The following is a 144,179-nucleotide window of genomic DNA, read 5'->3' on the forward strand; positions in this document are numbered from 1 at the left end:
AAAAGTAAATAAATAAATAAACATGTTTGCTATCGCCGCATGCGTAATCGCCCGAACTATTAATTAATCACATTCCTGATCTCGCACGGTAAATGGCGTAAGCGCAAAAAAATCCAGAAAAAATGTAATAAAAAGCGATCAAAAAGTCGCATATGCGCAATCAAGGTACCGATAGAAAGAACACATTATGGCGCAAAAAATGACACCTGACACAGCCCCATAGACCAAAGGATAAAAGTGCTATAAGCCTGGGAATGGAGCGATTTTAAGGAACATATATTTGTTAACAATGGTTTGAATTTTTTACAAGCCATCAGATAAAAGAAAAGTTATACATGTTATATATCATTGTATTCGTAACGACTTGAGGAACATGCATAACAAGTCAGTTTTACCCCAGGGCAAATGGCGTAAAAACAAAAAAACCCTAAATAAAAAAAAATGTGTTTTTTTGTTCAATTGCACCCCACTTTGAATTTTTTCCTGGTTTCGCAGTGTACTTTATGCAAAAATTCAGCCATTCATTGCAAAGAACAATTAGTGACGCAAAAAATAAGGGCTCATGTGGGTTTCTAGGTGGAAAAATGCAAGTGCTTTGGCCTTTTAAACACGAGGAAAAAACAAAAACGAAAAAACGAAAATTGGCCCCGTCCTTAAAGGGTTAAAAGGCCATAGCACTTTTGCATTAAATATGCTGCAAAACCAGAAAAAAATTATATGTGCGGTAAAATTGAAGGAAAAAAAAAACGCCGTTTTTTTATTGGGGGGAGCGCTTTGTTTTTACACCGTTTGTCCTATGGTAAATCTGACATGTTATCTATGTTCCTCAAGTCGGAAGGATTAAAACAATATGCAACTTGTATAACTTTTATATTTTTTGATGGCTTAAAATAAACGTTCCTTAAAATCGCTCCATTCCCAGGCTTATAGCACTTTTATCCTTTGGTCTATGGGGCTGTGTGAGGTGTCATTTTTCCCGCCATGATGTATTCTTTCTATTGGTACCTTGTTTGCGTATATGCGACTTTTTGATCGCTTTTTATTAAAATTTCTCTGGATTTGATGCGACCGAAGGACACTAGACACCAGAGGAAGGGCCATAGAAGACTTTTACATGCAGCTGTCATGTTTGATAGCTGTATTTAACAGTCTTAATTAGCGGGAGCGGCAATTGGCTGCGCCCCCTAATAGCCGCGGTCCCGTGCTGCAGATAGCAGTCGAGATCGTGGCAGTTTAGAGCGGGGTCGTGGTGCGGCTCCCCTAGCGAGGAGATGGCATAAATGTACGTCATCCATCATTAAGGGGTTAAACCTGCTAGCCTGCTATGTTTGTCATGCAGTTTTTTTTTTAATATATACAGTTGTACCTTGATTTAAGAGTAACTTGGATTAAGAGCGTTTTGGTTAAAGAGCTCACACTTTTTCAAAATTGTGACTTGGTGTAAGAGCATTGCTTTGGTTTAAAGTGACTGTACCACCAGGCCCAGGCTAAAGCACTGGAGGCGGCCGACCCACCCTTAGTGGGAGGAAACCCTAGCCCCTCTATGATAGAATCATTGATTCTAATGGAGTCACGTCATTTAGGGGCTGGAGTTTCTTCCCACTGGGGGTGGGTCGGCCGCCTCCAGTGCTTTAGCCTGGGCCTGGTGACTGGTGGAGTCACTTTAAGAGCTCCCTTTACTGGGTTGGAGCGCGAGTGGAGGAGGGAATTGTCTGCATAGCGGGGACTACAGCCCTGTACTCTGACCCAGGAAGTCTCCCTCACCTTCCGAATCATAACAGATCCACTTCAGGCTGGGGCTCACATCAGGGGACAGGACTGTGGGGGGGGGGGGGTAATCTCTCCATAGCTGTAACCCCTCTCTCCCTGGACAGAGAGTGCTGCATGTATGTGCCCACATCTGCCCTGCTCATTCCTTCATGCTCCCTGCAGTCTCTGTCAACCCTTGTGCAGTCCTTTTTTTTTTGTGCACAGCTGCACTGGAGGGGGGCGTCGGGCCCGTCTCCAGTGCATAAAGCGGCCCAGTGCACAAGGAAAAAAAAAAAAATTGCAGAGTGCAGGAACAGGTCAACAGGTCAAAAAATGACGCCACTGGGATCTCCACGCCGCTGCCGATAAGGAGACCCAGATGTGTGTAGCTTCTCTATCCACAAGTCAATGGAGACAGTTGAGCACTCTGTTATACCCAGGATGGAGAGCACTCACACATGTGCAACCTGATCTTCTACCAACTACCCTCTTTCCCCAAAAATAAGACATCCTCCAAAAATAAGGCAAAATAAAAGTAAGTGGAGGATTTACAGGATAGCTTAAAATAAGGCACCCCCCAAACATAAGACCCCCGCCACCACCAGGGTTATGTCTGGTTATGCTGCTTTGTGATGACAACTACTATACAGTATATAATAAATATTCATTTTTTAGGTTCAACAATAAGTGTGAATTCTTTATGGAAAAATAAGACCTATCGCATCTTTGGGAGCAAAAATTAATATAAGACACTATCCTATTTTCGGGGAAACAGGGTACTAGAGGTTGTGGGGGCAAAGGACCTTCATTCTAACCATTTCTAAATGGCCATAGACGTACAGATAAGTGGAAATACATCCACGGAAACATTAGGACAGGACAAACACCCAAGGGGAAGGGAAATGCTCCTATTGCTGTGGTGTTGGGTAATTAGCTAACCAACTTCTAGCAGCCATGAGTCCTCAAATAATATCAGGGGCAGCATATTATGTCATAGTTGACCTAAATGGGCCTCTATCTGTTGAATGGAGGTAAATCATTTCAAGAGAGAAGGGAGGTTGGCGATGACCAGTTTGTTTGGTGTTTTTTTTTTATGGGGGGGGGGGGGGGTCAGGTTGGTTGTGGTTTTGCTGCTCAGTTCCATTAAAGTAAATAGAGCTAAATTGTAATACCACACACAACCTGGGAACAGGGGTGGTGGCGCTTCTGCAAGAAAGTAACTGTCTATAAGAAGGGCGGAACTTCCGCACAGCAGAACCCGCTCGAAGTCTTTGCGCATACTCCATAGTGTGCAAACACCCTAAAACCTGGGTGTAGCTTATCATCAGGTGCGTCTTATAATTCGAAAAATACGGTGTATATGGATAAATATAGATTTTACATCACTGATATAATGCTTTAGTAGCATTACCATTGCTGGCAGGTAAGGTACAGTGGTGCAGGATATAAAACTATAGGGGATCATTTATCAAAACACAACATTCATCTTACCAGAACAGACTAGGAAATGAAAGCTGTGCTGTGATTGGTGGCTATGGGCAACAAAGATAGGTTTTTCTCGTACACAGTTATGATAAATCTGCCCCATATGTGATCAGTAGGGCAAAAGATTTTAGTAATCTGTCCCATATGTCATCAGTGGGGCAAATGATTTCAGTGATCTGCCCCATATGTGATCAGTGGGGCAAATGATTTCAGTGATCTGCCCCCTATGTGATCAGTGGGGCAAATGATTTCAGTGATCTGTCCCCTATGTGATCAGTGGGGCAAATGATTTCAGTGATCTGCCCCCTATGTGATCAGTGGGGCAAATGATTTCAGTGATCTGCCCCCTATGTGATCAGTGGGGCAAATGATTTCAGTGATCTGCCCCATATGTGATCAGTGGGGCAAATGATTTCAGTAGTATTCTGTATCTATTAGTTGAGCCTTTCCAGGTTGAATACAAGAACTAGTGAAATGTTTAACATTTTTCTATTCTATCAAGGCTATATTTGTGATATGAACTGAGCGGAGAAGAAATAACACATATAAACATTTATTTTATTTGCAATATCATAATATTCACCATTCCTGGTACTGAACACCAACAAAACCACGCAGACAACACAAGTCTCTATAAAAAGGGTTAAAGTAAAGCTTTTAGAGATATGTTTCCTTTTTTTTAAAAAAATAGTCATTTATGATTTACTGTATACCTGTAACGTATGCACCTGTGTGCCAAATAAATACTATACACATAGGGGGATATTTACGAAGCATATGCCACGAAGAAGGTGCAGATTCACCCGTTCTCCCTGGCGTGCTCTTCCCATACGCCCCGCTCCCCGGATGGGCGGTTTGGGGGGCGTGACAAGGCGAGAAGGAGGCGTGGCCTCCTACCGCGCCTCATTTATCATGATTTACGTCTGCTCACAGGCGTAAATCATGATCAAAATCCGGGTGCCAGCCACGTCATGAAGGGGTGGGGGCTTCCCCCCACAGGGGGCAGGCCAGTCCGCCTCCATGCTTAACCCCCGACCCAGTAACCATGAATAGAACGGCGCTGTACGCGGAAACCGGGTTAAAAAAAAGGATTCATGTATGATTTTAAAGAGAGTGTACCTGACGGTACATTCTCTTTAACCCCTTAAGGACAGAGCCAACTTGCATTTTTGCACTTCCGTTTTTTTTCCTCCTTGTGCTTAAAAGGCCATAGCACTTGCATTTTTTCACCTAGAAACCCACATGAGCCCTTATTTTTTGCGCCACTAATTGTACTTTGCAATGACAGGCTGAATTTTTTCATAAAGTACACTGCGAAACAAACAAAAAAATTCAATGTGTGGTGAAATTGAAAAACAAAACGCATTTTGTATAATTGGGGGGTATTTGTTTTTACGCCGTTCGCGCTGTGGTAAAACTGACTTGTTATATATGTTACGATTAAAACGATATGTAACATGCATAACTTTTATATTGTGAGATGGCTTGTAAAAAATTTAAACCATTGTTAACAAAAATATGTTCCTTAAAATCGCTCCATTCCCAGGCTTATAACGCTTTTATCCTTTGGTCTATGGGGCTGTTTGAGGTGTAATTTTTTTGCGCCATGATGTGTTCTTTCGATCGGTACTTTGATTGCGCATGTGCGACTTTTTGATCGCTTTTTATTACATTTTTTCTGGATTTAATGCGACCAAAAAATGTGCAAATTTGCACTTTGGGATTTTTTTGCGCTTACGCTGATTACCGTGCGAGATCAGGAATGTGATAAATGAATAGTTTGGGCGATTACGCATGCGGTGATACTAAACATGTTTATTTATTTTTCTTTATTTATAACATGGGAAAAGGGGGGTGATTCAAACTTTTATTAGGGGAGGGTTTTTTTTACTAATAGTAACACTTTTTTTTTTACTTTTACACATATACTAGAAGCCCCCCTGGGGGACTTCTAGTATAAGCACTCTGATCTCTCATTGATCTATGCTGCATATAGTTATATAGCATAGATCGATGAGATAGGCACTCGATTGCTTTTGGCTGCTGCAGCCGGAAGCAACCGAGTGCCGAGCCGGGATCAATGCCACTACAGAGCAGACCCCGGCCGGCAGCAGACAGGGAGATAGCTCCTCCGGGACAACGCCCTGGGGAGGGGGCGATCTCAGCCACTAGACCACCAGGGATCGGGCTGCATAAGTAATCATATGCAGCTGTCAACTTTGACAGCTGCATCTGATTACTTTATTAGCGGGCACGGTGATCGGAACGTGCCCGCTAATAGCCGCGGTCCCGGGCTACATGCGGCAGCCGGGATCACATCGGTTCAGAGCGGGGTCGCTGTGCGGCCCCCCTCTGAACTCCCCGAGGCGGCCACAGGGCGTAAATATACGCCCTGTGTCGTTAAGAGGTCAAAGTGTTACCGCCACTTAAAAAGAAAAACTTGCAGTGTGCATATGGAGGATGCACAATGCAATGCCAACAATCCTAAATGAAGGCTGTATAACATAAGAATATAGGAAGTGAAGTGGACAGCCACGCACCTCTCCTGGCTATACTACTTAGGATATCTAATTTCCAAACGATCAAAACTTTTGATATCTTTGTGTGACATGTCAAAAGTTTTTAAATGCTTTAAGCAGGTATTGCCATCAGGAGACGCTATTCCCTATCTACAGTATTCATAGTGTTAGCTGAGCTGCGATTGGTTGCTGTGAGCAGTTCACACCAGTGTATATTTTACATCCTTTGATAAATAATACCCTACGTGTCATGAAAAACATGACTTCTTTGAGGGAGTTTTTGAGACATATGACAGATGTTTTGGGTTGTCCCAAAAATGTAATGTACACACAACCCTATAATATGTATACACAGCTGCATTATTATACATTCATTCCTGCTGTCTAACATTGCCATTGCCATTAATACCAATAGCCAGCAGGGGGATCTCGGTGTAAATGCAGTCATACATTGGAACAGAGAAATGAATCCTGCTTAAGAAGTGAAGACCAGTTAAAGCGGCACTATTAGCCAGTGAACCTGCTGATATGAGCCAGCTGCTATTTACCTCTGGATTCCAGGGCTGTAAGTCCTATTCCTGTGGGGTCCGGTATAGCGGCGTTTTTGGCTAATTGCTGATATGGTAATTAGCGTGCTCAGAGCATTTAAGCAATGCTAGGGGCTTTGTGTTTTCCAGAGTTAAAGGGGTTATCCAGTGCTACAAAAACATGGACACTTTCTTTCAGAGACAACATGACTCTTGTCTCCAGTTCAGGTGCAGTTTGCAATTAAATCCAACACAAGGGATAGAATGGCGCCGTGACGGACAAGCTGGTGCTGTGGTCCGTTTTTGATCCGCGGCCCGATTTCCGTGTACGTCGCGGTTGTATCCACGGAATTCCCTCCCCTGTATGACGCGGCTCCATTGATTCTTGGCTCAACCAAGGGAGGCTCTCTCACAGTCTTGCCTAAAAACACAGCCATGAATAAAGAATGGAACCAGAATGTCCTCCAAGAGAAACTTCTCCCAACCGTCCAAGAGCAGTTTGGCGATCAACAATGCCTTTTCCAGCATGATGGAGCACCTTGCCATTAAGCAAAGGTCATAACTAAATGGCTCAGGGAACAAAACATAGAGATTTTGGGTCCATGGCCTGGAAACTCCCCAGATCTTAATCCCATTGAGAACTTGTGGTCAATCATCAAGAGACTGGTGGACAAAAAAAAAACAACAAATTCTGACAAAATGCAAGCATTGATTGTGCAAGAATGGACTGCTATCAGTCAGGATTTGGTCTAGATTAGAACTTGATTGAGAGCATGCCAGAGAGAATTGCAGAGGTCCTGAAGAAGAAGGGTCAACACTGCAAATATTGACTTGCTGCATTAACTCATCCTAAATGTCAATATAAGCTTTTCTTACTCATAATATGATTGCAATTATATTTCTGTATTTGATAAAAACATCTTACAAACACACATAAAAACAAGAGGGCAGCAGATCATGTAAAAATATATTTGTGTCATTCTCAAAACTTTTGGCCATGACTGTATACGCTGCGGCCGGGATCCCATAGAGGAATAGGCAATGTTCCACATTGCATAAAGTATGGCTGTTGTTGCCGACGGCAACAACGGCGGTACTTTTACATAGTGTGAACATAGCCTAGAACTGCAAGTACCTTATACTTGGTATGCATTAAATCTAAATACTTAAAGAGGTAGTGCGGCGCAAAAAAATTATTCACAGAATAACACACATTACAAAGTTATACAACTTTGTAATGTATGTTTTGTCTGTGAATCGCCCCCTTCCCCGTGTCCCACCACCCCCACCCGTGTACCCGGAAGTGTGTGGTGCATTATACATTACCTGATCCGTGTCAAGGCCGTCCGCCATCTTGTGCCAAACGTCATCTTCGGACGGACGAATCGCTGCCGCCGTCCCCCCTTCGCCGCATCAGCAGCTGCTCACCCGTGATTGGCTGAGCATAACTGTGCTCAGCCAATCGCAGCTGAGCACAGTTATGATGCGGCGGAGGGGGGGGCGGCGGCACAGATCAGGTAACGTATAATGCACCACACACTTCCGGGTACACGGGGCGGGGGTGGTGGGACACGGGAAAGGGGGCGATTCACAGACATAACATACATTACAAAGTTGTATAACTTTGTAATGTGTGTTATTCTGTGAATAATTTTTTAGCGCCGCACTACCCCTTTAAGTATTTTTCCAAGCAAATGAGTACAAATTGTCATAGGTCATATTTTGAAAGGTAGAGTGGATTTCCCCTGGGGTCCTTAAAGGGGTACTCCAGAGACTTAAACATTTTTATTATTTTTTTTAATTCTTTTTGCCAATACACTGCTTTGTAATATAACTTAATTAAAATAAATGTAACATGGTACCTTTCATATATCCCTCAATGTTTCTAAAGAGCAGAAAATATATATATATATATATATACACTTCCTATATATACACTTCCTATGAATGGCTCCTCTGCTGCCACCATTTGCACCAGTAACTGCAGGGGTATCTGAGCTATCTAAGGGGTGAGACATTACAGCTTGCAGCTTTTCCGGAGCTTCGAAAGACTTTTTGAGCCTTTCAACCAAAGAATAAAAACATTTTCTGCCCTTTGGAAACATTGGGGGATATATGAAAGGTACCATGTTGCCATCCAACAGTGTCAGCAGTTTGGAACATGAATTACAGCTGACAGATTTCTGTTAATCTTCTATTACACAAAAAGATGTGTGACGGACAGAAGGTTATTTGTTAACAGGTTTAAAGTAAACAATCAGCTAATGGGCGAGTGCTTGATTGTTTACCAGCTGATCGCTGGCTCTGTTACATGGGGCGCTCTCTGCTTAATCGGTCCATGTAATATGGGCCATACATAAAAATAAAATACTAAGGTTGTTTTCTTTTTTTAAACACATTTTACAATAATGCAACACCTTGTGGACTATAACATGGATTGCCTATCCTTCAGCTATTGTTTGACATTTGAGTGTTTGACATTTCACAGGCACCCTTTGGTAGTGCAGCTTGTCAGTGTGTTGGTCAAAGGCCTTATTCACACGTTCCGTAATTTACGGATCCGTATTTCTGTATCAGAGTTAGTGCACATTGAAGTCTATTGGGCTATTCACGCGATCAGTAGCAGAAATGGATGAAAATCAATCCGTAAAAAAAAAGGACATGTCCTAGTGCGGACCGGGTGCGGACCCATTTTTTTTGCGGATCCTCTAATTGAAATCAATTGGTTACGGATTGTTTACGGATTGTAACATGTTGGCATCCGTATTTCCGCAAAAAAATCCGGATGAAGTGCATTGAAAAGCAATGAGTAGTAAAAAAATGGAATTACGGAAATACGCATGGAATACGGATGGAATACGGATGTCCAATCCGCAATTTCTCACGGGTTGTTTCAGGACCAGAAAAAAATACTGAACGTGTGCATAAGGCCAAAGGGGTGCCAGTGGCTATAGTAGCAGAGAACTTATTAAATTGTTGTACTATTCGGAGAAGTTTTCTGGTATAGAGAAGTCACACTTTAGGCTATGGTCACACAATGTTTAACAGCATCCATTGCATAGCAACGGACGTTGTTAAACTGTCGGCCGCTGGGCTGCATTTAGGACGTTCCTGCAGCTGATACCCCCGTATCGGCTGCAGGAACGTTCTTTTTTTTTTTTTACATTGATTTGCAGGCACCGTTCAGTATTCAGCTAGTGTAGACTCTTACAAAGATGTGCCAAACTTAGCGAGGAGCTTGTGCTTCCTAATAACTTTGAGACATATTATTTCAATGTATTTAACCTTTATACCAGAAAATCTATTCCCCTTGTGTGTTTGTCTTAAGCAAGATTAGAGGAGATCTGAAGATCTGGGGTGCTAATAACATTGGACTGTTTTTCACTTGCGAGCCTCAGTAAGTAACCGATGACCATGTCTTTGGCCTTGTTAGTCTCCATGTTTTGTTCTCGTGACAACTGCATGCTTATCTGCTGGATGTTGTTCATGATAATCTCCGAGGTCATGATGTGGTTTGCAGATGCACTGCAGCTTATGTCCATCATGTACTGCTTATAGAGCTCAATAACCTTTCTTTCCAAGTACTCATTGAGGATGGAGTTAGACATTGGTTGCTCATGGTTAATAATGCTCTTGTCTTTTTCACTGCATACTTTCCAGGAATGACGTTTACTGCCTTTTTTGGGGACGTTATTCACTTGAACACCTAAAGACTCTATATTAGAAGGAATTTCAGAAGATTGCAAGAAAGGGCCCTCGCAGAATTCAAGGCTGCTGTCACAAGTGAAATCGCTCATGGTTGAATTGATGGCCATCACCTGGTCTCCAGCTACATGCAAGTCATTATAGTCTCTACAGATATGTTTACATGATGATGGAACCAAATAGGCTTCTTTACTTGTGTTGGAGTTTCCATTTATGCTTGCAGAAGGTGATTTTTCACAGTCGTACATTAAGCCTTCCACCATTTCTTGATTCTTGAGCTCACCTTCTTGTTGTGCTACTTGAGGGTTGTGCTTTTCAAATGAACCAAACCTCCTGAAAATCCTCCTGCTGCGGGTCTCATGTGCAGATAAGTAGTTGACAGTGCATACACCAGCCACTTCTTTTGGACCTTTAGTTCCCTTCTTGCACTGTAACATGTGTATATCATTGTCATACCAAGCCTGGATTTTATACAGGTAGCCTTCTGAAAGCATAGCTACAAAATGAAAAACATATAGAAAGTGTTATTTACTGCAGGGATGGTCTTTCAATCTATATTTTACAGGAGTGGTGATAAAAAGACTTCTTGTCATAATATGGCTATGTTCACACAATGTCAATGATTTTGATATTTTAAAAAAATGTCTGTTTTTGTCACAATTTAACTGACTGCAATGGCAATGCATTGAAGTCAATGAGAAGACGGACGTCCAATGCACACTGTGTGTTGAATAACAGATGTTTTTACAGCATGCATCAAAATATAGAACTTGATAATTATTTTCTTTTGCAAACAGCGGACGTTTTTCATTAGTTGTTCACACACAGTTCTTCTTTTGTCACCGTTGTCTCCGTTGTCTCCGTTTTACTATTAAATTCAATGCGCTTTCAATTTTTTTATGCGCTTTTATTTTTTCTTCCTCGTGTTTAAAAGGCCATAGCATAGGCCTTGTGTTTAAAGTACACTGCAAAACCAGAAAAAAATTAAATGTGTGATGAAATTAAAAAAAAAACCCACATTTTTTAAATTTGGGGAGTATTTGTATTTACGCCGTTTGCCCTAGGGTAAAACTGATTTGTTATGCATGTTCCTCAAGTTGTTATGATTACAACAATATGTAACATGCAACTTTTATTTTATTTGATGGCTTTTAAAAAATTAAAACCTTTTTAATAAATTAATGTCTTTTAAAATTGCTCTATTCCTATGCTTATAGCGCTTTTATCCTTTGGTCTATGGGGCTGTGTGAGGTATCATATTTTGCGCCATGATGTTTACTTTCTATCGGTACCTATGTGACTTTTTTATCACTTTTTATTACAATTTTTCCTGGATTTGATGCGACCAAAAATGCGCAATTTTGCACTTTGGAATTTTTTTTTTACGCATACGCCATTTACCATGAGAGATCTGGAATGTGATAATTTAATAGTTCGGACGATTATGCACTCAGCGATACCAAACATGTTTGTTTATTTATTTATTTATTTTTATTTATAAAATGGGGAAAGGGGGGGGGTGATTCAAACTTTTATTAGGGGAGGGGGTTATTTATTAATAAAAAAAAACAAAACATTTATTTACTTTTTTTACACATATACTAGAAGCCCCCCTGGGGGGACTTCTAGTATGCCTGCTCTGATCTCTCATAGAGATCTATGCAGTATAGATATACTGCATAGATCCATGAGATAGGCACTCTATTGCTTTCGGCTGCTGCAGCCGAAAGCAATAGAATGCCGAGGCGGGATCAGCACCATTAAGGCGCAGACCCCGGCCGGACTCAGATGTGGAGATCGCTCCTCCGTGACAGAGATCGGACGACGGAGATCCCCCCCACTAGACACCTGGGAAGTGGCCAAGCAGCATTGACTAATTGCCGCGGTCCCAGGCTACAAGCGGCACCCGGGATCGCGGTGGTTCAGAGCGGGGTCGCCATGCGCCCCCCCTCCCTCTGAACTCCCCCATCCGCATGAGGAAGTACAGTTACGCCCTCATGCGGGAAGGGGTTAAGCCGCACCCAAAGAGCAATTAGTAACCCCAAACTAGAATGATGTACAAACACCAGTCATTGCACTAAGGCGAGGCTAGACAGCTAAATGACGTCCGTTATTTTAGACTCAAAATAACGGACGTAATTTTAAACGGAGCTGGAAAAACTTTGTGTGAACATAGCCTATCTGTGTCCCGATGGTTGTAGGCCACAACACCTGGTGTACTAAAATAAATGGCAACCAATATACAGCAATTCAGTGTTCAATAAATTGTGATTGTATTCCATGATATAAGGTCCCTATAGTCATGTAGTTTCTCTATGAATGGGACCAGGTGGGTCATCATTCTTGAAGTAGGTGTTGGTCCCAGAGGTGGGGCTCATATTCACCAGAGCTTTATCCTGTGGATTTAGACTAGATTGGAGATCGGAATACCCCTTTCATTTTTTTTTCTTGTTCCAATATGTCAGCCAGTAAGCACCTTGACATAATAATATATAGAGTTCAGGCACTGTGGCATACCTTTTTAGTTAGTTACGGCTTTGCAGTAGTAGTACACAGAGGCTCTCTCACCACAACTGCTGGAATTGGAAAAAGTTCCAATTTAGTTAACTTATTATCGGTGTAGAGACAACCTTGGACCCGATAAAAATCCCCAGGGTGATCTTTTCCAAAGGCCTTATTGGTTTCAGTAACTAGAAAAAGTGAAGCAAGAGTAATGGAATAAAATAAGTTAGAAGTTATGAAATTATAATTTATTTAATAAAATCTGTTTATAATACTGTAACCCCGACATAGTTGGCACACGGTAACCTCACCAAGCAAAATAACCCAAGATTGTTAAAATTGTTATTCAGTACAAGAATGGGTGTCAAGAAATTATTTAACCTACTTGTACCCACTATACAAAAAAGTGACTTTTTGACTGCAAATTACTAAACAGTTATATCACTGTGGAATAATAGATGTGATTTGGAAATTGTTTCATTTCTACAAAAAGGGAAATCTGTGTGTTTCCATGGCACCTGTAAAGTTAAGTATAGGCACATGAAAGAGGAAACGAGTTATATATTTATTGAGCAATACGGGGGGGGGGGGGGGGGGACTCACCATCAACATATATGCAGAGAAAATGCCAAAAGAGACAAAACATGAAATGAAATTAGAATTTTGGTCCCAACCAGTGGATTTACTGTGAAACCACTTCAGTTTTTTGTTTAGGCTGAATTTACATCACGTTCAATCAGTATGTTGCTAGTATATGTTGCAAGAGTTTTAAAAAGCAGCCCCATTCAATTTTATGGCCATAATGTCGTCAACTAGTGACTATTTTAAAGGGGTTATCCGGCTATGCAAAACAACAGCTATATGTTGCAAGTATGTAAAAAAACAAGAAAAAAAGCTTTATTTACCTCTCCAAACTCCTATGGCATCATACTATGGGTCTCTGATACCCCCCCCTCCACCCCATACAGACCCACCTCCCCTTAAAGCGACTCTGTACCCACAATCTGACCCCCCCAAACCACTTGTACCTTCGGATGGCTGCTTTTAATCCAAGATATGTCCTGGGGTCCGTTCGGCAGGTGATGCAGTTAATGTCATAAAAAAACTACTTTTAAACTGACAGCCCCGGGCCCTTTGGCCGTGGCCTAGATTGTGTATGCATAAGGGCCCTATTCCTCCGGACGATTATCGTTAGCATAATCGTTAACGATTAACGATCTCAAACGACCGCTATTGCGAAAGACCTGAAAACATTCACTCATTTCCATGGAACGATAATCGTTACTTATGATCGTAATTGCGATCGTTTCTTCTTCCGTATTTCTTCGCTATTGCGTTCGTATCTATTGCGAACGACCGAACGATGTCTTATTCAATGCGAACGATTTGCGAACGTTTTGCGAACGAGCAACGATAAAAATAGGTCCAGGTCTTATAAAGCGATCAACGATTTCTCGTTCGGTCGTTAATCGTTACTGCATTTCAACCGAACGATTATCGTTTAGATTCGAACGATTTAACGATAATCTGAACGATAATCGTCCGGTGGAATAGGGCCCTTAGGCTGGCACACCCTCTCTGTCCCTCCTCCCCGCCCTCCTCATCATTAGGAATGCTCCAGGCAGATTGCCTCCTATTCATCAGCTGTGAGAGGACGGCACATGGGCTGGATCGTTAAGGCACCTGTGTAGTTTTCACTGCAGAGGAATAGGAAAAATGGTAAAAAGGGTGGGGAAGAGGGACAGAGAGGTTGTGCCAGCCTAATGCATATACAAACTAAGCCACAGCCAAAGGGCACGGGGCTGCCAGTTTAACCCCTAAGGGTACAAACCCACTTGACGTATTTGCTGCGTGAATCAGTCTTAACCCTTAGACGACCCAGGGCGTATAGTTACGCCATGGAAGTCTGTCCCCAGACGACCTAGGGCGTAACTGTACGCCCTGGGTGTTTCTCACGCTATGAAGCGTGCTCCGGAGCGGAGCGCGCTTCATAGCAGGTGGGGGCCGGCTGCAATCAGCAGCCGGGACCTCACCGGCAATGACACGCTGCAGCGATCGCGCTGCCGCGTGTCATTAACTCCTTAAACGGCGCGATCGCGGCGCGACCGCGGCGTTTAAGTGTAAGTGACAGGGGGAGTCCCCTGTCACTTACCGATCGGGACCCCCGCAGTGTGACTGCGGGGGTCCCGATCGGTAAAACGGGCCGCCGGAGGTCTCTCACCTGCCTCCGTGCGGTCCGATCGGCGATCTGCTACACTGAGCCTGCACAGGCAGGCTCAATGAGCAGAGCGCCGATAACACTGATCAATGCTATGCCTATGGCATAGCATTCATCAGTGTAAAAATCCAAGTAGTGAATGTAAAAGTCCCCCAAAGGGACTTCAAATGTGTAAAAAAAAAAAAGTTAAAAACACTAACACACAACCCCAAAACCCCTCCCCCAATAAAAGTCTAAATCACCCCCCTTTCCCATTATATAAATAAAACATATAAAAATAAATAAATAGATAAACATATAATATACCGTAGCGTGCGTAATTGTCCAATCTATTAAAATATAACAAGCGTCATTGCGAACGGTAAACGGCGTACACGAAAAGAGGGAAAAAAGTGCTTGGATTACCGATTTTATGTTACATTATATATATAAAAAAATTAATAAAAAGTGATCAAAACGTGCGATCTTCACAAATATGGTATTAATAAAAACTAGAGATCATGGCGGAAAAAATGACACCCCATACAGCCCCGTAGGTGAAAAAATAAAACCGTTATAAGCGTCTCAATAGTCCCATTTTATTTATAATTAATTGCCAAAAAAAAGGATTTCATTTAAAAAAAATATATAACATTAGAGAATCTGCGTAAACCTGCATATGGTTGTGTTCGGACTGACCTATAGAGTAATGGTATCATGTCGCTTTTACCATATAGTATATTACGTAGACACAGGAACCCCCCAAACTTTACCATATTGCATTCTTTTTTGCGATTTCACCAATTTATATCTTCATAAATAATATATTTGGAATTCCATCATACATGTTATGGTAAAATGAATGACGCCATTACAAAGTACAACTATTCCTGTAAAAAACAAGCACTTACATGGCCTGTAGATAAAAAACTGAAAGTGCTGGAGCTCTTAGAAGGGGAGGAGGGGAAAACGGAAACACTAAGATCAAAATTTGCGCGGTCCACTGGGTCATTTTGGGCCTGGTCCTCAAAGGGTTAAAAATAAGCAGGCAAAAAGCAGGTTGGCTTTATACAATTGTTCTGCGTTAAAATATGCAATTGCGTATTTTTGAAGTGTGAAGCTTGTTGTTAGCAAAGCATCAGTTGTTAACAACCTGTGCGAAAAACGCATGTAGCTTCACGCTTCAAAAATACGCAACTGCGTATTTTAACGCAGAACAATTGTATAAAGCCAACCTGCGTTTTGCCTGCTTATTTTTAAGACTGATTCACACAGCAAATACGTCAAGTGGGTTTGTACCCTAAGACTGATTCACGCAGCAAATACGTCAAGTGGGTTTGTACCCTTAAAGACTGAGCAATTTCGATTTTTGAGTTTTCATTTTTTCCTCCTTGTGCTTAAAAGGCCATAGCAGTTACATTTTTCCACCTAGAGACCCACATGAGCCCTTATTTTTTGCGCCGCTAATTGTACTTTGCAATGACAGGCTGAATTTTTTCATAAAGTACACAGCGAAACCAGAAAAAAAAAAATGTGTGGTGAAATTGAAAAAAAAAAACGCATTTTGTTTATTTGGGGGGTATTTGTTTTTACGCCGTTACGCCGTTATATATGTTCCTCAAGTTGTTACAATTAAAACGATATATAACATGTATAACTTTTCTTGTATCAGATGGCCTGTAAAAAATTCAAATCATTGTTAACAAATATATGTTCCTTAACCCCTTCCCCCAATATGACGTCCAGGGACGTCATGAAAAGCAGTGGCAGAATGCATCATGACGTCCCTGGACGTCATGCTTTCCCTGCCTCCCCCCTCTGTCCCTGGGTGAGATCGGGCAGCAGGAGGAGGCTGTGTCACACAGCATCCTCCTGCTGCCACTGCCCGGAGGGGAGCCGCGCTCCCCCCCGGGCAGTTAACCCCATAAACGCCGCGGTCAATGCGACCGCAGCGTCTATGGGGAGATTCAGTGTCCCCCGCCGATCGGGCGGCGGGGGGAGGCTGCAGAACGCTGCCTCCCCCCACCGCCACTCAGTCTGTGTCCCCCGGCCCCCTCCCCTCGTCCCCCGATACCGGCGGATCGCCGCTACTACCGTTTTAGCGGCGATCCGCCGGTATCGGGCATTACCGGCGCCGCAGATAGTTTTCATCTCCCCCCACCGTGAATCCACGGTGGGGGGAGATGAAAAATGTCCCCTCAGACCCCAGATCAGCCCCCCGATCACCCTACCCGGGCGGCCATCAGATCCAAGATGGCCGCCCCCATCCCTGCGGCCATCTTGGATCTGATTAGTGATCAAAGCCCCATGCTCTCCGCCACCGGAGGTAGCGGAGAGCATGGAGCAGTGATCGGGGACCCCCCCATGTGGTCCCGGAGCAGGCGATCGGCGGTATATACTATATACCGCCGATCGCCTGTTCCCAGTGCTGATCAGCACTTTTTATCCCCTGTCACCATAAATCATTGGTGACAGGGGATAAAAAGTGTCACCGTGCCCCCCCCCAAGTCGCCCCCCACCCCCCCAGTCACCCCCGTCCCCCAGTCAACCCCCTTCCCCACATACGTTACCTGATCCACGGAGCTCCGTCCTCCTCGACGTCCAGGCTGATTCTGAAGTGCGCATGCGCTCCAGAATCAGTTATCTCAGAAAATTTAAAGTGACAGAGACCAATTTGGTCTCTGTCACTGAACTATGATTACTGTGATAGAAAATATCACAGTAATCATAGTAATACAGTGATAATTAATGTATAAAGTACAAAAAGTGAAAAACATACAAAAAAATAAAACACACACTTTTTATTATAGTAATAATTGCACTTTACTCCCAGATTACCCCTAGCCCCCCCAAAGTACCCGTAACCACCGCAGGTTGCCCATATCTGCCCCAGATTGCACTAACCACCGCACGTTGCCACTAACCACCACACGTTGCCCATAACCACCGCACGCTGCCCATAACCACCGCACGTTGCCACTAACCACCGCACGTTGCCCCTAACCACCGCACGTTGCCTATAACCACCACACATTGCCCATAACCACCGCACGTTGCCCATAACCACCGAACATTGCCTATAACCACCGCACGTTGCCCATAACCACCGCACGTTGCCACTAACCACCGCACGTTGCCCATAACCACCGCACGTTGCCCATAACCACCGCACGTTGCCTATAACCACCACACATTGCCCATAACCACCGCACGTTGCCCATAACCACCGCACGTTGCCTGTAACCACCCCAAATTGCCAGTGAGCCCCTCCAGATGGTCCGTAATCAGCCCCGATTGCCCGTAACCCCCCCATATTGCACGTAACCACTGCACATTGCCTCTAACTCACACACGTTGCCAGTGACCCCCTCCAGATTGCCCGTAACCACACCAGATTGCCGTAACCACCCAAAATTACATGTACCCACCCCTGATTACCTATAAGCACTTCAGTTTATCCGTAACCACCCCAGATTGTCTGTAACCCCCCCAGGTTGCCCATAACCACCACAGATTGTCTGTAACCACCCCATGTTGCCCGTAACCACCGCAGATTGTCTGTAACCCCCCCAGGTTGCCCCTAATCACATGTAATTCCCACCAGATTGCCTCTAACCACCGCACGTTGCCTCTAACTCACACACGTTGCCAGTGACCCCCTCCAGATTGCCGTAACCACCCAAAATTACATGTACCCACCCCTGATTACCTATAAGCACTTCCGTTTATCCGTAACCACCCCAGATTGTCTGTAACCACCACAGATTGTCTGTAACCACCCCATGTTGCCCGTAACCACCGCAGATTGTCTGTAACCACCCCATGTTGCCCCTAATCACATGTAATTCCCCCCAGATTGCCTCTAACCACCGCACGTTGCCTCTGACCACCGCACATTGCCCCCGACCACCACACGTTGCCCCCGACCACCGCACGTTGCCCCCGACCACCGCACGTTGCCCCCGACCACCGCACGTTGCCTCCGACCACCGCACGTTGCGCCCGACCACCGCACATTGCCCCCGACCACCGCACGTTGCCCCCGACCACCGCACGTTGCCTCCGACCACCGCACGTTGCCCCCGACCACCGCACGTTACAGGTTCCCATCCCAGATTACCTATAAGCACTTCAGTTTATCCGTAACCACCCCACGTTGCCCGTTACCACCCCACGTTGCCCGTTACCACCCCACGTTGCCCGTTACCACCGCAGGTTGCCCGTAACCACCCCAGATTATCCGTGACCACCCCACATTACCTGTAATCTCATTTTTTTATTGTATTTTAGTAACTGCGCTATTCTAATAACCATTACTAGCTGCGGTTTTGCTCCAGCAAATTGGCGCTCCCTTCCTTCTGAGCCCTGCTGTGTGCCCATACAGTGGTTTATGCCCACATATGGGGTACCGTTGTACTCAGGAGAACCTGCGTTACAGATTTTGGGGTACATTTTTTTCTCCCATTCCTCGTGAAATTGAGAAATTTTAAACTAAACGAACATATATTGGAAAAATTCGAGTTTTTCATTTTTACTGTCTTATTTTGAATACTTTCCTCTAATACCTGTGGGGTCAAATCGCTCACTGCACCCCAAGATGAATTCTTTGAGGGGTGCACTTTCCTAAATGGGGTGACTTTTGGGGGGGTTCTCTTCTGCTGACACTACAGGGGCGCTGCAAACGCACCTGGCGCTCAGAAACTTCTTCGGAAAAATCTGCACTGAAAATGCTAATTGGCGCTCCTTCCCTTCTGAGCCCGGCTGGGTGCCCATACAGTGGTTTATGCCCACATATGGGGTACCGTTCTACTCAGGGGAACCTACGTTACAGATTTGGGCATGCAGCTTCTCTCCTGTTCCTCGTGAAATTGAGAAATTTCAAACTAAACAAACATATTATTGGAAAAATTCAGGTTTTTCAATTTTACTGTCTTATGTTGAATACTTTCCTCTAATACCTGTGGGGTCAAAATGGTCACCACACCGCAAGATGAATTCTTTGAGGGGTGCACTTTCCAAAATGGGGTGACTTTTAGGGGGGTTCTCTTCTGCGGACACTACAGGGGCACTGCAAACGCACCTGGCGCTCAGAAACTTCTTCAGCAAAATCTGAACTGAAAATGCTAATTGGCGCTCCTTCCCTTCTGAGCCCTCCTGTGTGGCCATACAGTGGTTTATGCCCACATATGGGGTACCGTTGTACTCAGGAGAACCTGCGTTACAAATTTTTGGGTGCGGATTCTCTCATGTTCCTTGTGAAATTGAGAAATTTTAAACTAAACGAACATATTATTGGAAAAATTCGAGTTTTTCATTTTTACTGTCTAATTTTAAATACTTTGCTCTAATACCTGTGGGGTCAAAATGGTCACCACACCCCTAGATGAATTCTTTGAGGGGTGTACTTTCCAAAATGGGGTGACTTTTGGGGGGGTTCTTTTCTACGGACACTACAGGGGCGCTGCAAACGCACCTGGCGCTCAGCATTTTCAGTGCAGATTTTGCTGAAGAAGTTTCTAATTGGCGCTCCTTCCCTTCTGAGCCCCGCTGTGTGCCCATACAGTGGTTTATGCCCGCATATGGGGTACCGTTGTATTCAGGAGAACCTGCGTTACAATTTTTGGGGTACTTTTTTTCTCTTTTTCCTTGTGAAATTGAGAAATTTCAAACTAAACAAACATATTATTGGAAAAATTCGTGTTTTTCATTTTTACTGTCTAATTTTGAATACTTTCCTCTAATGCATGTGGGGTCAAAATGCTCATCCTACCCCAAGATGAATTCTTTGAGGGGTGTACTTTCGAAAATGGAGTGACTTTTGGGGGGATTCTATTCTGCTGACACTACAGGGGCACTGCAAACGCACCTGGCGCTCAAACTTTTTAAAAAAGCTAATTGGCGCTCCTTCCCTTCTGAGCCCGGCTGTGTGCCCATACAGTGGTTTACGCCCACATATGGGGTACCGTTGTACTCAAGAGAACCTGCGTTACAAATTTTTGGGTGCAGATTCTCTCATGTTCCTTTTGGAAAGGAGAAACTTTAATCTAAACATATATATTATTGGAAAATTAAAATTTTTGATTTTTTTAAGGCCTAATTGTGAATACTTTCCTCCAGCCCCTGTAGGGTTAAAATGCTCATTATACCCCTAGATTAATTCTTTAAGGTGTCTAGTTTCCAAAATGGGGTCACTTATGGGGGTTTCCAGTATACAAGCCTCCTAAACCCACTTAAAAAAAGAACTGGTCCCTAAAAAAATCAGTTTTGGAAATTTTATGAAAATGTGATAATTTGCTAATAGATTTCTAAGCCCCATAACAGGGTAAAAAAGTAAAATATGTTTCCCAAATTATGCCAGAATAAAGAGGACATATTGGTAATGTGATTTAGTAACTAATTTATGTGCTATGACTTCCTTTTTTAGAAGCAGAGAATTTCATAAGTTCATAAAATGCAAAATTTTCACATTTTTCATGATATTTTGATGTTTTTCACAAAAAACACACAAAGTAATGACCAAATTTTGCCACTAATATAAAGTGCCATATGTGACGAAAAAACAATCTCAGAATCGCTAGCATACGTTAAAGCATCACTGAGCTATAAGCGCATAAAGTGAGACAGGTCAGATTTTGAAAAATGAGCCTGGTCATTAAGGCCAAAACAGGCTGCGGAGGCAAGGGGTTAAAATCACTCCATTCCCATGCTTATAGCGCTTTTATCCTTTGGTCTATGGGGCTGTGTCAGGTGTCATTTTTTGCGCCATGATGTTTACTTTCTATTGGTACCTTGATTGCGCATATGCGACTTTTTGATCGGTTTTTATTACAATTTTTCTGGATTTGATGGGACCAAAAATGCGCAATTTTGCACTTTGGGATATCTTTGCGCTTACGCCGTTTACCGTGCAAGATCAGTAATGTGATTAATTAATAGTTCAGGCGATTACGCACGCAGCGATAGTAAACATGTTTATTTATTTTTTTTATTTATAACCTGGGAAAAGGGGTGATTCAGACTTTTATTATGGGAGAGGGCTTTTTATTGACAACAACACTTTATTTTTTTTTTTACACATATACTAGAAGCCCCCCTGGGGGACTTCTAGTATATACACTTTGATCTCTCATTGAGATCTTTGCTGTATAGTTATACAGCAAAGATCAATGAGATCGGCACTCGTTTGCTTTCGGCTGCTGCAGCCGAAAACAAACGAGTGCCGAGTTAGGGACGGCGCCATCTTGGAGCGGTCCCCGGCCGGCTTCAGCGATCTGACCCACTAGACACCAGAGAAGTGCTGCAGCCGGTAATCGGAGGCAGCTGTCAACTTTGACAGCTGCCTCCGATTACCTGACTAGCGGGCACGGCGATCAGACTGTGCCCGCCAATAGCCGCGGTCCCGGGCTACATGTGGCACCCGGGATCGCGGCGGTTCAGAGCGGGGTCGCCTGCCCTTTTGTCGTTAAGGGGTTAAAAGTTGGCTGATTTATAGCTTCGAAATATATATATATATATATATATATATATATATATATTGTGGACATGTCACTGGTAAAGTGTTCGAGGGGAGATACATCTCACCTAGGTTACTGCTTAGTGTGAGATGGTAAATCTGGGAGAGATCTGTTACTCAGCAGTATTATGCTGCTGAGGTGTTATTTATTGTTACCGGGCCTGGATTTACTGGAATGGTGGGTAGGTTGGTAGTGGGACTTGCCATTCCTTTCCCCGATCCAGTTCAGGTTTGGGGATCAGGTGAGATCTCACCATAATCAACCTCAGAAGGTAAAAGCCCTGCAGAGGATACAGGTCCTTGCTCTCAGCCAGGAGTGAACAGCCTGCATGCTCTGTTTGCTGGGCGCAAGGGATACCACCGCTGCTGGGGCTTATTCATACCCTGCGATACTGTTTATCGAAGTGACAGATAGGTGATCTGTTTTGTTAGTAAGTGCTCAGACGGGCAGGACCTTTTGTTTTGTTCTTAAAAGCACGGTGTTGCTATATTTCTGTTATGATGGACTGTTTATGCTGCAAATAAACACCAAGCTGTTTTTATAAGTCCAAGTCTGCTGTGAACTGTGTCCAAACACACCATCCCCCGGGAAGATCCCTACAATTAGTGCTGCGGAGCGGGCAAAACGGTTGCTAGGGGCAACGGTGTGCATCAACTTGGCTACAGCTGCTTATGTCCTGGGTGAAGGCGGCGGCTTCACTCCAAAAACAGTCAAGCAACATGGAGGAGATGATGAAGCAGTTCATGCAAGCTCAGATAGACGCTAACCTGCGCCATGAGCAAGTGATGGCTCAACAACAACAGGCGATGGCTCAACAACAGAAACTTATTGAGCACCTGATAGCGAAGCAAGAGGCGTCTGCAGCTGCTAATCCCCAGCTGGTGGCAGCGGCCGCTCCAGAGACTTTGTCGGTGAGAAGAGCTGTGCAGCGAGAGCTGCAAAAGATGACTGCTGATGACGATGTTGAGGCCTACTTAACTGTCTTTGAGTGTGTGGCTGAGCGAGAAAAGCTACCCTCCACTGAGTGGGCAGAGGTCATTGCTCCCTATTTAACAGGCGAACCTCAAAAGGCCTACTATGACCTCAGTGAGCAAGAGGTCAAGGACTATCCTCGGCTAAGAGCAGAGATACTCGCCGGACTAGGAGTTACTGCTGCTGTCCGTGCCCGGAGGGTCCGCAACTGGAGCTACAGTCTGGACAAGTCAGCGAGGTCCCAGATGTATGACCTGATCCATTTGGCAAGAAAGTGGTTGGAGCCAGACACCTCTACTCCTGCAAAGATCCTAGAGAGGGTTGTGATGGATCGCTACCTCCGTGCACTTCCTGCTGATCTGCAACCCTGGGTGGGACAAGGTGACCCTAAGAGTGCCGACAAACTTGTCAACCTTGTGGAGAGGTTCCAGGCGACCGAGGACTACCTCCTTGATGTTCCTGCAGTACCATCACCTCCCCGGAGTGCCAGACCTGTGCCTTCAGCTGGTAAGAGACTTCCATCTGTTGGGGGAGTGTGGAGGGGTGCTGATAGAGGGAAGAGCGCTCAGGCGGTGTCTCAAGGGCAAAAGACTGGTGATGGTCCCCGGTGGCTAAGTGGCCCTAAAAAGGACTCCCTGCCAAGGAGACCAGGCCCTATCCAGTGCTGGAGATGCCATGAGACGGGACATGTGTCTGCCCATTGCCCTCTTACCCATGAGCCCATGGAGTGTGACGCTATTTGCGGAGCCGTCTTTTGTTGCAGTCACTGGACTAGAGACTGAACCGCAAGTCTGCAACATTACGGTCAATGACTTCCCTGTTAAGGCGTTGCTGGACTCAGGAAGCCTTGTCACCTTGGTGCATGCCAGCCTGGTGACTGGGGACTTTGTGCCAGAAAAACATATGAGCGTGGTATGCATACATGGCGATACAAAGGTTTACCCTATAGTACTGGCTAATGTCGGGACTGAACTTGGCACTGTACAATATGAAGTGGGTGTGGTTAAAAACCTCATGCATAATGTGATATTGGGGCGTGATTTTCCATTGTTTTGGGCTCTATGGGGAAAACAACAATCCCCTGAAAGGAGTGAGAATACCCCTAGGTCGATTGCATTACCCACGGTAAATGATAGAAATGTACAGGACGAAAATTATGTTTTTCCTTTGCAGGTCCTGGCAGGTGAGGAAGAGGCTCCTCCCACTGACCAGAATGTTCCAGACTTAGAGGTGTCTAGGGATAATTTTGGTACTGCCCAATTACAGGACCCCACTATCAAAAATGCGAGAGAGCAGGTTGCGGTTGTGAATGGGGTACCTCAGGAACCAGAGGCTGAAAATAAGTTTCCTAATTTTTCTATGACTAATGATCTCTTCTATAGAGTCACTAAGATTAATGATGAGGTTGTGGAACAGCTTCTGGTGCCTAAGCCGTACCGGCGTCAGGTACTCAACATGGCCCATAATCATGTCCTTGGGGGCCACTTGGGGACGGATAAAACGCAGGAGAGAGTCCTCCAGAGGTTTTATTGGCCTGCGATTTATGCTGACATAAAAAAATACTGTGAGTCCTGCCCCACATGTCAGTTTAGCGCTCCAGTGTCGCATTTTCGCAGTCCTTTGGTCCCACTCCTCATCATAGAGGTACCTTTTGACCAGATCGCAATGGACTTGGTGGGTCCCATTGTAAAGTCGGCTAGGGGTCACCAGTACATTCTAGTTGTATTAGACTACGCAACCCGCTATCCTGAGGCTGTACCCCTAAGAAACACTGCGTCTAAAACAATTGCACGGGAATTGTTTTATATGTTTTCCAGGGTGGGGATCCCCAAGGAGATCTTGACTGACCAAGGTACACCATTTATGTCAAAGGTGATGAAAGAGCTATGCAAACTGTTTAACATCTCACACATACGTACCTCTGTATATCACCCACAGACAGACGGGTTAGTGGAGAGGTTTAATAAAACCCTGAAACATATGTTAAAAAAAGTCGTGGAAAAGGATGGTCGGGATTGGGATCACTTACTACCTTACCTGATGTTTGCTATTAGGGAAGTGCCCCAAGCATCCACAGGGTTCTCTCCCTTCGAATTGGTCTATGGTCGTCACCCTAGGGGTTTATTGGATATAGCGAAAGAGACCTGGGAAAGTGAGTCCACCCCATACAAGAGTGTTATAGAGCATGTAGCACAAATGCAGGACCGTATAGCCACTGTAATGCCCCTAGTAAGGGAACACCTCCAGAGGGCGCAAGAGAGCCAAAGCAGAATTTACAATCGTTCTGCAAGAATCAGGACGTTCAGCCCAGGTGACCGGGTACTCATACTTGTTCCCACGGTAGAAAGCAAATTCTTAGCAAAGTGGCAGGGTCCCTATGAAATTGTAGAGAAAGTCAGTGAGGTAAACTACAGGGTACACCAACCAGGTAGAAGGAAGCCTTTCCAAGTTTATCACATAAACTTGATCAAGCCCTGGAAAGAAAGGGAATCCTTGGTGGCGACAAACTCTGTTAATAATTTGTCACAACCAATCCCTCCGGTCAAGATTGGTGATACTCTATCAGTGTCACAGAAGCAGGAGACTAAAGAGTTTTTGCAGAAAAATAAAGACAAGTTTTCTGACCTTCCAGGGCGTACACATCTCATTCATCATCACATTGAAACTGAGCCTAGAAGCAGAGTAAACCTCAAACCCTATAGGATACCAGAAGCACGGAGGGAGGCGGTATGATCCGAGGTAAAACGTATGCTTGACCTAGGAGTCATTGAGGTGTCCCAGAGCGAGTGGTCCAGCCCGATTGTGCTAATCCCAAAGCCCAATGGAACTTGGAGGTTCTGTAATGACTTTAGAAAGTTAAATGAGATCTCCAAGTTCGATGCCTACCCCATGCCCAGGGTAGATGAGTTGATAGAAAGGATGGGTAATGCCAGGTACATAACCACCCTCGATCTCACTAAGGGCTACTGGCAGATCCCACTCACTCCTGAGGCTAGAGAGAAGACGGCATTCTCCACCCCTGATGGGCTCTTCCAATACGTAGTGATGCCATTCGGGTTACATGGAGCCCCTCCCACTTTTCAGAGGTTGATGGACTTGATTCTGCGACCACATAGTGATTACTCCGCTGCCTACCTCGATGATGTGGTCATTTTTAGCCCTGATTGGGAAGTCACCTCTGTAAGGTCCAGGCGGTGTTAGATGCCATAAGTGATGCAGGGTTAACCATCAATGTGGAGAAGTGTGCCTTAGCCTTAGAGGAGGCCAAATACCTGGGCTACATTATTGGGAGGGGGTTAGTGAAACCACAACTAAATAAAATTGAGACAATACAGAATTGGCCTAAACCCCTAACAAAGAAACAGGTCAAAGCTTTCCTGGGTATTACGGGCTATTACCGAAGGTTTGTGCCGAATTTTGCTTCAGTTGCAGCCCCACTAACTGACCTGACAAAGGGTGCGAAGTCCGCAATGGTGATATGGACTCCAGAGGCCGAGAAGGCTTTTCAAAGCCTTAAGTCTGCCTTGTGCCAACAACCTGTGCTAGTTACCCCTGACTTTAGGCAAGAATTTCTGATCCAGACAGATGCCTCCAAGAAAGGGTTAGGTGCCGTTCTCTCACAAGTCGTGAATGGCGAGGAGCACCCGCTGATGTACTTGAGTAGGAAGCTATCCCCGGCCGAGAAAAACTACGCCATTGTTGAGCGAGAATGTCTGGCAGTGAAGTGGGCCCTAGAGTCCCTGAGGTACTACTTGCTAGGCAGAAAGTTCAGGTTAGTGACAGACCATACCCCCTAGCATGGATGAAGCTTAATAAGGAGAGAAATGCAAGGGTGACTAGATGGTTTCTGTCCCTACAAAACTTTAATTTCAGTGTGGAACACCGGCCAGGAAAATTACAGGCAAATGCTGACGCCCTATCAAGGGTACACTGTCTGTGGGGACAAAATGCTCAGCCCTCCGGTCTGAAAAAGATAGGGGGGATATGTGGACATGTCACTGGTAAAGTGTTCGAGGGGAGATACATCTCACCTAGGTTACTGCTTAGTGTGAGATGGTAAATCTGGGAGAGATCTGTTACTCAGCAGTATTATGCTGCTGAGGTGTTATTTATTGTTACCTGAAGTAACGGTGCAGGAAATTGCGTGCAACACCGGTTGGTGTTCACTTAGCAGTGGAGCTTGATGGCGCAAAAAAGTCTCGATACAAATGTATACCGATAGGTATAGTTTAATGCATAAAATGGCAACGCGTTTCAAGGCTACAATGCCTCTTTATCAAGCCAGATTGTTCTAATGCATGCATGTACACACAATACACGAGTATATATGGGCATAGAATCAAGAGCAAAGCGCGCCCAGGTGCGGTTGGGGGCGGGGTCACTCGTCAGATCCGGCCCATAGAATGAAACATAAACAGAACAAAATATGATAGAAACATCAATATTTAAAATACTTTAAAATACTTTAAAATAGCGAGAAAGAGAGAAAAACAGAGAAAATTGGTGTTAGGTGGAGACTAACGTACTGTGTTGTGCTGCGCATGCGTAGCTGTTCATGCTGGAAAGTTGGAAAAGGCGGAAAAGGCGCAGACGCACTAGAGTGGAAAGTTCGCGCAGGCGCATTAGGACTCGCCTGGTCTCCATGCTAAAAAAGGAAAGAAGAAATTCGCGCAGACGCACTGTGGTGACACGTACGCGCAGGCGCATTGGAACTCGCCTCGTGTCGTGTGCTGCGCTTCTGTTAGTGGCCGCGGTGTGGGTAACGCTGGAGTTAAGAGTTATTGTTACCTGGCCTGGATTTACTGGAATGGCGGGTAGGTTGGTAGTGGGACTTGCCATTCCCTCCCCCCGATCCAGTTCAGGTTTGGGATCAGGTGAGATCTCACCCTAATCAGCCTCAGAAGGTAAAAGCCCTGCAGAGGGTACAGGTCCTTGCTCTCAGCCAGGAGTGAACAGCCTGCATGCTCTGTTTGCTGGGCGCAAGGGATACCACCGCTGCTGGGTCTTATTCATACCCTGCGATACTGTTTATCGAAGTGACAGATAGGTGATCTGTTTTGTTAGTAAGTGCTCAGACGGGCAGGACCTTTTGTTTTGTTCTTAAAAGCACGGTGTTGCTATATTTCTGTTATGATGGACTGTTTATGCTGCAAATAAACACCAAGCTGTTTTTATAAGTCCAAGTCTGCTGTGAACTGTGTCCAAACACACCATCCCCCGGGAAGATCCCTACTATATATATATATATATATATATATATATATAATATATATATGTAGTAATACCTCTGTTCTCTGAACACAATCAGTTCTGGAAGGCAGTTGAGAACCGATCTGTGGGTTCCCATAGAAAACAACGTTAATGTCTAGCAGTAAGTAGCAGTGCATCTTGCACCACTACTTACTGTAAACAAGCAGGCATTCATAAAACAGCCATCATTTTGATGTGCGTGAACATAGTCTAATATACACAAGCATTTTTACATGCACTTTTTCATACACGGTCTGAAAGAGCTCCATAGAGACATTGGGCCTGATTTACTAAGATGTTCCTGGCAGCAAATTGTCAGGTTTTTGTCTCTATACACACAGTCTAAATAGTTTAAATGAAAAAATATAGAAGATCGGAGAGCTACATATATAGAACACAGAATAGTTTCTGGATTGTTATGCTTACCTTTCTCTTGTAGTTTATTTATTCAGCAAAATTAAGCCAAAAACAATTGAGATAAATGCACTGCTGGCTGTTACATCAAGTGTTCTCCTCTGAAGCTGAGACCCGTCTGCCTGTTGCAGCTAAAGGGGAACTTTTCTCTTCACATACTCCATACTGATATTTTACCCACATGAAATGTTCTACTTCCTCTTTTCATTTGCTTCATTGCCAGCAAAGTTTTGTTTTTCTACACAATACTTAAAGGGGGATTTTTTTCTTAATAATAATCTTTTTAAAAAAGACAGTGAATGAAGGTTCTTAAGTTGATAAACTTTCATTTAATTTTGTGAACTACATTTTAAAAACCTTAAAGGGGTATTCCCTACTGCAAGGATGGGGAAACTGCGGCTCTGCAGCTGTTCCAAAACTACAACTCCCATCATGCCTGGAGGGCCAAAACCAAAGCTTTGGCTGTCCAGGCATGATGGTAGCTGGAGGGCTGAAGGTTCCCCACCCTTACCCTACTGGAAAATTGAAAGCTAAGCTGTGATCGGTTACTGTTTATCCAACAAAACAATGGGGGAGATTTATTAAACTAGTGTAAAGTCGAATTGTCTCAGTTGCCCCTAGCAACCAATCAGATTCAACCTTTCATTTTCCAAAGAATCTGTGAGGAAAGAAAAGTGGAATCTGATTGGTTGCTAGGGGCAACTGAGCCAGTTCTACTTTACACCAGTTTGATAAATCTCCCAATATGTCCGATTTTTGTCTCAGACAAATAGATCAATCTGGGCCAGTGTTTATTACACTCCATTGAAAGAGAAACACACTCATGTTTATTCACCAATTATTAAAGGGATATTCCCATCTCAACATAGTTAAATTTATATTGTCGACCATCTTACTTTCACTTTATTTCATCGTGGACAGTGTCAACTAGGCGGGGCGTAACGGCTAGGGAGGGGTCCCAACTGCCATGAAGCCCCGCCTAGGTGCCACTTTCCACGGATGAAATGAAGTTATTTTAGAGCAGAAAAACAACACAGACAAGTGTTGTACAGGTACATATCAAATTTGAAGCTTCTAAACTTGTGGATGGTGCAGAGAACAGCACATAGAGTGGAGGGGGGGGGGGTGACATTATCACTTTAAACTGGTAAGGCTTGTCCAATTAAATTTTGTTGCAAATACATTCATTTAGCAAAATTGCTTCCCAATGTACCGTACTTTACCTCCAATTGTTGACAACTCATTCTCTAGGTTACCAGCCACCACTCTGCTCTAAAAGCAGTCGTCTGGCTGGTGTATATATAGCTATCGTATACATATTTATATATATTATACAGTATTTGCATTATATCTCTATACATCTATCATCATATACATCTGTATGTATTAGTCAGAGCAATGCTTTTAGAGCAGAGTGGTGCTCAACAAGCTGTCGGCAATAGGAAGGAAAAAAACAGGCATATCGGAAGAAGGCGTGAAATTAATGTTTCTGCTAAAATATTTAACTCGATGGGCCCTACAAGTTTTACTATATTAGCAGAAATGGGAGTACCCCTTTAATACAATGTAGTAGATCAGGATGTAGGTATTTAGCAATATCTGTATGCAGTCATACAAATATGATACAGTTCCCCATAAAGAGCTGATAGAGAAGTTAGAGAAAATTGGACTTAATCCCTGTATAGTTCAGTGGATTTGTAATACAGAAATAAAAACTGAACTCAAGAACAAGAGGACACAGTGAGAGCTTAGTTGGAAAGATCAGAACCAATGTGAGAAAATATTACTTTACTTAAGGAGTAGTAGATGCTTGGAACAAAGTTCCAGCAGATGTGGTTGGTAAATCTAAAACAAGTGAATGTAAACCTGCCTGGGATAAACATACTGTATATCTATCCAAACATAATAAGAAGGGAAATACTACAACCCCTGGCAAATTATGGAATCCCCGGCCTCAGAGGATGTTCATTTAGTTGTTCAATTTTGTAGAAAAAAAGCAGATCACAGATATGACGCAAAACTAAAGTCATGTCAAATAGCAACTTTCTGACTTTAAGAAACACTAACAGAAATCAAGAAATAAAAATGTGGTAGTCAGAAACTTTTAATTTTTTAGACCAAGCAGAGGGAATATAATATGGAATCACTCAATTTTGAAGAAAAAATGATGGAATCACCCTGTAATTTTTCATTCCCACAACTTATGCTGGGTTTACTCGGAACGATAATTCGCCCAATCGAACGATTAACAATTTTGAAGCAACAATTTTATTTTTATAACGATCAGCATTTAGACAGAGAAAAATCGTTAGAAGATTCGTAAGAAAAATCGTTCTTGCGATCGTTTTTAAGATCGTTTAAGCCCATCTTTCACATAGGGTGAATCTTTGAAAGACTGTTTACACTAAGCGATCTGCGACTATTTAGCGAACGATGGACGTGAATTTGAAAACATGTTGAAAGATCAAAATGAACGATTTTTCGCTCATCGCCTGATCGTTTGCTGTGTTTACACAGAACGATTATCGCTCAATTGCGATCGTTATAGCGAAAATTCGATGATAATCGTTCCGTGTAAACCCAGCATGATGGTGCATTTACACAGACAGATTCATCTGACAGATCTTTGAAGCCAAAACCAGGAGCAGACTATAAACAGGGATCAGTTCATAAAGGAAAGACTGGGATCTATCCTCTTTTTAAATCCATTCCTGGCTTTGGCTTCCAAAATCTGTCAGATAAATCTTTCTGTGTAAACGCACCCTTACACCTGCATCAAATTACATCTGCTCATTAGTCTGCATTTAATGGTGGGTTTACACAGAAAGATTATCTGACAGATTATCTGCCAAAGATTTGAAGCCAAAACCAGGAACAGACTATAAACAGCGATCAGGTAATAAAGGAAAGCCTGAGATTTCTCCTCTTTTCAAATCCACTCCTGGCTTTGGCTTCAAATCTTTGGCAGATAATCTTTCTGTGTAAACGCACCATAATGCTACGTTTACACGGAACGATAATTCGCCCGATCGTACGATTAACGATGTCGGAGTATCTACCAAAGATTTGAAGCTAAAGCCAGGAATGGATTTGAAAAGAGGATAAATCTTAGGCTTTTCTTTTTGATCTGATCTCTGTTTATGGTCTGTTCCTGGCTTTGGCTTCAAATCTTTGGCAGATAATCTGTCAAATAATCTTTCTGTGTAAATGGACCCTTAAAAGGAGTGATCACACCTTGAAGAGTTGTTGCATCAAGTGGACCGATAGGAATCATGGCTCCAACACCAGAGATGTCAATCGAAACTAAGGAGAGCATTATCTAAGGGTCCATTTACACAGAAAGATTATCTGTTGAAGCCGAAGCCAAAGCCACGAATGGATTTGAAAAGAGGAGAAATCTCAGACTTTCCTTTATGACAAGATCTCTGTATATAGTCTGTTTCTGGCTTTGGCTTCAAATCTTTGGCAGATAATCTGTCAGATAATCTTTCTGTGTAAATGGACCTTAATGCTAAGTTTACACGGAGCGATTATCGGGCGAATTTTCGCGATAACGATCGAATTCAAACGATAATCGTACGTGTAAACGCGGCGAACGATCAAAAATCGTTCATTTTGATCTTCTAACATGTTCATAAATCGTCGTTCGTAGTTGGCAAAAAAATCGCCGATCGTTCCATGTAAACAGTCGTCGCACGATAGTCCGGCCGCCCGCCCGCAGCCCCGCCCGGCCCCCCGCTCGCAGCCCGGCCCCCGCTCATCCGCAGCCCCCTGCGCCGGCTCGATCGCCGCCGCCGCTCTGATCACCACCCCCGCCGCTCTGATCGCCACCCCCACCCGCCGCTGCTCCGATCACCCGATTGGCTGAAGGGGAGCCGTTTGAAATTCCCGGCTCCCCTCTTCAGCCAATCAATGCAAGGCAGCACTGATTGGCTGAAGGGGAGCCGTTTGAAATTCCCGGCTCCCCTCTTCAGCCAATCAATGCACAGCACCACTGATTGGCTGAAGAGGGGAGCCGGGAATTTCAAACGGCTCCCCTTCAGCCAATCAGTGCTGCCTTGCATTGATTGGCTGAAGAGGAAAGCCGGGAATTTCAAATGGCTCCCCTTCAGCCAATCAGTGCTGAAGAGGAGCACTGATTGGCTGAAGAAGAGCCGTTTGAAATTCCCGGCTCATCTCTTCAGCCAATCAATGCGCTGAAGATGGGAGCCGGGGATCTCAAAGACCTGCTGTGCGGAGCAGGTAACGTATGCTCTTGGCCGTGGCGGTGGGGGCGATCGTAGCGGCGGCGGGGGGGCGATCAAAGCTGCGGCGGGTGGGTGATCGGAGCGGCGGCCGGGGGGCGATCGTAGCGGCGGGGGTGGCGATCGGGGCGGCGCAGGGGGCTGTGGTTGAGCGGGGGGGCAGGCTGCGGGTGGGCCGAGCTGCGGGCACGCGATCGCAAAACGATCGCAAAAGGATTTTTCCGTACAATATATCGTACGGTCTAAACGCTGATCCGTTATAAAAAATAATTGTTACTTCGAAAACGTTAATCGTACGATCGGGCCAATAATCGTCTTGTGTAAACTTAGCATAAAAGGGTAAATTATCACGCAATGTTACAAAAGATGTTGGTTGTTCTCACTCAGCTGTGTCTAAAATCTGGACCAAAAACAAACAACATGAGAAGGTTGTTAACCCCTTCCCACATCAGCAAATAACTGTACGTCCTGATGCGGGTGGGGGCGTTCAGAGAGGGCGAACTCACTCTGAACCAAAGCGGAGGGGAGATCCCTTCTCCTTACCGAGCCGGGACTCAGCGTTGCACTGATCCCGTCGACGCTGATCCCGGCTGTGCAATCCATCTATCTGGTCTGCTGCAGACCATAGTAATAGAGCAATAATCTGATTGATCATTGCTGTATTAAGTATACTGCAGTGATCTCTATAGGAGATTACTGCGGTAATACTAAAAGTCCCCCAGGGGGACTAAAAGTTATAGTGTACAGTAAAAAAAAAAGGGTTTTTATTAATAAAAAACATCCCCTCCCCCAATAAAAGTTTAAATCACCCCCCTTTTCCCATTTTATAAATAAAAATAAATAAACCAACATATTTAGTATTGTCGCATTCGTAATCGTCCAAACTATTAGGTTATCACATTCCTGATCTTGCACGGTAAACGGTACAAGCATAAATCCAGAAAAACTGTAATACAAAGTGATCAAAAAGTCGCATGTATGCAGTCAAGGTACCTATAGAAAGAACCGATCATGGCACAAAAAATGACACCTCACACAGCCCCATAGACCATAGGATCAAAGCGTTATAAGGGTGGGAATAGAGCAATTGTAAACACATTTAGTTTTTTTAAAAAAAAGGTTTTAATTTTTTAAAACTGTCAGATAAAATAAAAGTCATTTAAGTTACATATCGTTGTAATCGTACTGACTTGAGGAACATATTTAACATGTCAGTTTTACCATAGGGTGAATGGCGTAAACACGAAACCCCCCAAAATGAAAACATTCCTTTTTTTTCCATTTCACCCCGCATATGATTTTTTTTTCTGTTTTCACAGCATACTTTATGGAAAAATTAAGTCTGTCATTGTAAAGTACAATTAGTGGTGCAAAAAATAAGGGCTCATGCGGGTCTGTAGGTGAAAAAATGCAACTGCTATGGCCTGTTAAACACAAGGAGGAAAAAATGCAAAAATGAAAATTAGCCCGGTCCTGGAGAGGTTAAAGGCAAACATACTGGTAGACAAAGTAAGACATCAAAGAGTCAAGACAAAAAACTTGAAGCAATATGTCTGGCAAACAGAAAATGCACAACAAAACAATTGAGGAACGAATGGGAGGAAACTGGAGCCACCATCTGTGACCGAACTGTAAGAAACCGCTTAAAGGAAGTGGGATTTACATACTGAAAGGCTAAACGAAAGCCAGAAAGCCATCACTAACACCTAAACTGAAAAAAAAGTATTCATTGGGCTCATAAAAAGCAATGGTGGACTGTGTATGACTGGATAAAAGTCATATTCAGTGATGAATCATGAATCTGCATTTGGGCAAGGTGATGATGCTGGAACTTTGGTTTGGTTCCATTCCAATGAGATTTATAAAATGACTGCCTGAAGAAAACCTGCAGATGTCCCCAGTCATTGATGATATGGGGCAGCGTGTCAGGTAAAGGCACTGGGAACATGGCTGTCATTACATCATCAATAAATGCACAAGTTTACGTTGATGTTTTGGACACTTTTCTTATATTGCTATAGAGCAAAAACTGTGAAAACATTCCTTGAAAAAAGACACATAAGGTCAATGTCATGGCCGGCAAATAGTCCAGATCTCAATCCAATTGAAAATCTTTGGTGGAAATTGAAGAAAATGGTCCATGTCAAGGCTCCAACCTGCAAAGCTGATCTGGCAACAGGAATCAGAGAAAGTTTGAACCAGATTGATGAAGAGTAGAGATGAGCGAACCTCGAGCATGCTCGAGTCCATCCGAATCCGAACTTTTGGCATTTGATTAGCGGTGGCTGCTGAACTTGGATAAAGCCCTAAGGCTATGTGGAAATCATGGATATAGTCATTGGCTGTATCCATGTTTTTCAGACAACTTTAGAGCTTTATCCAAGTTCAGCAGCCCCAGCTAATCAAATGCTGAACGTTCGGGTTCGGATGGACTCAAACCTGAACCCAGTTCGCTCATCTCTAATGAAGAGTCCTTTGTGTCTCTCATTTAAGTTCATGCCTCAGAGACTGCAAGCTGTTATAAAAGCCAGAGGTGGTGCAACAAAATACTAGTGATGTGTTGGAGTGTTCTTTTATTTGTTTGTTTTTCATGATTCCATAATCTTTTCCCTCTGCTTGGTCTAAAAAATTTACTGACTAACACATTTTTAATTCATGATTTCTGTTAGTGTTTTTTAACCCCTAGACGACCTAGGACATACCGGTACGTCCAGGAAGTCTGTCCCAAGACGACCCTGGACGTACCGGTACATTCTGAGCTATGAAGCTCCGCTCCGGACCGCGCTTCGTAGCAGGTGGGGGCCGGCTGCAATCAGGAGCCGGCACCTCACCGTTAATGACACGCTGCAACGATCGTGCTACAGCGTGACCTTAACTCCTTAAACGCATTGCGGCGTTTAAGTGTAAGTGACAGGGGGAGTCCCCTGTCACTTACCGATCGTTAAAACGGACCGCTGGAGGTCTCTCACCTGCCTCTGCCCGGTCCGATTGGTGCTCTAGTCACTGCAGGCTCAATGAGCAGAGCGCCGATAACACTGATCAATGCTATGCCTATGGCATAGCAATGATCAGTGTGAATAATAAAACTAATGAATGTACAAGTCCCCCAAAGGGAGTTAAAATGCATTAAAAAAAAAAGTTAAAATCACTATCACACTGCCCCAAAACCCCTCCCCCAATAAAAGTTAAAATCACCCCCATTTCCCATTATATAAATAAAACATATAAAAATAAATAAATAAACATATAATATATTGTAGCGTGCGTATTTGTCCAATTTATTAAAATATAACAAGCGTCATTGCGAACGGTGAATGGCGTACACGAAGAGGGAAAAAAGTGCGCGGATTACCGATTTTATGTTACATTATATATATAAAAAAAAATTATAAAAAGTGATCAAAACATCCGATCTTCACAAATATGGTATTAATAAAAACTAGAGATCATGGCGAAAAAAATTACACCCCATACAGCCCCGTAGGTGAAAAAATAAAACTGTTATAAGCGTCACAATAGGTCCATTTTATTAATAATTAATTGCCAAAAAAAAGGATTTCATAAAAAAAAAAAATATAACATTAGAGAATCTGTGTAAACCTGCATATGGTTGTGTTCGGACTGACCTATAGAGTAATAGTATCATGTCGCTTTTACCATATAGTGCATTACATAGACACAGGAACCCCCCGAACGTTACCATATTGCATCCTTTTTTACGATTTCACCTATTTATATCTTCATAAATAATATATTTGGGATTCCCTCATACATGTTATGGTAAAATGAAAGAATTACAAAGTACAACTATTCCTCTAAAAAACAAGCCCCCACGTGGCCCTGTAGATAGAAAACTGAAAGTGCTAGAGCTCTTAGAAGGGGAGGAGGGAAAAACGAAAGCGCAAAGATCAAAATTGCGTGGTCCACTGGGTCATTTTGGGCCTGGTCCTCAAAGGGTTAAAGCCAGAAAGTTGCCATTTGACATGACTTTAGTTTTGTGTCATATCTGTGATCTGCTTTTTTTCTAAAACATTAAGGGTATGTTCACACGGTACGTGTTCATAGCGAGATCCGCTGCGGATCCCTGCCCAGTGAACTCTATAGGCAGACAAACTTGCGGCAGGATGCACATCCCGCTGCGAGTTTGTCAGCAGCCCACCCTGTTAACTCCCCCGCCACCAGAATATATACTTCACCTGGTCCCCACTCTGGCTTGCTTTGCGGCTCCCGGTGTCTTCGCGTCCCACTCAGCCAATCCGTGCGCTGCGGCAGGGCAGCGCACTGATTGGCTGAGTGGGACGTGCCAAGAACCCCCAAAGCAAGCTGGAGCAGGGACCAGGTGAAGTATACGCTCCGGCGGTAGGGGGGGGGTTAACGGGGCGGGGTGCTGACAAACTCACAGTGGGATTTGCATCCTGCTGCGAGTTTGTCTGCCCATAGATCTTACTGGGCAGGGATCCGCAGTGGCTTTCGCTATGAATACGCAGCGAGAAATCCGCTGTGGATCCGGTACGTGTGAACGTACCCTAAACAGCTGAATGAACATCCTCTAAGGCCGGTGATTTCATAATTTTTGCCAGGGGTTGTAAAAACACAGACTAGATGAACCAAGTGTTTTTGTTCTGTTGACAATCTTCTATGTTTCTGAATGATTGTATGACTACATCCTTCTTTTCATTTTATGTTGCTTTTGACCACAATACTACTGGTATCCCCAAATAATTATATTAAATACTTAAAAACATGGAAAAATTGAAAGACGTTGTTGGGAAGTTCCTTCTTAATTTAGAAGACAGTTTTCTATGACACTAAAGAGATTGGGCCCAACGCAATAATAACACATAGAACAAGATGTAGACATACAGTATGAAACATCACTCTGGTTATGTCTAAAAACATGAGAGGGGAATAGCTCCTTTGACAATCTAAGACACATGAGAGGGGAATAGCTCCTTTGACAATCTAGGACACATAAACCATATTATTTTTTTCTGTAGCATCTGAACGGAAAATACATAAAAATTAACACTGAGGAAATTAAAAAAAAAAACATATGTCTAGAATACTGAGGGAATTCCCCACTAAATACAGAATCCTGAATATGTGCATTAGGATTACATCTTTGTTTACCTTACACAGTGTAAAGGCTTAAAAGTACTGTATAAGACTGAAAATAAAAGGGAACTTATAACAGCTGTGAAGGCAATACTTCTCTACAGGAATTTCTAACACAAAAACAGAATCATTTTCAAAGGGAACCTGCTTATGGGGGCTTTTTATTTGAACTTTTATTATGAAGATTTAAATACTTAAATAGATCAATGCTTTACATATTTGTTGCATTGATCTATTGAATCAGCGCTCTGCTCAGCACCCAAGAGTACATTGTGGGTTTACCAATCAGACCCTGAACCACAGATGACATATTATTTACAGTATATAGATGCCATCATAGTTGTTGATTGCAGAATGCATATAGTTAAATGGTCAGCATCAGACAACATTGTCAATGATGGTAACTAATGGCATATGTCAGCTGGAGATAGCAGCCAGTACCCGCTTTATATGTAGCGAGCTCAGCCAGCTACTCAGCCCACTTGACCTAGAAATGTAATGTTTTTGACTGAGAATGGGTATAGAACATTATTGTGGCACCAAAGTAAACAACAGAAGGAAGACAAAGGTCTCATATTTGTGCCAACAAATTTATAATAACCCTTTATGATGTTTGGGACTTCTCATTTATTCCTGGAGTATTTCAGAAAATAAAAATATTTCTTTAGGGTACAAAAACACTGGGCGAATCCCTGCCCAGTACACTCTATGGGCAGACAAACTCACAGCAGGATGGAAATCCCGCTGCAAGTTTGTCAGCAGCCCGGCCCGTTAACCTCCCGGCCGCCGGAGCATATACGCTCCGTCGGCCGGGGGTTAACGGGGCGGGCTGCTGACAAACTTGCAGTGGGATGTCCATCCTGCTGCGAGTTTGTCTGCCATTGAGTCCACAGGGCAGGGATCCGCAGCAGGTCTCGCTGTGAGTTCGGAGCGAGAAATCCGCTGCGGATTCGCCCAGTGTGTTTGTACCCTTAATCCATTGTTTTAAAGTGTAAAGCAATGGATTAAAGTATAGTTAAACTTGTAGGACTCATGTTTAATCTTTTTGCAAATACATTCATATATGTATAAATAGCTATAGAATGCACATTTATACATATTATTCAGTAAATGTACACTATATCTCTATACATCTCAATTATAGCTATTTTACTGCTTTCACTGCAGAGTGGTGGTTGATAACCTAGACAGCAATCTCTTCACAATAGGAGGGGATATAAGTGGGCATATAAGGAGAAGGCTAGTTTGCCAAATGGTGCAACTTTACTGTAATCTTCTTAAAAGCACAGTACACATTAGAACAGTCTCTCTTAAATACTTGGAATAAGTGTTAGATAAATCTCTGCCACACACTGTAGAATACTGAAGACTTGGTAAATCACTGCTGTGGACAGGTAGACTTGAGCCAGCTTTACACAGTCTCTGAATACTTGAAGACACTTGGCTGATTGAACTTAGACTTGACTGAGGAGACTTTAGACTTAGACTTGACTAGGGATGGTGACAGTGGGCTGTCTGCAGGGTAGGGAGAGAGATGGGGCCTATGTAGACCTTCAGGTACTCTGTGAGGGCTTAAAGAGATTGCCTGAGAAATATTAACTTTTCTCCTATCCACATCAGTCCTTCCACAGATGGCATGTCCGTGAAACACAGGACGTGTGTATAAGGCCCAAAAGTTATGAAATCTGGTGGACTACAGCTTTTACTCCATAGTAAAAACCAGTCTTGTAGCAGTACAGAGTCAGTTAAATGACATACAAGAGCTACTACAGAAGAGCTTACCCAGTTAAAAAGAAATCACGGTACTGACCATATAGTTGAAGACAGCTATAAAGCAGGAAACAATGCACTTGTACCTTTTTTGAGCACAGATATATATGTGCCACAACAGGTTTTTAAGAACGGGATTCCCATGCAGAAACATACAATGAAAACAATCACAGCCTCAGCAATGAAAAAAAATAAGAGGAAGTACAGGTGGCAATAAAGATTAAAAAAATTCCTAAACACAGAAAAGTCTAAGGGGAGATTTATCAAACCGGTGTAAAGTAGAATTGTCTTAGTTGCTGCTAGCAACCAATCAGATTCCACTTTTCATTCCTCACAGACTCTTTGAAAAATGAAATCTGATTGGTTGCTAGGGGCAACTGAGCCGGTTCTACTTTACACCAGTTTGATGAATGTCTCTTTAAATGTTTAATCTTTCACATTATATATTAAATAACCATTAAATACTATATTTTTGCACCACACAAAAATGACACCTATAGTGAGGAAAAAAAGTATTTAGTTAGCCACCAATTGTGCAAGTTCTCTTACTTAAAAAGATGGAAAGAGGCCTGCAATTCACATCATAGGTAGACAAATTATGGTGGAAAATAAGGATTTTGTCACCTACAAATAAGCAAGACTTCTGTCTCTCACAGACTTCTTCTTTAAGAGGCTCCTCTGTCCTCCACGTATTACCTGTAGTAATGGCTCCTCTGTCCTCCACTTATTACCTGTAGTAATGGCTCCTCTGTCCTCCACGTATTACCTGTAGTAATGGCTCCTCTGTCCTCCACATATTACCTGTAGTAATGGCTCCTCTGTCCTCCACATATTACCTGTAGTAATGGCTACTCTGTCCTCCACATATTACCTGTAGTAATGGCTCCTCTGTCCTCCACATTTTACCTGTAGAAATGGCTTCTCTGTCCTCCACTTATTACCTGTAGTAATGGCTCTTCTGTCCTCCACTTATTACCTGTAGTAATGGCTCCTCTGTCCTCCACTCATTACCTGTAGTAACGGCTGTCCACAACCTCAAACAGTCACATTGCAAACTCCACTATGGTGAAGACCAAAGAGCTGTCAAAAGACACCAGAAACTAAACTTTAGCTCTGCACCAGGCTGGGAAGACAGAATCTGCACTAGGTAAACAGCTTGGTGTAAAGAAATCAACTGTGGGAGCAATATTTAGAAAATGGAAGACATATACGACCACTGATAATCTCCCTCGATCTGGGGCTCCACCTAAAATCTCACCCTTTTCAGTAGCAAGTTATTCCAGGTGAAGTGACCCCTGTAAATATTGCCCTATCCACCCAACTTGGTCTGTTGGTCAGTACTGCACACCTCTACCACTAGGGTAGGTGCTCTGTGGTCAGCAGGTTCTTCAACCAATACTGTAGCAAAGTAGTAAGGCCACGGCACTCTTGAATCATGCAAATGTGATGATTTATTTTACAGTGAATAGATACATAGGGGGACATTTATCATTTGCACCTTTTTTTTGCGAATATTTTTAGCACTGTGCACTGGCTTATATGTTTGCAGCCTAGTAAGGTATTTATGAACATTCACATGTTGGTTCATAAATCACCTGCTATAGCTTCCCTGGCGCTGTGCATTTTACTGCAGGTATTCATGAATTGACCCTGGTTAAAAAAGTTCCGCTACCCTGGGACTGGAGTACAGATGCGAACGAAAATGCGAAAATTTCAAAATTCTCACATGATAAATCCTGGCTGAGAATATTCTTACGGATAACCACGCCCACAAATGTCAAGAAGGCAAGAAACTGGAGTAAGCTGTCATATTCACACATACACCGAGCTACACTGTTTAGTAAATCTGACGAAGGACTGTGCACATCACACATACGCCAAAAAATACTAAGGAGCACAAGGTACACTGCTTGATACATGTCCCCCATAGTTTTTACTCCAACTGATATAGGAAGTACATGCGAATATGAATCCATGTGACGTAGCAACGTTTGGGTCCAGCCAGGACCTTCTTTAGGCTGCGTTCACACTACGTATATTTCAGTCAGTATATGTATATTTCAGTCAGTATATTTCAGTCAGTATTGCAACCAAAACCAGGAGTGGATTAAAAACACAGAAAGGATCTGTTCACACAATGTTGAAATTAAGTGGATGGCCGCCATATAATGGCAAATATTTGCTGTTATTTTAGAACAACGGCTGTTATATTGAAATAATGGCAGTTATTTACTGTTATATGGCGGCCATCCACTCAATTTCAACATTGTGTGAACATATCCTTTCTGTGTTTTCAATCCACTCCTGGTTTTGGTTGCAATATGAGGACCACAATACTGACTGAAATATACGTAGTGTGAACCCAGCCTTAGGCTGTATGGTCTCTGAATGTAATGAGAAGGAGAGATCCGGTGGAGTGTGTATCTATTCACTGTACAATAAATCGTCACATGTCAAGAGTGCCGTGGCCTTACAACTTTGCTATCCACCCAACTTGACATCCATTATCACAATACATAAAAGAGACCTTTATATTAAATGGGAAACAAATAACCGCTACAGAAGAAGTCACCCAAAAATAAGCCATGGCACTGACCAAATAATTATGAACAACTCTACAGCAGCACATAATGTATTAGTACCTTTTTGAGAGGCAGAAACACAAGATAAAAGCAATCACTGCCTTCTTTAAACCTCAGAATATGGCACTGAAAAGAAAAAAGAAGATGAAGTAGAAGCAGCAAAAAAAAAAAAAAAGAAAGAAAGAGAAAGCAGAAATAACCCCTGTACCTCAGAAAACAGTCAACTTGTTTGATCTTTCACATTTTATAATAAATGAACATGAAATATCCTTACTTCAATGGCAGTGCAGTCCTGTGATTTCTCATCCTTGAACCTAGAACCAACCACACAGTGGGAACCGCTATATTGGGGATGTATAGCTGGGGGGGGCTAGTGAAAGACCCAAAGCATAAGTTAATTAAAAAGCAAATTCAGAATATAAGTACACAGTACCAGCATAAACATAGCGGGTTTACAGCAGGTAACCATTTTACTGAGGGAGGTTTTAAATTTATAATTGTACAGTCTTTGTGAGGAAAGCTAGATGTTGAAAGCAAAGTTGGTCACTAGGGGGCACCAAGAACCATATTCACCAGGCAGGAAAACTTGCATAGGAAGCATATGACTATCCAGTAGTCAGTCTGAAGGAAGAGAGAAACAAGGGCAGCACCAAAATATTTGTCAAATATAATAAACTTAATATTTAGTTTTATTAATATCTGTAAGAATAGTAACTGATGTGTATACAGTGGTGCCTTGGATTACGAGCATAATTCGTTCAGGGACCGTGCTTCTAATCCAAATCCACTCTTAAACCAAAATAAATTTTCCCTTAAAGTAGAAGTCCGGCCAAAACTATTTTTTAATATGCTATTACTTACGGAAAATTAGACAAATTTTTAATGTACATTAATTATGGGAAATGCACATATAGGGATATTTCCCTTAATTTAGTAGATCAGGGAGACTTCAGATTCTCTGAAATACTGTGACGTCGCGAAGGGGTGTAATTACAATGAGTACCATTGACTTCTATATAGAGTGCGCCCCTGCTGGACACTCCATTGGAATTACAATGGATGTGTATGTAAATGTAATATACAGTGTTTTTGATTGAATACATTTATGAAATACTTTGGGGAGCAAGTGTCCTTGCTCCCCAAAGTATTCCATAAATGTAATCAATCAGTACATTTGGATACTGTAAGCCCGCCGAACCGCAGCCGCTGCCGCCGCTCTGGACTACACTGAACTACTACTCCCATCCCCTGCTCATAGCATGAGCAGGTGATGGGAGGTGTAGTAGCTTTGTTATCGCTATGAGATCGCCGCTGATTCTGCCGGGCGCCGCTCATCACTGCAGCCATCATCCCCCTCCGCTCCCCCCTCCTGCTTCTTCCGGGATTTGACAACTTCACACTATCTGATGGCTGACTCCCCGCCCGGCCGCCGCTCTCCGATCACACATGCCGGCAGGGGGCCCCCGGAAACACCAGGAGCCGGTATGTGTGATCGGAGAGCGGCGGCCGGGCAGGGAGTCAGCCATCAGATAGTGTAAAGTTGCCGAATCCCGGAAGAAGCAGGAGGGGGGAGCGGAGGGAGATGATGGCTGCAGTGATGAGCGGCGCCCAGCAGCGGCGGCGGCGATCTCATAGCGAAAACAAAGCTACTACACCTCCCATCACCTGCTCATGCTATGAGCAGGTGATGGGAGTAGTAGCTCAGTGTAGTCCAGAGCGGCGGCAGCGGCTGCGGTTCGGCGGGCTTACAGTATCCAAATGTACTGATTGATTACATTTATGGAATACTTTGGGGAGCAAGGACACTTGCTCCCCAAAGTATTTCATAAATGTATTCAATCAAAAACACTGTATATTACATTTACATACACATCCATTGTAATTCCTATGGAGTGTCCAGCAGGGGCGCACTATATATAGAAGTCAACGGTACTATATATAGTGCGCCCCTGCTGGACACTCCAATTACACCCCCGGTTCGTGACATCACTTTTTTTTAGAGAATCTGAAGTCTCCCTGATCTACTAAATTAAGGGAAATAGCCCTATATGTGCATTTCCCATAATTAATGTACATTTGAAATTTGCCTAACTTTCCATAAGTAATAACATATCAAAAAATAGTTTTGGCCGGAGTTGCCCTTTAAGAAATCACTGAAATGCAGATAATTGGTTCCACGCCCCAAAATTAATGATTTTTTTTTAAATTCAGAATAACATGTAGGATAGATGAAACAAACAATGAGAAACAGCTTAATATGTGCTATTATCAGTTACTGTACAGTATAGCAATCAGCATGTGGTGTATAATGTATAGGGAGTGCATAAACCTGAAGAAACAGCAGCAGTTCGTAGATACAGGATGGAACTGCAGATCCCCATAATGCAGCAGCATATTACAACAGGCTAAAATAGAGAAGCAGGGCTGCTGTCAGAGGGCTGTGTGGTCACATGACAGCAATGGGGAAGGGGGAGGGTGTTCAGCTTGGACCAATCAGGAAGTGAGAATCACAGAGCTGTGCAGGACAGTGACAGAAACCTCCCCCACTCCCCCTACCACCCAGTACAGGGAGATCTTAACTTAAACCAAAGCAATGCTCTTAAACCAAGTTACAATTTTGAAAAATCATGAGCTCTTCTTGCAAAGCGCTCTCAATCCAAGTTACTGTTAAGCCAAGGTACCACTGTATCTAATACACGCTCTCTTGCTGTATTTATACAAACCATATATGGCAATCTGCTTTTCAGTAGGCTGCAACACACCACTGTTTAACCCCTTAAAGGGGTTATCCAGTGCTACAAAAACATGGTCACTCCCCCCCCCCTCCTATCTACAGATTGGGTGGGGTTTTAAACTTTGTTCCATTGAAGTAAATGGAGCTTAATTGCAAACGACACCTGAACTGGAGACAAGAGCGGGGGAAAAGTGGCCATGTTTTTGTAGCACTGGATAACCCCTTTAAGGACAGAGCCCAAAATGACCTTAAGGACCAGGCCAATTTTCATTTTGCATTTTTTTCCTTCTTGCCTTCTAAGACCCATAACTCTTTTATTCTTCTACCTATATGGCCATGTCAGGGCTTGTTGTTTTTAAGAAACAGGTTTACTTTGTAACGGCGCCTTTTAATCTACCATAAAATTAATGACAGAACCCCCAATATATCATTTATGCAATTCCACATATTTTGGGGGGCTTCAGTGTTTACGTAATGCACTTTACATAAAATTTAGCTTTTTATCTTTATTCTATAGGTCAGTCTGAATGCAGTGATATGCAGCTTATATTGCTTTTTTAACGTTTTACTATTTTTATTAAAGGTAAAACTTTTTTTTTTGCAAATAGACATACTTAAAATGGCCCTATTGTGACTCTTATAGCACGACACCTGCTGTATGGGGTGTCATTTTTGCACCATGATCTCTAGTTTTTATTAGTATCAAATCTGTGTAGATCGGACGTATTGATCACTTTTTATTAATTTTTGATACATATATATATATGTTCACGCTCTTCACTGTGGGGGAAAAATATTGTTTTATTTTAATAGATCAGACGATTACGCACGTTACGACATATATTTTAATTAATTTTATTATTTTTATGTGATCTCGTAATTGTTCCATCATCTTTATTGCGGATCTACACGAAACTGGACAGGGTGCGTACAATCTGATGCCATATTGAAGACTGATGCTGATGTTGAAGACCGCCTTCAGCACCAGGCACTTCGAATACCTGGTGATGCCCTTCGGGTTATGCAACACCCGGTAGTCTTCCAAGAATTTGTTAATGACTTCTTCCGAGATCTCCTTAACTCCTGTGTCATTGTGTACCTGGATGACATCCTAATCTACTCACCTGATGTGCAGACTCATGTGGGCTACGTACGGCAAGTACTAAATCGCTTAAGAGCAAATCGCTTCTACGCTAAGCTTGAGAAGTGCATGTTCCACCAGAAGATCGAAAGGAAAAGTCCAGGCACACACTTTATTTAAAACTGCTGGGGAGGAGGTGGGTGAACAAAACAACATGCACTTACCTCTCTGGCTCCAGCCCTGGGGTCCACTGTCCTCTACTCCGGTCCCCAGGCACCCCCTTGTCTAGAGAGGGTACTTGATAAGGTATGTGACGTTCAAGTCCCCTCAGCCAGTCAGCGGCCGTTGTGAGGTCTGACCATGACTGGCTGAGCAGACCCTCACGTCACGTCCCAGATCACACTCAGACCTAGAAGCAGCCAGAAACAGAGAGACTGAAGTTGAAGACAGTGGACCCCAGTGCTAGAGCCAGAGAGAAAAGAGCTTGTTGTTTTGTTCACCCAACTCCTCCACAGCAGTTTGGGAAAAAAAAGTCTGCGTCTGGACTTCTCCTTTTAGAGAGATTCTTTTAGACACGCTATGTACAGGGGAGGGAGAAGAGCTATGTCTTTTAAAGGGGTTATACAGTGCTATAAACATAGTTGCAACCCCCCCCCCCCCAACTGGAGACAAGATTGGTGCTGTCTCTGGGGGTAAGTTGCCATGTTTTTGTAGTGCTGGATAACCCCTTTTAATCAGCTACTGTCAATGGTAAATCCTGTGTTATCTGCATCCAGCATTATGATAGAGGTGATTAAAAAAATAATAAATAAAAGGGTTAAAGCCTTAACCTTGAAAGTATAAAACAAGACAAAGTGATGTATTGAGAAATTACTTGGACCTTCCTGACAGACTGGTGCTGTTTGTCTTTGTTCTGCAGGCAGAGTCCATGATGTGCAATAAATAGTGACACAACATTTAGCCACAAGGATATCTTCTCTTCTGAACACACAAGTCTTTGCTGGTTGTTTTCCTACCTTCACCATAGGCATATATAGATAGATGACAGCTGCCTTTCCTTCACTTCCCCAAAAATGTGCAATAGTAGTCTGTGTTCATGGAAAACCATAAATCCCATTGACCTACATTCTTTTGGCCTCCATACCTTTCTTCTCCCCGTTTGAGCATAGCATCCATTGATAATAATAATAATGCTTTTATTTGTATAGCGCACACAGATTCCACAGCACTTTACATAGTTTTGCCAATTATTGCTCCCTGTCCCCAATAGGGCTTACAATCTAAATTCACCTATCTGTATGTTTTTGGGTGTGGGGGGGAAACCGGAGTACCCAGAGGAAACCTACGCAAACACGGAAAGAACATACAAACTCTTTGCAGATGTTGCCCTTGGTGGGATTTGAACCCAGGACTCCAGCGCTGCAAGGTTACAGTGCTAACATTGATGGGGGTGTCTGGAAGCAGTATGGGTCAATTATTAGGGAAATGGGCATTCCTAAGAACACTTGTTGTCAACAATTGGTACGCACCAATGAATTAGCAAGCATAGGCACCAATGGGACCAGAACCCTGTCAGAACATCCAAATACTGCTGTGCCGTATGTAATGCTAGAACAAATGTGCGGCTATTTGAAGTCTACTATGTGGAATCTATTTTGTGTCTACTGTTTAAAACATATAATAATTTGCATTTTGTATCTTACCAAAATCCTTAACCGCTGTATGAACTCAAGCATACAACTTATTATTGCACAACTTGCATACTTTTGATATCTAGGTTTTAGCTTGTTTTGCTGATTTATAATCACATCATTTTATTTTTTTCTCCATTTGGTTTATTTCACATAAGTTTGTAATTTATTGAAGCCTATCACCATCCTGTTCGAAGATTGTTTTGACTACCTTATCTGAAGCTTTGGCCACTCCATGGTAAAAGACATGGTAAACAAGTAACATTTGTGCATTCCAAGCTTATTCAACAGTAAGGGGTGTAAGCCATTTTTCAATAGATATAAACATCTAAAGGGTTTCTGATGAAGGGATGGGAATGCCTTTCATGGTGTTGTTTCCCAAAAGACATGTTAATTATATGCCTCAGGTTGGTACAATTACGATACCCAATTTGTATAGTTTTTGTCATGGTTTACTACTTTAAAAAAATTAAACACTTTTCTTAACAACCAAAAGTTAATTTTCCGTTTTCTGACCCCTAGGTTTTTTTTTTCCTTTACGGGGCTGGTTTACTTTTTGGCACCATAATCTGCAGTTGTTGTTGTTGGTACCATGATTGCATAGAATAGATTCTTTGATCATTTTTTATTCTATTTTTGTGGAATAATGGGACCAAAAAAATTCAATTCTGGTCGAATTTTTTTAAATCTATGTACTGCATTGATTCATTAGCTTGATGCTCGGTATAATATATATATATATATATATATATATATATATATATATATATATTCTTAATAAAGCATATTGTATTCACTGGTATTTTGGCATGCCAGGCATATTGTATTCACTGGTATTTTGGCATGCCAGCCTTTGTGTCTCACATACTCCTAGTCTTTTTCATTAGTTGGTTATGCTATCTTGGGAAGGTTGGGCTGTGCACACATGCTTAATTATATTATTCATGTGCAGAGGTGCATGTCCTTTTTTGACAATCTCTATTGTTGCTCCCATCAACTTTGCTGGCAATCTCACATAAGATCCAGGGGCACAGGTTGTTTCTGTTTTTGGCTCACCCTTCAGCAACGCAACAGTTAGACTGCATTCCCATGTCCCGTAAATTACAGACCCCTACAGAAAGTGAAGCTGTGGACCGGCATTGGGAACTCCTGGCATCTATGTATCATTTTAATGCTGGGAGTCCTGCAAATGTAAAAAATTCCTGCTACTGTACAGCTGTGCAGCACAGTAGCGGGATGATTTGAACAGGTTCTAAACTTCCGGCAAAATAACACACAGATGTCAGTCCACAGCTTCACCATATGTAGGGGTCTGCAATTTACAGGATGGTGAAATGTAGCCTTAGGGTGCTATTCTACGGCCCAGCAATCGTTAGCGAGGGCTGCAGGGTCATTGACCGCAGCGGTCCTGGCCAGTGATTGTCTGAGCGCTCTGTCAGCTCAGACAGGCCGCTCCGAAGCTGATGCTGCAGCGCGGGACCGGGAGAAGGAGAAGACCTGCGCCTGGACAGGTAATGTATGATGTTTGTGAAATCGTCGGTCGCCCTCCGCGCCCGCTATTCCATGTAGCGATGCGTGGGTGGCAACCGATGATTTTAGGTTTGAACCAAAATGAACGATCAGCTGATGACACGATCATCGGCTGATCTTTCTCTCTATTCCACGGAGCGATGATCGGCCGAATCGCTCCTTGGAATAGGACCCTAAGGCTATGTTCACACAAAGTAAAAATAAGTGCAAAACAGCAGTCGTTATTAATGTTCAAGTTCATTAATAACAGCTGTTGTTTTGCTACAGAGGTGCCCCTAAAAAAACAAACATCCTACTCACCTAATCCGCGCTGTGGCTGCAGGAAGCAGCTCTCCTCCTCCTCTTCGGGCTCCATCTTGCGAGCCGCGGGAACGGGAACTCCGGCAGGCGTGATGATGTCACATCATCACGCCTGCTGGAGAGGTCACGTCCTGGCGTCCCATAGGCTGCAGGTATGAAGTGCCGGCGGCCTATGGGAGTGAGTATAGGAGCAGGATGCTGACACTTCCTGCTCCTACATTATGCTCACTTTAATGTTACGCCCGCTCACTGTGCGGGCGGAACATCAAAGCGATCTGTGCATCCCGAGAAGCTGCGCGGCCGCAGCTTCTCGGGATGCTTAAAGAGACAGTGCACATTTCCCACCGGGATCCCGCGGCACCCCTGGCGGGTTCTCCCGGCACCCAGGTTGGGAAACGCTGGAGTACATGGTCACAGCAAGTGGTGTGGTTATCATGGCTCATCCACAATGTGTACCCAGATAGATCACTTAGTAGATCACACGTACGGCTGATGTCTCTTCTGACAGAACATCTGTCTGCCAATAATAATGATTGCAGTGTCTGAACAGCATCTAATAGACAACTCTTTTAATTTAAGAACAATGAATAAAGGATGAAAGGAGGCACTTACCAGCAGTGTATTCAGACCATCCGGCTTTTATTGCTGTGCGCAGGGGGAGCGGGGGAGACCTTGCCGACCGCGCTCCCCCTGCGCACAGCAATAAAAGCCGGATGGTCTGAATACACAGCTGGTGAGTGCCTCCTTTCATCCTTTATTCATTGTTCATACAGCATGTTTATTTTGGATTGAGCACCACCACATACCGGACCCAGCCTGAGATAGAGTGCCGTCTAGTGGAGAGCCATGCAGTGCCATCACTTTTTGTCTTTCTTATTGGATCTTTTAATTTAAAGGGGTCGTGCGGTGCTAAACAATTATTTACTAAATAACACACATTACAAAGTTATACAACTTTGTAATGTATGTTATGTTAGTGAATCAACCCCTTCCCCGTGTTTCCCCCCACCCGGAAGTGTAGTGCTCTATACATACCTGCTTCTTGCCAACCCCCGTCCGCCATCTTGTGCCAATGATGTCATCTTCGGATGGACGAACCGCTCCGACCGTCCCTAGTGCCGGCCTCCCTCTGCCGTGTCATCAGCTGCTCAGCCGCGATTGGCTGATCGGGGGTCGGCAAGAAGCAGGTATGTATAGAGCACTACACTTCTGGGTGGGGGGAAACACGGGGAAGGGTGGCGATTCACTAACATAACATACATTACAAAGTTGTATAACTTTGTAATGTGTGTTATTTAGTGAATAATTGTTTAGCACCGCACTACCCCTTTAACTATAACAGATGAAGATGAGAATTGGAAAATGTCCTCACAAAATACCCCCCTTACTGCCAAGATGTTTGTCAGAAATTTTTGTGTGTACATCCAGCTTTAAACTTGATCATGTGCAATAGCAACATTGGTACACAGTGATGCTGCGTTTACATGAAACGATAATTGGCCCGATCGTACGATTAACGATGTCGGAGTAACAGGTTTTTTTTCATAACGTTCAGCGTTTAGACGGAACGATACATCGTACGGAAAATTCGTTTTGCGATCGCTTAAGCCTATCTCACACATTGGTTAAATCGGCAAATGTTTACACGGAACGATCTGCGAATTTTTTTGCTAACGACGATTTGAAAACATGTTGAAAGATCGAAATGAACGATTTCTCGTTCGTCGTTTGATCGTTCGCTGCATTTACACGTACGATTATCGTTTGAAATCGATCGTTATTGCAAATTTGCACGATAATCGTTACGTGTAAACACAGCATGACACTCACTGATGACAATTGAGCAAAGGGAAAAATTAGGAACAAGACCAGACTTGCACCAATTTTAGAAGCTAGCCTGTTAAGAAATATTTGTGGTAAGTTGTAGGGTGTAATTCCAAACTTTTTCAACCAGTCTCTTTTTTGTACCTGGAAAATGTGCTTATTCAGTGCACGCCTAATAGTCGGTTCTTTCCAACTTTAATAAAATAACACTGTATCAACTGATTGCTCAATCTAAGGCTGTGTTCACACCTAAGGGTGCGTTCACACGTAATGGATCCGCAGTGGATTTCGAGATGCGCTGCGGATCCCTGCCCTGTACACTATGGGCAGACAAACTCGCAGCGGGATGCACATCCCGCTGTATGTCAGCAGCCCGCCTCGTTAACCCCCCGGCCGCTGGAGTATATACATCTCCTTCTCCCCACTCCAGCTTGCTTTGGGGCTCCTGACATCTTCATGTCCCGGGCAGGGCAGTGCACTGATTGGCCAAGCCGGGAACCGCTGAAGCAAGCCAGAGCGGGGAGAAGGTGATGTATACATTTCAGCGGCCAGGGGGTTAACAGGGCGGGATGCTAACATACTCACAGCGGGATGTGTATCCCCGCTGCGAGTTTGTCTGCCCATAGTGTACAGGGCAGGGATCCGCAGCGAGAAATCCGCTGCGGATCCATTACATGTGTATGCACCCTAAAAGTGTTTTATGTGCAGGGTATACCTCAAGGCGTACTTGTCCTGGGCCAGTTGAGTACTTCTCCAAGCAACGAATCCACAGAATCTGCCAGACAGACTTATTAGGCTCCTCACTCCGACACCATCCTCATCTCTATACAAACTGTACAACTGTATCGTCCTCTTTACACCCTAATTTAGTGGGTAGCCCTAACAGTATGTGATTCCCCCTTATAGTATATGCCCCCCTCTGCATAGCCTCCTTATAGATGGCCCCTTGTTCAATCTTCCATATAGATGGCCCCGTGTGCATCTCCTTGAGAGCCCCCCCCCCATGTGTAGTTCTCCTTTAGTAGATGGCATCATCTGTAGATCCCCTATAGTATAAGGCCCTTCTCTCTGTAGTCTCCCTTATAGATGGCCCCTCTGTGTATCCCCTATAGTATACAACCCCCCTGTGTAGTTCACTTATAAATGCCCCCCTCTGTGTAGTCTCCCTTAGAGATGACCCCTATCTGTGTATTTCCTCTTATAGGTGGCCCCCTCTGTGTATCCCCTCTTATACATGCCCCCCTTTGTGTATTCCCCCTTAGAGATGCCTCCTCTGTGTTGTCCGCCTTATAAAGCCCAGGAGAGGCCATTGCTAGTGTGAAAATGCTAGAGTAGGGACCATGTCTCTGAGAACACCTTAATGTTGGTGGCATGGTACACTCTGTTTGATCAAATAGTTTGCTAAGATCCTCACTTTTTAATATCTACAGAGCAGGTGTTTATTGTGTGTACGCTGGGAAGAGTATATACGGTAGGCCCTTGCACCTGTAGGTTGCTGCTGCACTTTTTTTTTGTCCCCCCTTATAAATGAGCCCATGTTGTCCATCCCCCGTACAGATGACCCGCGTTTTCCTCTTAAAGATGCCCCCTTATAGATGTCCCCCCGTGTTGTCCCCCTTAACAAAGCAGATTAAAAAAAAAAAAACACAACTCACCTAACAACGCGCTCCCCCGTCGTCTGTCTTCTCCTCTACAGCTCCCTGGGGGGTGTCCCAGGGATTTCCTGGTCAGCACACGCACCAGGGAGCTCAGTGTCCGCCGGAGCTAGTACTTCCGGCACAGGGAGTGTCCCTGTGCCGGAAGTACAGGCCGCAGGTGGACACTAGGCTCACTGGTACCTGTGCTGACCGGGATAGGATGGGACAGCAGTGTGGTGGCAATAGGGAGAGCCACCTTCCCCGGGAGGCCCGCTATGTGCTGCGGCTATTTCAGCTCCGGGGGCCCAGACCACGGGCCCCTAATGCGGCTGAGCCCCATAGCAGCCACTACGGCGGTAGCTCTGCCACTGCCAAACACCTTTATGCTGGTGTATGGGTGCCAAACAGACTATATTACATCTAAATCAAAATATGTGCCTCCAAACCCATCATAAACTATGTGTTCTTATTGAAGTATATTGAAGTACATAGCATTCTGAAAGGGTTATGAAGTTTTGCCAAACCTGGACATGACAAAGTCTTTAAACACAGACTACACAAATGTTCTTAAAAGAACATCTCTGGGCACACACCGGACCACTTATACTAATAAAGACCTGCAAAACATGTATTGGCTGAAATAGGCAGCACTGTTAATTCATAGTTACCTTCAATAACAGCAACAATTAAATAAATAACAAATTAATGCATAAACAACCACATCACAAAGTTTACATAAAATATCCAGCTTAAAGAGAAACAAAGCATGGATATGCATACACTCACCGGCCACTTTATTAGGTACACCATGCTAGTAACGGGTTGGACCCCCTTTTGCCTTCAGAACTGCCTCAATTCTTCGTGGCATAGATACAACAAGGTGCTGGAAGCATTCCTCAGAGATTTTGGTCCATATTGACATGATGGCATCACACAGTTGCCGCAGATTTGTCGGCTGCACATCCATGATGCGAATCTCCCGTTCCACCACATCCCAAAGATGCTCTATTGGATTGAGATCTGGTGACTGTGGAGGCCATTTGAGTAAAGTGAACTCATTGTCATGTTCAAGCAGAAATCGAGACTCATCAGACCAGGCAACGTTTTTCCAATCTTCTACTGTCCAATTTCGATGAGCTTGTGCAAATTGTAGCCTCAGTTTCCTGTTCTTAGCTGAAAGGTGTGGCACCCGGTGTGGTCTTCTGCTGCTGTAGCCCATCTGCCTCAAAGTTCGACGTACTGTGCGTTCAGAGATGCTCTTCTGCCTACCTTGGTTGTAACGGTTGGCTATTTGAGTCACTGTTGCCTTTCTATCAGCTCGAACCAGTCTGCCTATTCTCCTCTGACCTCTGGCATCAACAAGGCATTTCCGCCCACAGAACTGCCGCTCACTGGATGTTTTTTCTTTTTCGGACCATTCTCTGTAAACCCTAGAGATGGTTGTGAGTGAAAATCCCAGTAGATCAGCAGTTTCTGAAATACTCAGACCAGCCCTTCTGGCACCAACAACCATGCCACGTTCAAAGGCACTCAAATCACCTTTCTTCCCCATACTGATGCTCGGTTTGAACTGCAGGAGATTGTCTTGACCATGTCTACATGCCTAAATGCACTGAGTTGCCGCCATGTGATTGGCTGTTAGAAATTAAGTGGTAACATGCAGTTGGACAGGTGTACCTAATAAAGTGGCCGGTGAGTGTATATCCGGGCTGCCAGTTCCCCCTTGCTGATCACACAATTACTGCATTTCCTTAACAAAGTGTTTTTGAATAAAACTTTTCTTTTGACATTGGCCTCTTTATTCAGTGGTACACAAAAGTGTGATTAAATTAGTGTTGGCTCTAGACTTGTCACTGTCGTGTCAGTGTCACTGTCGTTTGATTTATTTTTGCAGAAATCAATAGTACAGGCGATTTTAAGAAACTTTGTAATTGGGTTTATTAGCCGAAAAATGCATTTTTTATCTAGAAAAAGCAGTTTGCTGCTCTCCCCCCTGTCTTTATGGTTTTCTACGAGAGGGAGGGGTGGAGGGAGATGAAGCACCAAGACAACAAAGAGTTAATTTACAGCTACATCACAGGGCTATCTTCTCTGAAGTCAGCACTGACCTCTGAATACTGGCTTTCACACAGCTCCCACTGTGTAATCCTTTGTTGTCTGCTGGCGACTAATCCCCCTCCTTCCTCCTCCCCCCTCTCCATAGAACAGACAGGATCTGACTGATGTAAAAGAGTCGAGATTTCCTGATAATGAGCAGTGGATTAGAGAGAGGAGGGAGGGGGGACCTGGGGAAAGTCTTTTTGAATGCAGACAATGGCATATTTGGCTAATAAACCCAATTACAAAGTTTCTTAAAATCACCTGTAATATTGGTTTTTTGGAAAAAACAAACAAAAAACAAACAAACAACAGCGACACTTTAAGAGGGCAGACACTGTTGTTTCTACTCTTATCTTAACAAGACGACCTTGAGTCACACCACAAACACAAGACCCTTATATATGGCAAGAAGTCTTATAATCATCAGAAACTAGGTCCATTCTCCCTCACTGCAGAAGACACTTCTAGAAGTATGGTAACGCAGAGGATCCTGAAATGAGCTGAAATGACAGCATGTTGTTTCATTCTTAGGGTAGAAACACACTGGGCGTATCCTGCCCTGTACAGTCTATAGGCAGAAAAACTCGCAGCAGCCCGCCCCGTTAAACCCCCCCCCCCACCACTGGAGCGTATACATCACCTTCTCCACGCTCTGGCTTGCTTCGGGGGTTCCCGCCATGTCATGTTCGGCCTATCACTGTGCTGCCCCCCCGCCGCAGCGCACTGATTGGCTGAGCGGGACGTGAAGATGACTGGAGCCCCGAAGCAAGCCGTAGCAGGTGATGTATACGCTCAGGCAGCTGTGGGTTTACAGGGCAGGCTGCTGACATACTCACAGCGGGATGTCCATAGAGTATACAGGGCAGGGCCCAGTCTGCTTGTACCCTCAATATGTATTCCTCTGCACAGTGATGGTTCACTTCAATTGTATCCATGGCCAGGGATTTGGGACTTGATAAGTGGACAGGCCTTCCTCCAACCTATGGACTTGGCAGAGAAGAGACTAGCAGCAGGGGACTGAAAAGAGCTGTGGGGGACTGTTCACACTACAGAATCAGCGTGAAGGGTCCGCTTGAACCCCCCACCTGCGGACTCTGAATCCTGCCTGTTGTGTTTCAATGGGAGGCCTTGTGCGCCTCTCTGCATAAAGAATAGACATGTCAATGAGTGGAGAGGCACGCAAGGACTCCAATTGAAACACATAGCAGGCAGGATTCAGCAAGGAGTCTGCGGGTGGGGGTTTCATGCAGACCGCTGATTCCATAGTGTGAACAGGCCATTATGAAGAGATTCCCCATTCCTTTACAGTAAGGAGTGGCACACCAGGCACTGGTACTTACTACTGATCCAGAGTAAATATGGATGTTATTGCATCACCACTTAACTCTTTACGCTCTGTAGGCTGGCTGCTCTGACCCATGGAGTGTAAAAAGACAATTATTTACATTGTTCCCTATGGAAAGGCCCTGCTCGGTCTCCAGAACGGCTGTGCTCCTGTCCTGAGGCCTGCCCGCCATGCTGCATCTCTGTATCCACAACACAGGGGTGGCTGAGCTGGCTGGCATGTCCCTGCAGCAGCACGTGCAGATGTGGGACACATGCCCGGGGTTATGTCAGCAGACGAGCACCGGGCCAGGCACTTGTGACACCCACTTGACTGAACCGGCCGGACCAGTATAACGCGCCCTTTCTGACATTGCCAGAACACGTGTTACACACAGAGTGCCAGCACATGCCAGCCGGCAGGACACAGCATGGCGGGCAGCAGCCACATATGACTGACGGGCAGCCGGCAGGACACAGCATGGCGGGCAGCAGCCACATATGACAGCCGGGCAGCCGGCAGGGCACAGCATGGCGGGCAGCAGCCACATATGACAGCCGGGCAGCCGGCACCACCGTGCCCGCTCTACACAAGGTCGCCCCGTCTCAGGCTCTGTGAAGGGTCCCGCGCCGTGACGTAAGGTACACATACAGGCGTGCACAAGGCGCCGGTGACGTGCGTCAGGAAGGCCAGTGACGTTTCCCCGCACACCCCCAGCTCCTTATTGGTGGAGCCCGGTCAGCGCCCCGTGACGTCACGGCTTGTGTGGCATGGCTATGTGTGAGCCGGATTCGCCGGGCAGCGTGCATTATTAGGACTGGGAGAGGCCGAGCAGTCATCCCGGGTCACACTGAGCGGCATGGCAGCTACCAACAGGCTCGTGCTAGGACCCCTGGTGGGGGCCATTGATCAGGGCACTGGATCCACCCGCTTTCTGGTAAGAGGGCAGCTCCCCATTCATTGTGTACATAGGTGTGTAATATGGTGGTGTCCTGGGCGATCAGCTCTCTCTATATGATGTAAGCATTGCTGGCTTCTATTACTCCTGCCCAGGCTGGCAAGGGTTAATTCTCTGGCCACAGTTCTGCATGATTTGCCTTCCTTGTGTCTGTGCCAGGATGTAGAGGTGCCAGGATGTAGAGGTGCCAGGCTGACAGGATATAGAGCTGCCAGGCTGCCAGGATATAGAGCTGCCAGGTTATAGAGGTGCCAGGATATAGAGCTGCCAGTCTGCCAGGATATAGAGCTGCCAGGCTGCCAGGATATAGAGCTGCCAGGATATAGAGCTGCCAGGATATAGAGCTGCCAGGATATAGAGCTGCCAGGCTGTTAGGATATAGAGCTGCCAGGCTGTTAGGATATAGAGCTGCCAGGTTATAGAGGTGCCAGGATATAGAGCTGCCAGTCTGCCAGGATATAGAGCTGCCAGGATATAGAGCTGCCAGGTTGCCAGGATATAGAGCTGCCAGGATATAGAGCTGCCAGGCTGCCAGGATATAGAGCTGCCAGGATATAGAGCTGCCAGGCTGCCAGGATATAGAGCTGCCAGGATATAGAGCTGCCAGGATATAGAGCTGCCAGGATATAGAGCTGTCAGGATATAGAGCTGCCAGGCTGTTAGGATATAGAGCTGCCAGGCGGTTAGGATATAGAGCTGCCAGGCTGCCAGGATATAGAGCTGCCAGGCTGCCAGGATATAAAGCTGCCAGGATATAGAGGTGCCAGGCTACCAGAATATAGAGCTGCTAGGCTGCCAGGATATAGAGCTGCCAGGATGTAGAGGTGCCAGAATATAGAGCTGCCAGAATATAGAGCTTCCTGGATATAGAGCTGCCAGGATATAGAGATGCCAGGAAATAGAGCAGCCAGGCTGCCAGGATATAGAGATGCCAGGATATAGAGGATGCACATGGGCCAGTAGCCCCACCTCCAGTGCACCAAAAGGACTAGCATAGCAATTAAACTGCTAATAGCAAAGAAGCTGCACTAAGCATGAAAGCAAGAAACGTAACTTCATCATCATTGCCCTGTGCGCTATAGAGATGTGTCAGGAGGTTAGAGTCTTGTAATCTGCTGATAGTTTGACATTATGAAACACCTAATTACTACGTCGGTCTGAGATGAGGATGGCATGTCATGGCTCCTGTCAAACTTCTTTTGCATATTCCGCTGTCAGCTCTGCCAGTCCAGCTTTGAGTAATCCTGACCATCGCTGCCTTGTATTATTGTCGTCAGGCATCACATCTTTAGTTACTATTCTTTCTAGTAACTAGTAGTCTATTAGGCTGTTTTATACACATGGTCCCTTTTGTGCCAACCTACCAATGAAATGTCTCTTCTTTAACCCCTTAAGGTCAAAGCCTATTTTCGTTTTTGCGCTTTTGCTTATTCCATTTTAAGTTTAAAAGTCCATAGCGCTTGCATTTTTTCACCTAGAGACGTATATGAGCGCTTATTTTTTGCGAAACCAATTGTACTTTGCAATGACAGGCATTATTTTTCCATAACATATGCTGCGAAACCGGAAAAAAATCATTTGCGCTGTCAAATTGAAAAAAAAACGAATTTGTTTTGATTTCGGGGAGTTTTGCATTTACGCCGTCCGTCGTATGGTAAAACTGACTTGTTATGCATGTTCCTCAAGTCGTTCCGATTAAAACGATATATAACATGTATAACTTATATTGTATCTGATGGCCTGTAAAAAATTCAAACCATTGTTACCAAATATACGTTCCTTAAAATCGCTCCATTCCCAGGCTTATAGCGCTTTTATCCTTTGGTCTATGGGGCTGTGTGAGGTGTCAGTTTTTGCGCCATGACATGTTCTTTCTATCGGTACCTTGATTGCGAATATACGACTTTTTGATCGTTTTTTTATTAAATTTTTTCTGGATTTGATGCGACCAAAAATGCGCAATTTTGCACTTTGGAATTTTTTTGCGCTGACGCCGTTTACCGTGCGAGATCAGGAATGTGATTAATAGTTCAGGCGATTACGCGCGCGGCGATACTAAATATGTTTATTTATTTATTAATTTATATTAATAAAATGGGAAAAGGGGGGTGATTTGGACTTTTATTAGGGGAGGGGATTTTTTATTAATAAAAACACTTTTTTACTTTTTTTTTTTTACTGTAACTAGAAGCCCCCCTGGGGGACTTGTATATAGACAGCACTGATCTCTCATAGAGATCAATGCTGTGTATATACACAGCAAAGATCGATTAGATCGGTCATAGATTACTATGGCCTGCTGCAGGCCATAGCAATCTATTGCCGAGCCGGGATCAGCGTCATTCCGACGCTGAGGCCCGGCACGGGCAGAAGAACGGATCTCCCCCCCGCGATCGCATCGCGGAGGGGAGATCCGTCCCACTAGACACCAGGGATGTGTTTACCTAAGCCTCTAAGTGCAGCTGTCAGGTTTGACAGCTGCACTTAGAGGCTTAATTAGCCGGCGCGGCAACGGGACCCGCGCCGGCTAATAGAGGCACTGCCCGGCTGCACGTGTCAGCCGGGATCAGCGCCGTTCAGAGCGGGGTCCCGGCGGGACCCCGCTCTGAACACCCCGAGCGGCACCATGACGTATCAGATACGTCATGGGTCGCTAAGGGGTTAAAGCGCTACTATGGCATTGGGATATATTGATACAGTTATAAAGAAAATAATAAACTTAGAAACATAGAAGATTGTCACCAGAAAAAGACCACTGGGTCCATCTAGTCTGCCCTTTTAGTAATTCCTCTATTATTTCTTAAAGGATAGATATAGGTTTATCCCAGGCATGTTTACATTCAGTTCTTGATGTTATTCGTACTGTACCTCATCATGCTCCCCTGGTGTCCTCCTGCCGCATCTCCGGGTCCCCACTGAACAATCCTGCCGCCACCTCTAAGATGGACATGTCTCGGCAGTGACAGCCTGCTCAGCCAATCACTGACTAAGATGGGACAGCACTGCAACCAGTGATTGGCTGAGCGGGAAGTCACAGCTAAGACATAGCAGCAGTTTCATTCTTCAGGGGGACCCAGAGACTCTGCAGGAGGACATCGGGAGACCTTGGTGAGGTAAGAATAGGCTCTTTATTATGTTTTATAGTACTGCAGCATTATATCAAAAGTTTCCCAATACCGGAGAACCCCTTTAACAATGAGTGCAATTACAGTACTATTGTGCCATCTGAGGCATGGCTACATGTGACACCCTGTCAAAATCAGGTGCTGACCTATCTGTGCATAGACCACATTTACTGCTGTGGCATCAGGTAGTCACTATGTTCCAGCCATTTTCCACATGTATTCAAGTTTTTACTAGAACTGGTTTGCTGTTCTTCTACGTCCTACTGAAAATCAGATAATTCAGATAAGTCCATATTGCGCTATTAGTCCAGTTTCACAGGAGTCTAACAGAAAAGGTCTTCTACTTATTGTAGTGTTTAGTCCAAAATAGCCAGATATTCACTTTTATAATATAGATACTGTCCGGCAAAGGATCCCAGGTGCAACTTTATGCTGTTATGCCACCCTGCAGAGACTAGTTATATTTGGTTTATAAATGACATTATCTCAAGCACAGTAATAAAACAGGGACTGTACAATGCCACTGTGCTGTTATTGGAGGTTTTAAATAAGATCCTCTGTAGGACAGTGATAGTGGGTTTTGTATCTGCTGCTTAGTCAACATATTTTGCACTGATTGGTGTGTTGTACAACCACCATATTAGTGTCACTGTGACTGACCCCATGGGTAGATGTCTGGGATAACTCTTTTACAGCACCATGTGAATAAGTACCTACGTTTTCCTTTTTGTGAGCCTGTACATGCGCATACTTGTATTTATAGTAAAGGTTTTGCCAGCATTCCGTCTCTCCTGCTCTTGAACCTTTGCATGGACCTATGTGTGAATGCTAAAATGCACATATTTGCCATGCCATAAAGTCTAGTTACCTTTGTTTCCTTCGATAGCTACACATTTTTATTGATGCCTAGATAACATTAAGCTGAGATGAGCAGATCTATAGGAATGATCTCATCTACAAATGAGGGCTCCCCAGCCCTGTCCAACCTTAGCTGCTGGATGTAGGAGGACTTCGATCTGATCCCAGCCTTACATGCCACCATTAATAGTGATCACACCATGTAGACAGTATTTTGATAGGTAACGCACCTGTCAGAGATCTGATTGACACCCCCACCACACAATCACAAGGTGCTGACTAGTTACTATGACAGCTAAAGACGACCTGAAAGCTATATGTATGCCAGTCATGGCGCATCTGCCCATACAGTATTATAGCAGTGAACTGTTTAAGCTGTCATTTGGTTGCGAAAATCCTGTTAGAGAAGAAAAAAAGGATATAATAAATATATATATAATCAGGTTTGGTGTTTTCAGAAGACTGAGTCAATTCTGTTTACGCTGAGTGTCCTTTTCCGGTGGGAGCAGCACGTCGGCGGATGTTTTGAAGGTGCTGACAGTGGCCGAGAGTGGTAACACCCAACTGGCTATATAGTCTAGTAAGAGTAACAGAACAACGACACAACACAGAGCTGTAAGAAATGGTGGTCCGAAATTTTATTGGGAACACCTGTATTTATCACAGCAGAAAGGCGAGGAGAGGCCACAGGTCATCCCTACACCGCTATTACATGAGCGTTCACAATCCGGACACTGTAGGGGAGATTTATCAAAGGTGTAACATATAGACTGGTGTAAACTGTCCACAGCCACCAATCACAGCTCAGCTTTCATCTTACTAGGGCTGAAAGCTGATCTGTGATTGGTTGCTGTGGGCAGGTTACACCATTGTATATTTTACACCCTTCGATAAATGTCCCCCGATGTGTCCCCAAGCTTGGTGTCTCCCCAGCTTCTTAGAACTGGTAGCATAAAAGAGATCACAGAGCTACTTGAATGGTGAATGCTTTAATAGTTCTTATATTTCTCTGTAGCTCATCATAAGTTATTGAATGGCTGCTCATATCGTCTGAGTAAACATTTTGTTAGACACCTGTTGTGCACGTGGTATTGACTTTAATACATGGCTCGTTTGCTGTATCCTCTGCTACACTAAGCGCTGTGGAGGTGGCTGTCTAGTCCTGAAGGTCAAGTAACACTCAGATGAAACGGAGTGTAAAGCCAGAAATGTAGGCTCTACTGGCTGCTTATCCAGTGTCTGATGACTGGTGTGCTATGTGTAAAGAACAGGGAAGATTATTGGATTCCGCTTTATCAGACCTATGTAACTATGTTGTCATAGTTAAACATTTCTGCCCTTTACCCTAGTTCTGAAGAGTCAGCCGCTGATCTGAACCCTTCTAGTATCTACCTATTTGTTGCCATTACTGATCACAAATGTTTGTTATTGGATACACATCTCAAAGTTTCCTTTGTAACATGTACGTAATAATATCTGGAATATTAGTGTAGCTGCTGCTATTGGGAGTGTATCTAGGAAGGGATACCGTAGGGTGAGTGGCGTTAGGGGTAGTACGGGGCAGGGGCCGCCCTTTCTAGGGCGATCACCCCGCTACACCCTGAGCGAGCAGGGGTAGTGTGGTGCACCTATAGGGAGCTATAGGGATTGTTACTCCCACCACCTATCCGTATATAAGGATCTGCTCCTGATAATAGATAGCCTATGTATGACGCATGCACTTTAGTAAGATGGTTTACATGACATTGTTTTCTATTTATTTATAGATTGTCCAAGTACTTACTTTATTGTGCTGATCTGCGTGCATATAGGTTACGTTTATATATTTTAGGCGTGTGGACTTCGGGTCCGTTAATATTATGGTGGAGGTTGTTGTTGTGCACACTTGTGGTGTGAGTATCTTTTATCATTATTAAACAATAAAGGTTAAATTTTAATAGGATCCTAACTGTGATTAGTATTTATCTTTTGAGGGTTCCGGATATAGTCAGATATTACTGTCTGAACTACTCTGTGATTATAGCTGCTGCTATTGGCATGTTAGCAAATACAGCCCTGGTCTCAAGGTACAGCTCTTCATGTCTTTCCTATAGGCATGGTTTGTACTTTGTAATCACAGACTTGTCAGTAATCCACCTATATTGCAATATGTGTGGTAATTCTGAGTAAGAGAACCTGATAAAAAAAAAACTGCAGTGTGCCCAGAAATTTGCCCATATACACTCACAGGCCACTTTATTAGGTACACCTGTCCAACTGCACGTTACCACTTAATTTCTAATCAGCCAATCACATGGCGGCAACTCAGTGCATTTAGGCATGTAGACATGGTCAAGACAATCTCCTGCAGTTCAAACTGAGCATCAGTATGGGGAAGAAAGGTGATTTGAGTGCCTTTGAACGTGGCATGGTTGTTGGTGCCAGAAGGGCTGGTCTGAGTATTTCAGAAACTGCTGATCTACTGGGATTTTCACGCACAACCATCTCTAGGGTTTACAGAGAATGGTCCGAAAAAGAAAAACCATCCAGTGAGCGGCAGTTCTGTGGGCGGAAATGCCTTGTTGATGTCAGAGGAGAATGGGAAGACTGGTTCGAGCTGATAGAAAGGCAACAGTGACTCAAATAGCCAACCTTTACAACCAAGGTAGGCAGAAGAGCATCTCTGAACGCACAGTACGTCGAACTTTGAGGCAGATGGGCTAGAGCAGCAGAAGACCACACCGGGTGCCACTCCTTTCAGCTAAGAACAGGAAACTGAGGCTACAATTTGCACAAGCTCATCGAAATTGGACAGTAGAAGATTGGAAAAACGTTGCCTGGTCTGATGAGTCTCAATTTCTGCTGCAACATTCGGATGGTAGGGTCAGAATTTGGCGTCAACAACATGAAAGCATGGATCCATCCTGCCTTGTATCAACGGTTCACGCTGGTGGTGGTGGTGTCATGGTGTGGGGAATATTTTCTTGGCACTCTTTGGGCCCCTTGGTACCAATTGAGCATCGTTGCAACGCCACAGCCTACCTGAGTATTGTTGCTGACCAGGTCCATCCCTTTATGACCACAATGTACCCAACATCTGATGGCTACTTTCAGCAGGATAATGCGCCATGTCATAAAGCTAGAATCATCTCAGACTGGTTTCTTGAACATGACAATGAGTTCACTGTACTCAAATGGCCTCCACAGTCACCAGATCTCAATCCAATAGAGCATCTTTGGGATGTGGTGGAACGGGAGATTCGCATCATGGATGTGCAGCCGACAAATCTGCGGCAACTGTGTGATGCCATCATGTCAATATGGACCAAAATCTCTGAGGAATGCTTCCAGCACCTTGTTGTATCTATGCCACGAAGAATTGAGGCAGTTCTGAAGGCAAAAGGGGGTCCAACCCTTTACTAGCATGGTGTACCTAATAAAGTGGCCGGTGAGTGTATATTCCCTGCCTAACCTTCTTAGGTTTAGATTTGATTGGGTATAGGCAGGGACAGCATCTACACAGGGATTACCTGGGCAAGTGCCAGGGCCCAAAGGGCCTCCAGGGGCCCGGAGAGGGAGAGGGGCCCAGTGTTGTAATGTTCAGCCCGCTCAGTATAGTGCTGGGAGAGGGATGAACATCAGAAGACACAGGAGATGGAGCAGGAGCTGCAGAGAGAAAGAAAAGGGTGAAGGACCTGATCACATGACTAGAAGGTCCTCAATCTTACAGAGAGGAATAGGGAGAAGACTGAACTGAAATGCTGTGTGTCAGTCAGTCAGTGTCTGTGTCAATAATGTGTTTGTCTATGTATTGAAGTGCTATCTCAAGTGACTATGCATAGTTGATGGATGAGGGGCCCGCTGAGGCTGTGTCGCCTGAGGGCCCGCAGAAACCTGGAGCCGGCCTTGGGTATAGGGAAAGGTTTCCTACTTTTTAGACTGGCATTGATGTCTGTCTTACATAGAAATCAGAAGATTAACGGTTCAATACATTTTTATTGAAATATTTTTTTAAAATCAGAAGATTAAATGTAACAGAAAATATTGACATGTGATTCAGTTAGTAAAAAGTTTCTGTTTTAGAGTCCACTAGAGTCTGTTCCTGGCATAATAATATAACTTTACTGTTCAGCGGACTTTCCAGACTCTTCTCTGCTTGATACCATAGTATTGTACAGTCTGTCCCGGTAGGGTAATCCATTTACAGCATGAAAACACAACATTATTTTGAGATCCTAAATGACTATATCATCTTAAAGTGTCTTATCTCTGCTCAATCCTCTTTTATTTGTCGAGTTACAGTTAACCCGTTCATATGCCTGTCATGTGAAATGCTTACTATAATACAGATGAATGAATGACAAGCTGTAAATATTTGCTTATGTATCATGAATCTGTTATGGATAAACATCCTCAAAGAGAATGTATTCTGCATTGCATTTGAGCTCAACCCAATGGGGGACATTGGCAGTGGGGGACTCGGCGGGGGGATTTTGTGGCCGTTCTGTAGAGGTGTGCAGTTCTTAGTGAATTCGGTTGGAGAGAAGGAGCAAAGCCTAAGTTAAGGATGGTGTACGAGTACACCAGTCTTCATAAATCCACCCCCACCCCCCTTCCCATTATCTGCATGTGTAGAGGGCAGATTTGGCTGCAGAAAATCCACAGCATATTTACACTAGCAGCAATGTATATGGGCTTTATAGAAAATTCATCCACATGCTACATTGAAAAAAATCCACAATAATTCTGAATATAAATTGATCTGCAGCTTGTCCGTTTTGTTGTCAGAAACTTTGCATGTGTATTGCGGATTTATTTTGTCAAAATTTCCCATGATTTTAAATAGATATAATGAAAGCCTAATTGATTGTGAGCTTTGCTGGATTGCCGACATATGTTACAAGTATAGGTCCAGATGTGACCCTGGCCTTCCAAGATGTGGATTCATAGGATGTGAGCGCCAGGGAGCAGAAAGCTTTGCTTCTTGGACAGCCCTTTTAAAAACCTTCAGGTCAAAAATAAATAAATACATAAGAAACTGAAAAGATGAAAAAAGAAACAGGACAGCCTAACTTATTCTTCTCATGATATTGTGCTTGAGTCTCTTCATTCTCTTCCCTGTACTTGTGAACTTTGACCCAGTGTGATAACGGAAGTTTTTCAAGTCTTGGTTTAACAATCCGCAGGACTCAAGGTTAGAGCAAATTACCGCCGTCAATGGTTTCAAATGTCAGAACATTGTGCTGCTGCTATACACATTACCCTCGACATGTCATACATCTAATGGAGATTGTTTCCTAGTGATGAGTCCTGCATGGTATTTACAGATATTCACAGTACAAGTTAAAGTGAACAGTATCTTTATATTTTGTTAAATACGATAACGATAAGGTGGCACACCCTATCGTATTTGGATTTAATTGGAGCCGGGGTCTGACTCCTATTAGGCTGTGCACCCAATTGAGCTATTGCCACACAGTGCCGTCTGCATCTACAATTTATGCTGTTTATATTTTGCTAAATATTTCTTTATTGTCCCAGGTGCCAGACTGGTCCTGCAGACTTTTGGCACATGGTGTGGACATGCCCATCTATTGCCTCTTTCTGGGGTTCGGTAATACAGCTGCTGTCCTCGGTCCTGTTAATGCCGGTCCCATTGTCACCATCAGTATGCCTGTTCGGCCTGTTGGAGGGGGAGGTCTGGACGCCCCACCAGCGCACCTTTTTAAGGGAGACGTTATTTCTCGCTCGTAAGTCCATCGCCATCAGATGGATGGACCCCCGTCCCCCTAACCTTTCCATGTGGAAAAAACAGGTCAACACCGTAATGATGTATGATAAAATTGTATATTTGCACCGTAAATGCCCTAAAAAATTTGCTAAAGTATGGGACGCGTGGAAGGACTCACACCTGACAACATCCCCCCCAGATAGGACTTAATATTGTAAATATATCATTGAATCACCTCAGTTATATTTATGTTTATATTTATGTTTGCAACGAGTTATTTCTGAATGTAAGTCACCTGTATGTAGTACCTCTTGTCATGCTTACCATTCTATTGACCATGATGGAATTGCTCATGATTCTCCTTTCTTGATGCTACCTATGCCAATTCTCTTTTGTACTGCATTTCTATACATTTTTAATAAAACCGAGTTTAAAAAAAAAAAAATATTTCTTTATAGCCTTGACTGACAGAATTAGTGTTTTCCTGTCTATGGTTTTGCACAGTGTTCTTCAGCCTTTTGCATGTTGCAAGCCACTTTGCAATATGCCCATTGGTATTGAGCCCTAATGAATAGTAGAAGTTAAAGGAAATCTAGGAGCAGCTTAGGTGGTCGTAAAGCACCGTTATTCTATTGGGGTGTTATTGAGCAAAGGGGTACTTTGGGGTAAAATGTTTTTAAATTGGGTCAAAGTTATATAGATTTGTAATCTTCCACCTCTGCCTGTGACTGAAGGAAGACTTGAAATTTTTAAATAGAAGTAAATTACAAATCTATATACCTTTCTATGACACCTGTTAATTTAAAAGAAAAACATTCCTTAGGAGTACCCCTTTAATTTTTGCTAATATGTAAATGAGGGCATTTGGTGCACTGGTGGAGGACCTTTAGCCTTTAGTGCATCAATCCGCCTGGTACTTCCTGCAGATAAATATTCATCAGGCGCTCTGCAGTGATGTTTCTTTAGGCCAGTGTTCACTGCAGAGCGGCAGATGAATACTTGTCAGTATTCATCCCTCATTTACTAAAATCTACTTGATAACGCCACAGCACACTAACATAATAAAGTTAAGTGCTGCTTTTCTGTCTCTGTTCCTAATAAAATCTACCAGCAGTTGAGGATTGAGAACCCTAGTAAATATATGGCCTATTGATATTAATATGGTATTTGCTGCCAGTAATATTCTTCTGACTGTTTAAGTTACAGTAATGCTGTGGCATCAATACTGGTGCCGCTAGTACACAGAGCTGCCAACATCTGAAGAGCCACATGTTTGGTAGCCCAAGAGGCACACAAGGGCACAGCTAATGGCTAGGGAACACAGACTTACCATATGCTACAAGAGAGCAGCCAACTCTATCCCCAATTCCACATGCCAAGGGAAAAGGGGTCCTTTTGTTGTTAGGAGAGAAAAGCCATCACCAGAGGTGTCTGGCAGCAGTTTAGTCCACTAGAACACAGGCATGCTAAGTCAAGCTTGCATATGAATGGGGATCAGGAAGAATAGTGTTGGTCAGCCTGACCTCTCACAAGGCTTTGTGCAAGTGTTTCTCAAACTGTGAGATGGGCCAGTCACCAGTTGTTGGTGAAACACAGATGGGGAGGTTTAATTGACAGCTGATCATTTGTCCTTCTCTCCTTGCATCAATTTCTAGTTTACTAACATTATTATGTACCTTTAATTTTAAAACGTTAAAATGAGCGAAATGCCCTTTAATTTTCATATCCACTATCCATAATTTTAGTTTTAGGAATGAAGCATTATTATGTTGTGGCTGGTTAGGCTCTAGTAGAAAAAAACATTAAAGGGGTTAGTCACTTTCTAGTAAAATAGTTGTGTACAATATTAGTAAGTGTGCTCACTTTATATACTACAGTGTACCTCATACAGCTAAAATCAGACATCCCTCCTCCAGACTGTGCTGGGAGTCTGATTTTACCTCTATGAGGTACACTGGAAGCTGCTGTCAGTAAGTAATGTGAATACACACAAAACAATTTTACTATAAAGTGGCCTACCCCTTTAAGTTCTGTTTTGAATCCATTTTTAGAAAAGGTAGGGATCATTTTTGCTGATCCATTGTCTGGAAGCACTTTGTCACTGCTGTAGAATTTTTCTTTGTACCCTTATTTTTTCTAGTGATGTTATGATTTTGTAATTTTTTTTCTTGTTATTGCTCAGATATTTCTCAATGGCCTCTTTAGCGGAGTTGAATGTTTGGGTAATGGTGCAATTACTGAGCATATCACTTCAAGCATCCTGTCAGTGAGTGAGGCAATACTGTATGACTGGAGATCATAGGATGATAATCACTAACGCAGCCACTAGGCCATGATTAAACCTACTTACTAAGTGCTTTTTCCCTTTAACAACAGTTTGATTTGACCATGAATTTGCCATTGAACGTAATAGTTATGTCCTGCACCAGTCTGATGTGCTATTTCTGCTTGATTGGTAATATGCAGGATTTAAAAGACATGTACATCTTTGCAGCATACTTTTTTATATATATTACATCAATATATTTAAAATAAGATAAAAAATGACTTATAATGGAGCTGATCTTGTGTTCTCCTGGCTATATATAGAGATCAGTGCAGCTGTGAACAATTACACCCCACCGATCAAAACTTTTGACATGTCCTTGTGACATCAAAAGTATTTTTTTTTTTTTCTAGTGGCAGGGACACTTTTTTTAAAGGGAACCAGTCCGCCCAATTGGGCTGATATGGTTCCCTGGAGTGCTGTGTACAGCTCCTGAGTAGCCCACAGCACATACCGGCCGTGGCTGCAGCAGAGGCTCTATACCGGAGAAAAAGAGGTTCAATTACTGGGGCGCACGGTAGGCAGAGGCGGGGAGGTAGTCATCTGAGTGGCTCTCTGCCTGTCAACACACTCGGAGGGGATGATTGACAGGCAGAGAGGTCCGGTACTGGCCTTTCTGCCTGTCAATCCAGTCTAAGGGTGCCTTCACACTTAATGCATCCGCAGCGGATTTCTCACTGCGAATTTTCAGCAAGATCTGCTGCGGATCCCTGCCAAATACACTCTATGGGCAGACAAACTCGCCGCTGCCGGAGTCTGCACATCACCTTCTCCACACTCCGGCTTGCTTCGAGGCTCCCCACCGCAGCGCACTGATTGGCTGAGCGGGATGTGAAGAAGGCGGGAGCCCCAAAGCAAGCCGGAGCGGGGAGAAGGTGATGTATACGCTCCGGGGGTTAACGGAGCGGGCTGCTAACATACTCACAGTGGGATGTCCATCCCGCTGCAAGTTTGTCTGGCCATAGAGTACTGGGCAGGGATCTGCAGCGGATCCGTTACGTGTGAAGGCACTCTTAGGGTACGTGAACCTGTTCATTTTTTGGACGGAAGGCTGAATCCGCCCATGCATAGAATGGAGTTTATGACGCGAGCGGAGATGCGGGCGCCCGCCACAGTCTGCGGGTGCGAGCTGCGGAATGCGCAACGGGTTATCCTTTGCCATTCTGTAGTGTGCACGTACCCTAAAAGCAGAGAATTGAAAAGGGACTGTAGTTCCTACGCGAACACTGCACCCTCCTAAAACATTGGGGGTTCCAGGAGTGGACCTCCTCATATCTTTTACTGATGGCCTATCCTGAGTGCATCAATTTTCAAAGGCTGAATAACCCCTTTAAAATCTCTTCTCATGCGCACACTATGCTTTGTCCTATACTTGACAGTCCTGTGTGGTTTGCTTAGTCTTTCCTATTAGAGTAATGAAACTACTGTTCCTGAACTAATGCTTTCCTGGGCAACAACAAAAGGTGATGTGTGCGCCATTAGAACTATGGAGAAAGCTACAGATAAATCACCCATCACCTCAAATGTACTTTCTCTCTGTTTGTATTTGAGACACAGACGATGACCATGTGATATTAAATGCAAACAATGAGATAATGCTTCTTTATATAGCATCCTACTGTATGTTATAACAAGCAGTGCCATGCTCCTAGACAAGCCTGTGCCAGGCAGCACACATATCTGCCTGTATCTAAGTTTTATAAACCAGAACCATGAATTCTCTTGGTTATCCGGTCATGGATCCACATTATACCAGGCTGCATCACTGTGTTTTAGCCTCTACATCTCATGATATTGTTCCTCTGTGTATTATATAGTTATCTGTTCCTATTTGGTCAGAACTTGAACACCATGTTCACTGTCTTTTGAATACAAATGATTGGTTAGTACAAGGATTTTACTGTCCACAATATAGCATATACCATGATATAGACTGTTTTTCCAGAAGAGATACTGCTCATATCTCATGGCCTACCAGCTGATGTATGTCTCTTTCTCATTGATAGTTCCTACAAAAAAATAAAATTGTAGTGCTCAGATTGGTTTTCTCTGGTCAGTAAAGTGGGATTGCTCAGGAATTCTCCTTACGTGGTCCAGCTGTTGTCACAGTCCTCATACTAAGCTGTAATATGAATCCATGCATGGCTCTGTTTAGTTACTGGTAGGACGCCATATATCCTTTGTGGTACCTTGCTGATTCACCTTCTCTAGAATATTGTAAGTCACAATACATTTAACACAAATGTAGGTCTTCACTGTCCTATGCATATGGGAATCACGAATTGAATGCATACATCATCATGTTTGCAGGGTATAGCTAGATTTAGAAAGGTTTTCATTACTTTTGTTGGTATATTGTAAATTTCTGAATTAAATCCAAATATAGGTTACGATCTAACTTAATATCTGTGTCAGTTTATCTCCCCTTCTTCTTCCCTGTTTCCCCTTACATCTTTCTTGCTTTCTGCCATCTGGATCATGTCCAACAGTCGGCCTCTTATTGTCTTTGGACAGTTCAGGAGTAAATAGCCTGGTCTAATATATAACACGGATGTGTTCTGTAATGGGTCATTCATTATAACGTTTGGATGCTGTGTCGATATCCTGAATGGCAGTAGGCCTAGGAAAACATGCTTTGTGTGTAAATGTCTTTGTGCTTTGGGACTTGCCACGTATTAAGATGTATTAAAAGAGTCTTTCAAGACTAGACTGAATACCTTGCTGCTATAACTAGCAATAGAATAGTGTTCCATATATATAGCTTTATTTTAAAGGGGCACTCCAGCATAAAGTTATTTAACCTTCCCGGCATAAAGCTGCCTTGTAGGTCTCCTTTCCCTCTATAGGATGCCACTTCTGGTCTCCAGTGTTATCTGCTTGTGGCATGTCACACAAACATTATACACCTTTTGATTGGTCATAGTTAGAGATGAGCGAACCTCGAGCATCCTCAAGTCCCGATCGTTCGGCATTTGATTAGCTGTGGCTGCTGAAGTTGGATAAAGTCCTAAGGCTATGTGGAAAACATGGATATAGTCATTGGCTGTATCCATGTTTTCCAGACAACCTTAGAGCTCGAGGTTCGCTCATTTCTAGGCATAGTCTCAGTGCTAAAACCTTCACAGATCACCAGATATAGCCAGGAGAAGCACAGGCTCATTGCAGGATACGAGCCATGTTATAAGGCTATAGAGCTATTGTGTTCAGGATGTCATCAGTATATCCTAACCACAGTCAGTAGTTATGGTCTGTAGTGCATACAGAAATGTTCTCACTACCAGGCTTGGGCCTACAGCTGGGGATACCACTGCCATCTCCTAGCAATACTTTTGGAGTTCCAGACAGCTATGGGTGCACTTCTGTTGCTGTCTGTAATTCCAGTAGGACCCATTGACTTCCATGAGTTTTTCCGAGCCACCATTCTGGACAGAAACAGGACATGTTCTATATTTTCCCCCTAACTATTCCGGGATGGAAACTCTTCAGTAATTTTACTCAAAACTGGCCATGGCCAATAGAACTCATTGGGTCTTGATATTTGCATTTTTTTCCTGATCAGGAAAAGCTGATAAATTTCTCGGTTATGTATTAGGCCTTAAAGTATTACTTAAATGTTTCTACTACTCTGCAGTATTTCTAAACAAGTTCAAGTATTTATTTTGTATCTTTTGTAGGTCTTCAATGCAAAAACAGCTGAACTCCTCAGTCATCATCAAGTGGAAATAAAACAGAAGTTTCCAAAAGAAGGGTAAGTGGGAATTGAATATTATTTATAGATCCAGCTGGCTGTGCAGTAGTTCTCCGGACAGGGATCGTAATGGCCTAATCGTAGTAAATAGGACAGTATTCCGACATAAAGCTTTTTTTAAAATTTATGCCTTTGCATCAAAGACTTTTTACTACGGTAAATTAATATCCTTGTAGGAACAGTAGAATACGACCAGTACTTCTTATCATAATGAAGGACTTGAGGGCCTATTTAACACCTCCATAGGTGACTGCAGGAAGCTAGAGTTTTATCTCCTTTATCCTTTTATCATTTTTTTTTTGCAGGGGGTTTGAGGCTCTGTATAACAAAAAAAAAAGTAGGGAGCTCTAGCCGTAGCAAACATATATGAAGATATATATTAGCACATCATTTTGATTTTATTGACCACTACAGTTTTGTACTTTTACAAAAATTATAGAAATATCATGATTGATTTGGTAATGGCATATTAGTTGCAGAGCTTTTCCTGTGTAAAGAATGTATGTCCACTGACGTGGAATGATTAATAAAAGTTGCAGCTTAAAAGTTACGCAACAGTTTATGGTAACCTTACTTAACTCAGACACAAGTCTGTCACTTCCTTCCCATAAAGCTATTGTAAATAGGGGTCAATGTCTGTATTTCTGCAAACAATAAAAAATCATACAAGCACACCATGAATGCCCCCCCCCCCCCCCCCCCCCCCCACAGTGCATTGCCATTCTGTTGTATCTCTCTGCACTCTCCATACTTGCGATTGCAATAGACTTGTGTATTGGCTTACAGGTAGAGGAGCGGCCTGTTGGTTCATCAGTTCTGGTCATATTAACTGCACTAGAATGACTGCAAGCTAAAGTGTTCTAATAATAGTGATGAGCTGAATGTTCTATTAGCTGAATGTTCTTTTAGGAATGTTCTATTAGGTATCGGAGTGTTTCACCAGCATCTCCGATATGGTAATTTGACTGTATAAAGCAATTAGCAGAAAGATGGCATCTTAATGAAAACCGCATTCAAATAGACTCACTAATAGTAATAATTGTGGATAATAGATGAAAACTTACGGATCTAAAGGTGCTCTTGATTTAATAAGATATTATTCTATCTATTAGAAACAAGTTATTATATATTTGGGCTATTCATTTAATATAAAGTAATAGTAATATTGTAAGGGTATACGTACACAGTCTTTTTTTGTTTGTTTGTTTCTGTTCCCGATGAATTTCATTCTATACAGAGCCGCCTGTTACATAGAGTACCAGTCAAAAGTTTGGACAAACCTTTTCACTCCATGTGATTGGTTCTTATTGTCTCTACTTTTTATATTGAAATTAAAAATCTGCAAATGTGGAGCACATGGAAAAGGCAGTAAATAAAAACAAGTGTTAAACAAACCAGTATATGTTCTACATGTAAAATTCTTCAAAGTAGCCTCCTTCTGTTTAGACAAGAGATTTGCATGCTCTTGGCATGGCTTCAGTCGGCTTCATGAGGTAATAACCTGGAATGGTTTTCAGTTAACAGGTATGCCTTGTCAAAAGTTATTTGGGGAATTTCTTGCCTTCACAATCAGAGATCAACACTTAGGATTGGTACACAGTTCCTTACAGTGTTTCGTCTTACCTAACTATTCTTCTAATCCAACTTATGGCAAGAATCTCTCGACAGTCAATCATTACTTTAAGAAGGTCAGTCGGTTCAGAAAATAGCAAGAACGTTGAAGGTTCTCTTGAGTGCAGTCATGAAATTCTTCAGCATTCAGGCTGGCCACTAGAAAATAAATTAAAGAAATCATTATTATTATTATTTTTTTTTTTTTAAATCAGATAATTTTTGTAAATGTTTTTTTCCTACGTAACATCAGTTACATGGTTTCCTCCCCCCTCCTCCTCAACAAAAGTCTTCCAAAAGCATATAACATACAGAATAACATGAGGAAGTAAAATCCACACATGAATATATATTATGACAGGCGGAGTATGAAGCGTCATTCAAGAATCTAATTTAAGTGGTGGGCAGTTACGCCCCTTCTAGCGTGTCCATGTACGGACAAACTGGGGGCCCGAAATCGAAATAATTTACAGTATGTCAATTTAAGAAAGCTGTAGAGAGGGGGAAATAATATAGCGATTCCCTCCAAATTATCTCCTGGAACCTCTTACACTCCTCCCCTGAGCTCTGCCACGGGTCATATTAGTATGTTGGCGAGCTAACAATAAAATGCTTCCATGGGTGTTCGTCAAAGCAATCGGGAAGGAAGTCTGGGCTTCCAGTTTGTACTGGGTGTGATAATGCAGCTCGCTATGCTGTCCTGACTTGATCTAATAGAATACAATTATTGGAAGCATGAACAGGCTCTTCAAAAATTAAACAGAAAATGTGCTTGTTATGAATCTGAGCCCTTTTTTAGATTTTTTTTTTTTTGCTATTAATGGGTTATAAATCCCAAACGTCAATTTTGAATATGAAATGACGCTCAGTACTGTTCTTTCTATATTACAGGTGGGTGGAGCAAGATCCAAAGGAGATTTTACAGTCCGTTTATGAATGTGTAGAAAAAACCTGTGAGAAGTTAACCCAGCTTAGCATTGACATTACAAATATTAAAGGTTAGTTTTGACAATGTAAGACATGACATTTTTCACATTTCAGATGTTTTTTAGCATCAGACTACAAACTGATAACATTTACTTTTACTTTTCTTGGTCTTTTGCTATCTGACACAATTGGCTGTCCTATAACAGCTTGCTCACATATGTTATAATAGGTACCTTGCATGGAACTCTATACTAATTAAATTGTCTAGAGGGCAGAAAAAACCTTCTGCTCCCCGGCACTCACATCCGTAGATTCCGAGACAATGAGGGGGCAGTTGTATATCCCAGTCATCCCGCTTTCATCTGCATGCAATGTCGAATAGTTGCACAATGTCACCGATGTTGTAGTGATTGGGATCTGCACCCACACCTTGCACATCTTGGAAGGCTTACTTCTGAGATGTGGAATCGCCGGTAGTGTTACCCTGCCAGATACTTTGTTTTCCTGTATGATAATGACTTCTAGAGGTTTTTTACATGGCCCGATCACCAAGCGCCAATCTGATAGATACATACCTGTCCATGCTCCCCGGTGCTTCGGCCCACTTCCTGGTCTCTTCCTGGCTTCTGCCCACCACCCACGGCTGCTGCCAGAATGGCAGAGCCAGTCTATAAAGTGACAGGCCGCTTAGCCAATCTCTGACCACGGTGCTGTTCCAAGCTCTAAAGTTCCTGCGGCGTCTGAAGGTTGGAGCCAAGGAGATACCAGGGAACAGGCAGAACCACCAGGAAGCATGGACAGGTATGTATAAACTTTATTTTTTTCTTTACACCTTCATGAGCTGTCTGCTGCGCATCGCTATTACACGCAGTAAGTGGCCGATGGTTTTTAGGCTGGACCAAAAGAGAAGATCAGTCGATTGTTGTTGTCAGCTGATTGTTGTCTTTATTATGCGGCGCGATAATCTCTCGAATGTAATAGGGCCCTTACAGTTACTATGTCTCCTCTCTATGGTGACATATACGCTCGGTTAATCCAAGTATTGTATGTTTAGCCAGTTTAACCCAACTATGTTTAAGTGCACCAACAGTACCTAAAGCTGCTTATTGATGATAACATTTGTAATTACTGTCCACTGATATCCTTCTACTGTCTTAAACATTGATTTGTCTTAATTTTTTAAGCTATTGGAGTAAGTAACCAGAGAGAAACAACAGTTGTGTGGGATAAGACCACTGGAGAACCTTTATATAATGCAATAGGTGAGTTGACTTCCTAGTGGACAGTTTTTTTTTTTTGTCTTTTTCCTACCACACCTGCACCTGTATATTGTATCAAGCTTTTAGGGTCCGTTCACACTAATCAGCCTGGACATGTCCGTTCTTTGGGTGGATGGCGGAGTGAAATGGCGCATGAAACATCCTATTGAATCAGTGGGACAGGCAAAACTTTGAACTGATTCTGTAGTGTGAACAGATCTTTATAGCAACACGATTCTTTATAGCTTTGAAGAATTTGTTTTTATGAAGTCTTCTATAATGAAATTCAACAATAAAACAACTTGTAATATATTACTCACTGTTCTGAAATATTTTAACCAAAGAAGAATTTTTTGTGTTTCTTCTGCACTTGGAACCCAGTTTAGCCTTTGCCCTTTGAACACCAGCTCATATATATGAATCTATCCACTATATGTAATATCTATTTACCAAGTGTTCATTGAGGTGTATATAAAATGCAAATGTGCTGTACAGAGCGGAAGCAGAGATTACAGAATATACATATATATATATATATATATATATATATATATATATATATATACTAATATATATATATATATATATATATATATATATATATATATACTAAAGTTCTACTGAAGCCCATAATTAGGTGCTAAAACAGGATAACACTGGAAACAGGATAACAAGTCAAGTGCAAAGGTTTTCATTTAGATGACTAAGTAAGGTAAATGATCAACTTATTGTTTGTTTTTACAACCTTCAGCTAGGGTGCATAAGTGGAGAACCCACATAGGTCAATTATTAATCTGTGGGGTTTCATACATTTTCAAAACGTAGGTTTTGATAATGTGTCTGCTCTAATTCATGGTTTGGGAAAGCACCAGCAAAATGATCTACATTTCACTACATTTACAATACGAGTAATTATATCGATTAGCCAAGACTTAAACAGTAAACAGCACAGACATTAACGCAAATATACCATCTCAAAAGTCCAAACCCTTTGCTGGTGCGATGATACTGGTGACGTGGGACATTTTTCAGAACGCGCCCCTCCCCCCCTTCCATGGTTCCTGCACTTGGCACCGTGTTCTTCTTGTGCACTGGCCTGCTCTATGCACTGGAGGTGGGCCCGGTGCCCCCCTACTGTGATGATATCCCCTACCCTCAGTGATGCGGCCAAGCTTGATTGTAATAGAGGGTAGTAGAATGGAAGAAGCCAATGCAATGTTGATACAGGAAAGCAACTTATAAGAGGCAGGAAACAAGAGTACACACTTTCTGTTGGATATTTCCAGCGCCAGATATCTGTAAAGGTAAACAAGCGCCTAGCATTAAATGGGTTCCTGTCAAGGTTTAATACTGCATTAAAGTCTCCAATCAGTAATGTAGGGGAGGGATGGAAGGGAAGAGTGGCAATAGAATCTAAAGGTCATGGTAAATAGAGAAGGCATGTAGACATTGCCAATGGCAAACAGAGAAATGGTCATATTCAACATTTTTAGTTTGAAAGGAAGAGATTTAGCGACTAAAATGAATACACTGCGGGAGAATCCCCAACAGAAATTACCAGGGAGTTAAAATGACCCCCAGAACCATGTATAGCTTTTAATATGTGTAGACCTGTTCCCTCTTCGTAAACTTTTGGTTGATATCAAAGTTTAAATGCTAGGGAAAAAAAGAACTAGCTCCTGCAAGAAGCAGTCTCTGAAGCACTATAAGGGTACTGACAGCACTATCCTTAATATTAGGGTTTGTTGGGCCTCTTTGCTATGCTTGGTTGGCCTCTTGGGCCCATGTCAGAGCCTCGGCTGGAGACGTAAAGAAGCATGTGGTGATGCTGTCTACCACTCTCTGGCAAGTTGGAAATACCATACAGTAGGAGGAGCCTTTGGCACGCTGTTTCTGAACCACCGCAGAGATGTCAGTGTAGAAGGTGACGTTGGTGTTATAAAGTATTTGCCCTTTCAGTTTAACAGTGGAATAGCCATAATATAAAAAACACCTGCCTAATACACTGTAGGGACCCCTTGTTCTGCCTAAACAGCTCCAATCCAGCAAGATTGTCACTATTTACATCAGTCCGTGATACACATATTGAGGTCAGTTCTCATTGGAAGCCAATTAACCTTTTAAGTATATTTGAGGAAATCTGCAAAGAGGAAACATACAAACATTTGGAGGCCATACAATACCCATGTAGATGTAAGTTTGAACCTAGGAGACCAGTGCTACAATGCAACGGTGCTAAGCACTGTACCACTGTGCTGCTCCTAACTTCATTGTGTTCTTTTTTTTTTTTTTTCCTTTTTAGTTTGGCTTGACCTGAGGACCCAGTCAACTGTTGATCGACTACTGAAAAAAATTCCAGGAAGGAATAAGAATTTCTTTAAGGTAGTGTGGAACCACACGGATGGTCAACTGAAAACATTGTATTTGTTTGTCACAACTACATTTTGGTGAAAATGTAGGTATTTAGTGTATGACTGACTCCCCTGGCATCGGTTGTTATTCCTTGGTCAGCGGGTGCTCCTTACTGCAATGCTAATGAAGCTTTACAATGTGCTGAACTAGATAAGACAGCCGCCAGAGGAGAGAAACTTTTTGGTGCCCAAAAGGGGACGTTAGGATGAGACAAACAGTCAAGGGGAAAGGCTTAGCTTTCTACATCAAGAATAGGGATGGACATGGCAAAAAATATTTTACATTTAGGCTTATTTCCACTACGGGATCACTCCTTTGGGATCTAGAATTGTTAAAAAGGAAGTTCTGTATTTTCCATAATAACAAAAAAAAAAAAAAATGAATTTATATAGCAAATTTGCTTTTTATCACATCTTGTTGTTTTAGATTGTTTTAGATTTTGAAAGCAACAAGGGCAGTGATGGTTTAAATAATGGCCGGTCCCTATTTATTCTGCTGGATTTACTGTGTGGCGTGCGCCTCTTGGTAAATCGACTGGGACCTGCGCCTGTCGCATGTTGGGTGCAGAAATCTACACCTGCTGCAGAGGTGTAGAGCAGATTCCTGCCATGATTTTTGCCTTTTCAGGTGTAAATCGTGATAAATCAGGTGTGGGAGGAAGCCACCCCTCCTCCCCATCTTGATGCCCACCCATCAGGCAAGCGGGGCAGGTTTGCCGCCTTTTCTGTGGCGTGCGCCAGGGTGCATAATGATATATATATTCCCCTTAGGTGACTTTTCAAATATATTCCTTTCTTTGTGTTCTGTAATTGCAGTTTAAAACCTGACACATCCTAAAGAAGCCAGTTTTGACCAGTCAATATCTGCTCTAAAACTGTTATTTCCTGTCAAGGAAAGACTAAGTGGGTCAATGTGAACAGTGTCTACCATGATGCAAAATATTTTTCATTAGGCTCTTATTTCCCAATGTTTTTTTCTGTCCATTATGTGTTTTCCTTCAGTACTAAATTCAGTAATAACATCTGAGTTGATGTTGCCCTCAACAACATCTAATGGCCCTAATATAAGCCATAATATACGCTATGTACAATATGTATTGCTAGCAATAATATTTTAAAGGCTGTACTAAACTTCTTGACGCTTTCACAAATCTAAATACGGTACTCTTCCTGACCTGTGTCCCTGTATTACTGGGAATGTACACATAGATGAATATACAGCATCTGTTGGATAATATATCTGTGTTTATTGAATGTCTCATTTTCAGGGACGGACTGGTCTTCCCTTGAGCACTTATTTCAGTGCAGTGAAGCTACGATGGCTGCTGGACAACGTAGAAGAAATCAGGCATGCGGTGACAGAAGGCAGAGCCATGTTTGGTACCGTGGATTCCTGGATCATTTGGGTTAGTGATTTATTATCGCCTCGGTTTTGATTGACATGTTGGGCCTGTTGGGAATGAGAAGATTTTGTCGAGAAGTTGTGTCTGGCTGGATATAAAGGGTAGAGTAGTATTACAATAGAACTAAAGGAAAGCAGAGGATATCTTTTCTCTGAGATGACTTTTAACCCCTTAACGACCGCGGCCGTATATTTACTTCCTGCGGTCGTTAAGTGTGTTCAGAGCGTGGCGACCCCGCTCTGAACCGCCCCGTTCCCAGGTGCCGCATGTAGCTCAGGGCCGCGGCTATTAGCGGGCACGGTCCAATCGCCGTTCCCTCTAATAAGGTAATCAGATGCAGCTGTCAAAGATGACAGCTGCATCCGATTACCTGATGCAGCCGTTCCTGGTGTCTAGTGGCGGAGATCCCCCCCTCCCCCCGGGACGTTGTCCCGGAGGAGCGATCCCCGCGTCTTCACCCGGCCGGGATCTGCGCCGTAATGGCGCTGATCCCGGCTCGGCACTCTGTTGCTTCTGGCTGCAGCAGCCGGAAGCAGTTGAGTGCCTGTCTCATTGACCTTTGCTGTATATCTTTACAGCATAGATCTCAATGAGAGATCAGTGTACTTATACTAGAAGTCCCCCCCCCCCCCAAAAAAAAAAATGTTAATAATAAAAAGCCTCCTCTCCTAATAAAAGTTGGAATCACCCCCCTTTTCCCATGGTATAAATAAAAATAAATAAATAAACATGTTTGGTGTCGCCGCATGCGTAATCGCCGTAAGCACAAAAAAATTTCAAATTGCAAATTGAGCATTTTCGGTCGCATCAAATCCAGAAAAATTGCAATAAAAAGCAATCAAAAAGTCGTATATGTGCAATTAAGGTAACGATAGAAAGAACACATCATAGCGCAAAAAATGACACCTGACACAGCCCCATAGACCAAAGGATAAAAGCGCTATAAGCCTGGGAATGGAGTGATTTTAAGGAACATATATTTGTTAACAATGGTTTGAATTTTTTACAAGCCATCACATACAAGAAAAGTTAAACATGTTACATATCGTTGTAATCGTGACGATTTGACGGGCATATATAACAAGTCAGTTTTACCCCATGGCGAATGGCGTAAAAACAAATACCCCCCAAATAAACAAAATTAATTTTTTTTTTATTTCACCACACATTGAATTTTTTCCTGCTTTTTCAGTGTACTTTATGAAAAAATTCAGCCTGTCATTGCGAAGTACAATTAGTGGCGCAAAAAATAAGGGCTCATGTGGGTCTCTAGGTGAAAAATTGCAAGCGCTATGGCCTTTTAAGCACAAGGAGGGAAAAACCGAAAACGCAAAAAAACTAAATTGGCTCGGTCCTTAAGGGGTTAAAGTAAATGAGTTAGGGTCCGTATCTATACCCCACATATGTTACATGTATTAAAGGGGTTATCAATCTAAGTGAAAAAATTAAATGGTCTTACTCACCAAGTCCCTCTGAGTATTTTGAGCCGTCTCCTGTCTTTCTAGCTGCTGCCGTTCCTGAGTTACAAGTTTTTCAAAAAGCCGATCTATATCCAAGATAGGAAACTACATTTCCCATCATGCATCTCCCTGATTGGTCCATTTGTGTACTCACCCCTTAGCTTTCTTTCCTTCCCATTGCTGTCATTACTATTGCACAGTAAACACAGGACTGTTTTTTGTTTTCACTGATTTTGCATCACATCACCCCAATATGTATTTTAAACTAGCTGATGATGTAGCTGAGGTGATGCGTGCATTGGTGTAGCTATGTGCTGCATACTGGGCATCTGTTTACTCGGGGGTGTGGTGTAGGTTTAGATCTCTGCTTGCTGACTTTGAATGAAAACCTTCTAAGTCCATCCAGACTCTTAAGAACATCTATTACACTTACAATATACAGAGCTGTGACACAAAGACAGGTACACATTCCTGCATTCACTGACAGCAAGCAGAGGTAGAACTATAACTTTTCATATTACAGAGACCTAGGCTCAGGGACACATGTAAGTCTATAGAAGCAGCACTTTCACTATTAAACAGGTGCGTGGAGATGATGCCCAATGTTCCTATTGTTCAAATAAAAAGTATTTGTTTATTTACTATAAATAAGTCTACATTGTGTACATAACACAGTCCTCATGTAAATGTATGTGAGTGTTTCTTGCTTGTTAGAAGTCACATTCCTTACATGAATAACGCCTGTGTTGCAGTCATTCTGATGCATAGCTGTGTATAAATGCTCCTTTTTTCATTGTCTACAAAAATGTCACAGCTATCTGGATAATATGTGGTTACCAAGTGGCATCTCACTGACTATACTGTACTCTATTTATATAGAAGTCTCTGCGGTTTATTTAAAGTACAAAATTTTCTTAAAGTGAAACTACAGGCATATTTTTAAAATCAGTAAAATGGAGCAACTAGGGTCATACTAGGGTGATATATAGCAGCCTGATATATACCAGGGCACACTATATTGGTCCCTAATACTGCAAGAAATAACAGAATAGGTGCATCTTACTGGACAAGATACTTTCTAGGCCATTTGTCAATGGGGTAAATCTAATGGATGTGGCACTTCAGCATGTGTTTTACCCCTCTCATATTACAGATCTCTAGCGGAAACTTGTATTGGAAAGATATGAATAAACAGTCCTTTATGTAAACCAACAAGCTCCATTTTTACTAATCATTAACATTTGCCTAAAGTTTCCCTTTAAATTCACACTTATATGTAAAATATTCAACTAACTAAATCTAATGCATTTCCCTAATACAGTTTTCTGCCTACCGACAAACGTGGGGATATTCCTGCTGCATTTCTCCTAGAGCACTGTTCATAAGCCACAAGCTGTTTTTTTGTATTTGAGTAAACTATGCTTAGTTAAATCTTAGGGTATTATTACACAGAACCATAATTGGACAAATCGGCCCGATTCGGCCTATTATCGCTCCATGTAATAAACACAACGATCAGCCAATGACAACCATCCTCAGCTAATCGTTGATATAGGTTTGAACCTATAATTGTCGGGCGCTGACCGTGCATCGCTACGTGTAATAGCGGTGCGTGACTGACTATATACATTTCCTTTCCAGGCTGCAGGGCTCCTCTTGCAGTCTTTTTCTCCCCCGGGTCTCGCGCGCTCCAGCTTCAGAGCAGCCTGTCTGAGCTAACAGGCCGCTCAGCCAATCTCTGTCCAGGTCCGCCGTGGCCAGTGATTGGCTGAGCGGCCTGTCAGCTGAGACAGGCCGCTCTGAAGCTGGAGCGTGCGGGACCCGGGGAGAAGCAGAGCGCAATAGGATCCCTGCAGCCTGGACAGGTAATGTATAAAGTAAAAGCAAGGGCTGCAAGGACATCGGTTATGATGTCCCTGCAGCCCTTGTTAAACGATGATTGGGCTGTGTAATAGGCCCAGTAAACGAGCGCCAATCTAGCAGATCGTAGCTTGTTTATAGGTATGTTTGGGACCCTATCGGCCCGTGTAATACTACCCTTACGTGATGTTAATATTGTGTGAAAATGACATTATTACGTCTCTCTAGATTTAGTGGAGGAATATATTGTGCAGTAAGCCCTCATCTCGAATGTCTTTATTCTTCTGCTTTCTACAGAGCTTGACTGGAGGGAAGAATGGGGGAGTTCACTGTACGGATGTGACCAATGCCAGCAGGACTATGCTGTTCAACATTAATACTCTGGAATGGGATGTAGAGCTCTGCCAGTGAGTGACAACCAGTTAACTACTTCAGTGCTGTCAGCAATCTTCTCTCCTCATCTGGTTATGAGGCTAGCCATAAATGTGACAATGCCGCATGATGCTGCTGAATAAATCGTATGCATAGAACCCTGTCTTTATTAGCATTGTATCTATCTGTCATTAGGTTTTTTGATGTACCCATGAGTTTGCTGCCAAAAGTAAGAAGTTCTTCTGAAATCTACGGTCTTATGGTAAGCCATTTGTTTTCTTATATTATTGTTTTATGGTACATGGCCAGAGGCTTTACGTATATTTTACATAATCAGCACTTGTTATATATAATATATGTAACACAGCTGTCAGAATGGAACCCAACAATCCATTAGGGCTATGCATAAGAGTTTTACATTTAAGAAAGTGACCAATACACCACTTAGCTATCATTGGTTCATTGCACAGTCAGTAAATGTTATGGATGGATTCCAGGCTTTAATGATATCACAGTTATTGAAGCAGATACACTTTGTGAATGCACTTGCCTGTATTATAGTAGTGAGGGACAGTGTGTACACATGTATCTCTGTCATTGCTCATATGACAAATGTAGAATAATGGACAGTTACTTTTATCTAGCAGGTATGTGTTGCGATTGGGACTTTTAGGACAACTGTGGGCCTACATAAAGCTGCTGATGCCCAGAAACCTCAACATCAGTATCTGTAAACTTGATTTCCCAGTAGTTATCTGGCACTGGCCATAGTTTTACATCACAACAGTGTTCTAGCAGACTCCATTGATAGTTTCACCCTTCCAAACCTCAGGCGCCAAAGCTTCAAGTGCAAAACCCCTGGTTAGTTGAATCCTTTGGCCTCCGTACTGGTCTCTCCTTTCTCAGCTGTACACTTCATCTGTAGATCTTGAACTGTGCAGTAGCACTGAACAATATTTACTTACACTTTAGAGCCCTTGTATGGAGAATGCCATGATATGGTGAACAAAGCTAAAACCACCATATACTGTAGTATATTACCAGCTCTGAACCATTGTTGTCACTTGTATGGAACCCTGTAGTAAGCAGGAGATGCTATCCCTTTCTCGTGTTGTGAACTGTGTCTGTGCTCTTGTTTTTTGCCTACCATAGAAAATCTGCCCTAGCCTGGTGAGTAAAGGCTTTTGTTGGTCAATTCACCAGTCATGTGTCACAAGCACCTGAATTACATATCATGCCATTTCCAGTTTTACAGATTCAGTGTAACCAGCCTTTTGTAGAAGTGAGTTTTCGGTGACTTTGTGAATAATCCAGGGTCACTGTTTTATGCCTTATTCAATACTAGTGAAATTAAAGAGAATTGCTGAATTAGCAATTCCCTAACAGACAACATCATTGCAATCCCTCACTTTCCCAGTGATACATATCAATGTTTGTGTCCCCAACAGTGAGGACTTGAAGACAGTGGCTGCTTTATCGATGGGTTATAACATTTTGTGATACTTGAAATTCAATTAATAAAAATATATTGAGAAATGGCTGTTCCTAATTATTGACCCTCTAGGGGTCCCCGCCATCGGGCAAGCTAACTGGAAATGTGCATGGTTATTTCTTTATGCTTCCAATGTTTTTTGTTTTGTCACACTTTTGCGTCACATTTAAGAGCACAGTATTCTGAGGCATCTGTTTAAGGCTTTGCTGTCGGTCACAGTTTTTCTTTTTTTGTTTTGTTTGCTGCTTTAAGCTTGAATACTGTTCACAGGTTAGCGGAGCTGATAACAAAGCTAAACTAGGCCAGTATATTAGAAGTGTTATAAGTTTTCCTTCATCTTTGACATTTTATTTTTTTCATTATATTTGCAGAAGTCTGGAGCTCTGACTGGAGTTCCAATATCAGGGGTAAGCTCATAATACATATATGTTTTCCATTTGTGATCACACCAGTACATCCCACTACAAGGGCCTTTATAGTGCCTAGTGCAGTGTTTGCAACCAGATTTTGCGTGAAACTTGTAGGTTGGATAATTTTTTTTTTTTTTTTTTGTGAAGATTCTCCCATAAGAGAGTTGGGCATGTTTTATTTAGTTACATTTCTGCATACTGACTGTAGTATGTTCTCCTACCAGATACCTATTGCTGTTGGCTGCAATAACTAATATATTTAAAGGGTCAATGTTTTTAGGGTAGACTGTACTTTGATTAAAAAATAGTTGAAACAATTAAAAATTGCAAATAAACTTTTTTTTCCCCATGCAGTGTTTGGGTGATCAGTCAGCCGCATTAGTTGGACAAATGTGTTTTCAAGATGGGCAAGCAAAAAATACGTAAGTGAAGGTTATAGCAGTATTATGAATGACCATAGTATGAAGTTCAAACTGCTGGTACAATACATACATATAATATCAGACCTACAAGAATACCAGAAATACTAGTAGTAGATAAGTGGGTAAGGTAACTGCACAACAACAACAAGTATACATCATTCAGAGTCTGTGGAAACATGGGTAACAACTCCTGTGCTGCAGGGAATATACCACTAATAACTCTTAAAGGGGAAGTCCGCAAGAGTGTAATAAATGTGACAATCCTGTACTCAGTTGTCAAATCCAGTGCCGCTCCAGATGGTCTGTGAAATGAGTGAATCTCGATCAAGCTCTGGTTTGTCCGAACCAAAGCAGCATCTGATTACTGGTGGCTCTATAATTCTGATGTTGCCTGGAAAACATAGGTACAGCCTAAGGCTGGGTTCACACTATGTATATTTGAGGCTGTATTTGTGAGGCTGTATAGCAACCAAAACCAGGAGTGGATTGAAAACACAGAAAGGCTCTGTTCACATAATGTTGTAATTGAGTGGATGGCCGCCATTTAATGGCAAATATTTGCTGTTATTTTAAAACAACGGCTGTGGTATTGAAATAATGGCCGTTATTTACTGTTATATGGCGGCCATCCACTCAATTTCAACATTGTGTGAACAGATCCTTTCTGTGTTTTCAATCCACTCCTGGTTTTGGTTGCTATGAGGACCTGACATGAGGACCAAATACAGCCTCAAATATACATAGTGTGAACCCAGCCTATGGCTGTATCCTTGTTCTCCAGGACTCATATGCTGCTCTGGTTTGGTCAAACCCAAGCGTGCTCTTGGCAAAAGATGGGTGCTTCTTAGTATGGTGTTATTATGATTCAGGTTAGGGTATGCATCACTCCTACATAGCGAATAAGCATTGGGTACCTAAAGGTGGCTGTTTATAGAGAAAAATATTGTTATTGGACACACTTTGTGACATCGCTATAGTAAGGCATAAAAGACCAAACAACCAGACTCTATTGCCATTAGCCCTCTACCTGGTGACACTCCTGATGGAGTTGGGGGGCAATGTTTATATTTTCTTAAATAGCATCTGGGTCACCAACTCTGTTAGACTGCCAAAGGAGATATTGAGATATTACAGATAATTTGTGTGTGTGACCAGATCAGGGTCTTACAATAGGAAAAAAAAATGTTGCAGCACCTAAGATTTGTGGAGGTTTCCGTCCTCTCAATGGGACCATTATCAAAGTCAAGTTTTTTCCTTATTTACACAGCAAGTGTGATGAGACAATAGCGATTACTCCGTACAGTTTTTATATACATGGCTGGTGTCCCTCGGCAATGTGTTTGCGCCTTTTTTTATATTAATATTATGATCCAAATAATAAATGTGGTGTTTTATATAGATGGGAATTGAAGGTGTGTTTTTGGCCCTTTCCTCATACTTGTTTAGCGGTGGTCTGGTGGCCCACACTAGTTTCTGTTTGCGTGTCATGTACATCCATGTCACAAACACTGGCCATACATGCTAATATCACTGCTAATGCTGGTGATTGACTGCAGCCATGCGTATGTACAGTATGAAAATTCTGTGGGCAAAGTAAGCAAAAGACCAGTGGGCACCACTAGAGCACTGGTGCTGGAGCCGTGCAGGATTTGACAGGTAAGTAGTAGTTTATTATTTCATAACATTTCCTTCTGGTACTTTCATTTATTATACCCTTAGACTAGCTGGTTTTGATGACATAAGCCCAGATTTAGCAATCTGCCTGAAACCAATACTCTCATAGCAACTGATCATATATCATATTTCTATTCACAATAGGGCCATAGGGTCTTTAATTCAGTTTAAAGAAATCTCCAGAGCTTTGTTAGTGTTTTTTTTAATGAATTTTGATCTAGTGATCTATGCTGCAGTCCCAGAGCGGCTGTGGAAATATACAGTATTTGGGTACTGGAGTTGTAATGCACCATATCACCAGTAGATGGCGGAGCTCACCCACACTAGCTTTACATGTAAATTGGTCAGCATTGACTGAGTTCCCTAGGCTTTAGATTTAGAGTAATTTGAGCCGCTTTTGTGAATTTGACATTTCAATACTTATGTGGTTATTAGACGTGTTCTACATCTCATAGAAATGAAAATGTAGCTTATTCAAAAAGAAAGAATGGTGGAATGCCTGCAGAGAAATTTGATTTCTATTTTATTCTTGGAATGCAGATTTTAATAATACATGTAAAATATCTTAAGGTATAAAAGGAGAAGGTAACCGATATAAACTTGCAGAGAGCTAGTTAATTTTTTGCCCACCTTATGAGCAGAGAAAGCAGCTCCTTCCTGATCTAAAGTTGGAACTGCACAGTTCTCTTGGACAGGACAAATCCAAAGTAACCGGAGACAGGTCCTCTGGAGCAGAATTTGGGTATGTTCAGACTGAGGAATCTCTGGTCGGGTGAATTCCACCATCTGTCCAAAGAATGAAGGAGTCTTTGGCACAGCCGGAACGACGGAATCCACCGGAACTTCTCTGTGCAGATTCCTCAGTCTGAACCCACACTTTCTCAAGTCAAGATTTGAGGGTATCCATACAAAGAACACCTGTGGTGACACCTGATGCACTGACATTTAGTTGTATCACCTGTGAAATACTGAGGCAGTCCCCCAAACATGACCTGTTGGGATACTTGAGGACTAGAGCTGATGAACACTGATCCAGACCATTGCTGAGCCGGCCTAATGCTGGTCATCACAATGCTTCTGGTTTTACACCTGTATGATATGCAAATAATAGTAAGAATAAGAGAAATGGTTTTTTCCACCAGTTTTTAATTCAGTGACACATATGATATCTGAGTTTTTTAAAATGTATTGATCTGCAATCTTTTCCCCCAGGTATGGGACAGGTTGTTTCCTGCTGTGTAATACTGGCCCAAAGGTGAGCAATTGCAATACATAGAATTGATAGCATATGTTATTGTTCACAATGTTCACATATTTGCCTTGCTTTGTCCTATAGCCTGTTGTGTCAGAGCATGGGCTGTTGACCACAGTGGCGTACCAGCTTGGTAGAGATAAACCTGCCTGCTATGCACTTGAGGTAAGTGTTAGGCTCCTTACATTCTCTTTATAGACTCTTTGACATATTGGGTGACATTGCTTTACCGCTTTTGTAATTTAGGGGTCAGTTGCTATAGCTGGAGCAGTTGTGCGCTGGTTACGAGATAACCTTGGCATTGTTAAAACAACTGAAGAAGTAGGTATGTATCCTTTTTTATTTTTTAGTAAGCATCACCTTATATACCACAATTATGCTATGCACAACTGATTAGTATTCTCTCTTTGTTTTAGAAAAGCTTGCTGCTGAGGCTGGTACATCGTATGGCTGCTACTTTGTTCCTGCATTTTCAGGCCTTTATGCTCCATATTGGGAGCCCAGTGCCAGAGGGTATGACTGCATATCATAAATCTGGAGGGTTGGTCATGACTGTACACAGATGAAACAATATAAACTCCCACAATGCAAATGTATCTAAATACTATTTATTTCACTGACTGGAGTCCATACGTTCACAGCCTACTTGCCCTAGTCCTAATGGACTAAAATCACGCTGTCCTCAATGATCTGGACCCACACAGAAATACTTGAAGCGTAACTGTCATTTAAATGCCACTTTTCAGAAATCAGTACAGGCGATTTTAAGAAACTCTAATAGGTTTTATTAAGCAAAAGAGCCTCTTTCTTTACTCGAAAAGCTGTTTTCCTACCTCCCTTCCCTCACTTCAGAAGAAGCAGGATTTCTGTGTCCATTATGCTTTGTGCAGGGGGGAGGGTTCTTAGGGGATGAGTAAGCATGGAAAGGAGAAAAGAGAGCCCTGCAAAATACTACATCCGACAGTCCTCTCTCATGAAGTTTCCAGGCTAGCAGTGACCATTCTGACTTGGGAATTCAGTGTTTTATGTGCCCGGACAGTCTCCAAATGGCAGAGCTGCCCATCTTCTCGTCCTGCTCACTCATCCCCTTTGTCCCCTCCCTCCTCCATAGAGCATAATAGACTCAGAAAACTTGTCTTGGCTTTGCTTCTCTGTAATAAATACAGATTAGCCCTATAATGCACAGATAAGAAGTTGGGGGGGGGGGGTCTCGAAAAAAGCTTTTTGAGTACAGAAAGAGGCCCTTTTGCCTAATAAAACCTAATACAGAGTTTCTTTAAATTGCTTGTACTATTGCTTGTACTATTCTGTAAAAATAAATGACCAATACACTTTAATGACCTATGCTGTGGATTTATTCTGTGCTGCCCTTGATTCATTGCTAAAGGTGTCGTATTAAGTCATTTTTGGAAGTTCCTTGACTACATGAATGAGCCATACCTATACCTATAGCTTAACCTCTGAGCTGCTTATTTTGCAAATAATGCCAAATGTGCACATTTTAAAGCATCACTGGTCCTTCCCAGATCCTTCTAAGTGATTGTTTTAGGGGGATATGCATTCTTTTCACAGCTTGGTTTAAGGTGGTCTAAATATTTTAATGCATTCTATTTTTTCCTCTGTCCTCCAGGATCATCTGTGGTCTGACACAGTTTACAAATAAAAATCACATTGCATTTGCTGCTCTTGAAGCTGTCTGTTTCCAAACCAGAGAGGTACATACATACTGTGATGCTTGGTGCAAGAATTGATCAGATTTGATTCATACTTTCTCTCTCCCATTTGCTTACTCCTTATTCCTTCCATACTTTTTTTTATCTATTCAGTCTCCTTCCCCTAGTTCTGAGCTGCTGCTTTCTGCTGAAAACATAAAAATCTGTTTGTGAGGCTTTCTCTCTGTCTCCCCCTCCCTTCTGAGACAGCTGATGTAAACAAGCCCCTTGCTGGTTTTATCTGCAGCATTATAGCTTCTTTGTATTGCTGGGAGAATTAATCACAGTGAGTTCATTAGCAAATTGACCTTAGAATAACACACCCAGCATTACAAAGAAGCTACAGTGTTGCAGATTAAGCCTGTCAGGGACTTGTTCACATCAGCTGTCTCAGAAGGGATCAGGGGGAGACAGAGAGAGAGGCTCACACACAGATTTATGTGTTTTCAGCAGAAAACAGCAGCTCAGAACTGGGGGAAGGAGTCTCAATAGATAATAACAAATATGGAAGGAATTGTTAGTCTCACCATGGGCAGCAACATATCAAAAGTTATGTTCGATTGGAATGCTCCTTTAATATTAATGGTGAGAGTAAGAGCTGTTTTTGAGGCTCATTTCGAGCTTCAAAAATTGTGTTTTTTCAGGCCAAAAGTGTGTGTGCAGAAAGAGTTGCTTTCCATATGTCAGAAACACAGTGGGATCATAGCCTAAGACTGTCTATTTGGCTGGTTGGCTCTCAAATCAGCCCCCTCAAACCAGAAGAAATCTTTATTTTCGGACTAAAAGTTACTATTTATGATTCCATTTTCCAGACAAGGGAAACTAGTAGGACCTAGATCTTTGCATCAGTAATAATGATTTGTGCAGGGTTCTGCTATACTCTTGGTGCCATCCATAATATTACATATCCTAGAAAAGGATTTTGGTTGGGTAGATACATTTTAATTAAAGGGGTTTTCCAGCGAAAATCTCTTTCTTTTATATCAACTGGTGTCAGAAAGTTATACCGATTTGTAATTTACTTCTATAAAAAAAATCTTCCCATACTTACCAGCTGCTATATGTCCTGCAGGAAGTGTTGTTTTATTTTCAGTCTGACACAGTGCTCTCTGCTGACATCTCTGACTGAGAGGAACTGTCCAGATCAGGAGAGGTTTTCTATGGGGATTCATAGAAAACCAAGACAGAGTTCCTCTCGGCCAAAGATGTCAGCAGAGAGCACTGTGTCAGACTGAAAATAAAACACTTCCTGCAGGACATACAGTAGCTAACAAGTATGGGAAGACTTGAGATTGTTTAATAGAAGTAAATTACAAATCTATATAACTTTCTGATATCAGTATATTTGAAAGAAAAAAAATTTCGCTGGACAACTCCTTTAAACCGGATTAACAGCAGCTCACAGTATGATCTCCAGTGCTTTTAGAACTATGGCCGCTAGAAGTCAGAGCCTTATATTTCCTATTTAAATTTAGTTTGCTTACTTCGAGCATTGGTTTAGAAGCTGCAGATGTTTTTCAATATACACAAATATGAATAATTCAGACAGAAGGCTTTATCTGAGCTCCGATGGGGAAATCGGTGGTGGGATAGTTGCTAATGTCTAATAGTCCCCACATCCCTAATCTTATTTTTTCTCACCAGATTCTAGATGCAATGAACCAAGACTGTGGAATTCCTCTGAGCCAGCTGCAAGTTGATGGGGGCATGACTAACAATAAGATACTTATGCAGTTACAGGCTGATATCCTATGCATCCCAGTGGGTGAGCAGTTCAGTGTTTGTACTCTGTAGACATATATATCCATTGCTCGTTGCCATCTTGTTCAATTACTTTGTCAATCACTGTGACTGAGTGACAGCCACAAAGTATCTGCAGGTTTACACGCAGTGCAGTTTACTCTCACAGCACCAACACATCAGCATCGGTTATTTTCCATTGTATTGTTCTTAGATATAGAGTAATGTACATGCTTGTTCCAGAAATATACTATAGGTCATGGTGAGCAAACTGTGGAAAGGGCAGCACTTTACTGCCTAGATTTCAAAAGCAATCAGATAGCATTTTTAATTGTTTTTTCCCCTTACTATTTATATATCTATGGAACAGTCAGACTGTTCACCGATTATGTTTGTTATTCATCCATGAAAATAACACTCCGTTCTCTTCTTCAGTGAAACCTTCGATGCCTGAAACAACGGCACTAGGAGCAGCCATGGCTGCGGGGGCAGCAGAAGGAGTGGGGGTCTGGAGTCTTAGACCTGGAGACTTGACAGCAGTGACTTGTGAGCGGTTTGAACCACAGATTAATCCTGAAGGTAAAGCCCAAGCCATTTCCTAATTTTTTTTCCCTAAACATTGCAAGAAATCTTACATCTTATTTATGATCATTCTTATTCTAGAAAGTGAATTCCGATATGCTCGCTGGAAAAAAGCAGTGATGAAGTCAATGGGCTGGGAAAGTTCTGAGGCTACAACCAATGGGAATGGTAACTTTTTTTTTTTTTCTTTTTTTACACGAGATATATATATATATTTTTATTATAATGGGGAAGATTTATCATACCTAGTGTAAAGGGAAACTGGCTCAGTTGCCCCTATCAACCAATCAGATTCCACTTTTCATTCCTCACAGGCTCTTTGGAAAATGAAAGGTGGAATCTGATTGGTTGCCGGGGGCAACTGAGCCAGTTTCACTTTACACCATGTTGATAAATCTCCCCCAATGTATTTGCCTTAGCAATATTTATGTGTTAAATTTTTTTTTTTTTTTTTTTAGCTTTTGCTGACGGTCATCATAGTTCATATATTATAACTAGTTTTAAACAAACTTTTTTTATGCATCAAACTTTATAAAGTTTTTAAAGCTTATATTAATAGTTTCACTGCCTAACATTATAATACGACGGCGCTTTCTTTTCTTACCTCTGTCACAAGGTTGTGCATCAGAACCCTATTATACATATTGGTTGAATTGCTAAGTGAGCCAATAATCTATTGTGTTTAGTTGCAGCATGATTGGGGTTGGGGGGACAAAGGGTTGCGTTTTGTTTGATTTTAAAGCTGGCCATACAAATAAGGTGATGCCTGGCCTGTCATAATCTGTAAATTACATGCAAGCAATCCTATGAAATGGCTGATGGCAGCACATGTTGATCGGCCAAATGTCGTGAACAATCTGGGTCCAATGTGTATGGTCAGCCTCAATGATTTGTTAATTCCAGAAAGCTGTCTGGCAGCAGCTCATCATCCATGACCATAATGCACACCAGTAACTGACTGGTGGAGTAAATAACATTGATTATCTTGTGGCAATGTCCGCGTCCCACAGGGTTAGATATATAAGGCAGCAAAGGAATGGATAGTTCTTAAAGTTGATGTGTAGGAAGCAGAGGATCTGAGATGTTACAAATGGGTCAGATTCTTGGGTCTCCAAAACAGCAACAGGTCTTGTGGGGTGTATTCAGTATGCAGTGGTTAGCGCCTTCCAAAGGTGTCTGAGGAAGCTAAGGTTTTGGAAACTTAAAGGGGTTATCCAGGATTTCAAAAAACATAGCTCCTTTCTTTCAAAAATAGCTTGCGTGTGGTATTACAACTTGGCTTTATTCATTTCAGTTAAACTGAGCTGTAATACTACACCCTAACTGAGGAAAGGAATGGCGCTGTTTTTTGGAGAAAGCAGCTGTGTTTTTTGAATCTTAGACACCCCCTTTATTAACCATGACAAATGACATTACAGGTCCAGGTGATAGAAAGCGCCTACCCTTAACTACTCTAATATATTATCCATGTGTCATTACATCTATACCGGTTAAGGCCTTGTGCCCCTCTATATCTATATGAGATACTACATATACTGTAGATTGATGTATTGGTAGTTGTTCATTTACTATGTGATATCCTAAATTTCCTCTCGCTTTATCTTCTTCATTTAGATGTTTGCGCTTATTTGCTTTTACTACTGTTTATTACACAAGTACTACATAGTCAATATTATCAACATCTTTTTTTCAGTCATATAAGTGCTGTTTGGGTTTTGTTTGTTTGCGCCTGACCCACATATATTGTAGTACAACATTGATGTAGTATTACTGGGTTTGCCTCCATAGACTTTGCTACCACTATACAGTCAGTATTCTAAATCAGCAGCCATTGATTAAAAGCATTGGGGATCTATAGATCTCTTTAGGTCTTTATAATGAAACAAGGGTGCAAAAGTTGTGACTGATTCCCCTTGATTTGTTGCTGAAATCTCTGTGGCCTAAAATGAGTTGAGAAACAGATCTGCCATGTTTGAATACACGCTTAGGGTACGTTCACACGTACCGGATCCGCAGCGGATTTCATCTAAATAACTGAACACAGCATCAAATCTGCTGCGGATCCTGTACGTGTGAGCGCACCCTTAGGGTAGCTTCACACGCAGGGGAATCGCAACAGATTTCACGCTGCGCATTTCGCAGCGAGATCTGCTGAGATTCCCGGTACTGTCGGTTTGTATGGACTTACATACTCAGCAGATTTTTCATTCTGCTGCGAATGTAAACCTGGTCCCCCTTAACCCGCTGCGGCCTGTTAAACAATGTACCCATTCACATTCCGGCCTGCTTCTGTGGCTCCCGGCTTCCTGACGTCCCGCTCAGCCAATCAGTGTGCTGTCTCGCCACAGCCAGTGATTGGCCAAACAGGACACAAGGGAGCCACAGAAGCAGGCCAGAGCGAGGTTGGGTAAAGTATTCACAGGTCACCGGAATGAAAAATCCGCTGCTGTTTTGAATACAGCTGCGGGTATGGCACGTGACCCGCATCTCTATTTATTCTCTATAGAGCCACTGGAGAGTGCAGAGTACAGAACACGGCTCTTTCCAGCAGCTTCGTAGCGAAGAAATAGAGTCATGGATCATGTGCAGTATCCACATTGGTATTCAAAACAAAAGAGCCAGGGGGTGATCTGGAGGTTGCTTTGGGGGGTTCAGAGGTCGGACCCCAACAATCTCTTACTTGTCCCCTATTCTGTGGATTAGTTTAGTTTTAGGGCGGACAAGTTAGTTTTAGGGCCAGTTCACACTGAGCAAGATCGTTGGAATTCCGCCGCGGAATCCAGCCGTGCTCAGTGTGCTGCTGTAAAGTGAATGGAGAGGGCGCGCGCCTGTCCGCTGCCGCCGCTCTTCGTTTGGAGAATGAACATGTTCAATCTTTGAGAGGAGAGGGAGCAGACGAGCGTGCGCGCTCTCCCATTCACTCAAAGCAGCACACTGAGCATGGCGGGATTCCGCGGCGGAGAGCTCTGCCGCGGAATTGCGCCGTGTTTACCATCCCTTAAGTTGGAATACCCCTTTAAAGGGGTATTCCCCCCCAAGAGCTAAAAAAATAAAATGCTCCCAAACCTAGCTGGTCTTACTCACCAAGTCCCCCTGAGAATTTTGAGCCGTCTCCCATCTTTCTAGCTGCTTCCGTTCCATAGTTACAAGTTTTTTAAAAAGCCGAACTATATCCAACATGGCGCCGTCCAGAAAACTACATCTCCCATCATGCAATGCTTATGTGTGATTGGTCCATGATGTAGCAGAGCTGATATGCACAAGATATAGCAGAGTTGAGTGAGTTGTATTACAGAGTTGAGTGAGTTGCATTACAGAGTTGAATGAGTGAATTACATTGCAGAGTTGAGTAAGCAGCATGGCAGAGTTGAGTTTGTGATATAGCAGAGCCGGCTGAGTGATATAGCAGAGCCGGATGAGTGATATAACAAATAGAACGGGTTGAGGGGTGAGCGGGTCCCGCTGGCCGCAGCTGCTGCTGGTGATCAGGGGGGGGGGGAGGGGCGAGCGAACTGAAAGGACCCCCACTGATCATGAAATGAATATGCCAAGTGAACATGGCTCAGATGTTTATATAGAATGCAATATGTAATGATTATAGCTCTCTATCCTAATTTAGCAGAACTATTGAAAATTCTAGCAACCAAGACACCTGATTGGACTTATGGACACATATGTTTATTTTATTTCTTTATTATTATATTGTCTTATAACACATATCTCTATAACACGTCTTTATTATAATACTATAGAATAGAATACTATTATAAGAAGAATATATATGTTGTGTGTATGTATGTATGTATGTGTATATATATATATATATATATATATATATATATATATATATATATATATATAATGACTCGTTCTCATTTATTTTTAGTGTTGGAATATGATAGGATTCCAGGATTCCTTCTTTATATAGCCAACACTTTTTTTTTCTACTTGATAATTCTGTAAATAAAAGCTTTTTATGTTGAACTGAGGATTTTCCTCCAACTGCTTATAATTTCCTGTTAATGAGCACATTATTGTGCAAATCCATTATCATGCTAAGCTTGAAATGAAAAGAGGCTCGATATTACTATGATAAATTATATTATAATTGTTTATAGAACTGGAGCCAAAAAAAGGAGAAAACTGTTCTTTTAATAGAATGTCAAAAGGTTACCCACTAAAATCAGTTTCCATTGTTAAGATAGAAAATTATGATCTGATTACCATAACCTGGGTACGATCGGCCATAAAGAAATTCTAGGCAGTATTGTACTTCATTTACTGTGTGTCTTCTAGAAATGAGCTCTGTAGACTTATTTGATGTCTCTTCCTGCAAGAGTTCATGTTTGTTAGAGCTGAGTGAACCTCAAGCATGCTGGGGTTTGTCCAAATCCGAATGTGCAGCAATTTGATTGCCGGTGGCTGAAGATATTGGATACAGCCCTAGAGAGTCCAGGGAAAGACCAATACAGCCTATGGTTATGTTCACACAATGTAAAAATAAGTGCAAGTAATAGCCATTGTTGCAAAACAACAGCCGTTATTAATTAGCTTGGACGTTATTTGCACTTATTTTTACATTGTGTGAACATAGCCTATGGCTTATACATATTTTCTAGGCAGAGGTAGGGGGAGCAGTGGGAGCCGGCGGCTGCTGGACTAGGGGTGAGTGCAGCAGCCTGGGGAGGGGGGCAGGGAGCTGCAGGAGGGCGGCGGGGATGATCCCCGCTGAAGGGAGAGCTGTAAAAATAGTGAGGAGTAGTGGGAGCCTGGGGAGGGGGGCAGGTAGCTGCAGGAGGTGGGCAGGTTGATCCCAGCTGAGGGGAGAACTGTAAGGGGTAGTGGGAAGCAGTAGGAGCCGGCGGCTGCTGGACTAGCGGTGCTGGGGACTGCCAGGACAGAGACAGGTGCAGGGAGCTGGGGGAGGATGGAGGGGGGGTCCCTGCTGAGGGGAGAGCTGTCAAAGCTATCTGGGAGCAGAGGGAGCTGGCATAGGGATAAGTAGAGAGAGGTAGAGAGAGCTGGGGGAGGATGGAGAGGGTGATCCTGTAGGACGGACTGGAGAAGGAGGAGCCGCCAGCTCTGGAGCAGAGGAGATGTGACGTCACCAACTTTATAGAGATATGGACAGGCCACGCTGTAGTAAGTGCAGGGAAAATGCACTATATGTGCATTTCCCATAATAAGTGTCTATTAGTAATTTTCATAACTTTTTTTGGGCAGTAACATATCTTAAAATTGATTTTTCCCAAAGTCTAAGGCTGGGTTCACACTACGTATATTTCAGTCAGTATTGTGGTCCTCATATTGCAACCAAAACCAGGAGTGGATGAAAAACACAGAAAGGCTCTGTTCACACAATGCTGAAATTGAGTGGATGGCCGCCATTTAAAGGCAAATATTTGCTGTTATTTTAAAACAACGGCTGTTATATTGAAATAATGGCAGTTATTTACTGTTATATGGCGGCCATCCACTCAATTTCACCATTGTGTGAACAGATCCTTTCTGTGTTTTTAATCCACTCCTGGTTTTGGTTGCAATATGAGGACCACAATACTGACTGAAATATACGTAGCAATAACCCAGCCTAAGACAGATGCAATTTTCTGTTGACTTTATTATAAAAAAAACAAAAAAAAAAACACGTATCAAAACACAACCGTATCTTTTAACATACACAAAAAATGTACTTGACCTTATTTTTGTGTGTGATAAAAAAAACAAAAAACGGATGTGCTTTAATCCATGTTTGTTTGTTTTTTTAAATGGAAGTCAATTGAAAAATAGATCAAATTGGATACATACAAATGCATCTGTCTTTTTTTTTCAAAACTAATTGCAACTAAATGAACTAGAGGAGACAACACAGTAGGAAAAAAGGATAACAATCTCGATTGAGCTGTCTGGGTTTGTTAGATTAAGAGGGGCATTTTGTAAAGGATAATAAGACATAAAGGTGTCACTATTTCAACAGATTTTTACGAGTATGGATATCCAGATACCTCCTCCATCTTTTCTCCCAATCTTTATCCCCGATGAGGAGAAAGATTTTATAGAAAGTCTGTTTAGCCAGTCTACTGCAGTTTTTGATTGTGGAAAGTCAGGGCTGTTCTAGAGAGTACCATTACCCCCCAACCCCCCAAAAAATAGTGTACATTAAAGTGTAACTAGTTTAAAATGTTTTTGCAGAAATCAATAGTACAAGCGATTAAAAAAAAACTCTGTAATAGGTTTTATTAGGCAAAAAAAATAAAAAGCTTCTTTCTGTACTCAAAAAGCTGTTTCCCAGCGTCTCCCCCCCACTTTTTTTCTGTTCATTATCAGGCAAGGAGTACAGAAGGAAACTCTTTTGCTTAATAAAACATATTACAGAGTTTCTTAAAATCACTTGTACTGTTGATACTTAGTGATTTTTGCAAAGAGACGTTTAAATGACAGTTACACTTTAAGTGCATGCAATAACTACTGTGTGACTGTGTTACTGTATCAAGTACTGCTGCATCACAGGATGATAGAATGAGACTACATTTAGCATTTTTGGTTCATAAGCGAGGTTTCATCACGTGCCACCTTTTCTAATTAAAATGCATTAATCATGTGAAATTCTAATCATTGCAAACAGACTGTGCACAAGCTTTGTAAATTATCTTTTTTGTTTGTCCTGTGGTATTCAAAATGAAAGAAAATGATATGGCAAGTGGAGACATTTTGTAGAACAGCTTTTCAATTTTTAACTGCAGAAAGTTGCCTTCAACTCATAATGTTCCTCCGCAGTTATAGCTCAGTTGGTTAAACTTGGAAAGTTGCATTACAAAATGTCACCATGTAACCCCAACCTTATAAAAAGACTCGAAGCAGGAGGGTTTATATGATCTGTTTTGCTGTTTCGCTACCGGTCTTCTAATTTTTGCCAGCTTGGGGGCATACTCTGCTGCACTGCTGTTTGGCTTATGTATAGGAAGCTTCATTGCTTTAATCAATTGTCACTACTTGTAATTTTTCTGCTGTTGATGTTGGTTGATTTATAACATCTATTATCCAATTTTTATATTTTCTCCTTTTCTGTCTTGCTTGAATGGAATCCTTCTCGCTGGATGTCTTCAGGTGACTCTAGTATCTTCTCTAGTCTGCCTCTGGGTTTTTATATAGTGAGTAGCATGGTAATGTTAATCGGAGCAAAGTTCATCACAGGTTAGTTTTTATCATCTTAACTAGATTTCACTTTAAGGTCTGTTGTCTAAAAATTAGTAGCAAGTTATCCATTTTTTTTTTTCTTTTAGAATTTGCTTTTTCCCCTATAAATATAAATTTTTGTGGTCTTTTAAAGAGCTTTTCCATCCAAAAGAGTTCTTTTTAAAGAAGTTCCTACAAAATTTGTTTATTATTTTCCCGCATTTTTTCAGTTTTGTGGGACTTTACGTCTCCCTTTGTTAAACAATATGGCTGCCAGCACCTAAACAGAAAAATGCCTAATTATAAAATTATGTACATTTCCTGTTCATACCCTAATTTGACAATCACTACTTGTGTTTTGCAGAGTTTAATGACAGATAATCTTGCACGCCTACAACAAACCAAGGGAAAGATAAACATTCTAAAACTTCCAAAAATACAAATTTTGTACTTAAAAAAAAAAATTACTAAATTCTTCTGTGTCTAGCTATTTGTTTTACATATGTCCCTGATGTAATTCAGATTCCTTCCTCGGAACTGAGCATGTGTGACCACCAGCACATTAGGTGGACTTTCTGAGAGGAACACCAGGAAGCACCATATAAAGGAAATATATAGAAATGGGGTCTTCCCCCCCCCCCCCCTATTTTCCTTAATGTAACATAGATGTTTTATATGTAATAGTGAGACAACCCCTTTATATGGACAATGCTCTTTAAAATGACTAGCCATTATAAAAGGTAGGGAATGAGTATTGTTGTACGGTTGTAGATTTGATGTACTGATGCTCAGTTACCACATGAGGGTGCCAGAAGATAGAAATGTGTAGACTTTTGTATAGAAGGCTCGAGTCTGTGGTGCAGAAACACAATTATGCTCTTACACTGGTAAGGTGCTGGGTATACTGTAGCTATAATCAGGTTTACCAGTTGTCCTTCACATTCAATTTACTTCAAATACTAAAGACAAGCTCTTAGTAATTAGGGAAATGTGCATTAATTACTGGCTTCATTATCAAATGTAGGGACAGATTAGTACTCATTTACTCTAACCTACAGTACACTCTGGCTAGAAGTGTCCCTTGTAGAATATCATGGAGGTAGCAAGATATCACAATTTAGCATTCACAAAATACACACAAAATAACATACACTTAGGCCTTTATTTAGTATTTGCAAGCCGAAACCAGGAGAGGGTCCAAAATGCAGAAGAGGTGTACATCCTTCAGTTTCACTTTATTTGTGCTGGTTCAGGTTGTGTTCCCACATGCCCTTTTTTGATGTGTTTTGTGCATGTTTTTGTCACAATTTCAATAATAATGCAGAAAATTTCAAGCAAACATGCATAAAAAAGTGCCATGAGTAAACACAGCCTTAGGCCTCCAAATACTGATACACAGTTGTGACTAAAGTACACTAATATAAAAGTATACTATTCAAAATGGAGAAAGCTGTTCGATGGTGTTAAGAAATGTTCATAAGAAAACTATATTCAATAAGGTAAACTAATAAACAATATATATTTGGCTTGCAGGTGAAATTTCATGATGAATCTAAAATGTACTCTAAACTTTGCAGGTGAATTTAAAGTGTAAGTATCATCTTTAGTGGGTGGCAGGCTACACTCAAAATCTTGCCAGCACACTCCCAATGCAGGTGTGCACCAGAGATGGAATTGTTCCAGTAGCAAAGTTGATTGCATTGTATACAATTCGCTGCTGGACAAAAGCCGCCTCGGTGCACACATGCTTCAGGGGTGCGGTGTCAGGATTTTGACAGTGTATTCCTTCTGCCCACTTAAGAAGATAAATGCAGTTTAATGTGACCACCTCTAAATTTTTGAATGCACATGTCCAACTGTTCAATGTTAGTACTTTTTTGTCGCAAAATTTGCTTATTAGGAGCATATTAGGAAGTGCTTGGTGGTGGTGTTACTGTGTGGACAGTTGTCTAGTCAATACAGAACTGCCCTACACTTTTGTGATTGGTAGAGTGACAAGCCCATACTACTTTAATAACTTCATTAATCCAGTTATTGTGCCTCTACATGAACAACGCAGGCTTAATTTCATTTCCATAGACAATGCTCCAGCTCATTAAGCTTGCATCATTAGGTGTTGGCTGGTGGAGTCTGGGGGACCTCAAATGGAGTGGCCTGCACTTTCTCCAGACCTGAATACAATAGAAAACCTATGGGATCAGCTGAGTTGCTGTGTAGTGGCTCCTAATGCTGTACCCCAGAACCTTAATGACCTGAGAGCTACCTGTCAACAATAGTCGGATGCCATGCTTCATCGACTCGTGGACAGCATGCCACGTCATCGTCAAGCTGTGATGACAAGTTATAGAGACATTGATCATTTTTGTTAGAGTTAGACCACTACTGCTGCTGGCTTTTGTTTCCATAAATTGTTTGAGATGAGGAAATGACCATTTCATGCTTCTACTTTAATGTCACTGGAGCATTAACTTTTTACGTTTTACATAAATTTCACCCACAAGCCAAATATCTCTAATTTTTCGTGTATAAATAACTTGACATATTATAATCCATAAATTCGGAGTTCTTAGCATAGACCTTGATAATGAACATGATGTCTTGAGACTTGTGATAACGTTAATATAAAAATAAAACAAAGTGGTACTGACATATTTCATTTTGATATTTAATTTTTGACTTTTGACTATATAAATAAAACTGACTTTTGAATAATCCAGTAAAACTAGTCACCTACCTCCATCAGTTCAATCTAATGCTCGGTTGAAGTTGTCAATAAAATGGCAGCTGCTGATTTGTGAACTCTCGCACAATACTAAATACTATCTTTACTATACTCAGCCATGTGTGATTACTGGAAAATGTAGCGGCTTACAAACATTTGCAAAGTTTTTACAGGTTAGTTTCTGTTCTTTGTTTTTACCCAGCAGTAGGTTGAGAAAAAGATTTTCCGCCATATTGTTACCTATAAAGTCGCCATTGTGTCTGAAAGAAACTAAATTGAAAGTGTACACCTTATCTTTTTTAAATAAAATAGCTGTGTACTGATAAGATTAGTAAATAAAATAACAACTTCAGCTCTATGATTGAACATTGATTATCTTTTTTAATATGGTGTTTCTTCTTCTTTTTAGGTCTTGACAAATGAAAATTTTTCTGCACATTTTCACTGGCGGTAATTTTTGGAATCCTCTCTTACCATCAAGATGATGATTTTAGTTTGAAAGAACTTGCTAACCATATATATCAAGTTTTTGCACACATTTTTGTTCTCTTTTAAATCTAGCCAACCTCTTCCTGCTGTCTGTTGTTTTTAGCATCATACCTCGCCTAAAGCCGATTTACCTGGTAACTGCTGAGGGGTAATCTGCTGAAGACAACTCGTATACATAATGAAGGGAATCCTGACCTCATTGATCATTTAGAAGGGACTTATTTGCACTTGAAGATTCTAATCATTTGAAGTATAAGTATGACACAAGCTGATTAGGAAACGTACAGATATTTTTGATGAACCTGCAATTTTTGAAAGTTAAGTTAAACAAACTTGTATCTGGCACAACCAATTCTATTTGCTTCAACTTGATGGGGTTTTTTTCTAAAACATTTGTGCCTTTTACATTCCAAAGGCTGTTTATATGTATGGGTATTTCCATATTTTATCGTCTTGTATCTGATAATGTGGGTGAAGATCCATAACTAATTACTGGTACCATGTATCACCGGGAAGGGTGGGGGATACAATGCTTATAGAGGCCATTGTTTAAGGTAGCGGTTAAAAAAATAAAAATAACAAAATTTAAATGTGTTCCTGAGTAGATACAAAGTCCAGATTAGAGGGACTTGGTAAACATATATCTCATGGACGAAATGTTCTGTACATAACATAGCTACTTACTACACACCACATTTGCCCCTATCCGTTTTAAAATCTGTTAACACTGTCACTGTCTTCTGTTAGGTCAGGGATTTGGTGTTTTTGGCAAGAGTATAATCTTCAGTGCCATAAACCTGATGAATCCTATTGATGTATGTTAGGATCTTATCAGTTTTCTTGGCTCTATTTAGGATTAAATCTATGAAGAGAGTGCCTGATACTTCCTGGTTCTGATAATTGACCATTATAAATTCTACTAGACCAGCCACTTAACTTTATATGCAAACCAATTCAGGGTAAGCTATCCTGGTAATGTATATTTTCAGTCAAAGCCTTTACTACAATTAGTGACCTTGTTGGAGTTTTGTCACATAAGCAATAAAGAGAGGGACTCATTTAAATGCTAGCTATTCCCAGCCAGCTAACCTAATAATGTAGGAATCTGATGTTATGTAAAACAGTGATATTGTGCAGGACATGGTTTTGTTCCGTCATTGACTTTGGAACTATTAGATTTAATAGGATTGGATGCATCCTCTGATAAATTGTCACATTTAGACAATTGTAATTGAAGTTTCGAACACTAAGTAATGGCAAAACCAACAACAGTTGTGCGTGTATTGCCTAAAATAAAGTTGTGGGAAAAACTATGCATTGTATATGGTACAAAAAGTTTTACACACATATAAAAGATCCCTGTTGACAACAGTGCCCTTTCCATTCTGTCCAGAAAGAAACTGCTGCTTAATATATATTGTAATTTGATGCCAATAAATACTGTTTTAAGTGTTTTCTTTATCCTGTGTGTTGTAATTTTTTATATATGAATAGTGTTCTGTTGATTTATTAATGTGGGTGTTATTAATGTTAGGTGTTCTAGTCTTTGTTTTTTATGCTATCACTGTATCATCCATGTTCTAATTCTGCTGAATTTAGGTTCTAACTACAATTTACACCTGCTAGCAGGCAGAAATCATAGTAAATAAGGCTCGAGGGGGAGGCTAAGCCCCATCCACTCAGTAAGCACAGCAAAGAATGGCAAAAAGTTGCAAATATTTTGTGCTATGTTTTGGTTTATGCAGACATCTGCTACTTTTTTGCTGCTTTGCTCTGGTCATAGACTTTAATGGTGCTTCCATCGCCTACCTAATATCACACCCACTGTCTTGGGCTTATGTTAGATTTAGTTCTGTTCTTCACTCAGTACTTTGCACCCTGCACATGACTCCCCCCCCCCCCCCCCCCCCCCCCAAATCCACTATTTTCTGACTTCGAAAACAACCCAATATCTGATTCATTCTTGTTTACTGTAACTCACAACTGATCTGTTTTCTCTAGTATTGAACGAGTATGCTTGGTTAAGCATAGTACTTGACAGAGTGCTTTTTAAATATTTGCACAACTGTAGTGACAGTGTTTTAGTGCAGTAGCACTAATATTTAAACCATCTCGGAATTGGCCATAGTTACCTGTCCACACACCATTCCATACCCACCAGCTCCGGTCCTTTGCTCGGTAACAGCCCGATCAGCCAGTCACTGGCTGCAGTAGACAGCGATGTGATTGGCTGATTGGGCTATCAGTAAGCAGGGGACCGGCGCCAGAGGGCATAGGGTATGGTTAGCGCTACCTATTGCCTTTTTGTGGGCAAATTTTTGAATGTTTCGTCTCTTAAATGGATGTTAAAACTAAATATACAAAAAGTTGTTTTGGAGTTGTTTTAAGCCAGTCTTGCAGCATCCATGCCATGGATAAAGTCGTCTTTCTAGAAACTTCTTTACTCTGATCAAGAGAGAAGTGCAGGAGAAAAATGAAACGGCTGTAACCTGACAACAGCTTTTATTTTCTGTGCTATTGTGCAATTTTTCTTGCCTACTTACTCACAGGGGGAACAAATAGCTGCCTACAATTCTTAAAGAAATAAACCCTGTTTTATTAGGTATCATAATAACACAGTAGAGAGTTGATATTAAAATGTAAGTAAAATGATGCATTAGAAATAAAACTTTTAAGTAAGTCATTTTTGGTGGCGTGTGAAAATCTTCAGTAATTAACAGTATATTCAACATTGAACATTGAATATCACACAGTAATTTGACTTGTGAAACACAAATTAGTTTGCTCCTCTGTTGATCTCTGCTTTTTGTGAGTGTTGTACAGCAAGAGTGCTGAGAGTCTGGCCCAGTTTTTTACCATGAAATAAATCAAATTATTTTTCATTAAACATGAGTTAGTATACTTTCTGTGGATTTCGTAAAGGGGCTGCCAAATCCTAAGGTTAAAATAGGAGGAGGATAAAATATTTTAGATTCTGATGCTGTAATATTCTAGGAAAATGTTAGGAAGTTATAAGCATAGACAGTGGCTAGTAAAATTATTGACTTTTTGGCTTTTTACCTGTTAAATGTTTTATTAATCTGAATTGTGTGCAATGCATCTGCATGAAATAGTCTAAGGGCTTATTACTACGTCCCATATTGTATGGACGCTATGGGCAGGGAAGCACTGTAGTGCCTCATTACAGTGCTGCGAAGATTTAAACACTTTTCCTGCTCCATGCATGATATCATATCAATAACTCCATTTCAGGGCTTCCCGTCCGTAGCGCCTGTATTCACCCCTTTTGCTATGAAGTCCCTTTAAAAAGAGAAAAAATCCTTTAAGGAGGACCTTTTACACGAAACGGTTATCTTGAAATAAATTGTTAAATCATTCAAATTTATACTATAATCTTCTAGTCTAAACGAGGCAATGATCAAACTACGAACGAAAATAGTTGATGTTGATTGCATCTTTTGAATAGACCTCAAACTCATTATTTGTTCACAAGTCTTTCATTGTAAACACTTGTCATTCACAGTGTATATGTGTATGTGTGTGTGTATGTATATATATATATATATATAGTGTGTGTAATTATACGTGATATTATCTTTAATATGATCACATTAAGATAATAAATAATATCTTTTCGTCTAAACACTCAGCGCTTAAGAGGTACATTTGCTTCAAGTTTTGCACATGAATAGAACAGCGTTGGTTCAGCGGTCCCTTTTTTGAACTGTGTCCCGGTTCCCGCGCACGGCGTTGGTCTATTACCAAGCACCAGCCGGGCTGAAGTACTAGAGGCACCCCCAATAGGAGTAAACCCCACCTCTCTATGATGCCGCTTTAGAGAGAAGCAGGATTTCCTGTCTCTGAGGCCTCTAGTGTTCAGCCTAGGCCGGTGCTTGGTAATAGACCAACATTGTGCACGGGAATCGGGCTGCAGTTCAAAAAAGGGATCAAGGCACCGACTTTCCTGCGCAGATGCCGTTCTATTCATGTGCAAAACTTAAAGGCACAAACTGATGGTACATTCACTTTAAGTTAGAGCCACCACTAACTAAATAACACCATCAAGACTCACCAAGGAGATCTCCAAACAATTTAGGGACAAAGTTGTTGAAAAGTACAAGTCATAATTGGATTATAAAAATAAAATATCCAAATATCTGATGATCACCTGAATCACCATTAAATACATTATACTTAAATGGAAAAAGCATGGCACCACAACAAAGCTGCTAAGAGAGAGCCATCCACCAAAATTCTCAGACCGGGCAAGGAGAGCATTAATCCGAGACTAGACGTAACCCTGACGGAGTGGCAGAGTCCCCAAGAAGAGACTGTAGTATCGGTCTGTATAACCACCATAAGCCGTACACTCCATAGAGCTGGGCATTATGGAAGAGTGGGCAGAAAAAAATGCCTTTACTTACAGCAAAAATAAGAAGGCTTGTTTTAAGTTTGCCAAAAGGCTCCATTCACGCATGTTCTACAGAAGGATGTGCAGGCACTACGGTTTCTATTGGACCATACGATCATCATCAATTACAAAAAGTCTATTTTCTTCACAACATCTGAAGTTTTTGGGACTACCCTCCAATCAGCACAATCTTCCCACCCATGATAGCTTGTTATTGCTACGTGAAAAATACACTGGCTTCTCTTCTGGTGATCAATTTTTTAGGGTGAATACTTAAGTGCTTAATTGATTTCTTGATTATTGACTTATCTCTGATCGTACCTAGGGAGCTTTATCCAATTTGTAATAGTGCTACCTACAAAATCCAGGAAATGAAAGTTTTGGTAAGTAAATTAAATTTTTTTCTTCAGCCACTTACTGATTTAGATTATAATGAAGACTAGGACAGGCAATTTTTAAAATTTGTCAGCAGGGGGGTCATAATAAACAATCACTACTTACCTCTCCCAGAAGCATCATGTCACAGGCTCCTGGACCCCCGCCGGGGGGGGGGGGAATATCAGACCTGGCTGAATGATTGCCCCATCCGCCACTGAGTGACTGCAGCAGTGTCATGCCTCCGTCACTGACTGGCTGAACGGGCAGTCCATCAACCAGGTCATAATGTTCCAGCCAAAAGGGATAACAATGCCTGGTGAGGGTCCCGGAGCAGCAAGCCAGCATGCAGAGGCACAGGGAGAGGTAAGTAGTGGCTCCTGCTTCTGGTGGCTGATAAACTTTAAAAAGCGCCAGACTTCTCTATGGTCTATAGAGACCTATATATACACCTATAATTGGCATTGACATAGCAGTTAAAAAAAAGTAGTTAATGTGTTAAGAAAGAAAAAAAAATCCTCTAGATTTGGGCAATAGACTGAATTTATTTGCAATAAGAGACACATGTCTTATGAAGTATGTTTCATATTTCTTGAGTTATAGCAGAAAAGACAGTGATTCTACTTCTAAAACAGAAACCTATTTGATCAGCTGGCAATAGGATTATATTGGGTATTTTGGCTGTATTATGGATTTGAGCAAATAGCAGTATACTTCTAATCCTACTCCCTGGGACTAGGAAACATTTACACAGATGTAGCTTACAAAAAAAACTTGCAAGCGTGAATCTTTATATCGATAAGCACAGATTGCTACAAAATTGCTGCAAAATATCCACACAGCTCCAGAGCCAATGGCTCCCTTTGCAGTGCCGTAGAATTAAAGAACACCTGTCGTTTTAGGTGACTTCCGAATACGTTATTGTGTGTACATGTGAAATTATACATTATATGTCGTTTTCACTAGGTTTCTAGTGAAGGAAGGAGTGGTGGCTGAGAAGTGGCAAAAAAGGCATTTTTCATTAATAAGATATTTTGCCAAGTTTCTTAGATTTGCATTTACAATTAATTTTTACAAAGTTTCTTCAAAGGTTAGTGCCCACTGAAAACTGATTCTGTTAAGCCACTACTGCTTGCAACATGTAGATTTATACAGTTGCTATTTAACTCAGTAGACACTGTATAAATCTGTATTTACTGGGCTTCCTCTACTTGTGTACCTGCTTGATGATAACTATGTTTTTTAACTCTAGGTGTGCAGCTGCTTCTCCTCTGACATTAGCATAACTTAAAGAAGTATTCTCACTTCCGTATCTATATCTAAAACATTAGGTAATTAAAAGTTATTACCCTTTTGTAGCTCTGTCTCCCTGCTAGGCCCTCTGATGTGCTTATAGCTGTTGTCTAGGTTCCTGACTAGGGATGAGCGAACTGCCCGAGGTTCGGGTTCATATGAACCTGAACTCTCTGCTTCTAAATCCCGCTGTCTGCCCGCTCCGTGGAGAGGGTGGATACAGCCTGAGGACCACCTAGAAAACTGGGATACAGCCTATGGCTATGGCTGTATCTCTGTTCTCCAGGCAGTCCTCAAGGTTGTATCCACCCTCTCCACGGAGCAGGCAGACAGCGGGAATCAGAAGCTGATAGTTCAGGTTCATACGAACCCGAACCTCAGCCAGTTCGCTCATCCCTATTCCTGACCCCCTCTGTGTTATCAGCAGTAGCGGGGCTGATGACTCACTGGCTTGATCTTTGGAGCATATCAGTGTGTTTCGGCCCCTGCCGGCCACTTTATCTACAGTAATCCATCACACTGACATCCCCAGCATCTGTACAGCTGTCTGGAGTTGGTGTAGCTGAGCTCAGCATAGAACAGCAGAGCACAGGCCAGCAGCACTAATGCCAGTCCTAGTGCTGCTGGTGAAGAGGAACAATCACAGTGAAGGAGCCAGCCCACCAAGGTAACCAGGAAATGGGGCAATTTTCAAGCAACCCGCAAGGTAAAAATGAAAGGTGGGAAAACCCTTTAACAACCACCTAGCTCTGTATCACCCCCATTCATCTTTACGGTGATAACAGTGCCTTTATTATAACCGCTATAAACTGAATGTGTTCCTTTTTTATTCTTTGATTCCTGTTTTCACTTGAATTTTATGTTCTTTTGTTGCACAGCCATCTTGACAGATATACTTGAACATGCACTTTGCATTTGCACTTTAACCCTATACAGAATGACCCCCTAGATAATAGACATTTTCTGATATCTATCTATCTATCTATCTATCTATCTATCTATCTATCTATCTATCTATCTACTTTAAAGTCTTTAATACTTAATTTATAGTTTTAGTATTTGAATGGTAGAGGTTAAAAAGCATTTATAAAGGAAATAATGGTATAAAAACACAGGTTTGTACTGGGACATTGCACGGTTACTTAATCACTTAAACCATGATATGGATGTTTTATTATGACTGTTATAACTTTTTTTTTTAATAAAATTTTTTTTAAGAACTACTATTGTTGTGCTTGCAATCTCCATTGCTATTGCAGTTTCCCCCCTTTGAATTAAATAGGTTAAGGCACTAAAAAAGTATTAAAATAATCAAAAAGGTAAACTACAATTATGACGGCATGACCTCAAAACAAATACCTTTTTTTAAAAAAAAAATTTAGCAATATAAAATATGGTTTCAGTAGTAATGGTTATGGTTTGAGATTAAAACAGATTTTGAGAAATTACATGCTATAACCAGAGTACTGGGTTTTAGCAAGGCTAATTTCAAGGAAATGGTAAAGTACTTAAAAGCCAAATTAAATGGTAAAATTAAAACGAGTGCCCAGGGTGCACTGTTGAAAATAGCCATCTTAAAGTACACTAAACTAAATGTCAAACAGATTAGAAAAAGCAAAAGGTAGAAGAAGCCACTATAGTTTGCTAGAGTAGTAAGTAATATAGTAAAAAAAAAATGCTTAAAGAGAGCCGATCACAACAAAATGCATTATAACACTAAGGAAAGTGCTGTCATCTCATTACTTCACATGGAGGTCGGCTTTTGCGTCAGCAAGGGGTGGGCGGCGCTCCAACGTCTTCCTCATGCCTGACATGTGCAGTACAGCACGGATAGGAGGCTGCTGTACTGCACATGTCTGGTGCAAGAAAGACGTCAAGAGTGCCATCCGCCTCCATGTGACGTAATGAGATGACAGCGCTTTCAATCATGCCTAGAAGGGCGTGATTACAGCGTTGGAATGCCCAATGGACCTTGTTATAGTGATTTACGTTGTGTCTGGTTCCCTTTAAAGGAGATATAAAGAGACTGAAAGTATATCTAATAGGTGTACAAAATAAAATTACACCAAACAAATTATTAAGGGTAACTTATAAAGTACAAAAATAGAAGGGTTTGGCCAATCTGTTACTAGGTAAATGGGTACTATGTCATCTTGATTGGATTTTAAGTGATCAGAACAAGATATTAAAAGATATTTGTTTCTAATCTGTTAATATTTTTGTATTGTAAATTGTACATTTCTGTAATAATATGCGGAAAGCCATCTTGCCTTAAAGGGGTAGTGTGTCACCAGCCGCTCAGCCGCGATTGGCTGAGCATAACTGTGCTCAGCCAATCGCGGCTGAGCACAGTTATGACGTGGCGGAGGGGGGACGGCGGCAGCGATTCAGCCGTCCGTCCGAAGATGACGTTTGGCACAAGATGGTGGACGGCCTCGACGCGGATCAGGTAATGTATAATGCACCACACACTTCCGGGTACACAGGCGGGGGTGGTGGGACACGGGGAAGGGGGCGATTCACAGACATAACATACATTACAAAGTTGTATAACTTTGTAATGTGTGTTATTCTGTGAATAATTTTTTAGTGCCGCACTACCCCTTTAACTGCATTTAGGGAGATGCTTTACAAAAGGCCATGGGCAACAATAGTCTGGAGCGGGCCCATTAATTTCTATGCATCTGAGTTTTCGAAGCATGCTCTGTGACCTGTGCATAGGTCATTATGGGGTGATTTTGTTCTTAGCTATGGTTTCTGGACAAAGTAGGTGCAAATGCTGTGCTAATTTGCAACATAAACATTCCAGCATCAACATTAATCTGACCCAGGGATAGAACGGCGCCGTTACGGGGAAGCTGGTGCCGCGGTCAGTTTTTTGAACCGCGGCCTGATTCCTGTGTACAGCATCGTTATATCCACAGGTACCGGGCCGGGGCTGAAGCACTGGAGGTGGTCGGAATCCAGTGGGCGGAATCCCCCGCCCCTCTATGACGCAGTTCCATTGATTCTAATGAAGCTGCGGCATAGAGAGGAGGGAACTCCCTCCCACTGTGGGCGGGCTGGCCCGCCTCCAGTGCTTGAGCCCCGACCCGGTACCTGAGGATAGAACAACGTCGAACACAGGAACGGGCCGCAGTTTAAAAAAAATGGACCGCTGCACCGGCTTCCCCGTGACGGCGCCGTTGTATCCCTGGGTCACATTAAAGGGGATGTACCTGATGGTACATCCTCTTTAAAGGTGAAGATAAACCCTACCTCATCAGACAACACCTCACATGCCACTCTAGCTACGTAATTTACATGCTAGAGTGTCCGTGTGGTTTGAGGTATATAGGGAGAACCATCAACCCTTCAAGGCAACGAATGAATAAACACCGTTTTAATATTACACATAGCTTTCAACAACATAGCGTGTCAAAACATTTCTCTCTATATCACAATAGTGATGCTAACCTATTGCAAATTACCCCCATAGAACAGACACCACAGAATTTTAAGAGCCTTTTGTAGAAAAGAGATGTTTTGGATCTTCCTTCTGCATACCCTTCATCCTGATGGTATGAATGAAACCCTAGAACAGGTATTTTAAAGTTTTTTGTCTTAAGTAATATATCCCTGTCATATAATTTTTCCCTTTTCCCCTCCCCTTTTTTTTTCCATATATGGACTATGAATATGAATTAGGAAGGTTTCTTATATTAGGTCTATAAGGTAATTTTATATTGGTTCTTTGATAATATACGTGTAGTGATGATCCCCTTAATGTAGAATTTTTTTTATTTATTATAGATTCTATTTATGATATAGTGGTTATTGATTTTTTATGATTAATATATGTATAAGATTGTATTCATCCATTATGTATTATAATTTTTATTTAATTTTATTGATTATTATGATCATGTATCCTATGAGATTATATATATTATATGTTATTTGGCCACGTGCTCCACCTAATACAGCGCACTAACCGGGGCGTAACTAAAAATGGCTGGGCCCCATATCAAACTTTTGATTGGTGCCCCCCTTCAACCGTCAAGCTTAGTCATAACTGCAAGGGCTTGTCAGGGGTGCTTGCAGTTAAAAGGGATACTTGCAGAACCTGGGAGGCCCACTTGGCCACCTGATGCTGAAAATGATGACAGCTCAGGGGGACCAGTGCATTGCAGGAATAGGAAACAGGGCCCCCTGATGTGGTGGGCCTCATAGCAGCTGCTATGGCTGCTACAGTGGTAGTTACGCCCCTGGCACTAACTACAGCGCACTAAATAGGGTGAGAGTAATCTTAGAGATTTATATCCCCTTGTTAACACTTGGGATTATTTGTTCTGTTTTATACAGTTTTTTACCTTATTGTTTTCTATTATGGTTATACGTTCCATAGTATGTCTATGTGTTCGACAGCTGGAACGCACAGATAGCGATACATCACCCCCAGTGACGTTGTTCCCGAAAGCGAAACACAGAGCGCTTCACAGTTGGAACGCACTGACACTAGGACGTCATTTCTGATTACACTTCTGTTGGTAACGCACAGCGGCTTGCTTGACCTGATCTCATTAGGATATGTAAGTGTACTGCATGTGTATATAAATGTTTGTTAATCATGTACTATTCTTATGGCTTGAGAGGTGGCATATTTGCTGCCGAAACGCGTTGCCTTGCAACTTATTAAAGAACCTTCACTTAGCTGGATTGTTTATATACCTACTTGGGAGGGGGGGGGGGGTTATAGTCTGGTCCTATAAGCCCCCACACGGAGTGAGGTACTAACTGTGCATATGGATACGCTGTATTGCTTTTAAAGGTATACTATTCTGAGCGCGATTCCTAATTTTTTATTTTACTACTTTCTTGCACGCTACGATATGTAATATGTTTTTTTTAATTTTATTATGGGTATGGGGTACTTTAAAATTTTATTGGGAGGGGGGTTTATTAGGGTTTTTTTAATACTTCAAAAAACTTTTCATTACTTTTTTTCACTGCAAAACATGCAATCAATAGCATAGCATAGATCAGTGTTATCGGCGATCTATGCATAGAGCCTGCCTGAGAGCAGACTCTATGCACAGATCGCCGAACCCACAGAACGGAGGTAAGAGGCTTACCCCCGGCCGTCAGTACATGCAATCAGGACCTCTGCAGCATGGCTTTAGGGGTCCGATCACTCAGTAAAAGAAGCTTGTCACAGAGTACCTTAAATGCTGCGACCACTATAGATTGTGGCATTTAAGGGGTTGATGAGACGCAGCTGCGGGACCGCAGGTGCCTCTCATTACCTTCAGCCCCGAACACACTGCAGCGGCCCCGCACACATCAGTAAGCCACTGAAGTCAGGAACGTATGGGGTATGTGCAGTAGGAACGTATATATACAGAATACTGATGGCAGAGGGTTAATGACACTTTTTTTTTACACTTTTATTGTACTGTAAAGCATGCAATCATTAGATTTCATATACTGATCTATGCTATGCCCTAGCATAGCATAGAACAGTATTATCGGCAATTTGTACATAAGAGTCTCTCTGAGAGCAGACTCTATGGACAGATCACCCCTCTGACAGTGTTTAAGGGGTTAATGTGAGGCAGCTGTGGGATCGCAGCTGCCTGTCACTATCCTTGGCTCCCGGGACACTGATGTGTGCGGGACCGCTCTCACTGCAGCGGTCCTGCACACATTAAAACCCTCTGACAGTCAGGCACATATATATATGTTACTGCTGCATGGGGCATTGGCAGCAGGAACGTATATATATATTTATATACACTACCGTTCAAAAGTTTGGGGTCACATTGAAATGTCCTTATTTTTGAAGGAAAAGCACTGTACTTTTCAATGAAGATAACTTTAAACTAGTCCTAACTTTAAACAAATACACTCTATACATTGCTAATGTGGTAAATGACTATTCTAGCTGCAAATGTCTGTTTTTTGGTGCAATATCTACAAAGGTGTATAGAGGCCCATTTCCAGCAACTATCACTCCAGTGTTCTAATGGTACAATGTGTTTGCTCATTGGCTCAGAAGGCTAATTGATGATTAAAAAACCCTTGTGCAATCATGTTCACACATCTGAAAACAGTCTAGCTCGTTACAGAAGCTACAAAACTGACCTTCCTTTGAGCAGATTGTGTTTCTGGAGCATCACATTTGTAGGGTCAATTAAATGCTCAAAATGGCCAGAAAAAGAGAACTTTCATCTGAAACTCGACAGTCTATTCTTGTTCTTAGAAATGAAGGCTATTCCATGCGAGAAATTGCTAAGAAATTGAAGATTTCCTACAACGGTGTGTACTACTCCCTTCAGAGGACAGCACAAACAGGCTCTAACCAGAGTAGAAAAAGAAGTGGGAGGCCGCGTTGCACAACTAAGCAAGAAGATAAGCACATTAGAGTCTCTAGTTTGGGAAACAGACGCCTCACAGGTCCCCAACTGGCATCTTCATTAAATAGTACACGCAAAACACCAGTGTCAACATCTACAGTGAAGAGCCGGCTGCGGGATTTTGAGCTTCAGGGCAGAGTGGCAAAGAAAAAGCCATATCTGAGACTGGCCAATAAAAGAAAAAGATTAAGATGGGCAAAAGAACACAGACATTGGACAGAGGAAGACTGGAAAAAAGTGTTGTGGACGGATGAATCCAAGTTTGAGGTGTTTGGATCACAAAAAAGAACGTTTGTGAGACGCAGAACAAATGAAAAGATGCTGGAAGAATGCCTGACTCCATCTGTTAAGCATGATGGAGGTAATGTGATGGTCTGGGGATGCTTTGGTGCTGGTAAGGTGGGAGATTTGTACAGGGTAAAAGGGATTCTGAATAAGAAAGGCTATCACTCAATTTTGCAACGCCATGCCATACCCAGTGGACATCACCTTGATTGGAGCCATTTTCATCCTACAACAGGACAATGACCCTAAACACACCTCCAAATTGTGCAAGAACTATTTACAGCAGAAGCAGGCAGCTGGTATTCTATCGGTAATGGAGTGGCCAGCGCAGTCACCAGATCTGAACCCCATTGAGCTGTTGTGGGAGCAGCTTGACCGTATGGTGGCCATCCAGAAGTGCCCATCCAACCAATCCAACTTGTGAGAGCTGCTTCTAGAAGCGTGGGGTGCAATTTCTCCAGTTTACCTCAACAGATTAACAGCTAGAATGCCAAAGGTGTGCAATGCTGTAATTGCTGCAAAAGGAGGATTCTTTGACGAAAGCAAAGTTTGATGTAAAAACAATGTTATTTCAAATACAAATCATTATTTCTAACCTTGTCAATGTCTTGACTCTATTTTCTATTCATTTCACAACGTATGGTGGTGAATAAGTGTGACTTTTCATGGAAAACACAAAATTGTTTGGGTGACCCCACACTTTTGAATGGTAGTGTGTTTGTATGTGTGTGTGTATTGCTGACGTTAAGGGGTTAATATTCCATTTTACTCTAGATATTAAATAATCCTGAAATCTTGCAGTTTTTTCACTCCCGATTTTCTATTTTCTATGGAATTCTTCTTATATTGAGAGGCATGACTACAATGAAACATCCCTACATCTCAGCACCTATGCCATGTATTTAGGGTTTTCTTGTCTCTTCTCTTTACCATTTTGCTTTTATATTACTATTTCAGCCATGCTCTCACTTTTCCTCTAATGTATTGTACCCTATATCTCACATCCTACATCCATAACAGAACACAATAAAGTGATTTTATGGTACGGCTATTGAATTGACAGGAGACACTGGCTCTTGTAATATTAAAAATGAATGCCTAGAAGACTTGCAAAATTGATGCATCTGGGGAAATATGTTTCTAATTCTGCCATTATCAATGTGATTTAGCATAGCAGTAAAGTGTTGTAGAATTTTATCTAATCGCTTATGGGTAGACTTATTTGATAACTTTATATTTAGATTTTATAAGCTACTATGTGTCTTGGATCTGGATTACCTGCCATCCCTAATTTGCTGTGCTGTGGATTGTTGCAGTAGAAGAATATGAGCCACAAGGGATGGAAACACTGCTTGTTGACCTAATTAATGGAAATAACAACTGTTCACATGAGCATTTCTGTAATATTGGTAAGCAGAAAGGTCTGGAAGAGCGAACAATCCAACCAGCTAGTGAGAAAACTGGGAAAAATCAATAACCACATTTTAAACATAGCTGTGCATTGTGGGATTAACGGACTATAATGCAATATTGTCTATTGAATGTATTTCATATTGTATACAGTGAATGATTATCCAGCGTTATCATACTGTATATACTATATTTAGTGTCAATTACACAGTAATTATAATGCTGTTTGATATATTCTTTAGATGTTCTAGGCAGAACTTGCTGCAGGTATACAAAACACACTTTTTTCCCCAGCAAACACCTTTTTATAGTTATTTATAAAACATCAAAAACCAACTGTGCATTTAGCGACACAAAAAACTAATGGACCTCAATAGCTGTAGTGAAGTTAAAGGGATTATCGAAGGTGGATGTAAGTACAGTGTATATGATAGATACAGGATAGCAAAAGACTGCAATACAATGGGTAAGGTTATGCTGGGTGCACTGGCAAACTCCACTTACTTACGTAGCATGACAAACATCTTTGCTCTGGATAAATCATGTTTAATCTTCCATATTGTGTAGTCTTTAATCCGTAAGGGTATATTCAGACTGAGGAATCCACGCGGAGAAGTTCCCACAGATTTCACTGCTTGCCCCTTCTCATGGCCACGTGCATCTCCGCTTGTGCCATATACTCTATTCTATGGTCGAATTTCCCTGTCTGTCCAAAGGACGAACCAGTACATTCTTTGGACGGACGACAGAATCCGCCTGTGCATAGAATGGAGTCTATGGCACGGGCGGAGATGCGGGGCCGTGATGCAACTGATTTCCTTAATGTGAACATAACCTACAGTAGTGGTGTGTTCGCTGGGATTGTGGCCTGGCCGGCGGCACACCACTAATAGCTTGCACGTTCTGTACGTGTTCTTAGTGACATCACTAAGAGGATGATGACAGAGGGATGCTCAGTTTCCCTCCAGTGTCCTGTGTCCCTCAGTGTCCCCCTGCCATCATCCTCTCCAGCAGCCACAGCCCGCACAGCTCTGGGAGTCGGGTCGTGACATCACCATTTTATCCAGGAAGTGAAGCCTTAATGCTGTAGTAAGTGCAGGGGAAAAAGCACTTTATAAGCATTTCCCGTAAGTGTATATTGGTGATTTGTATAACTTTTGGGGGGAAATACAATACTTTAATAAAAGCTTTCGCCAGACTTCTCTTTTAAGGACAGAGCCTAAAATGGCCTTAAGGACCGCGCCAATTTTCATTTTTGCATTTTCTGCGGCGTTTAGGGGGTTAATAGCGGGCTGCCAAGCTCGCTTCATAGTGCGGCTCACTTCATATTGCGGCCCCTGGCAGGGCGTACATGTACGCCCGTTTGTGTTAAGGCCCACATGGCAGGGGTGTACATGTACGCCCAACATTGTTACGAGGTAAAACATCGAGAAAAGTTGTGTAATGAGGCTTATTATGAGATTTGCAGTAATTTCTGGGTATGCTAATAATAGTGACTTCTTTAGCAGAGTTCTAGTAGTAATCTTCTTTACCTCTATGGTGGACACACTACTTAATCTAGCATTTTCCTACAGCTTCTCTTATATGGTTTTTCTATGTCATAAAAATCTCCTTCCCATTCTGGCTTAAAACCTGTATAATGTTTTGTATCATGGTATGGAAAGCAGCAAATGTAAGACATCTTAGCCTTATCCTTAAACAGAAGACAGTTTTGAGGCAGTCAGGTCTACTTTCTGCAATGATACTATTAGTATGCAAATGCGGACAATAAAAGCGACATGGAAGAAAGTGTCTATAATAATCATGTGTCATTGCATGTTGATGTGAAACACACTGTATAATGTACCCCAAAGTTTCTTGAATGTCATTCACCGGCAGCAGATTCACAAATGATTATACTGTATTAAAAATGGGCAAACGTGAATTGAATTTCCACCAAATATATTCTTTTTATTTATACCGGAGCTTTGTGTAAGTATACATGATGAAAGTTTGATTTTAGCAAAAGGCCAAATCTGCATTTTTTACATTTATTCTACTCATTGAAATTCTGCCCTTTTTAGAAGATGCCTTAAAAGTTGAAATACTTTATATCTGACATGCACAAATTATTGAATTGTTGAAAGAAGAAAATGTGTTTCAAGTTAAAAGACAAGGAAGAAAAAAAAAATCCCCTAATAAACATTTCAAAACCCGAAAGAAGATCTATATTTTTTTCTCAAAACTATAGTTAAAAATGACATTTCTCAAACACATCCTTTTATGATGTTATTGTGATCCGAGAAGCAAACACTGGCTCCTTAAGTATTCTAATAGACTGCTAGAATATGTAAAACAAAGAAGATGCAGAAAGAAATTAAGTAAGTATAATGAAAAGGCTGACATACAGGAATTAAACAATTTCATTTTTTAGGGAATTACTTATACTTTCTATTGCAAACTAGAATGCATTTACTGTATGGTAGAAAAGGGTTACAGTGCATGGTCAGCTTGCAGCCTGCAGGGAGCAACGATCTGCAATTGGTAACTCTCCAGGCTTCCAACCAAACCCTAGGAGATGCTCTGCTAGAGGTTTCTGGTGTGACAGGTGTCCAGCCACTCTGCACAGGGAGTGTCACTCTGGCCAATAGCAAGGGTTGAGGAGGCCGCACCAATCAGCTGCAGGGACGGCTTTAAGGCACTCCATCTAAACCTTGCTTGGTCTGTAAGCTGTGCCTGTGATAGTTCCTGGCTTGCCATAGTTTACCAACATTTTTTCTTGTTGCATATTGGATATCTAACCTTGGCTGTTTCACTGACCTTAGCTTGCCTCTTCATTTGTTACTTTTTTACAGACTGTGTGTAACGCCTGGAGTCGTGGATCCACTGAACCGTCACTAGCGATGGCACTAACCTCACCAGGGAAAGGAGTCTAAGGGGCCGCTGGTTTTCACCAGAGCCCACCGCAAGGCGGGATGGACTTGCTGCGGCAGGCGACCCCCAGTTCGCTACCCCTGGCTCGGTTGCTAGTAACAGCAGGCGAGGCGTGGCAGGAGCAGTAGGCAGAAGATAGTGCAGACAGAGGTCTGTAGGCGTAACCGCAGGTGGCAGACAGTACTCAGGAAACAACGGGTTAAGCAGCGGGCAGGAGCTAGGGACTGGGACAGTGGACAGGAACTGGGAACAAGGGCTGAGGTCAGGAACAACAGAGAGCTGGGCCAAACGCTATGGGAAGCATGTAGAGGCTCCAACACCTGAGGTGGGGCAGGGCTGGAATATATAGGAGAGTGTGTGGGCTGTGACCAATTAGGGGCGGACTGCCCCTTTAACCCCGAGACAGCCGGCGCACGCGCGCCGGCCTGCACAGCGACGGACAGGAGTCGGGCGAGGTGAGGCGCCCCCAGGGGCCGAAGTGGCAGCAGCGCCGGGTCCCTGCACGTGGACACCGGCAGGTGCAGGACAGGGTGAGGGGGTGCGGCGGAGGTCCGGAGCGCGGGACGCCGCCGCAGCCCTGACAGTACCCCCCCTCTTTCTGGCCTGCAAGAATCCCTTGAGAAGGTCCCGATCCAGGATATTAGACTCGGGTTCCCAGGATCTCTCCTCAGGACCAAAACCTCTCCAGTCCACTAGGAAAAAACGTCTTCCTCTGACAGTTTTCATGGCCAGAATGTCTTTAACAATGTAGACGTCGTGGAGCAGAGGACGAAGATTTGTTGGAGAATCGGTTGAGGACCACTGGCTTTAAGAGTGAAACATTGAAGGCGTTCGGGATTCGCATAGTAGTGGGTAGACAGAGTTTGTAGGTGACTGGGTTGATGCGTTTTAGCACCGAGAAAGGACCGAGGAATCGAGGACCCAACTTGTAGCTGGGAATCTTGAGTCGGACATATTTGGCCGAGAGCCAGACTTTGTCACCTGGGAGAAAGTTTGTGGCAGGTCTCCTTCTCTTATCCCCCTGGTCCTTCATGCGGTCATATGCCTTGAGCAAAGATTGTCGAGTCTGTTCCCAGATCGATTGCAGGTCAGACAACAATTCCTCCACGGCTGGGACCTCGGAGGATGGAGAGAGAGGCAGAGGAGGGCGAGGGTGACGCCCATAGACCACATAGAAGGGTGACTTGCCTGTGGAACTCGAGTCCAGATGGTTGTAAGAAAACTCTGCCCATGGAAGTAGGTTGGACCAGTTGTATTGTCGAGCTGAGACAAAAAGACGTAGATAATTGCCCAGGATCTGGTTGACCCTCTCCACTTGCCCTTTGGTCTGGGGGTGATAGGCAGATGAAAAGTCCAACTTCACTTGGAGCTGTGAGCAGAGGGCACGCCAAAACTTTGAGACAAATTGTGAGCTTCTGTCGGACACGATGTGAAGGGGAAGACCATGTAAGCGGAAGATGTGTTGAAAGAACAACTGGGTTAGACAGGGAGCAGATGGAAGTCCAGGAAGAGCCACAAAATGAGACATCTTGGAGAAGCGGTCAGTGACCACCCAAATGACTGTGTTTCCCGCAGATGGAGGCAAGTCTGTGACAAAGTCCATGCCTATGTGGCACCAGGGACGGCTTGGAACTGGCAAGGGCTGTAATAGGCCGGCAGGCCTTAGTTGGGAGGACTTGTTTTTGGCACAGATTGTACAGGAAGCCACAAAGTCTTTGACATCTTGGAAAAGGCTGGGCCACCAGTAGTGGCGGGAGATCAGTTGCCCGGTCTTTTGGACTCCAGGGTGCCCGGCCACCAATGAGGAGTGTCCCCACTTCAGAATCCTTCCTCGAAGCGCAGGGCGAACATAGGTCTTTCCGGGGGGTACTCCCTGAAGAGCCGAAGTGGCGACTGGCATCAGACGATTGGGAGGTATGATGTGGCGGTATGATGTGGCGAGGAGAGTCCTCTTGTCCCATGACATCAGATGCTCGGGAGAGAGCATCGGCTTTCACGTTCTTCTCAGCTGGACGAAAATGGATAACAAAGTTGAAACGTGAAAAGAAAAGCGACCACCTGGCCTGCCGGGGATTGAGGCGTTGGGCCGATTGGAGGTAGAGAAGGTTCTTGTGGTCCGTATAGATGTTGACCGGATGCCTAGCCCCCTCTAGGAGATGACGCCACTCCTCCAGTGCCAGCTTAATCGCCAAGAGTTCTCGGTCGCCAATAGTATAGTTCCTCTCGGCAGGGGAACAAGTCTTTGAGAAGAACCCACAGGTTCTGGTCTTGCCTGATGCGTCCTTTTGCGAGAGGACGGCTCCAGTGCCCACTGAAGAAGCGTCAACCTCAAGTGAAAATGGCTTGGTGGCATCCGGGCGGACTAGAGCAGGGGCAGAGGCAAAGGCCGACTTTAGGCTAGTGAAGGCTTGCTCGACCTCAGGTGGCCAATGCCTGGGATCCACCTTCTTCTTAGTGAGAGCCACGATGGGTGCGACCAGGGTAGAGAAATGTGGGATGAACTGCCGATAGTAGTTGGCAAATCCTAGGAGGCGTTGGATAGCTCTGAGTCCCATGGGACATGGCCACTGGAGAACAGCTGAGAGTTTGGCTGGATCCATCTGTAGACCTCGATCGGAGACAATATAGCCAAGAAACGGAAGGCTGCGCTGATGGAAAACGCACTTCTCCAGCTTGGCGTACAAACGATTGGCCCTTAGTCTTCGTAGGACCTGACGTACTTGGGTCACGTGAGTCTGCTGGTCAGGGGAGAAGACCAGAATGTCGTCGAGATAGACAATGACGCAGACATAGAGGAGGTCACGGAATATGTCGTTGACGAATTCCTGGAAGACCGCTGGGGCATTGCATAGGCCGAATGGCATGACCAGGTATTCGTAGTGCCCATCTCTGGTGTTAAAAGCGGTCTTCCATTCGTCTCCTTCACGAATACGGATTAAATTGTACGCTCCCCTGAGATCCAGCTTGGAGAAGTTCCTGGCTCCACGGAGACGGTCGAACAGTTCGGGGATAAGTGGAAGAGGATATCGGTTCTTGACAGTCACCTTATTTAGGCCCCGGTAGTCTATGCATGGGCTAAGAGAACCGTCCTTCTTCTGCACAAAGAAGAATCATGCGCCAGCAGGGGGACGTGGATTTGCGGATGAAACCCTTCTGTAAGTTTTCCTGGATGTAGGAGGACAGAGGACATGGCCTCAGTCTCGGGTACGGAGAAAGGGTACACCCGACCTCGTGGAGGAGAAGTTCCAGGAAGGAGGTCTATGGGACAATCGTACATCCGGTGAGGGGGCAGAGAATCCGCCTCCTTGGCAGAGAAGACATCAGCCAAGTCTTGGTATTCCAACGGTACGCCGGGTAGAGGCTTGACGGAGTCAGGTGACGTCATAGAGCACTTGGGCTGAGGAGGCTTCAGACATCGGTTTGGACAGTCCAGGCCCCAACTGAGAATCTCCCCGGTTCTCCAGTCTAGCTTAGGGGCATGTAATTGCAGCCAAGGAAGGTCTAGGAGGATGTTGGAAGAGGAATGGCGCAAGATGTAGAAGGAGATCTTCTTCTGATGTAAAGCGCCTACCTGGAGGACTAGAGGTACAGTCTGGTAGTGTACAGCTTCGGTGAGAGTCTCGCCCATGACCGAGGAGATAGACAGGGATCGGGCTACCTGAGTCATGGGTAGCCGCCATCTTTGGACCAATGTGGCTGCAATGAAACTGCCTGCAGACCCAGAGTTCATGAAGGCAGTAGTCTGTTGAGTTTGTCCTTAGGGTGTCTGGATGGACACTGGCAAAGACAACCTTGGAGAGGTGGCATTCACACCTAGGGAGGCCTCTCCCACCGGTCCTAGGTGCGAGCGTTTCCCGGACGCTTGAGGACGTTGGGGACATCTCTGCCGGAAGTGATCAGGGTCACCGCAGTAGAGGCAGAGATTTAGCTCCAGACGACGAGTTCTCTCTTCAGGCGTCAGGCGAGCTCGTTCCACCTTCATAGGAACCTCAGGAGTCGGCTGGGACACCGGAATGACAGGATTCTGGAAGATCGGCACCAGCTGGTGATGGCAACGGTACAGGCTCAGTCGCCGTTCTTGCCGGACCTCCTCCTCTCTCTCAGAAAAACGAGTATCGACCCTGGTGGCCAGTAGGATAAGTTCGTTCAGGGAGGTAGGAAGGTCTCGGGCGGAGAGCACGTCCTTCACCCGACTGGACAGGCCCTTCTTGAAGGTGGCTACTAGAGCGGCCCCATTCCAGTCTAGCTCTGCTGCCAGCATGCGGAATTGGACGGCATAGTCGCCAACGGAGGAACTCCCTTGTGAGAGATTGAGTAGAGCAGTCTCTGCTGAAGACGCACGGGCAGGTTCCTCAAAGACCGAGCGAAACTCTGCCAGGAAGGTTCGGAGATTGGCAGTAATCGGCTCATCTCGGTCCCACAGTGGCGTGGCCCAGGCCAGAGCCCTACCCTCCAAGAGGCTGATGATGAAAGCCACTTTAGAGCGTTCAAAGGAGAACTGGCTTAATGTGCATGGTGCATTGAGTCAGGAATCCTCTGCATAACTTGGGGTCACCACTGTATTTGCTCGGGAGAGCCAGTCGAAGTTTTGAAGAGGCAGCAGGAGGTGGTGTGCGCTGGTTTGTAGTACGCTGCTGTAAGACGGCAGTCAATTGCTGGATGTGCTGCGATTGCTGCTGGATCTGCTGAGCCTGTTGGGCGACCACTCTGGCTACGTCACAGATGTCAGGCACCTCGCCGGGATCCATGGTTGGAGCCTACTGTAACGCCTGGAGTCGTGGATCCACTGAACCGGCACTAGCGATGGCACTAACCTCACCAGGGAGCGGAGTCTAAGGGGCCACTGGTTTTCACCACAGCCTGCCGCAAGGCGGGATAGACTTGCTGCGGCAGGCGACCCCCAGGTCTCTACCCCTGGCTCGGTTGCTAGTGACAGCAGGCGAGGCGTGGCAGGAGCAGTAGGCAGAAGATAGTGCAGGCAGAGGTCTGTAGGCGTAACTGCAGGTTGCAGACAGTACTCAGGAAACAACGGGTTAAGCAGCGGGCAGGAGCTAGGGACCGGGACAGTGGACAGGAACTGGGAACAAGGAACTCAGGAACAACTGGGAGCTGGGCCAAACGCTATGGGAAGCATGTAGAGGCTCCAACACCTGAGGTGGGGCAGGGCTGAAATATATAGGAGAAAGTGTGACCAATTAGGGGCGGACTGCCCCTTTAACTCCGAGACAGCCGGCACGCGCGCGCCCTAGGAGGCGGGGACGCGCGTGCCGGCCGGCACAGCGACGGACAGAAGCGGGGCGAGGTGAGGCGCCCCCAGGGGCCGAAGAGACAGCAGCGCCGGGTCCCTGCACGTGGACACCGGCAGCTGCAGGACAGGGTGAGGGGGTGCGGCGGCGGTCCGGAGCGCGGGACGCCGCCGCAGCCCTGACACTGTGTTCTGACCTGTGTTTGTTTACTCTTGCTTCTGATTTTTTTTTACCGCATTGAGTTTCACGCCTTTGACTAGTGTTCTAAGAAAGTAGAAATCCCGGCAACTCACCACTAGATCATCATATAGTATAGCTTTATTTCAGTTCCATAAACCAAGTGTGAACATATTAGTAGCAGGACGCGTTTCGGCGATATGCCTTTATCAAAGGCATATCGCCGAAACGCGTCCTGCTACTAATATGTTCACACTTGGTTTATGGAACTGAAATAAAGCTATACTATATGATGATCTAGTGGTGAGTTGCCGGGATTTCTACTTTCTTGGACTTTGTTGGGATTGTGTTCCCTTCCTCGTGCACCACCCATCCGTCACGGAGTGCCGCTCTGATTTTTTGACTAGTGTTCTGACTTTGGCTCTGTACTCTGATTTTTGGCATATACTGTATGTACCTGTTTGTTTCTGACCCAGACTTCTCTCTATCTGACGGCCCCCTGCACATAGAAGAGTAGGGACTATGGCCTAGTTGTCACTTGTGGCCATGCGCCAAATCGGCATGCAAGCAGAAACAGAGGTTGTGGGGGAGATTAGGGTCATGCTTCCCCCTCACATGACAGTCACATCTTCAAACAGAAGTATGTGTTCAGACCACAAAATCAGTGTCCCTGTATTGATTTATTTACGTAACCAATCACCCAGATTTTCAGGGGAGCATGACTAGCAGCTCCAGGAAGATCTGCTAAAATGCTGCCTCACCATACGTCCTGTGTTCTGGAGAAGCTTTAGCTGCTCAAATGAAGTCTTTTATTCCAGTGCGCGAGACATGCAGAGAGCTGGTAACTTGTCATCTGGACCGTGACTAGTCACTACTCTCTGCCTGTCAGCTTTGCAGGATGATAAACAGAAAAAGACTAATTTCCTGTTAATCATCCTGCAGCGTGAGCTGACAGGCAGAGAGTAGTGACTAGTCACGGCCCAAATGACTAGTTCCCGACTCTCTGCATGTTTCACATGCCAGAATAAAAGATTTCATTTGACCAGCTAAAGCTTCTCCAGAAGACACATGGTGAGGCAGTATTTTTGATCCTCCACTGCTAGTAGCCTTACCCAAAAAATCTGAGTGATTAGTTCCCTTTAAGCAACCCTTTGGGTTGTGCAATGCACTGCCTGTTTTCCAACATTTTGTAAATGATGTATTCAGAGATTTGCTGGGTCATTTTGTTGATATCTACCTTGACGATATTTTAATTTGGTCAATTGGTCCCCAGACGCTGAACAGGCATTTGGACAACTCAAAAGTTGCTTTGTGGGAGCTTGATATTGATACAGCTCAACTTAGACCATTCATAATTAAGGTGGATGCTTGTGAAGTAGAGGTGCAAGCTGTGCTTTCCCTAGGTCCTAAGACCCTTAGGGTACTATTACACGGAACGATAATCGGCCGAATTGGCCTAATTCAGCCTATTATCGCTCCGTGTAATAAAGACAACAATCAGCCAATGATCATTGTCATTGGATGATCGTTGATATAGGTTAGAACCTATAGTTGTCGGGCGCCGACCGCGCACCCCTACGTGTAATAGCGGTTCGTGGTCGGCGACTGGCGATATACATTACCTATCCACGCTCCAGGGCTGCTCTTGCGGTCCGCTGTTCCCCAGGTCCCGCGTGCTCTAACTTCAGAGGGTCCTGTCTGAGCTAAGAGGCCGCTCAGCCAATCACAGGCCGGGACCGCCGCAGACTGTGATTGGCTGAGTGGCCTGGCAGCTGACTGGCTGCTCTGAAGCTAGAGCGCACAGGACCCGGGGAGAAGCGGACTGCTGCAGCAGCAGCCCTGGAGCGTGGATAGGTAAAGTATACCGTTTGAGCAAGGGCTGCAATAAAATCGGTAACGATGTCCTTGCAGCCCTTGTTAAATGATTATCAGGCCATGTAATAGGCAGATCGGCGTTCGTTCATAGTTGTTATCCGGCCCCTATCGGCCCGTCTAATAGTATCCTTGCTCATTTAAAACTTATTTATCAAGGGAGTTCTCCCCTTCTGAGCGCAACTATGATGATGGTAACTGAGGACTCCTGGCCATCAACTAGGCATTTAAGGAGTGGAGGCCCTTCCTTGAGGGAGCTAAACATCAGATTACGGTGATTACTGATCACAAAAACCTTTTATATCTACACATAGCTAAATGTATAGGCAGATGTGCTTTCTCACAGTTTTCGTGCCTCTAAGAAGAACCCAGAGAAAAATCTAAACCCAGATAAGGTTGTTGCCACACTTCATTTTGATATTGTCACCGCTGTGGCAAACTCACAAGACCTGGTTCCCAGGAATACACCAGATTGGAAACTCCTTGTGCTCCCCAATCTTCGTCTTAGGGTCTTGGAAATTTACTGCTCTGTGTTAGCGGAGCATCCTGACATCGCTGGCATTAAAAATATTTGCTTACCCAATCCTATTGGTGGCCTATTCGGTCCAGAGCTGCTCCGGAGTTCCTAAACGTCTGTGAGGCATGTGCTAGGTCCAAGGTTCCTTGAAGATTACCTGAGGGTCTTCTTTATCCACTTCCTCTCCCAGAGAAACCTTGGACCCATATCTATAGATTTTATCACTGACCTGCCCATCTCCAATGGGAAGACTGGCATCTAAGTGGTCGTTGATAGGTTCTCGAAACTCCCAAGAGCACGACTCCTTGAATCTCTGTTTATTAATCATATTATTTGTCTACATAATGTGCCTGAAAACATAGTTTCTGATTTCACTTGTCTGGGAGTCTTTCTGTCCTCCTCTGCATTCCATCCATAGACAGACAGACTTAACCAGTCGTTGGAATAGTTCTTAATGTTATGTCACAGTACACGCCCTTTGTGGCAAAAATATTTTGTGGTTACAAAGCATCAGGAAAGTGATACTGGTGTGGTGATATATGAAAAAATAATTGTTGGTAAGAATTGAAAATACTGTATGAAACTTGTGTGGAGATATGTTCTAATGATGAGGCTATAAAGAAATAACTAACTAACACAGGCTGACACTTTTTCTTTCATTTTATACAGTTCAACAAAATGTGTCAAGAATGAATGGAACAGGGATGAGCATGAAATTCTAATGATATTATATTGGAAAACTATCAGACTGGAATAACTAAAAGTTATGGGATAATTAAATAGAGAATAATGCAAAATATTGATTGAATAAATAGGGTTGGAATAAAATTCATTGCATGCATTTGGCTCATTGTAATTCTAATAAATATTGTAGTCAAAATAAATATTTAGTTTATAGGTAATAAGCCGCAGTGCCATATTTATTTATTTGCGATTGACAAACACGGTGAAATCCTAATAAGAACTCAAAGACTGAAGTCCTGAAATGAGAAACGTTAATTTTTTTCCATTGACTGCCTCTGCAATAATTATTACACATAGTCCCAAAGGTCGGATCTGCCAGTGAACAATAGTTTCTATAATTTATGCAGAGCATTGTTGTACCTTAACTGATGTTTAATCTGCCAGATTTGGAAGACATAAGCATATCAAAACTCTAAGTGCAGCCCAGCTTCTCATAGCCATAACCCTTAAAATTGCTAAATATATTGCTTATAAGCATTCAAAAATGTATTAAGCAATTGTGTATGTGTCTGGATTAACCAGTGTTAATTAAAACCCATTTGTGGAAAGAGTAATTCATAGAAATTGATAATTAAACAATGACAGATGGAGCTTAATAGCAAAACGCCAACATCTCATATACAGTATATAAATTATGTAATGCTACACAACATGCCATCTAATGGATTTTCTTTGGATGGATGAAAAAAAGTAAAAACTCAAATCATCAAGATCTATGACAGCTGTAGCACCCCGCAAGAGTAGTTTTTATTGGATGTAATTTAAAATGCTAACACATTAATTAAATGCATTAATATCAAGAAGTGAGAAAAGTGCAATACACAGTATAGTTAGAAGTGGGCTATTAAACAAGAACACCTGCCTTCTGGAACGGTGTAGACAGCCATAAGAGCTCCTGCATGAGTGGTGCTTCATTCTTCAATAAATCTAGTTCAATGCACTGTTTAAGTGCAAATGAGACACAAAGTTAGATCATAAGTTGTGTTTACAGATCTATCTGATCATTTCCTGCTCCCTGAGGAAACTGAAGTCAAACAGCGTTGGAGTCTGAGGTAGAGGCCAGCTAGCTGGGAGGTTCAGCACATGCAGTATACATATTGGTGATCTATGCACTTTCATTATATTTACATATGTTTTCAGCATGGCATCAGTGGGGCTGGGCTCCCGGGCCAGTTCCCTCAGTAAACCTACATTATCCTATTATATTCTGGTCTGATTTGTACATCTGTCTCTGCTGTGTTCCTTTTATATTTGCCCATGTTCTTTTACTATAATGTTCTTCTTCTTTCTTGCTTATTTCCAGGCCATTTTGATGTATCTTTCATCCTTGCATTATGCTTCTCTACTGGAGCTTTCCTCTAAATAAACAGCACTTGATTTATCTATAACGGGGTTTAACTAATGATCACTGCCACACACTCCCATCTGTACAACTGTTTGTAGAGTAGCTCGGACTTGGACACACATTTACCATAAATGACTGTAAGTAACTGTAGGAGAAGTAACAATGGCTTTAGTGCCTCGGGGTGTTTGCTTAGGCTTTGTGTTGTTGGCTGCTTCATGTCCTCTGTGAACCTGCCTTGCCGCCTTGATTTCAGCTTCTTCCCTCCACACCTTGTATACACTCAGTGTGAATAGGCCTCCAGGCAGGACTTACTATCTGCTTTAGGTTTTCTCTTATATACCTGTAAAGTTTCAGTTGTAAGCTGTAGGAACTAACAAAGCAAACACCTCTCCTGGCTCTGACTGACATCAATACATTAGAAGTGACTGGACACCACAAAACTGATAACTGCAAGACCAACCTGGGAAAATGTGCAGATAAATGGAGTAATGTTGTATAAGTTCTTCTGTTCACAATCTCTTGCTTCGTTGCCTAGACAGGTACTGTATGATGGTTCCTTCTTATTTTCTAATAGCACTATTTATATATGTATGTTTATATAGTCTTACATGGATTTACGGATTTATATAGTATACGGCAGTAGTTGGGCTACACTCCCAACATATTGTTTCTAAAATTCTATTTCAAATTGCTTATCTGGGAGAAAGCAGCTGCAGGAAAGGAGGATTTTGTCTTTTTTCATATACTGTACTTTCCCATAGGACTGGAATATGAACCTGCATCCTAGAATGTCTTTTAAGATCCCCTTTGACAGTAGAGACACTTAAAGAGGACCTGTCACCCCCCGTGCCGAGGTGACAGGCTCCCGACCGCCTGTTAGATCCCCCTATACTTACGTGATCCCGCCGTGTCCCGCTTCCTGATGCGGTCGGGTCCCGGAGATATCAGTGCCCGAAGCCCGGCGCGCGCGCTGAGAGATGAGTCTGATGCCCATAGAAAATGACGGAGCATCGGACTCCCCATTCATTCTCTATGGGCGTCTGACTCTGCTGTCAGCGCTCGCGCCGGGCTTGGGGAGCTGATATCTCCGGTTTCCGGCCGGCTCAGGAAGCGGGACCCGGCGGAATCACGTAAGTATAGGGAGATCTAACAGCGGGTCGGGACAGGTGTCCTTTAAATATTCCCAATGACCTAAGTAATAAATACACAGACATTTGTGAATAAATTCCTCTAAAGAGCTTAGCATGTACAATAGTAGTATGCAGCATTAAGCCATTATTAGAATTATTCTATGCCTACACAGAGCTTTTAAAACGGAAGCAATATTCTTTCTGTGTGTATGCTGGCAACATTTAAAACACTAACAGAAATTTGTTTGTATGTCGTTGATCGCATCTTTTTAACTGACCAAAAAATCATTGTTAGTCGTTTGCAAATCTTTACATGTTTATGTACACATTGTTTGTTTTTACGATTGTTTGTATAATATTGTATACCAGGGGTAGGGAACCTTGACTCTCCAGCTGTTGCAAAACTATGACTCCCATCTCACCTGGCCAGCCAAAGCTTTAGGCATGATGGGAGTTGTAGTTTTGCAACAGCTAGACAGCCAAGGTTCCCTACCCCTGTAGCATAGGAATGATCGTAATCGCGATAGTAACCAACAACTATCGTTCTTTGTGTTATGTTGTTCGCAAAAGTGCTCGTTTGCAATCGTTTATTGGAGAAAATTCTAAATCACTTATGCTGCATTTACACGGAACGATTATCGTTTGGTTTTTCGCAATAACGATTGCATTTGAGCGATAATCGGCTTGTGTAAACACGACAAGCGAGAAATCGTTCATTTTGATCTTTCAACATGTTCTCAAATCGTCGGTTGTCGTTCGCTAAAAATTCGCAGATCGCTTCATGTAAACAGTCTTTCAAAGATTCACCCTATATGAAAGATGGGCTTAAGCAATTTTAAAAATGATCGCAATAACGATTTTTCTTACAAATTTTCTAACAATTTGTCTAACAATTTATTCATCTAAACACTGATCGTTATAAAAACCGAATCGTTGCTTCAAAATTGTCAAACGAGCTATTGGGCGTCTTATTGCTGTGTGTAAACGCAGCATAAGTCTAATAGGACCATGATTAAATTAGATACTTTGTATACCCTCTATGAAAAGTGCGATATGAAGCATGTACACAATGAGGGGGCCCCTACAACCAGCTGATTGGTGGGGGTGCTTAGAGTTGGACTCACAGATATAGTATTGTTGGCCTCTTATCCTGATTTTGAAAGTTGCAATAATCTTTTGAGACTTAATAGTGTTGTGTGTCCTGAGTAGGGATGGTCCGAAACTGCCGAGGTTCAGGTTCGTATGAACCTGAGCGCTCGGCATCAGATTCCCGCTGTCTGCCCGCTCCGTACAGCAGGTGGATACAGCGGCAGGACCGCCTGGAAAACTGGGATACAGAATATGGCTATGGCTGTATCCCAGTTTTCCAGGCGGTCCTCCTGCTTTATCCACCCTCTCCACGGAGAGGGCAGACAGCGGGAATCATTGCCGAGAGTTCGCGTTCGTACGAACCCGAACTGAACTCTGTTCGGACCATCCCTAGTCCTGAGCATACTAGGAGATGTGTGTACTAAGCAATAGAAATCTAACAGCTTTTAGCATGTAACAGCATATTCTAACTGGTCATGTAAGTTCTGTAGTGTTACCGCTACAACTACTGTGACAGGGTTGTGCAACAGCTGTCTGCTGCATTACGTATTTTAACCATCTTTTGTCTTTTTTTTGTTGAACATGCATGAAGCCATTTTCACCTCATTTTTGAATATTCGTTTGCTAGGGACGTGTGGCTAGAAAACTAAAAAGGGATTAGTCAATTAGTGTATCCCTAACAACCAGGCTATCTGATAGGGCACAATTGTTCTCCTCAAAGTATGATTGGCATTATGCTAAGAGCAGGGAACAGGCAAAGCAGACTGTCTTCAGTTAGGCCTTGCTGTGTCCCACACCTTATCTGAAAAACTGGTATATTCAGATTTTTCTAAAAAAAAGCACGTCAGCTGGTGGAGAACTGGCTCTGCTGTTCTTTTATTCATTTCTTTTAACATTTTATTGCGATAGGAGGTACATTATTTTTTTTTATCAATCATGTATTCTGATAAAACCTTCTCCTACCTGCTACTTTAAAAACTGGGTGATGGTTTTCATAAAAAAATTTGTGTGTGTGTGTGTGTGTGTGTGTGTGTAAAAAAAATCCTAGTAAATATATGGCCTAGTGATAACTATCAGCAATATGGTTTTAACCCCAGAACCAGTTCTAGAAGTTCTATACACCAAATATTCTAGAATTGCCAATAACTGAAGAGCCACATTCAAGGTTCACAACATGTGACTCCTGAGGCAATGTTTTAGAAATACTGTCTTAATATATTAATGCAGGATCAAATACTGTTGAACAAATGATATCCAGAACACTTGATGTATAATTAAACTTATTGGTTCTCAATCAATATGTTGTGCAGTGTAGAACACATCACCTCCTCAAGATGAGTATACAAACATTTAAATATCAAGACATTTTCATCCTATACTGTTATGCTGTACATAATTTTTCCAAATAAATTTTTATTGAGAAAAAGCAAAGATCTAAGAACATAACCAAGGGAGACAATAACAGTGAGGAAACACAGGTCCCGATATCAAGTACAAAACTGTCCAGATGTTCTTTCATAAATTTTTTTATTTTTTTGTGCAATTATAAACTCGTGTGAAAGAGTTCTAAAGAACAAAGTTAACCCTTTCACTTCGCAGAGCCCCAATGGACAACGGAGAGAGAATTCTCTATCTGGAGCCCTATAGATGCTGCGGTCGTGCTGACCGCAGTATCTATAGGGTTAACTCTCAGCACTGGAGCGCGGCTCTACTGCTGAGATTTGCGGGGGGTCCCCGGCTATCACTGATAGCCGGAACCCGCCGCAGATGATACAGGCGCAGCTCCTGCGCCTGTGTCTGTCAGGGAGTCCTGGGGTTCGGGAAGATGGCAATCCCTTCTCTCGACCCGCAACCCCTGTCCCTACCTGCTTGCCCCCCTAGGCTAAACCCTAGGGCAGCAACTGGGCGACAGTCCCTAGCCTAACTAGGGATACGGGGAAGTAAACAGAACACACAGACAGGTATATACAAACAGGTCAGGCAGTCCGAGTCGGCAACAGGAGGTAACGTCAAAATCCAATTCGGCAAGCAATGGGTTAACAGAGTCCAGTCCAAGGTCGAGCACAGGAGGTATTGCAGTATAAAAGGATAAGGCAGAGGCAAAGTCTAAGTCCCAGTCCAAATCACAAATACAGGCAACACAATAGAACGCTGGTGTATCTGGAGACCAAACACACTGGCAACTTCAGGGTGTAAATCACCAGCTTAAATGCTACCAGAGCTCTCGCTCCAGACCCTGATAGGAGCAAGGAGTCTGACAGCAGCATGAGACACCAATAGCAGCCAGGGAGCCCTCCTCTGTACTCAGACGGGAGCAAGCCTCAGGAGCAATTGCAATACCTGAAGGCTTAACCCCACGAGCACCAGAGAGGAGTCAGGAGAAGCATGAAGCCGGGTGCCTGCTCCCTGTCAGCATAGTATGAAGTGTGTGAATTAGGTCAAAGGGATAGGGTGTCGGCTGTCCTTCCAGCCGAATTCACACACAGGGAACGAACTCTAACAGTGTCATCCTGGATCGTTAATTAATGGCGCTGCAGCATCAGGCATAGGCTGTAGCAACGTTAATTAACAGTGCGGCGGCGGGAGGGGGTTAAACAGAGATCATAAATTACGTGATTTAGTACGGAAGCAGACATATATTGTGCAGAATGAAGCTTTTGGATAACAATAAGAAGTAATTAACAACAACAACTGTAACTAAGGAACCTTGGGGGAGATTTATCAAACATGGTGTAAAGTGAAACTGGCTCAGTTGCCCCTAGCAACCAATCAGATTCCACTTTATATTCCTCACAGACTCTTTGGAAAATGAAAGGTGGAATCTGATTGGTTGCTAGGGGCAGCTGAACCAGTTTCACTTTACACCATGTTTGATAAATCTCCCCCCTTGTTTTTACATGGTTGTTTTGAAATTGTTAATATTGGGTTAAATGAAGAAAGAAAGAAAAATATGAGTGAATGTCAGTTACCTACTAAAGTGGGTAGCTTCAAAGTTCTAAAGTCATTCCTACTTCATTTGGTCACCAAACTCTTTAAGGAGTTGAAGGTTCAGATAGATAATTTTTATAAAAGTTATTCCATGGCTCCCATAGGTTAAGATTAGAGATGAGCGAACCTCGAGCATGCTCATGTCCATCCGAACCCGAACGTTCGGCATTTGATTAGCAGTGGCTGCTGAAGATGGATAAAGCCCTAAGGCTATGTGGGAAAACATGGATAGTCATTGGCTGTATCCTTGTTTTCCAGACAATCTTAGAGATTTAAAAAAATGCCACTGCTAATCAAATGCCAAACAATCAGGTTCGGATGGACTCGAGCATGCTCGAGGTTCGCTCATCTCTAGTTAAGATACTTGTCGTGTGTTCCCGTCTCCCAACTGCATAGCTCCTTGTGGCAAGCTATTTGCTGCACTTTTTCTACCCATTCATGTAGATCCATGTATTCATCCCTCCAGTGGATCGGAATGTGCAGTTTTGCCGCTGATAATAGGAGAGTTGGTAAATGATTTTTGGTTAGCGTAAACAGAGGTGAGGGTACCTATAGTAGAATCTAGTGGGGGATTGCTACCACAAATATTTAAAATATATCTAGTATTTTCCAACTAATAATTTTGAAAATTTGAGCAAGATATGCAAGAGCCAAATATGGGAAAGAGTCCCTGGAAGTGACTTACATCTCCAGCACTTATCATCTTTAAGAATATTCATTTTCTTTAATAGATAAGAGTTTTCTTGGATTTTGACACATCTGGAGAAGCCATGTGAGTTATTAAAAAATTTTGAGATTATGGATAGGGAGAATGTCATGTTAAGTTCTTTCTCACACGATAAGATGGACAGTTTGGACTCGGCTTCATTCATTAGTAAACCCTTATAAATTTTAGAAAGTAAACCCTTAGGGAAGCGTTCCATATTCACATTCTAGCCAAGAAATATCCCTATGGTTTAGAAATTTAGTCAGAAATTTATGGCAACACTTAGTAAACATCTCCGATTGTAACAATTGTATACCATCGGGAGGGGGTTTCCCGGGTAAAACCCTCTAAGGTCGGGATCTCTTTAGTTGACCATAGGCAGATCTTTTCCCAAAATATGCTTTCCCAGCTTAACATATAATGGGGAAGACTTCACTGTGGCCAGGGACAACCATCTTGATAGGTGAACTGCCAGAAAATATATTTTCAGGTCTGGAAGACCACAGCCACCTAAAAATTTTGGCTGCCTCATGTAAGCGTGGGCTAATCTTGGTTTTGAATTTTGCCAGATAGATCTCCATTTTGAAAATAAAACTGCAGGGATTTCGATCGGAATAGATTGTATGCTGTACATAATTTAAGATTATTTTCACACTGTGTTTCCAGTGTCTTTTTGAAGTATGAACAGGGAAAGCTCCAGGTATAGGGCGCGTGCATACTGAGCAAAAGAGAAGGAATTTAAGAGTGGAGTCTGCGTGGTGGATTTCACTTGAAATTCTGCCTCTCCTATCGCTAGAGATGAGCGAACCGGCCGAGGTTCGGGTTCATATGAACCTGAACTCTCGGCTTCTGATTCCCGCTGTCTGCCTGCCCCGTGGAGAGGGTGGATACAGGCCTGAGGACCACCATAGCCATAGGCTGTCCTAAGGCTGTATCCACCCTCTCCACGGAGCGGGCAGACAGCGGGAATCAGAAGCCGAGAATTCAGGTTCATACGAACCCGAACCTTGGCCGGTTCGCTCATCTCTACCTATCGCTTCAATGGGATTTTTCGTGCGCCTCTGCTTTCCGCTCAAAGAATGAACACGAGGGTCAATTTACCAAAGTGTAAGAATGTAGAGTGCAATTCATAATCTAGTTGGGGGTACAAACCCACACACCGTATACGCTGCGTATTTACTGCTGCGATACGCAGCAGATACGCAGCAGATTAGATCTGTATAACTGAACACAGCATCAAATCTGCTGCTGATCTGCTGCGTATACAGTGTGTGTGTTTGTACCCTCACACTAACTTTGGTGACATAAAAATTATTTATTCTAGATATGCATACATGTACATATAGTGTTATATACTGTGTTATTCTAGGTAATGGAAATGTACTTTACTAGAAAGGAAAACTATTGACTAACCTCTATGGCTCATACCTTTTACCAAGTAAAATACACTATTTGCCATTGGAATCTTATTGTTATTCATGACCCTATACATTACAGAATCAGAGAATAGAAACTGCACTTATCCCAGCAGTCAGTGCTAATTCTCTTACAATTTCCCTGGGGTTTTTGTGTTTATGGTTGAAAATTCTACAACTTATTTAAAATACAGCCATTAGTTTTTAAGTGAAAATTCTACTAAACCTTGGCAATGAATACAAATTACCTGCTGCTTACGGAATATCACTAAAAGGTTAGCGGCACTCTGTTATTTACTACACACTTCCATTTGTTTCATTATATTGGGCTGCTTTTGCTCAGCATATAACCAGGCATAGAGACAGGTCAGAAGTTGTGATTTTGGAGGGATCTAGTGCTATTAATATGTTATTGTTGAGGGTCAAAGTCATGACTTGTTTTTTTGGTTCCTGTTAGACTTAAAGTTTACCTGTCGTTGTAACTTTCAAAATCTAATTCAAAAGTAGATGTGAAATGAACCAAGTTTGCAATATACATTCATTATTTTTTTGTTGTTATCATGCTATAAAACAAAGCTGTACTTACGAGGAATCCAGATCCAGTCTCCTAAAGGCAGATTTTGTGACTTGCGCAAGTTGAAAAAAAAACAAAACAGACTAAACACAGGAATTCCGGCCAGTACAGAGAGTCACGGCTCAATGTGTTCGTCAATCACAAGACTGCCTTCTTTCTGTGAGCTCTCAGATGGCCTGGGATACACAGGACTTCCTGTTTTCTGACTCTTTGAGAAAAAAGGAGTCAGAAAACAGAAAGTGCCGTGTTCACCATGATGACTAAACATTTTTTTGCAAAATTGTTTTTTATCTCATCTACTGTTGGTTTAGATTTTGAAAATTATAACGACCGTGACACTTTAAAGCCACTGATTTGCAATTGTGATAGCACTGATTAAGTACCGAGAAGGATCCTACTTTCTCTATGTAAGATTTCTTACAAGGTTTTATTATTATTTTTTTTTTTACACGTATAAGTAATAAGAATCATAACTCTTGTTATGCTTTAACTGAGTGAGATTTTGTAGCAAAAGCACCAGGGAGAATCTCATGGCTATGTAAAGCTTTATCCTGTGTAACTATTTTGGCTGGAATAAGGACTATAATGAAAGTTTATGCTGTTTGCTGTATTTCAGACAAGCCAGGAATCTTAATACTGGTTCATCAAACTTAATGCAATGCTCAAAAGCATTTCAGTATGAGAGTTGTACAGGGGGTAGAGGCCTGGGCATTAATAGCATCATAAAACTTCATCTTCAAGAGATAGTAGTTGTATTTGACTGACTACAACAATGCGCCAACACCATAATGACAGAACAGGGGCTGTTCCATAATTATGTATTAGTTTAACAAGCAGCAAACTGTGATAAAATTCATAGCTGAGATTAACAACTTGTGTAATTGTAGAATTCAGGAAATATTTCCATGGAGATTACCATGAATTTCATGAAATTTCCACCAATGTGTTTTGTAAGCCCAAGCCCAAGACAATTTCTTGACATTTAAAAGTTGCTAGAGGAGATCTCAAGGAATCTTGAAATGAAATATGTGAAAAACACATAAAATGCTGCATAAAAATTTGGTAGAATACAGGCAAAAGAAATCCAAGAGGACCATGTTTTTGCTATTAGAGTAGTCAATGAATGTTTATGATTTATCTAAATGTGTTTTTAAAAATTTTCACATGGAAACATCCCTGCTGAAAATTTTTATTTATCCATCGTTGACTACTTACGGATCTGTTCTATATTTTTTACATACTTAATGTTTGAATTATAATTCTGTTCAGAATTCTTATCTTTTGTCTGGAACTCACGCAAGCTTTATCTATGCAATTGATTTTTACAAAAATTCTATAAAAGACAGACAAATAAACACTTATTCTGCTTTGCTTTGCTGTCTGTTTATTACTTTCCCCCCTTTTCCCCCCAGAAACCTATTGTTTCATGTTGTAACTGGATACACTGACTATGGAAACAAATGCAGTCCCAAATCCACCTTGTGGGAGCACAGACAGTGTGAACATCAATGGAGTCAAGTTTGTCTCTCAAGTTTTAAGGAGTTACCCAGAGAATTTTCTTTTAGCTAAGTATAATGACAAATATGTAGAAAAGAGCATTCAAGACGGTAGCATGGATCTAAAACAAGGTAATTGGAAACAAACAGAAGGATTGAAATCAGAGTCTAAATACAGATTTGGGGGGTCGTGTGAAAGTGTATTTTCTCAAGCCCCCATTCAAAGCCCTGGGTGGACAATACTGACGTCAAGCAAGTCCCAAGATGCCATAACTTGTTCTCCGAGTTTTTCTCAGAACCAAAACTGGTCGTACCACAAAAACGAACTTGAGAGCCCAGAAATTGTTGACGACGTTGTGGGCGATGAAATAAACTTCAAGTCTTCCTGGCAGCAACTAGAAGAGGAAAAAGCTGTCTGCCAACCCGATCTTAGTAAAACATCTCACTCCGCATCCCAAATGGGTAATTCAACCTCTAAAATGTCAATATCAGAATTTTCACTAGAACATTCTAAATCCAGTGATGAAAGGCTCCAGCATTCTCTGCAAGAGTTGGAAACTTATCAGGGAAAGAAAGGCCTTAATATTGTCAGTTGGGAAGAAATGGATTCTGATCCTTCCCAGGTAAGGTGTTCTATGGGAAAATAACATCTGTGTTTGGAGGATTTATCAGCAGTTTATTTCATATTGTACATTGGTATTAGTAGTTTGGACAATCACATTTTTTTACTTTTATGTTTATTACGGTTTGTCAGCTCTCAATGGAATATATTTCAGCTCAACATCAGCAGCTTAAAAATACAAGAGATCTTTGATTTTTGTTTTTGTTGTTAAAAAAGCCTAATTTTACAAGATATACTGTGATATCAGGTAAATCTCTGCCCAGTTATGTGACCTAGATATGCAGGGATTGCTATTGGTAGGCCCCAGTCATTCATTTCTGAAGCCTCAGCTATCTGCACAGAGCTCTTTGTGTGAAGGCTAAAAAAAATTGTGCATAATCATTCCAGCTGAACAAAGACTCTGGATGCATGCTGACAGCAAGCCTTTAAGCTACACAATGCAGGTAATGTGGAAACGGAATCGCTCTTTTACATCCTGCTGATTATACTTGTGATGAGGCATGAGACTGAATCATTCACATTTAAACATATTTTGGTTATTAAATATGACAAAGTGTGAGAGTGTGTATCGTATGTTAATGATATCATACCTAGAAAATATTATTCAAATGAAGAGTACAGTGTATAATACGCTGCAGCATTTCTCAAGTCATTTGAGGTTACACAAAGAGTCATCTTCTTTTCTGAGAAGCAGTGCCACCCCTGTACATGGGACGTGGCTGGAATTTTAGCTTAATCGCCATTAAACGGGAATACTCTATATATGACCAGCCTAACATATGTTTAAAGGGGCACCTAGGGTACATGTTTGTGTCAATGCTGTGTCAATGCTGAATTCTTTGATAGAATTTGGTCAGTAAGATATATTATGGGCCACATGTCACAGGTATTTGACATGTAAAAACAATAGCATCCAGTTACAGAAAATCTTCACATCTTTATTAAGCTTGATAAAGAATCTGCTGGGTCGAAACATAACATATATGTACTGGATTTTTAGTAAAGATGTGAACACTTTCTCTACTTGGATGCTGTTGGAACTTATTTACCTATATTATGGAGCTATCTTTAGGGATTAGTGACCTGTAGACATCCACCTTCTACTTTTTCGCCATTTGATTCTGCAACAATGCTGTGGGACCCTTGATTTTGCAGGTCGTAGAGACATGTCAAAAATTTTAATCAGTCAGGCCCTGAGTGTTCTGACCTCCACTGATTGTGACACACAGTGAAGAGGAAACGATTATCAGCTATAAAGGTCGGTATCGGCAAGTATGGCCAATAATCTTCTTAGAGCAAAAAAAATTACTCCCAGACAGACCCAGCCCATCCATGCACTACGTGGACCACCATTTCTAGTTGCTGCAGAGGAAATAAAAAGCTGGCTAGCTGGGGTGTGACCTAATAATAACAACTGATCACCTGGGGTTACAGAACCCAGGCCTGTGGACCCACTGATCAGCTGATCAAATGACTCTACATATCCATGTAGAATGTGGTTGTCCTCGTGAAGCATTATTCTACAGCTTTTTACACTTTGAATAGTTTCATGAGCTTTTGTTTGCAAACTCAATTTAAACAGCTGTTTTCTAACACAGTCACATCAAGTATCATATTACTTTTGTAAGCTTAGTCCCAGAAGTAACCATTTGAATGCATTTGCACTGCCCATATACAGTTCTAATGATATAATATAATTTTGCCCCAGTGACTGTAGGACTGTCAGTCCACACTTTAGGACTTTAAATTGTTTCTCAAATTTCACAGTTATAGGAAATGGATTATACACAAGGTTGATCATGGGTACAGTACTAAGGAACTGCAGTTAGGAATTTTAACCACTTATGGACCGGGCCAATTTAGTTTTTTGCGTTTTCGTTTTTTCCGCCTTGTGCTTAAAAGGCCATAGCACTTGCAATTTTTCACCTAGACCCACATGAGCCCTTATTTTTTGTGTCATTAATTGTACTGGATGACAGCCATGTCACTTCAGACACCAGCTCAAAAAATCCAGTGGCGGCTGCGGGGAGTGAGCAAAAACTAGAAAACCACTTGGAGCGTGGACAGGAATGTATCACGTTTATTATTTAAGGTAAGGGCTGCACGGACATCCATAACAATGTCCAGGCAGCCCTTGTTGCACAATGATCAAGCCGTGTAATAGATTCAGTAAGCCGGCGCCGATCTAGCAGATACAGAATATCGGGCCGTGTAATACGGCCCTTATTTCGGATTGGTGTGGGTCCCAATAGTCAGACTGGTGGGCTATTCCTTATCTTGTGGAATGGAAAAAAGGAATGATTTCTGAAAGGCCTCTTTAAGAGCGACCAATACGCAAAATTTCAAAATTAGGATTTACGTACTATAACTGTCCAAGAACCTCAGCAGAAACTAAAGAAGCATGCCGAAAGACCAACGGTAACTCAAGAAACTGGAGTTGTAAAGGGATGAATACAAACAACAGTGTCCTATGGTTACTTGCTACTTACTCACCAGCATGACTACTACAGTAGCCTACAAACATTGGAGATACTAACATATTGGTAACTATTTGTTTTATCATAAAGATTTGCAGAGAATGTTGGTACCTTGTTAATATCTGGGTAATTGTGTAAACTGTAAAGTGACATATCACATACAGTGAAAATACCTCCTGTTATCTAGACAAGATGTTTTGTGACTGATTCTCAGTCCCATCATACACTATACAT

At 42.5% G+C, this 144,179-nt stretch overlaps 2 protein-coding genes across 3 annotated transcripts; one reads left to right on the plus strand and one right to left on the minus strand.

The window, feature by feature from the left end:
- Nucleotides 1-8,212: 8,212 nt before the first annotated feature.
- TASL (TLR adaptor interacting with endolysosomal SLC15A4) lies at nt 8,213-28,927 on the minus strand. The gene is made up of 3 exons (XM_069972430.1): nt 28,847-28,927; nt 12,503-12,675; nt 8,213-10,481 (listed from the first exon to the last, which is right to left on the minus strand). Exon 3 carries the CDS (start codon nt 10,477-10,479, stop codon nt 9,604-9,606), a length of 876 nt encoding a protein of 291 aa, XP_069828531.1. The 5' UTR covers nt 10,480-10,481; nt 12,503-12,675; nt 28,847-28,927; the 3' UTR covers nt 8,213-9,603.
- Nucleotides 28,928-57,351: 28,424 nt separating this feature from the next.
- On the plus strand, nt 57,352-105,099 carry GK (glycerol kinase). 2 transcript variants are annotated; one of them, XM_069970995.1, is made up of 20 exons: nt 57,352-57,703; nt 73,418-73,491; nt 75,994-76,100; nt 77,214-77,291; nt 79,591-79,670; nt 80,968-81,105; nt 84,720-84,829; nt 84,990-85,056; nt 86,658-86,693; nt 87,051-87,118; nt 90,005-90,047; nt 90,129-90,209; nt 90,291-90,369; nt 90,461-90,557; nt 91,675-91,759; nt 93,401-93,521; nt 93,932-94,075; nt 94,160-94,246; nt 101,186-101,272; nt 104,386-105,099. In XM_069970995.1, the coding sequence occupies exons 1-20, from the start codon at nt 57,626-57,628 to the stop codon at nt 104,397-104,399; spliced, it is 1,674 nt and encodes a 557-aa protein (XP_069827096.1). In that variant the 5' UTR covers nt 57,352-57,625; the 3' UTR covers nt 104,400-105,099. The 2 variants fall into 2 exon arrangements, with proteins under 2 accessions (XP_069827096.1, XP_069827097.1); XM_069970996.1 differs by lacking the exon at nt 101,186-101,272 and having other exon boundaries at nt 57,354-57,703.
- Nucleotides 105,100-144,179: the final 39,080 nt, after the last annotated feature.

This window comes from Dendropsophus ebraccatus, chromosome 5 (assembly GCF_027789765.1).
Source record: "Dendropsophus ebraccatus isolate aDenEbr1 chromosome 5, aDenEbr1.pat, whole genome shotgun sequence".
Taxonomy (NCBI): Eukaryota; Metazoa; Chordata; class Amphibia; order Anura; family Hylidae; genus Dendropsophus; species Dendropsophus ebraccatus.

Bases quoted from the DNA above. Each gene is read 5' to 3' on its own strand.
- TASL (XM_069972430.1), bottom strand. From the start codon at position 10,479: ATGCTTTCAGAAGGCTACCTGTATAAAATCCAGGCTTGGTATGACAAT.
- GK (XM_069970995.1), top strand. From the start codon at position 57,626: ATGGCAGCTACCAACAGGCTCGTGCTAGGACCCCTGGTGGGGGCCATT. The intron at 76,101-77,213 runs GTTAGTTTTGAC...TAATTTTTTAAG, and splicing joins TGACATTACAAATATTAAAG to CTATTGGAGTAAGTAACCAG. The intron at 81,106-84,719 runs GTTAGTGATTTA...TGCTTTCTACAG, and splicing joins TGGATTCCTGGATCATTTGG to AGCTTGACTGGAGGGAAGAA.